This window comes from Pinus tabuliformis, chromosome X (genome assembly GCF_031772625.1).
Source record: "Pinus tabuliformis cultivar Carrire ecotype Pingquan chromosome X, CPIR1, whole genome shotgun sequence".
In the NCBI taxonomy this organism is placed as follows: domain Eukaryota; kingdom Viridiplantae; phylum Streptophyta; class Pinopsida; order Pinales; family Pinaceae; genus Pinus; species Pinus tabuliformis.
Genome location: NC_142308.1, coordinates 483,973,947 through 484,118,125, shown reverse-complemented (window position 1 = coordinate 484,118,125; position 144,179 = coordinate 483,973,947).

The following is a 144,179-nucleotide window of genomic DNA, read 5'->3' as shown; positions in this document are numbered from 1 at the left end:
GTAAGGATTATTTCATAGTTTATAATGTTAAATTTTTATTATTATTATTAGTTTGTTTTTTTTTTGTTTTTTAACTTAAATAATAACTTGATTTTGCTATGTGTTATGGTGATTTTACACCACAACTTATCTAGGAAGAACTCAATTGGGTTGAGAGGAAGCTTCCACTCTTAAAATCTAAATCCTTACACACTACCACTTCCTTATTTTTGATGAATAATAATGATGAATGCATTTATATTCTCTAATAACACTACCACTTGCCTATTGTTATTGAATAATAATAATAATGATGAATGCATTTATATTCTCTAATAACACTACCACTTGCCTATTGTTATTGAATAATAATGATCCATGAAATCATATTCTATAATATAAATTAGATGTGCAATTTAATGTTTATTTCAGGATGAAATTATTTCAAGGTTCCTTCTCCTTACATTACAAAGAAGACATTCATTCATGTGGAGAAACAAAATCGAGATGTCCCTCAATGTTTAAACTTATCTTCAATTATTTTCAATTTAAAATAGTCTCATCTCAAGGGACTTCATCACTCTTCTCACATAATAGATCTTAGAGTTAAAACAAATCAGCATAATGTGCATGCTTTCCATATATAAATATGAGGCAAATTTGCAACATCCTCTACATTGAATGTGGAGTTAACTCATGTCACTAAACTTTTTATAAAATATTAGGTGAATATAAAATATAAAAGTCATGTTTAATTAATAGCTTATATATATCATTATGACACATTAATATATCTTACACTTTACTCAAAATCACCAAACAAATAGAAGGGACATAAAGAAAAATCTAATTCTAAAATTCCCCTTTGTTATGCTATTCAACACAGATAAAAAAATCCAAAAAAACAAAATCTGTCATTTGAAATTCTTAACAAATACTATAAAAAAATAAGATATTGAAACTAACAACAAAGGGTCACTACAACAAATGAAATCCCACTCCACTTAAAATTAATGGACATGGGCCATGTCCATGTTAGTATATAACCTCTTTGCTTAGAAATCACAGGTGATGTCATATCTATATATGTCTATAAGACATACTACAAGGAAATTTTGCATGTATTATCATGGAGTTATCCCACCTTAACATGGTCATAATAATAAAAACTTAAAATATTTTGCACAGCTAATGTATAGTTATTGAGATGGCATATTGTAAATGATGTATCATAATATTCTAATTTAAACTATTTTTACTATTCAAGAATTTAATTATCATCTTCATTCAAGTAACGTTGCAAAATTATTGAAAAGTTTTTTCCACTTAGGGTAATTTGTTTATAAATAGGAAGAGACATGCCTCCCTAAATTTCCTTGTTTATTAGAAATCCAAATAAATAAAACCATGGTTCAAATTAATAATATAAATATTTTACAACAAAAATAATTGAAATAATTTGTACGGAATGGAGTGGACAACTACCCATGTAACTCAATGGACATTGGTCATATTTTTGTTAATTTGTACCATGTTTACTTCTAGTTATAGATAAAAAAGTATGAAGAATACTTGAAATAATAATGAAAAGTAAGGAATGAGTGAAAGATATATTTAACAATGATGTCAATTGAAAACTTATCCAAAGATGTTAAAGAATCATCATTGTAACATTTACCTAGTATTTTTCAAAATACAAAAGATGTTAGGAAAAGCTAAATAAGTTCACATGACCATTTGAACATAATTAAGGTTACATAAACTTTTCTTAGAGAACCAACCTTCGAGATAAACAATATTGTTTTTAATGATACTAGAATTAAAATTGATTTAGAGAAATCATATTATTACAATGATTTTAAGAATAATAAACTATTGATTAATAAAATCTGTTTTATTTATCCTATACATTAAAACACATCTAGTTTTCTAATTTTAAAGCCCAATAATCAAAACAAGCTGCAGGGAACGCTAGCTACGCGGCCTTGTTATTATTAACGTAAGCTGAAATTTAATCCTAGTGTATTTATTATTATTAAAGTGCGTGGAAATTTAATCATAGCAATATGTTATTGCAGGAGAACTATGTGCATCATATAATTTTAAAATTTAAAATTTTTATATTTATTATTATTAAAGTAGGTTGAAATTTAATGATAATGAAAGTGTGTTGAAATTAAATCATATTAATATGTTTTTAATTGAAATTAGAAAAACTTAAGAATTGTAGTTGGGATACTGTAAGAGTACATTTTATTTTATTTTATTATTTTTTTGGGTTAGTAAAATATTTATTCAATCAAAAGATTCACTAGATTCAGAAGTTATAATATATTAAATAACTTAATTGTATAACTTTTGTAAATTCTTTTATAAAAAAATACCAATTTTGTGATATATTTAAAAGTTGAATAAAGGAAAAGTCATTATTGAGGGGTTTCATGTTTTGTAGAGTTTGTTGTTTGTTTATATATTAATTATGGAGGTTTCATGAATCACTTTTGTTGTTGGTGTCCTAATGGTTCATTAGTTGAACTCTCCATACGAAGAGTGGCTAAACAGATAAGAAGATTCCTTAATTTTGAGGTAGAGGAGGGTTGAGTTGAATTATGAATTGAATGATGTTGGAGTTCACCAACTTCTTTTTCCAATGTCAAGATGCTACAAGATAGATGGATGAGGGAACTCATGATAACTTCATTTGTCATTATTTTGGGCCACTAAGGGCAAAATGTGATTGGTAAAGCTTCAAATTTTGTAGAGAGGTTGTCTAGTTGGGTGCTTAGGCAATCAAGTCTTTCTTCATGGATTTGTAGAGCTTATCTCCTTCTTAGCTTAGAATAATCCTTATTGTGCAATTGATTCAATGTTCTTTGGAGTCTTGTTGTTGATCTTTTCTACTTTGTTGAATCCTTGATGTTGTTAGGAATAAAATCACATAACAATAAAATCAAAATGAATGCAAAAATAAAACATAGAATGAAACAATACAAAGTAGACACCAATATACATGGTTCACCCAATTTAGGTTACATCCATGGAGAACTATCAAATCCTTCCTTTTATTTCATCCAACAGAATGAAGGGATTACAACATGCAACACATTCACCCCAACCTCCTCTCCTCTCTCTCACAGTATTTTCCCTCTCAATTACAACACTCTCTTAATAATACATAACCACAATACAATTCCATATAAAAAGAGGGTCCCTGTTGAGAAGGTAAATCCCCTCTACGGATAGAGGCGATCCCTACTAGCCCAACAGGGGTCTAGCAACAATCACACAATGCTGCCACGCATGTTCCTAGTTACAATTAGACAAGAAGTAAAGAGCACCTACCTGGATTCCTGCGCTGTCGTTTGACGAGGGGATGTTTCCCTTGCTCCTTCGCTTCAGCTGGTCATAGTCTTCCGCGATCCCCGCGAACGGACACCTGCACACACGAAGGGAAAGCAAACGCAAGCGTGAAATCTAGTAAAAGTAACTATATGCCAGTCAGAAAAGACATAATTCACATTTATCCATTGCATAAACAAACGAGAATGGAACAATAATAGCAGTCATCTATTATTAATCAGAAATAGAGAAGAGTACAACCAAATGTTCTGACGTCGATAAACTTCTCAGGAGGGATCAGTCAGCATGTATCTCAAGCATTCACCTTTGAGGATGGTTCTCCCAAGACAAACTAGTCTCTCTCTCTCACACAAATGTCACAAACAAACTTCCCAAAGCAATCAATCACTTCCACTCCTAACACACCACACCTATAGCAGCAATCTGAGCACTACAAGCTCTTGTATAATCCAAGCTAAGTCTAGCTATTTTCTAACCATCCAAAAAACTAGCTGCTCATGGTAATGGTGGAAGTTTATATAGGAGAAGGAGTCTCCTAAAAAGGTGGAAGGGTGAGCTTATCTTCAAGGGGAGTAGTTGCAAAGGGTCGAACAGACATGCCATAGAAGGGAGTCGATATTCACAAAGCTAACAACCAAGCCTGGAGAGATCTGGAAGGCTGGTTGTTTGAACAAATTCGCCCAAACTGGATCAGCGCGGATTATATGGAGACTGCCGCGCTGTCAGCACATAACAATAACTGAACAAGTCATGTCAGCGCGGAAGAACACGGGAAAGCCGCGCTGTGCGTCATCGCGGAAAAGTGATGTTCTTCCGCGATGGCAGCGCACGAAATACACTGTGGGGCGCTGGTCATCGCGGTTATTTTAGGAACAGACGCGCTGATGCACAAAACTTTGGAAAAATGGGTTTTAAGCCAGTTCAGGGATCAAACACTTAGTGATTGTGACTTCTTGGACACAGCAGGGCGACTGACAGGAAGGCAGTGATAAATTACTGTGTAACAGATGCCCCCTAAAGCATGAAGACCGAGAGAGTGGGAGGGGTGAAATGCTTTACAACACACGCCGAACTGGAACACCACCAGGAAGTACCGAAAAATCTCTGACAATCATGTACACGCAGTCTAGGCATGGGCGCAGCCATCCAAAAGACATGCAAGACTGGTCTATGGTATGGACGCAGCCACCCAGCTAAAGAGACCATAATAATGATAAGGTATGGTCGCAGCCATCCATGAAGACTCAGGTATGGGCGCAGCCATCCATCAATGAGTCATGTAATGATCATCCACAAAATCGCAACCTGGACCACAGTGAGCAAGGATCCAGGGTCTTGCGCTCCATCTCGACCCGAACAGAGTACAAGTCCACACATGTGAATACAGGGGTTGGAGTCGAACATGTATGAACATCGCCTGATTACCGGCCAATGATGAGAACCGTTAACAGACGCGAGAGGTACCACCAATAATGACAATGGCCCTCAAGGTACTATAGGTACAATCCGTAGCGTGTGAATCAATGAGCTGGTGTCGAACACCCACGGAATCATTCGATCGTAGGTCAATGATGTAAACCTTGCGTCGAACACGAGGAACCTGCCATTGAGGCATGCAGGCTCCAAGGCACTTGGAAGGAGTCTCTAAGTCACTTTCTCGGATAATGAGTTGAAGTCGACGAGAAGTGGCCTTGATCGAAGGTGGGCCATGATGATTCCCACATCATCGACATGAGACAGAGGTATAATAATTTGTGATGAGATAGCGAACGAGGTTGCATTGTGGCAGAGGACAACTTCTCTTGAACACATAACGGCACTATAACGGATTTGGCAATACTTGACATCAAATGAGCAGCGGGTAGGATGATGATGGCAATAAACAGATGAGAGGTCAAATAGGATGTCCCAAACCCATGGAGGTTAGTGAAAACGAGATGAGATGACCCCACCCAGACACGAAACAGCGGAGTGCCGTGTTCAAGAGCGACGTACTGCCGAGACGACTGTAATCAAAGTTCCATTTTCCCCACCTTTGCAGGCAGGTACCCCGATTATTTTTGGACGACAAGCTTGACGGGGGTAACATATGCTTGATGTGTGTCATGTTGACAATATCCGATGTCATTGAGTGTTTAACGAGCCTGACAAAGGAAAAACTCGGCTTCTTTTCTTGTTTCGAGAGTCTGAAAAGAATGCGGAAAAGGAGGCTCCAGGGGGGTCCTTTTTCGTACAGTTGTGTCTCTCGAGCCCGAAAAAGTATAAAACTGTGCTCGAAAGAACCGCCCGGTCATTACAACCGAGGAGTACTTTTCATAAATAGTAACTTCGACCCGAAAAAGTAAAAAAGCAGTCGGAAGTACGTCGTTTTGGAGCCAATAACGAGTGCGAAACGACAAACACCCGGCAATCTTTTTAGTTTAAACGGTCGAAAAAAGAGCTTTAAAAGTGACCGCCTCTCGTTCCGTTAACGAGTCGAGAGGGGGACTCGGCAATCTTTTCATCTTTAAACGGTCAGAAAAGAGCTGAAAGCAGACCTCCATTTTTATTCTCTTTAACGAGTCAAAAAGGGAAAAATACTCGGCAATCTTTTCACATTTTACGAGTCAGAAAAGAGCTTAAAGGTGACTCGTCCTAGAGGAACGAGTGGTATAAAGGATAGCAACTGGTTCCGGCAATGGTGGAACTGCTCGAAACATGTAATGGTCAAGAGGCTGGCTAATAAAACCACTCATCGCTGCGGTTCCTCAGGAAAGGATAAACAACCAAGTGAAAGCATATGATCGGCCAAAGAGATGGTGGTGATGGAATGAAACAACCAAGGTTCATCCAGCAAAATCCAATGGATAAAAATGGCAATCACGAGATGTAAATCGGGTATGGGTTCATTTTTACACAAGCTTGAACCATGGAGAACTCTGCTTGGATTATGTTTCATGTTTACACAAGCTTGAAACGAAAAACTATGCTTGTTATAAGTTTGCATGCCCCCAGCATAATAATGAAAATCGAGATACATGCCCCCCAAGCTTCATTGCATTCAACAAAGTGGATGGAATGAAGGTTTACTCTTGAGATCTATGAAAGACTCGACTTGTATTTTACGAGATCTTAATCAAAAGACTCGATCTGGAAAGGGAGGTGTTTCATTTTTTAATGAGGTTGACACAGTAAAAGAACTATCCGCATAACCCGTGTTTCATTTTTTAACGAGCTTGACACAAGATCAGGAACTATGCTCCGACATCTAGTTTCATTTTTTTAAGGAGCTTGACACAGGAAAGCGAACTATGCTCCGACCAGACCCAGTTTCATTTTTTAAGGAGCTTGACACCGGAAAGGAACTATGCTCCGACCAGACCTAGTTTCATTTTTTAAGGAGCTTGACACCGGAAAAGAACTATGCTCCATCCAGACCTCATCATAATGAACGGAAAGTGGAGGCCCCCAAGAAAGTGGCTCCGGAGGGAAGGCCGACATCTTGGAAATCAGGACCTAATGCCCCCAGGACACTATGCACGATGGTGTCATCACTGGGTACGGGCACGGGGTAGGTGGCCACGTAGTTGATTTGCGGCGAGGCAGATGCAACTTGTGGATGAAAGCCAGGAGGGAAGGACGAGTGCGCCGGAGGGGCTTGTGGACGAACGAACGATAAGTGATCGAATGTCACGATTCTTCCATCGTGTGGAAAACAAACCACACGGAAAAGTGAAGAAACAAGGGCTCCCATGGCATACACATAATCACGACCAAGGAGAAGACTGAAGTCTAAAGAACCTTGGGTAACTGAGACGTCTATATAGACGGTCTTGCCTCCCAAAGTAATAGGAAACTTCGGGAGGATCCCTAATGGCTGACTCGTTCCTCCATCAAACTCGGTGAGATGCGGCGCGACAGGTACGAGCGATGGGGAACCCAAAGCTCGCCAAGTAGTAACGGGCATGAGACTAACCGATGCTCCTTCGTCTAACACAGTGCCGGGCAGCGCCTTATTGCAAGCATAGGCGGTGACCCAGAAAGGCACATGGGATGGAAGGGGAGGGGTAGTCAAACGACTCCAATCAAAGGAGATGACCGAACCACTTGGTGGGGGAACCATATGGTTGCCCCCCTGCTCGGAAAGAACCGAATCTAAATTCTCCGGAGAGGTTTCAGGAGAACCTTTATCAAGCGCAGGAGAATCTGAGGAGACGAGAAGAACATGAGAATTTTCCTCTTCCGAAACAGAGTGCTTGAGAGGAGGTGAACTCGAATCAACACCCTTTCCGACCAACGACGGGTCTGGAACAGACTGGGAACAGCCAGGTTCGGGAAGAGGGGCCTGGACAAAAGGGGAATCTGAAGCGATCTCTTTGTCAACAGGGGCGCGATCTACAGCTGTAGAAAGACGTTGATAACCGGCGGGAAATGGATTCGGAGGAGCAGCAAGACTTTCCAACACAGCAGAGGCTTTATCCATGAGTGGACAAAGGTGAAGGGGATGTTTGCCTTCACAAAGTCGACAGGGGATTCGAAACTTCCTTTTCTCCTTACCATTCCCAACTGATGAGGTAGCATCGCCATGATCATCAGTGGACGATGAAGGGTGGGCCAGATCGCGAGACCATACTTCTAGTACCCTGGGAATGCCAGGACAATCACGAAGCAGATGGTCCTCCTTGCATAATCGACAAGGAAACTTAACCTTCCGCGGAGGAGCAGAAGGTGACCCGACTTCAGGTGCACTGGAGTGGATAGCTGGACTTGAGAGGGGGACTGTGTGTGTAGGCTCTCCCTTAGGGGACTTCTTCTTCTTGGTCTTCCTCTTCTTCTTCTTAGCCACCTGGTTACTCCCATCGAGAATTTCACCAGGCGAAGTACAAGAGGATGACGTAGAAGTAGGCGTCGAAGGGGAGAGATCCACCTTAGGATCAACATGATGTTGTTCAGGTGGAGGGACTGATGGACTAACAGCCGATACGGTAGGGACCAAAGAGGTTGAAAACAACCACACAGGCAACCCGACAGTTAACCCTGGTAGGGACAACGTCGCCATATACGGAGCACCAACATTCCCAAGAGGAGGGAATTGTCCTGGATTCCCATCAGAGGGGGAACCTGGGTTAGTGAATCCCGGAAAAGTTGCCATAGCAAACGAAAACGAAACCTACTCAAGCTAACGCTTACAAGACCTAACCAGGTAATGTTATCGTGGCCAAATTAATTTTAAGACGCAAGGACCAAACTTGACCTTTTCATATTTCAGGAGTCGAGAAAAGGACAAAGATGACTCCAGTCTCCTTCGAATGTTTAATGAGCACGAAGTGACAAGACGCTCACAGGCACCTTTTCGTTTATGGAGTCCGAAAAGGATCAAAAGCGACTGCTCTGGAACTCTAGGTAAAGGGTGTGCCAAACTTTTCGCAAAACCACAGAATACTTTTTAGGGTACGGGTGGTCAATCTTCGTGAATGCTGTGTTCACTGCATTGCGAATCGTAGGGCGGCCGACTCGGCTTCCTATGGATAAAGGATAAAAGCCTAGTGGGGTCTCCCTATATACGCGACGGTACGTGGGAGCGCAGTCCGTGTTAGACCACTATCGAGTCACAGAAGGAGGAATCACCCAACCTAATGTGAAACAACAGTGACTATGTTTAAAGACGCCGGAACACGTCTCTAACCTAGACCTCTAGATATTTGCGTTTAGTTCCAATGCGTTTTTAGATTCATTCGGTTCATTTTATAGTTGATCTTGAGATTAAGTTTCGATTTCAGGTCCTATCGTATGTTCTCTCACAATTACCTAGATGCAAACTACATGTCAACGAGAATCATTTTGTTCGATGAATTCTAGCTATGGAAAGGTAAAGAGATTTCAATCAAACAAAACGAACACAATCAATCAAACAGCCTAATGCAACTAAAAGCGAGGAAAGGAAACTTTTTCTTTTGAAAATGCAAATCAATGAAACATTCTTTTCCTTTTCGATTTTTTAAAAGCAAAGCCACTAGTTTGATTTTCTTTCAGTGACACAAAGCATCTAAAATAATTTGGAGGAACCGAAACACCAAGTAAACTACTTAATGAAAGCACACAAAGTTCCCTAAACATTCAACCAAAGCTTCCAAATCAAAGGAAAACAAAGGTCTGCACGAGCTATGTAATCTAAGCTCGTCAAGACAAGCAAGGATTGTAACAAGGAGGAAGCGAATGTGAACTGATCGATCCAAACAATCGTAATCTATGCTTGGTAGTGAAGAAATCGAATCAACATAAAAAGGTGGTTCAATAATCGACACTAAAAATCAACCAGCAATAAGCAGTGGAAAAGCCTCAAGCAAATCAATAAGAGGGTTGTGGATGAACCTTGAATAGACAAGTAACCCAAGCAAATGGTTTCTCGATGAAACTTCTAAAGGGCTAGGTCACATGGTCACAAGACTCACTCGAATGAAATCAAAGAGAGAGCGTCCCTTAACCAAAAGCAATCAAAACAAGCTAATGAGGGACAAGAAACAACAGGGGATAAGAAAGATTGATGAATTCAGGAGATAAAGTTATAAAAACAACTTTTAGGAATCAGCGCAAGTTTTACACTGAGCACCCGAGATGATCAAGGGTCAGCGCAACTTTTACACAGACCACCCGAGCTGTCAGCGCGACTTTTGCCCCAAAAACCGAGATGATCTCAGAAAAACAGAGTCAGCGCGGAATTAAGCTAGAAAAACACAGTCAGCGCGGAATTAAGCTAGAAAGTCGCGCTGACATCGCGGATATACACGTCTTTTCCGCGATGATCCGATTTTCAGCGCGACTGTTAAAATTAAATCCGCGATGGAGCTCAAAAATAGTGACAGGCAAATCAAAACTCCCAAATCAAAACAGCCAATCTTCCAATCAAACAGGGGCACTTCCAGATCAACCCAGAAAACGCAAAAGATTGATAATTAATCCCCAATTTCAAAAAGAGAGCAATCAAATTCAAACACAAAGATGGACTCAAGAGACAAAAAAGGCTGATCCCCAGCGGAGTCGCCAAATTGTTGAGAAGGTAAATCCCCTCTACGGATAGAGGCGATCCCTACTAGCCCAACAGGGGTCTAGCAACAATCACACAATGCTGCCACGCATGTTCCTAGTTACAATTAGACAAGAAGTAAAGAGCACCTACCTGGATTCCTGCGCTGTCGTTTGACGAGGGGATGTTTCCCTTGCTCCTTCGCTTCAGCTGGTCATAGTCTTCCGCGATCCCCGCGAACGGACACCTGCACACACGAAGGAAAAGCAAACGCAAGCGTGAAATCTAGTAAAAGTAACTATATGCCAGTCAGAAAAGACATAATTCACATTTATCCATTGCATAAACAAACGAGAATGGAACAATAATAGCAGTCATCTATTATTAATCAGAAATAGAGAAGAGTACAACCAAATGTTCTGACGTCGATAAACTTCTCAGGAGGGATCAGTCAGCATGCATCTCAAGCATTCACCTTTGAGGATGGTTCTCCCAAGACAAACTAGTCTCTCTCTCTCACACAAATGTCACAAACAAACTTCCCAAAGCAATCAATCACTTCCACTCCTAACACACCACACCTATAGCAGCAATCTGAGCACTACAAGCTCTTGTATAATCCAAGCTAAGTCTAGCTATTTTCTAACCATCCAAAAAACTAGCTGCTCATGGTAATGGTGGAAGTTTATATAGGAGAAGGAGTCTCCTAAAAAGGTGGAAGGGTGAGCTTATCTTCAAGGGGAGTAGTTGCAAAGGGTCGAACAGACATGCCATAGAAGGGAGTCGATATTCACAAAGCTAACAACCAAGCCTGGAGAGATCTGGAAGGCTGGTTGTTTGAACAAATTCGCCCAAACTGGATCAGCGCGGATTATATGGAGACTGCCGCGCTGTCAGCACATAACAATAACTGAACAAGTCATGTCAGCGCGGAAGAACACGGGAAAGCCGCGCTGTGCGTCATCGCGGAAAAGTGATGTTCTTCCGCGATGGCAGCGCACGAAATACACTGTGGGGCGCTGGTCATCGCGGTTATTTTAGGAACAGACGCGCTGATGCACAAAACTTTGGAAAAATGGGTTTTAAGCCAGTTCAGGGATCAAACACTTAGTGATTGTGACTTCTTGGACACAGCAGGGCGACTGACAGGAAGGCAGTGATAAATACATGGTTCACCCAATTTAGGTTACATCCATGGAGAACTATCAAATCCTTCCTTTTATTTCATCCAACAGAATGAAGGGATTACAACATGCAACACATTCACCCCAACCTCCTCTCCTCTCTCTCACAGTATTTTCCCTCTCAATTACAACACTCTCTTAATAATACATAACCACAATACAATTCCATATAAAAAGAGGGTCCCCCTTTAGGTAAAAAACCCTAACATAACATCTACCATCATATCTATGACCTAATGATGAATGGTCTCAATTGACTATGAAATTACAATATTTTACAAGGCAAGTTTTCCAAATAAATCTCTTCAAGGGCGCTACCTTGAGTCCCCACCAAGGGGGGATTCAAAGAGTTGTTTCCACCATCCCTGGTACCCCTAGTGACAATAGTGTGGGGGGGAGGAGCCCCCTTACACCCCTTGGGGCGGGGGGGGGGGGGGGACAAGCCCCCTTACACCCCTTTTTAGGAACTAGGGTCAAAATGCAACTAAAAACAAGACCTCTAAATCAGGAAGATAATCAGGTTCCACCACCAGTAGATGTAAGTGAGGAAAGAAATGCTTGAGAGGAGAAAATAAGTGAACTAGTCAAAAGTCCCCATATTAATTAGATTTTAGAGGAGAGTGTGCTTGAGCACTCCACCCCAAAAATTGAAGCAGAGGATACTCATTTTCTAGGAGGAGTATCCCATAGAGAATTGCGACAAACAAAAATCTTGAAGTGGAGCTAAGAAAGAATGATGCACAATTCACTCTTAGGGTCCAAAATACTTATGTGGTAGTGGCATGCAACAATTCAAAGACATTAAAGAGACTAGAGAATGTCTATGGTGAAGGGGAGATAAGGAACATCTAAGGAGGGGCTAGTAACCCCCACACTAAATAAAGCAACCACACTAGATTGTGAGAGACTGAAAACTACAGAATGAGAGAGGAGGATGGAAAGAAGGCAATACAATTCAAACTGAGGATCAAGGCGGCGAGCGACCCAATGAGGGGAGAGTGGAGGACTCATGATGCCATCATCTACGGAAAATATCCCATATGTGTCCTAGCGATTATAAATGGGTGAATCATTAATGGTAACGGTGAGGGTTGAGAGCATATGAAAATGCAGTAAAGGTCTTATCAACCCTCTCTCATTGTGGGTGAAATTATTGTCCAATTGATATGCTATATGTAATATTAAATTCACGCAATGGGTGATACCCTTAGGGAATGAGCTACTTATACACCTTGTGGTTGATTATTAGAACCCTTATTTTATTGGTTGTTGCAAGGTTTCCCATCTTGTCCACCTCCTTATTTTGATGCCTTAATACATGATAGAATGATGCCAATTGATTTGGATTTATTAAGGAATGAAATGAAATACATATTTAAACCAAAAACAAAGAGATACAACGAAACTGAACTTCAATATATAAATAGCAAACGCTGAAAATTGTTTACATACAGAATGAAAGTAAACTAGCTCGGGTGATAGTAGCTTATCTAAGAAGAGATCTCATGGCTACATGCCTTTTGAACTGTGTTACAATGAGGCTTTGAGGCCTTTTTATCATGAAGAAATAATGAGAAGCCCTAAACATCCAAAAACCTAACGCTAGGAGATGAAGTGCGATTTGTGGGCCCCGATGTGGTTAGTTGGAATGTCAACTTCCTAGGGGTCTTAACATTAGCATTGTAGAAATTCTGCAAATTCTCTACAAATCTCGCCCTGAGACCATATAGAAAATCTGACTGTAGATTAACTCGATAATGTAATATACCAAAGCAAAATACTATAACCTACTTCTACTATCAATTTGCGGAAGCTTAAAGATTGAGCAAGATCGAGCTGAACACATATAACCAGAAGAAGAATCAATGCACAACACACATGAAAATACTTTGGGGAAAGCCTCAGCTAAATGCCCCACTATCTATATTATCATATAAGGTGGAAATACATCAAGAATTATACAAAGCCTTAGCTCTCACAGCAAGCCAGCTCTCAGTACAATCCTCACAGATGCTCACAGGCAATCCTGGCTTCTCACAAGCCTTCTCCTTTGCCCTCCAAGCTCCTATTTCCTTGCACAGTTCCTAGTGGATGATTCTCACCTCACCAAGTGGAACACTACTCTTACACACTGTAAAACTGCGTAATCCTCAAGGAACCTTTTCTTGACTGCATGCATGAGTTTCCTTTATAGGAAAACACATGCAACTGATAGTACACTATTCTTGAAATTTAGCTCAACTGGGTCTTTCTCAGAATAGACATGCATGAGTTTCTGACGAGGGAATCTTTAGTTATATGGAGTACACTGGTTGGGTGCATGCATGCATCAACTGACTGATAACTCACAATTAGTTCCTCAAACAGTTTGGAACTAATTTAACTGGACTTAACTCAATAAACTGAGCTAACTAATTACAACTCAAATATAACTCGATCTTATCTCCTTAATTAAGGGATAATCTTCTTAATTTAAGGGATAACTGTGGCATGACTGCAGAAATACTTCTAACTTGAATTTCTCCAACTAATTAATCCATAATGAATTAATTAATTATTTCCAAGCAGCTGGTGAGACTAAATTCAATTTTAATTCAGGGACAAATTAAAATTGGAATATTATGGATTCTATTTTTATCATTTTTTGTTGCTATTTTCAACACTCCCTCTCAACAAGAAAGGAATTCAACTCGATCCCAATCGTGAACCTTTGGAATGTTATGCATGAAACACTTCTCTCTAGTGTTGTTGCTCCAACAACTCCAGAAACAAAAACAAAAAATCCAACCTGAATTAGTATGATGCATCTGTCATCAAAGTCTCTGACTGCTATTGCCTCTGTCAACTGAAAACTTTGTGCTTCTGCTGACTTTGTCTTTCTGCACTGTTCTCAATCCTTCTCTGTGCTCTTCAGTATCTGACTACTCTAGCCTCTGTCACTTTGATCTTTGACTGCATTAATCCCATTGATTCCTCCCGCTACTATGTACTTTGGGCTCTCGTAGCAAGCTACGATCCATGAGATAAAACCTCTCAATGGACCTTGCCCAATTTCAGCCTTCTTGGGACTATCACTTCACATCATCCCACCTCACACTTGGAGGTATAACTGCATGTGATCCCTCTGCCTTCTCCAATTGTGGCTCCTCCACAATTGTCTGAGACTTCTTCGGGACTGCATGTTGAGAGGTAATTTACTCTTCCTCTCAACCACAAAGTCTCTAACATTTGCCTTGCTCCTCAAGGCTTTGCATGCATCTTGAAACTCAAGAGCATATAGGTTCTTAACTCGTGAACTGATATGTTTCACCTGTCTCGTGGTGATGTGTCTAAGGAACACCTTTCCTTTACTAAAGACAACATCGTAGCCTTTGTCCTCCAACATCGCGACCGATACCAAGTTCTTCTTTAGTCCAGGCACATACTTCACATCTGTCAAGGTGATAGGAGCTCCATGCTCCCTCTAAAAAGAAACCGTGCCCACTCTTGAAACATTATACCTTTCATTGTCACCCACCTTGATGCGCATCTTGAGGTCTTTCTCCTCCAAGGCACTAAATAAACTTTTATCACCGGTCATGTGGAATGAGGCTCCACTGTCAAGATACCAAACACAACCCATCATCGATGACACCATGCATGCAATGAGGGTAAAGTCAATTTTGAACTAAGAGGTTAATGCCTCACCTTATGATCCTTCCGAGGATCCCTTATTGGACTTCTTCAATGGGAAATTAGTCACATAATGTCCCATCTCATGAAAATTAAAGCATATCACTTTAGACTTGTCACCCTTCTTCCCTCCATGAGAAGAATTCGATTTGGAATGGGAAGCCTTCCCCTTTCCTTTCCTTGCCTTACTTTCTAAGGCCATATTTTCTTCATCATCATTCTTGGATGAAGAACCATCTCGTGTGCTCCCCCTGATCTCCTCTTGCATCAGATCCGACCACTGTCGTTCCCAATCCAACCGTTTCTCCCTTCCATTCACAGAGTCCTGGTAGCTATTCCAGCTCTTTGGAAGGATAAGGAGAGCGAGGCTCACCATATCATCATCGGTAGTAGTTATTCCCACACTTCTAAGCTCATCTCTACAGGTGGTGAGCTTGTTCAGATATGTGGAAATAGTATCACCATTCTCCATCTTGATTCTTCGAAGCTTATCCTTGAGTGCCAATTTCCTCTGGTTGCTACTATTCTGGTAGAGGTCCTTCAATGTCTTCCACATTGAATATGGAGTATCCTTCCTATGGAGACTCGAGACAATATGGTCTTGAACTCCCTCAAGGATGATCCGTCTCGCCTTCATCACACACTTCTTCCACTCAGCCAACTCTTGTGCATTAGTTGAAGCTGGATTTTGGATTTCTTGATCAATGAATTCCTTCAAGACGTTGTCTTCTAATACAACCTCCATGTGATCTTTCCATGCTATGTAATTCAAGCTACCTTCCAAGGAAAACTTGAGTCTCAAGCCATATAACGCCACTGGCCAAACTTGAAGTATGATATGAATTCGATTTGCACCTGCAACCCCGAACTTCAAACTTCGAATTCTCTTCTCGTATACTGTTCACAGCTTCGATAAACTTACCTTTGATAAACTTGGTTCTGATACCATGTAGAAATTCTGCAAATTCTCTACAAATCTTTCTATGAGATCATATAGAAAATATGACTATAGATTAACCCGATAATGCAATATACCAAAGCAAAATACTATAACCTACTTCTACTATCAATTTGCGGAAGCTTAAATATTGTGACAGATCAAGTTGAACACATATAACAAAAGAAGAAGAATCAATGCACAATACACATGAAAATACTTTGGGGAAGCCTCAGCTAAAAACCCCACTATTTGTATTATCATGCAAGGTGGAAATACGTCAAGAATTATACAAAGCCTTAGCTCTCATAGCTAGCCAGCTCTCAGTACAATCGTCATAGATGCTCACAGGCAATCCTGGCTTCTCACAAGCCTTCTCCTCTGCCCTCTAAGCTCGTATTTCCTTGCGCTGTTCCTAGTGGATGATTCTCACCTCACCAAGTGGAACACTACTCTTACACATTGTAAAACTACGCAATCCTCAAGGAATCTTTTCTTGACTGCATGCATGAGTTTCCTTTATAGGAAAACACATGCAACTGATAGTACACTGTCCTTGAAATTTATCTCAACTAGGTCTTTCTCAGAATAGACATGCATGAGTTTCTGATGAGGGAATCTTCAGTTATCTGGAGTACACTGGTTGAGTGCATGCATGCATCAACTGACTGATAACTCACAATTAGTTCTTCAAATAGTTTGGAACTAATTTAACTGGACTTAACTCAGTAAACTGAGCTAACTAATTACAGCTAAATCTTATCTCCTTAATTAAGGGATAATCTCCTTAATTTAAGGGATAACTGTTGCATGACTACAGAAAGACTTCTAACTTGAATTTCTCCAACTAACTAATCCATAATGAATTAATTAATTATTTCCAAGCAGCTGGTGAGACTAAATTCGATTTTAATTCACAATTTTAATTCAAGGACAAATTAAAATTGGAATATTCTGGATTCTATTTTTATCATTTCTTGTTGCTATTTTCAACAAGCATATGATCTTTGTCTGGTGCGCACGATAGTCAGTTAGAAATTTCTATACAAGGAAAACAATTTTTTACTAAAAATGTAGACTTTCACTTTTGTTTTCTTGTTTCCCCAAAAAACATCATTTAGGGCCTCATAACAGCTCTGGAAGTTGAGGACCAGAAAATATGCCAAAAATAGAAAACTGTCGAAATTTGAAACTATGTCGAAAAATAGGAAACTAATAGGAAACAATGTTTGGGGTCCAAGTGGAATAGGCGGGTGGCCACCAATATACACCTGGATCATTACTCCCCCATTAGGAAGAAATGGTCCCCATTGCGTTGAGTGTTTCCATGAGATGGGGAAACTTATGCTGAACTTGGTCCCTGGTGAGGCACTTGCCTTCATGTAGGAGCTGGTCGGATTTGACAACCTAATACAACTAGATCCTTTGTTAGCGAGTGTTATTAATCTATGTGTCCACGATCCGATCAGTTGTGGCATGTTCAATGCAATCTAGGTTGAGCTTTGTTGGTGTCAACTACTCGACAATGTTTGATGTGTCGAACAATGGAGGAAAGTATGGACGAAGGCAGTCCACATTGAATACTAGCTACAGGCCAAGGAATGGGGGGATACTTAGCTCGAAATAGTTGTCACCCATAGCCTTGGTGATGGTGTAAATCTTGTATTAGAGTGTTGAAGCTCCCAATGGGATCTTGCAAGGCATTCGTTCTATAGATGCAACCAAACCTTGTCGCCTACTTGAAACTAATGTGGCACCTGATGTTGTTTATACTTAGCATTTGATAATTATCCAATATACCATGAACTTACTTACGAATGTGCAAAATGTGTTCAATAAACTTGAGCTTCATCAACTTCAGATTGCACATGTGTATATTTTGCCTATGTAGTTACAAGAGGCATTGCAACATCAATGGGACACAATGGTTGAAATCCCAGCCCACCAGAAAGGGGTCGTGACTAGTTGAGTTATGGAGAGCTATGTTGTAGTTGTGTTGAACATAGGGAAGGCTCTCATCCCATGTTCATGGGTTCTTATAGTTGCACATGCATAAGATGTGCACTATCATCATGTTGGCGACCTTTTTATGGCCATCAGTTTAGGGGTGGAAGGCACTCGGCTTGGTGAGCTTGGTATCCAACAATGACTAGAGGCTTGACTAGAATTGACTCAAGAACCTGTAATCCCAATCTAATATGAGTGTCTGCGGGATCCAAAATGGTACCCACAATCGTTCGAATAAGAGCTTGGCAATGGCTTCTATTGTGATACTCTTCTTGCAGGTAACCAATATGGCCATATTAGAAAATCTATTAATGACCACAAACACACAATCATTACCATGATTTGTAGAAGGAAGGCCAAGCATATAGTCCATGGATATGGATTCTTAAGGTCCGCTAGGAGTAAACAGAGGGGCGTACAAACCTTGCTTCTTAATAGTTGGCTTGGTGATGGCACAAGAAGTGCATGATCTAATATATTTGCAAACATCCTGGCAAAGTTTCAGCCAACAAAAATAGAGTTTGTAGTACCACTATTGTCTTTTCCATTCCAAAGTGCCTTGCTACCCAACTGTAATGCACCTCTCAAATTAAAATGGTAGGCTTGCTTGAAGGAACAAAAAGGTTTCCTAGCTAGCACAATAGTGCATCCTGGAGGTGGAAGTTTGGAACTTTCTTTCCTTTCATCAACATCTGGTATGTGGTGGAAAATTCTAGATCATTTTTGTATAGTTGAGGCCATATAGAAGTCTCGTGCCCACAAGAGTTGAGAATAGTAGCCAATGCCTCAATTGGGGACTGAATAAGGCAATCTGCAATGTGATTGGTGATACCCTTCTTATATTTAATGTTCAAATGGAATTGCTGCAGATATCTGGACCATTTCTGATGGCGATTATTTTGTAACTTTCCTTATGTCTGAATAAATTGAATAGGTCATTAATCTATGTGGATGATCGTCTTTGTCCCCAAAATGTAATTATTCCAATTTCGGAAGGTCTGCACGATGGAATACATCTCCTTATCATAGGTGCAGTATCTTCGAATAGTATTAGAGAGTGTCTCACTGTGATAGGCCACCAGATTCCCTTTCCGAGTGAGGACTGCACTAATAGCATAGTCAAAGGCATCTATCTCAATCTCAAATGGATGTTACAGGTTTGGAAATGTGAGGAATGATGCAAAGAAATGATAGTGTTTTAGATCAACAAATTCCTTCTGTTGTGACTCGAACCAATTTTTTTTTTCTTTCACTCCACCCTTAGTAACTTGACTTAAGGGACAAGTGATATGACAGAATCCAACATGAATCTGAGGTATAAATTAGCAAGGCCTAAGAAGCTGCGAAGCTTTGTGAGATTCATCGGGGACATCCAATCCTGAATGACTTGGAACTTATATAGATCCACATGTACACCTTTCTCATCAATAATGTAACCATTATATTAGACCTTGTCCATGCCAAAGGATATTTTTTCCAAATTCACACATAGCTTGTGCTACGACAGAGTATCCAGGACTTGTTGAATATGTTGCAAGTATTCTTCCCAAATCTTTTTGAAAATGAGGATATCATCGAGATATACAACCATGAATGAGTTGATGAGAGGCAAAAAAATGTCATCCATTAGCCTCATAAAAGTTGGGGGGGCATTCACCAAACTGAAGGGCATGACCAACCACTCGAAAAGACCCTTCTTGGACTTAAAATAAGTGTTCCGCACATCCATGGGTTCTATTGCAACTTGGTGATAACCAGACTTCAAATCAATCTTTTTGAAGTATTTGGCTCCTTGAGTTGATCAAGAAGTTTTCCAATATGTGTAATTGAGTATTTGTTCCTAACTATGATTTTTTTGAGTGCTCGATATCAATACAGATCATATAGGTCTCGTCCTTCTTTTCACAAGTACAATTGGGTTCCCACAGGGTGAGCAACTTGGTCAAATGTGCCCTTTTTGTAGCAGTTCCTAGATTTGCTGCTTGATTTCCACATTTTCTGGAAGAGAGTGACGGTAGATTGTTCCATTGGTTAAAAGTGGGATGGAAGTCATATTGATGGAATGGTTGACCTGATAGTGCAAAGGTACCCTTGTGGGTGAGGAGAAGATGTCTCCATACTCTTCCATGACCTTATCCACTTGATTTTTCGGCATAAAGGAGCCCTGTTTGGGGGCCATGGATGTGACTAGTTTTTAACTTGGATATCAAGTTATTTATGTAGTTTGAATGTATATTATGAATATAAAAATACTAGATTTTTATGAAATTGTTTTGAATCCTATTGAGAGTGTCTATTATACCAAAGTTATATATGTCTTATATACTATTTTTGCACACACCTATACATATAGGCACAAACACAAAAATAAATATATCACTTAAAGACTTAAACCTCAGAAGGAATAATAACACCACTTTTCTTTCATTAACTCAATTAAACATCCAATAACTCCAAACTTACTTAAAATTTTAAATCCAATTTAATATTATTCAAACTTAAAAACTCCTATACATGATTATTAATCTCGCAGAGGCACACAAATGGAGGCAACATATAATACGAGAGATTGGACGGAAGGTCATGGAGATTCAGAACCCAGACCTCAGCGAACACTGGCTCCCAGACCTCAATGAGGAGATCAATAAGCTGATTAGGGAAAAGGAGCACTGGAAAGCTTAGATCGTACAACTTGGAAGCCCTGATTATTCTAAAGTAGGGGCCAAGATGACAGACTTGGAAGGAAACTAGGTGGATGTGCACAGTGCTATCGGTGCTACCATTTTATACTAGCCGTAAGACAGGTTTAACTCAGGCTTCACTATATCCCTGTGAATCCTGTTTTGTCCACTATTTGCTATCGCTTTCTCTATATTTTATGGACAAAAGAGCCAAGGCAATATACAACATATTAAATGTGCATTCAATAGTACGATCAAAGCTTGTGACCCACCGTAAGACCGAAAGTTAAAACTGAATCTATGGTGGGCACTGGGTACTGCTACTATCTAGGCCAAACGATACCTCTCCTCTATGTAATTTCCGGTCATCACTATTTATTTCTGCCATCTGAGGGACAAGAATGTGAGGGATCTCTTGTTGTGTACTTAGATACGAATTAGGGGATCCCTTGTTGTGTAGTTGAATGTGAATTAGGATAGCCTAGGTTAGAGATACTTTGGGGCTGCGAAATTCCTAGCCGTCCTCAAAGAGCTATTCGATAAAACCCCCGAGGCAAAGAAGAGGATGTCTATGGATGAGATTTACAAGTGAAACAACACAAGTTATTATGGCTACAAGGATGACGAGGACAAGATCTTGGAGAAAGTCGAGCAACTCATAGAGGAGGAGATGCAGGCCAGGGCGCTGAGAGAGTGGCAAAGGGTTGAGTCCATTGAGAGGGAGGTGAGGTTAACGATGAAGAGTGGGGAGGTCACTGTCGTTAAGCTAGTTCTGTTCAAGGAAGAGGAGGATGTGGCGAAATAAATCGGAGAGCAGGAGAAGGGAAACCAACAACAGAGAGAGCGAGAGTTTGTTGCCCATGTGCCCCTACCGGATGAGGAAGAGATTGAGCGCATGGTTATGGAGAAGAAGAAACAGGATATTCTTAGTAAATAAATGAGTGAGGATCTTCTAGAGGAGCAGTTCCAGGCCAAGGCAATGCTTGATATTCAATAATAAGGTATTCTGTTGAAGCTTATGGATCTTCAGTTTTTTTTTCTAAATGAGCTTCTCCTTTTCCATGAGGGTGGGGTTGTCAATGCTCCCATGAGGGTGGTGAAGAATTTGTGCATTTCATGTTTTAAAAAAAAATGATGATGTTGAGTGTATATCCTTGGTGACTTTGGCAGAATAGTTTTCCTCAGACCTAACACCTAAGTGAAAAGAATCTATTTTATACCCTAAAGCATGTTTTGAACAATTTTCACCATTCATCTCATCTTTGAGAACAATCAACACACAATTTACATAATAATTATTTGATAACCTATTCAAAATTTGAACAATTCCATCCCAAGTGCATTGGTTTAAACTTAGTGTTAGATTAGTTGTGATCATCAGGCATATATCAATATAGTGTTTTAGTAGTTTTGTACTCTTAGTTGCCTTTAGTATAGCCTATCTGCTAATGAATTGTGTCTCTTACTTGAAAGGATAAAGTTCACATGTGATGTTTATTTCTGTATTTAGACATTGTCACTCATGTATTATTATGATCTGAAACAAAAGTTTTCACACTACACAATTTTCATCTTTTGTGAACTTGGTGGTTTTGTGTCATTCTCGAATGGTAAATATGAGGATGAAAGCTAAACAATTGACATGCTTTAATTCAGATTTGAATTTATTTTTTTACAATATAAGAATCAAGTTATAATTTATAAATATATATTTATGAAAAACTAGGATTTCACACCCTGTATGTCTCTTTGGACATTAATATAATAATTGTATCTTATCTTTGCTCAGGTTGTGTTGCATGCATTTGTCCAAAGAAATATCGGCAAGTCTTTTTCATGTGTCATGGCCTTAGTAGCCCCTATGATGGACTTTTGCTCGACCGCCCTATTTTTCCCTGGGTTGTACAGAGCTGCAACTCTCTCTTGATTCCTTCCTTCTTGCAAAAACCCTTGAACTCCTTGGAGGTATACTCTCTCACATTGTCCAATCTCAAGACTTTGATATTCATACTTGTGTGGTTTTCAATCAGAGCTCTCAACTCCTGAAACATGTTAAACACCTCATGCTTGAGCTTTAATAAGTAGACCCAAGTCTCACGAGAAGAATATTCAATAAAGGAAAGACAATACATGCTTCCTGTTGTTGGGTTGTGTTATATTCTTTCCACGTAGTTAACAGGGGGTTTGAAGGGCACCCGTAACCCCACTTTATGGGGTTCGGGGCAGCGCCCCGAATTTTTTTGGTTTTGGACCCTATGTTAGGTTGGGCGGACCCACCTATGGTTTTTTGCATGATTTTCACACATGTTTTTTGGACGCGATGGTTTTTCGGTCCATGGTATTGGACACGATGGTTTTCGGTCCATGGTATTGGATGCTTCGGCATGTATAAATATGTATTGTAACATTGAAAGGAACATAATGAAAAATCAAGCTAGTAGTCCCGGTTTTGGGATCCAGTGGGAAAATCTCTGTGTATATGTGTTTTATGTGTTATGCTCTCGCATTGTTTATTTTTATGTGTTTTAGAATTCGTATGCAGGTAATTTTTGTATGGGGTTAAAACCTACACCTGTTATTATCACTAGTAACTACTGACTTCAGTCCAAAAAAATTATACACTAGAGCTCAAGTTTTGACGGTAACTATCCAAGGGCGGGGTAAAGATGTGTAGTCAAAATATATATCTCTATGTTTCACAACAGCCTGTAGATTACTTTTCCTCTCTTATCATGATGGTTCAACTTTGATTGGAAAATTTTTTGATCAGTGGTTGTCATTGATGTCAACCCAAGCAAAACCAAGGGCTACCCCGATCTTGCAAGGGAATTTTTACTTGACAACACATATTATTTTGCGTCAAATATCTTCTCGATTTATTCTACTCTTCAATATGTTTCCGTTGATATTTGGTACGCCTCCCAGTTCTTCATTGTTTGAGAGCTATTTGCATTTGAAGTTAGTAACCCCACTTAGTGGGCTAAAACCCTACGGGGTTGTGGAATGGCACTCATAATTGGTTGTGGTCATTGAATAGTCAATAATTAATAATATTTTTTTCTCCTAAAGTCCCTCCAACGTTCACTTTTTGAGGACCCTCTCAACTAAAGACATTCATATAAATAATGGCCCTCATATCCTCCTCTTGTAGGGATTTTGTGGCTTCAAACAGTTCATCATGCAATTTTCGCTATAATGTTTTTTTCTGCAAAGCTTCAGAAGCTGAAATTAAAACCCGTTTGAGTCAAAATCTTTATGAACCTCGTGACCAAATTTTAGATCTTGATTCACTATAGTTTCAGAGATATGATCTACGGAAGTTAGGGTTTTTGTAGGATCCCGAATTCCATGTCAAACAGGTGACGTTGGGAGAATTGTCATAACTTTCTCTTGGAGAATTAGATTCAAATTTCGTAAATATTCATAGAAAGAGGGCGAATGGTAGTTTGTTGAGTAGATTTTTCAGGGCCGAAGGTCACAACAGTGACATGTGGCACTTCATACAATTTCGCTCTACTGAACTAGGCTATAATCAGGTCATCGTGGGAGATCGGGCATAAATCTTTCTTGAAGAACCCAATCTTGATCAGACTTATAAGGTTGCAAAGAGGACTTAGAGGGATACCACAAGACAAAATTTCAAACCTTGGAGTTAGGTAATTACACAGATACAACAGATTCAATATCAAGCTCTTAGAAGGAAAGAAAAAGCATGCATTCAATGATCACTGCAGTAAGGACCACACATCAACAGTCAAGGGTAAGTCTCCTACAACAAGGTATGTATGATTAATTGTTTACATTTGAATTTTGAGTATCATCTCTGACATATGTTTTTTCAAGACAATGCAAGAATAGACAGGGTCTTGGTTATATCTCTATGTCTCTATATGTCATAGTTAGTTTTGATAACACATTTCGGATGTCCTATTCTTGATACTACACATTTGATGCTACACCAAGTCTGCTAAATCTATATGATGTTGTAAGTTCATTTACTTGTCTTGTCATAGTTGATAGAATTGTCTCTGCTGTTGTATTTAGAACTTGGTTCATCACAAGTTTAGGGTTTGCCATCAGTTTCTATTGTATATATCTTTAGGTCAATTTTGGATATAGTCTTGCATAGAGTCTAGGTCTATATCAAGAGTGGGAGTCTTTGTCTACTGTTGCAACAAGTCAACAACAAAAGTGATAAGAACATTTCAGGTACGCATTGTAATTTTAATTTGTATTTATTCATTATTATGCACTTACATGTGTTTTGCAGGCAAAGGTAAGTTGAAGGGTATTTTTTTTCCTTTTGAGATTGGGTTTCGCTGGGAAAATTTGCATCCAGGTAGAAGAAGATTCAAGGATAGCATCACGCAAGAATTCAAGAGCTGAAGTATCAAATCAAAGGAAACATTGTAGCGAGACATCCTTTAAAGACATGACATCCATCCGTATATTGTGAAGAAGTATCAAGGCCAAGAGTCATCATTGTAAAGTTGTAAAAGAGTCATTTGTAAAAGTGTCATCATTGGAAGAGTCATTATTGTAAAAGAATCAATCTGCCTAGAGTTGAAAAGGCATTGTTGGGAGCTATAGGAATCTCTATTGGGATGATGCCATGGTTTGGTTGCAGGTCCTAATGTGATTGGGTGTTTAGTCAAAATCATTGTAAATCATATTGTATCATGGATCATTGTCCCTAGTATAGGAATCCACATTCTTGTCTCATTTCAGTCATTATTGGGTGGCAGGGAGGTGATAGGCTAGTGCATGAAGTCGCCTACAGGTTGGATTTTGTGAAAACTTCAGGGTGGTAGGTTGGTCTAGGGTGTTGGGGCATCCATCCAGTTGATTACTGAAGAAACTAGGGCATTGGGGCATCCTTCCAGTGGGAGCTAGAGAAGAATGCTTTTCTAGCATTCTAGGAAGTTGTTGTTTTCATTTTAGTTGGGGCTGAAGATTAAATAATTTATTAGAAAAGCGTTTGGTGGTTTTCCTCCTAAAATTTTTGAGCCTACTGTGTTCTTTTGTTTACAATTATTATTGCATATTAATAATAATTGAAGATTAACTAATGCTCTGAAAAGATTTAAAAGTGCTAATTGCTAAGAAATACTGATTCACCCCCCCCTCAGTATTTTCCAACAAAATTGAATCCAGAAGGCACATCTATTAGTGAAGTATCAAGTGTTCTTGAGGGTGATCAAGATTTCTGTTAAGGTCTGTTGGGCTACATCATTAGAAGGAGTTGCTTGATGGCAATGATTTTTTTTGTCTTCCTATTTATTTTAAAGTCAAACTCTCCACTTACTGTGTCTCTTGGTCCTACGGATCTATTTGCACAACTTATGTGATTGTCTAGAAATTCATCTTCTCCATGGATTGGGCATTGCAAATTACAGGTCTCTCTCTAAGGACAACAATATTTCTATTCTTTTACATGATGATGGTAGTTTAAAGATATTCTCATTTAGAATGGGACAGTGTAACTTGAGGAGGATTGGATTTACTAATACATGATTTCAGTATTAATTCAAAGCAGGTGAAAAAGCTAGGTCTTGGTATTCTCAACAATACATCAAATGTTGGGATCAACCCAAAATTTACACTGGATTTCTTTGAAAAGACAACCTGCATTACTACAAATATTAAGCTTGTAGGTGATGTTATTCGAGACAATGGTTTACATGTTAAGATGAATTTAGCGTAAGAAGAAGGATTCTTAGAGAGCCCCAACCCTACTTGATTTAAGGTTTATGCACTTTTTCTTCAATATATATATATATATATATATATATATATCTATATTTTAATAATTACATCATAGTTTTCCTTCTTCTAGTGTAGCTCATGCTTTTCCATTGAAGAGCAAGTTCTTTAATATTATTGTGGGATGAATGAAAGTAGTTGTGAAATTAAACACATGAGCAGATATTGATAAAGAGTTATGGATACTTGTGTTGATATATCTATGATTGCATATTTTTAATAACTGTGTTTAATTCCAATCCAGACATTGTAATGGTAGGTTTCCATGTTAATGTGGGAAATACATCACGAAGTCAAAACCAAATGGATGCTTTACGGTTTGTCTTTGCATTTGGACTTGTAGAAAAATTTCCACTTATGCCTTTGTTGAAGGCATATCTCGAGCATCAAAGGAAAGCATCAGAAGAAATAGCAAAAAAAGGAAGAGATCATGTTGGGTCACTGGTATGTTTATTCTTATTGGTGTGGTTCATGCTCCCTTGTTAGTATAAACTATCAAAATATTAACTTGTCATTAGACATATTCTCTGAACACTTCCATGTCTTATTACAGAATTCAACATCCTCAAAAGAAATTCATTCATTGAACAATGTAATAAAGTGCATTGAAGTGCACAAACTTGAATCATGGATGCCTACCAAAGATCTTGAAAAACGTGTGGTTCAATTATAGAAAGACATGGAAGAGAGGAAAAGATCTGCAAAAGCCATTAGGACTAAGACTAAATGGGCTCGTCTTAATAGTGATAATGGTGGTGGTTGTGCTGGTGGTGGTTTTGTTGTTGTTGGTTCACTATTCTTTAAACCTTCTCCTCCCAATGCCTTTTCCCTTCCCAATTCTTCTTCGCTTCTCCCTAAAACTACCCCTCCTAGTACCTTTGCCCTTTCCAATTCTTCTTTGTTGCTCCCTACTAAACCTACCCATCCCAGTGCTTTTTCCCCTTCAAATTTTTCTGACTTACAACGTCTTGTATAAAATTGAGTGGATTTGGTAAATGAACGAGGCATATGCAGTGTTTTTAAAAATATTGTTTTATTTTACTGCATGGCATCTCGTATAATCCTCCTGTGATGTTTTGAAGTGTATTTTAGTACCCCTTCTCTCTTGTTTGTGCATATGCTCGTGTCTATCTTGTGTTACTTTGTGCATGTAAGAGACATGAAAATAAATTGGTATTACAAGTTGAAGTGCCATGTTTTCTAAGCACTTGATTCTTTACAACAATGACTGTAATGTAACAGGTTAATTGGAGTACAAATCACCACAAAAATTATTATGAGAGGGATATACCAGACATGCCTAGAGTTCAGGGTAAGAAGGAAACAAGGAAGTTAAGAAAACAAGGAATTGACTTGAATTCAAAATATGCACTTTACGAGTGAGGGTCATGCATCATGGTGGTCTCCTATGGTTGTTTGATGGAGGAATTCTTACTCTAATGTTTTGCCAAGTTTCCAGGACATGGGGATATAGGAATGCAGGGATCCATCATAGGGATGTGTAGAGAAACCCCAAAATTTTTAGGGAACATCACAGAGGACTTCAGGGTTCTCAGCATAGGGGAGTACTTGAAATACTAAAAATAGCATGCAACCTTAGGATGGGTTTGTTGGAGGTTCTAGAAGCCAAGTTGTTGTGACTTCTGGAAATTCCTAATATCCTAAGGCTGAAAACCCAACCTTGCATATCAACACCACCTTGATCATGAGACTTAGCACCACATACATCAAAGTTCCAAGGCACTTCTACTCAAGTTGTGACCTATGGCAGAATTTTTGAGTCTTTCTTCTAGTTGGAGGTCAGTTGGACCCTGTACATTCAGTTGAATGAAATAGAATTAAGGCACACTGTGTAGTATTTTTTTCCCATCTCTTGGACTAACGTGTGATCTATCTAAATCATCTAGTGAAATTCAACCTCCAGAAGTTATGAAATCGAGCCTGCCACATCTTCTTTTGCCGAATTTGTGAAATCGAGCTGAATCCTTTTTGTTGAAGCTCAAACCTTTTTACATATATATATTTTTATGCCACAACATCCCTAGTAGTCTTTCCTTTTAGGGATAGTTGTAAAGCTTATTTGATGTAATGCTTACTATGTACTTTTGCAGAGACGGAAACTGGATCACATCCACCTTAGTTGCACTGAGAAAGAGCTGAGGTCCATGCTAATATCCTGGACATGGGTGGGAATTGTAGTGTTTGTATGTCCAGGTGATGGATTGTTAAATATAGAAAATGCATTGACTGCATGAATATGGCATTCGCACACACCTATCTAGATTCAAGTGTGATATTTACCTAAGGGTTCCTAAGGTTGAGGATCTGTCAAATGCACACAATTGTCTGAGTTCTGAAATATAGAAATAGGAGATATCCAACTTCTAGATTCACAAATTGGGAAGTGCATCTCAGGCACAAGTCTATATATATTTGTGCTCGATGCAGGGGTAGTAGAGCATGGCACACCTCTAACTTATTGACCCATTTATGGGTGTTGTTGGGTATGTTAATCATGAGGAGCTAGGGATGGATTTATGAGCCAAATTGCAAGAAGAGAAGCAAGATACCTATGCACTGTGTAGTGGGTATCTAACAGCAGCATTGGTATTTGGGGGTTTAGATGTATTTATTTCAAGAAATTTAGGATATAATGATTGTAATCTCTATGTATAAGGGGACAAGCCTGCCTCTATGTAACAAAGATAGAGAGATAATGTGCTCAGAGGAGCCTTAGTATGCATGTGGCATTAATCATTGGTTGGAAACCATGGTTTGGACTTGTGTGCTGCATTAAAGATTAGAGGAGGAGATAATAAATAAAGAGATTGTTTTTATGATGCCACAGGTTGTGTATTCATGTTCATTTATCTGCTAGAATTAGGTGTTAAATGTCTCTTGATTCCTCCAATTATAATGTTGTGTGGTAGAATGTATCTATTAGTTGTATTGATACATAGGGTGCAAATTAACATGGTCCTAGCTCAAACATTTCTTCAAGAAATTGGTTGGTCTCTATATCTCCTAGGAAGATACACAACATGCAGATCCATAATTATATTCAATTTGCAAGGAAATATTGGAAATGGATTCAAATATTCTAGACTCGGATCTACTAGGACTCATGTTTGTGACAGAAGTTGAAGAATTGTGTTCCCAAAAGGTTATGGAACTTTATCAAGCAGACAAAGACTAACTAAATATCAAAATTTGATCCACATTGTAAACAAGATTCCTTTCTTTCATGCATAGACATTGGGAAAATGAAAATATCAATTAGCTTAAAACCCTAAAATAATAAATATTTTACTTAAAAGCCTTAAAAATAGCATCATTCAGAAAAAAAATCTCATGATTATCACTTACCTCACTTAATTTTTTTTGAAAAAACATAATATCATAATTATCCTTATGACTAGCTAGAAAATTTTCAAATAATCAAACCAAAACATTAGTGTGCCTGGCTACCCAATAAAAACTCCCACCCTTGTCTGCACCAACATTATCATTTAGATTTATTTATTTTGTATTTTTTCTTTCCTGTTTCCGTGGTTCAATATATATTAAAAGTTATAGAGATCTAGTCATTTTTATAGACCATTGAGTTGGGATGAATAAAATTAGTAGATACCACCCTCAAAACATTCAAAAGCCTCAACAGGTCGACAATGGTTCCACTAAAACTGCCATAAATTTAGTATGATATAATCCTTAGGTAACCAACCTTAAGCATATCATTGGTTAATTTATGTTGTTTGAAGTTTATTGAGTTTGAGTTTTATCATGAAACTACTAGAAGCGTACTAGCATGGGTGAGTTGATTATCTTGATAACAATGTTATGGTTTGATCTAGTCCTTGAAAGGAACTTATAGTTGATGGTTAAGATTTCACATTCCTTTCATTTTTTTATCTTCACATATAACAAATATCTTTATGCTATAGCCTCTAGCTAGATATATACAGTAACTTCCACTCAGAAGTTGGATGCCATCATTTTGGAGCTTGAGCTTACTCAACTTACATTTGTTTGAGTTGAAAATGTCATTAGATCTCATTATATCATATATTGCAGAGCATGAATCCAATTTACCTTTGTTTCATTTAAAAATGTGATTAGATCTTGCTATATCATCTTTTGTAGAGAATGAATCTAATTTCTCAGAGTCCATTTGCTTGAAGTATAACAAAGCTACTTTAATTCATTAAACTTACTTTTCATATTATGTTTGTTAATTGTGCTTCTGCAGGTCACATCCGCATTGGAAAAGGGGCATATTTAATGAAGCGTGGAAGGAGAGGGAAGCTTCAGTTCTGTCCTTTCAAACTTTCTAATGTATGTAATAAAAGTAAAAAAAAATCTCCATAGAATGTTGTGCTTTAACTTTTTCTTTTGATAATGGATTATTTATGTGATCTCCCCTCACACACAACCAGAGTCCAGACATACATGGTTTTTTTGGATATGTGGACAATGGATAGATTTAGGCTAGCCATTTATCTAGAAATTTTCACTGTAGGAGATCAAGCATTTACAGTTGAATATTTCCTTGCCACTAAATTAGAGTTGCAGAGTTGGACTCCTATTTTTCAGGCATATACCTCACCTTTAAATCAATTTATTGTTGACTCTGTATAAACCTTCCATGGGAGGGAAAAGAGTGATCACTACCATTGCTTAATCTTTCTGCAGACCAAGTAAATATTCCAAATGTGTATAAATTAGTGGCTCCTTGGAGAATCCCAAGAGTGGCGCTATTGTAGAAACAAGAAATTCGTTTATTTTGAGTTCTTCATTAGTGCATTGATAGTATATTGTTTATTCCATACAATACCTCAACAGTGTATGATCAAATTATAGTTAAGCCAGTCATAATATTTTGACTTACCCTCTTTTAGAGGGAAACTAGAGTGTGTGTCAAGCTTGCACGCCACAATTGTATCATGCAGAGTTTACCCGGGACAAGCTTTGTGGATCTAAGCAACAAGATACCTGTTGGAATTCAAGAGGCAACAATACTACAAAGTGGGAAAGAGGTTTCACAGTTAACCTGGCTTACACATTATGGTTGGAGTCGGTTTGTTGACAAGATGTTGGATACCCCAACTTCCTCTTTATGAATGAGTGCAAAATTGAATCCTTTGACATATTCCTCACTCAATTGTCATTAAGTGATGGGTTTTATTAGAAGTGCTTCACACATATAAACTTTACCACAGTTGTTCTTGAGTCTTTGGAGGTGGTTAGCTTTTCAGAGCACACATGTACAAGAAGACGAGAAATAATATGCCCAACTAATTTGAAGTTATCTCCCTGTGAATAGGGTGTTCCCATTCATAAACCTGACGACTCACTCTACTTATTTCTAGCAAACAACATTGGGACTCACCACGAATCGTTAGACAATTCCAACCCCATAACTATAAATTTCTTATTTAAATCTATACCCACTAGATTATAATCTGCACAAGGAGAACTCCATTCTTGTTTCGAAAGAACCTGCAATCGACTTGTACCATGCTATTTAATATTTTCTGTATTTATTCGCATCCTTGGTCTGTGACATAAAGATGCAACAAGATACCTTGCATTTTCTATACTAACACTCCTAAAAAATAATAAAGTATGCCCAAATATATTATTTCAAATGATCTATGTAGCTCACCTTTTGGTTTTTCAATTATCGAAGTTGTTACCTATATTGATGAGATCTTCTACAACCGATACCACAGTGACAATATATGTTAGAGTTTTATATGTTTTTCTCTAAAGGTGTTTCTCCTTCAGTAGAGAAACAATACACTCCAGTTTCCATTTAGGGGAGAAGTGTACTGAGTAGCAACCTTGGCCTATGTGTAGATGGGTTGAATGCACATTAGACTCTATTTGTTGTTTTGAAGGTGTTTCTCCTTCAACGATACTTAATCTCAGTAGATCCTTTCGGTCTGCACCTTTAGTAGATGCATGCAACCTTGGGATACATGTTGTAGATTATAGTTTTCCTATGAGGTTGTAGTAGTGATGAAAGAAGTGCATCGATTTTAGGCATCTTGTGGTTGTTGTACGCAAGCATGCTTATTTAGTGTTTCACAAACTTAGATATAGCCATATTTCGTATGCTTTTATAGTTTGACTTAGATGCTCACTTTTCTTAATTTAGGTGTTTTTCTTAATTCTGTTTTATGCACAGATTTATCTTTAAGAAAAGTGCACAGTAGAGAAGGGTTCTATATTTTGTGCAGGGAACACACTTATAGGTAGGAGGTACTCTATTCTAGGAAGCTTTTCCCATGCAGGTTAGGTGTTTTATCTGAGAATACCAAGAGTGGCACTATTGTAGCAATAAGAAATTCATTTATTTTGAGTTCTTCATTAGTGCATTGATAATATATTGTTTATTCCATGCAATACCTCAATAGTGTATGATCAAATTACAGTTAAGATTGTCATAATATTTTGACTTACCCTCTTTTAGAGGGAAACTAGAGCGTGTGTCAAGCTTGCACGTCACAATCGTATCATGCAGATTTTACCTCACACGAGTTCTGTGGATCTAAGCAACCAAATACCTGTTGGAATTCAAGAGGCAACAATACTACAAAGTGGGAAAGAGGTTTCGCAATTAGCCTGCCTTTCACATTATGATTGGAGTCGGTTTGTTGGCAAGATGCTGGATACCCCAACTTCCTTTTTATGACTGAGTGGATTGGATCCTTTGACATATTCCTCACTCAATTGTCATTAAATGATGGGTTTTCTCAGATGTGCTTCACATCTATAAACTTTACCAGAGCTGTTATTGAGTCTTTGGATGTGGTTATATTTTCAAAGCACACACGTACAAGAAGACGAGAAATAATATGCCCAACTAATTTCAAGTTATCTTCCTACGAATAGGGTGTTCCCTTCCATAAACATGATGACTCGCTCTGCTTCTTTCTAGTGAACAAATTTGGGACTTTTCATGAATTCTAAGACAATTCCAACCCCATAACTATCAGTTTCTTATTTAAAGTTATACCCACTAGATTAGAACCCGCACAAGGAGAATTCCATTCTCATTTCAAAAGAACCTGCAATCGACTTATACCATGTTATTTAATGTTTTATGTATTTCTTCGCATCCTTGGCCTGTGACATAAAGACGCAAAAGGCTACCTTGCATTTTCTATACTAACACTCCTAAACTATAATAAAGTATGCACAAATCTTTCATTTCAAATGATCTATGCAGCTCACCTTTTGGTTTTTCAATTATTGACGTTATTACCTATATTGATGAGATCATGCACAACCGAGGCCACAGGGAAAATATTGTTGGCATTATGGCGCAGGTTTGGAGCTATGGCATAGGTGTTGTCCTTGATGGCAACTCTCTTTGGTAACAGATCTCAGTGCAGGCTTTCAGAATGAAGGAAAAGACATATACGCAGGTTCATCTAGACGAAGACGTGTATACACGCAGGTTAGACGTTTCAAAGGCGCGTATGCGTATACACGCACTTTCATGCAAGGAAAAGCGCGTATATGTTGGAGAACTTACTTTTGGTCCGTGGTAGTTAGCCCTTGGTATTTGAACCTATGGTTTTGGACCATGGTACCTCGTTAGAAGTGTTGATCCCAAGTATTGGGTCCATGGTATTGGTTTATTATGGTTTTGGACCATGGTATTGTGGAAGGCCTAAACCTATAAAAGAGGAAGGAGATCATGTAGCAAAAGAACTTTTGAATTATTATTGAATATCAGATAAAGTGCTAGATCTGGAATACTGGTAATTGGGTTATGATGCAGATCTGGATCTGAATGAAGGAGGAACCTGAGCGCAAAAGAGAAGGATAAGTTCTATTGATGGATCATAATCTTTAAGCTTGAATGATAGTATCTTTGTATAATTTTGATCTGTTATATGTGGCGCTTACTTGATCTATAGATCTGATAATCTGGGTTAATTAGTGTTTGAATATCTGAAAGAGTGAATTATCCTTTATAGATCTGTACACGGGTTCAGTAAAGCGAAGGCGCGTATACACGCCGGTTCAGTGAATGAAAACAGCGTATACGTAGGTTGTTCCATACGCAGAAGCGTATGCACGCAGGTTTCAGGTTATTGAAGTAGCGTATATATTTTGAGTTGTGATCTAGCTGCTACTGTTTATTGCTGCAGTGTTCTGGGTTCAGATTTGGTGTATGGTTACTGTCACTATGATCTGGGTACAGTTGTCAGAGAAGTGTTTATTTTGATTCAGTTTTGATTGGTGAAAAGGTGATTGGTTGATGCAGAAATTCTTGATGTTTGATTAAGGTTATTTGTGGATCCAGTCTGAAAATTTATGAAACGTGGTCCCTGAAAGAAAGAGAAGGTTGTAGCCTTCTGTAGGCTAGCACCTACGTACTAGTATCTTGGCTAGTGCAAGAGCTAAGGGGGTTGTAGCTCCCTTCCAGGAGAAGCTGGAGAATGAGAGAGGGTTGTAGCTCTCTGCAGGTTGCAGCCTGCGTACTGGTAAAGGACTGCACCAGTACATTGTAAATGAAGTTTCCAATTTAAAGGAAGATAGAAACGAATTGCAGCAGGTGGTTTTCACCCACATTGGATTTCCACCTTATATCTTGTGTTCTTGTGTGCGATTGTCTTTCTGCTTTGTTTTACTATTTCTGGTTATTGGTTAATTGATTATGAAAGCATAGAGTAACAATCAACATTAGAAAGATAAAGTAAATTAAAAGTTTGCCTTGTACGCCAGTTTCCTTCTGCAAAGTTGCGTATATACGCAGGTTTAATTAACTGAAGTAGCGTACCCCCCCTCTCAGTATTATTTCCAACAAATATATGTTAGATTTTTATCCCTGTTGCACTTAAGGTGTTTTTTCTTTAGCATCACTACAATAAATTGCAGTTTTCATTCAGTAGACAAGTGTACCCAGTAGCAGCCTTGGCCAGTGTGAAAATGGGTTGAATTCACAGTAGACTTTATCTGTTGTTTTGAAGGTGTTTCTCCTTCAATAGTACTTCATCTCAGCAGATCCTTTCAATCTACATCTTCAGCAGATGCATACAGCCTTGGGGTACATGCTACAGATTCCAGTTTTGTTGTGAGGGTATAGAAATGATGAAAGAAGCACATCGATTTTAGGCATCTTATGGTTGTTGTATGAAAGCATGCTTGTCTAGTGTTTCCCAAACTTATATAGAGCCATATTTAGTATACTTTTATAGTTTGACTTAGATGCTCACTTTTCTTAATTTAGGTGTTTTTCTTAGTACTATTTTATGCATAGATTTATCTTTAAGAAAAGTGCACAGTAGAGAAGGGTTCTATATTTTGAGCAGGGGACACTCTTCTAGGTAGGAGGTACTCTATTCTAGGGAGCTTCTCTCATGCATGTTAGGTTATTTATCCTAGATAGAGTTCCATGTCCCTGTATCCTTGACAAAGTCCCTACCAGACAAGACACTAGTGGACAGAGTTCCAAGTCCATAAATGTTCCAAAAACCCACCTGAGCCTAGCTATCTAGCCTAAAATCATTTACGTTCCAGTCATCTCTTGGCTATGATTTCATAGAGAGAGCCCTCTCTGGTTTGGTAGTTTGGTAGGGCTATCTACCAAATTAAAAGCTTGGTATGTGATTACCTCCATTGATCTCCTCATCAGCCTGGGACATTGTGGAGGATAACAGAGGGCATGACAACTAGAGAGTGCCAGGGTGTTCTAGTGAATGTAAGGTTCCCACATCATCGAAAAATGTAATGCTAGTTGTGACGTCATCACTGCCAAGGTGTGTTAGGGAATGCTAGGGCATGCTAACATGTTCCAGATAGTATGAAGACATGTCAAACAAGCTAAGATGTGCCAAGTGCTAAGGCATGCCAAGATGTATAAGGGTTCCAAGTCCCTGCCTCCTCTTCTTCCATATGCTATCCACTTATGACATTTCCTTTGCAATATTTGTTGCATTTGCTAGTTATAGGTCATTTATAGGTTATAAATGTCTTCATATTTTCACTTCTAATTGAGTATTCAACTGAACATATTGATTCTCTTATACATAACTATTTTTCCCTCCACCCACTTTTCATAACTTCAATAACCATTAGGTAGGGACTTGCCACTTCATTGTTGCTTTGCTTGTTTAGTAAAATATTGCTAAGACTTTAATTTATTAAAAGTTGTAGAATTTACAAATTATGAAGTTTCAAGGTCTAATTTTAAAAAGTATAATTCTTTAAAGGGTGCTAGCTCAATGGAAAAGCATCTTATTTACAAGCAGGAGGTTGGTAGTTCGATTCCATCGTGCCCTGACATCCATATGGAATGGTGACAATCAATTTTTGGTGACAGAGGCTCTTTTGACCATCACCAATGAGCTTTGGTGACATTTTTTGACCCTCACCAAAAATATGAAATGGTGATGGTCAACGAATGCCGCCATATATACGCATCAATAGTGATGACCCTCAAAGGTATGTAACCATAAATTGTTGTTGATATGAAATGGTGACGGTCATTGTATGTCATTATAGTCATTAATCGTGACGGACCTTGAATGTCACCACAACACCTATACTTCTAGCGATGCACTTTTTGGTGACGGTCAACGAATGTCACCATATACATGCACCAATAGTGACGATCATTAAAGATCCATCACAATAAATCATTGTTGTTCATATGAAATGGCGACGACCACTATCTGTCATTATAATCAATATTCCCGACAGACCTTGAATTTCACCATAGCACCTATACTTTTGGCGACGCCACCTTTGGTGACATTCAGTGTTTGATGACCGAGGCTATGGTTCGTCACCATTGCTCATATGTAATGGTGATGGTCACTATCCATCATTATAAATCATTATTGGTGAAGAACTTTGAATGTCACTACAACACCTATACTTTTGGCGACGCCACCTTTGGTGATGTTTAGTTTTTGGTGACGGAGGCTATGGTCCGTCACCATTGCTCATATGAAATGATGATGGTCACTATCCGTCATTATAATCATTGTTGGTGACGGAATTTGTATGTAACTACAACACCTATACTTTTGGCGACACCACCTTTGGTGATGAATGCTCTTTTGACCGTCACCAATTAGCTTATGGTGACATTTTTCGCCCCTCGCCAATGTCATTTTTCTTGTAGTGTCTTCTTATAATGGTTTGCTTGGTGAAACATGCAAAAGTTGTCCATTCCAAGTTATTCAACATTAAGATTGGCATTTTAACTTTGAGAAGACTTGGCTGGTTGGTTATTGTTTCTATTAAATAATGAATTGAAGGATTAATGCTCCTTTTTAGATCAGATACTTCATTTATCAATTTCTTAAGTGATTTAACTACACTCTCTAAGTGAATATCCTCCTTATCAATGAAATTACTTGTATATGTCTGAGGCTTCTTACCACTAACCTTAGAATCATCTTGAGTTTTATGTACTCTAATAGATTTAACATATTTTTCAACTATTAAGGCTTTAGCAAAATTATTGACCAATGTAGTTTTCTGAGCCCTTTTAATAAACATGGAAATATTATAAGTTAGGGTAGTAGTATAAAAATATGTTTTTATTGAATCATGAGGTGGTACATCAACAAGAAAATTATTCAAAATAGTAGTAAAACATTGGTTGAGATATTTACCTTTTCTTTGTTACCCACTTCAAAGTGCTTAACTCTTTTAACAACATCGCTGACATTTTGTCTTCAACCAATTTCTCTAAGAAAACCTTTTTAAAATCTTCCCAATTCGTAATAGATCTTGCTGGAAGACTATGGTACCAGGTTATAACTTTATTCTCAACCATATAAGGAAATAATCTACAAGCCACATCCTTGTATCTAACATCCATCAATCCCAATGATAAACAAAAGTTGTTAATATGGTCTTCCACAGTAGTGGAGTTATTCAGATCAAACTTTTTAGGAAACTTCTTTGGATGGCAAGGCAAGGGATATAGACCACTCAAGAGATTTAGTGTCCCTTAGGCCATCAACGCCATTTGCTGATTTCCAGCCATATCATTATTCATTTTTTATTCGTCAATTTCAGAGTTGGTATCTTCGTTCTTAACTTCAGGTTTTTCACCAGTTACCGTTCCTTCCAAGTTTTCACCAGTTACTAGGCTTTCTAAATTTTCATGATTTGATGGCCCTTCATCTTCTTCTTCATCAAATTGTATTTCTATTGATTATGCTAAATCAACATAAGAAGCGTTAACCATATCTTCAATAGAAGCAACTAACACTCCTTAGCAATGAGTTGTTTGTTCTCTACTAGTACGCTTATGAGGCAATAGGGGTGAATAGGAGAATTCCAAGATTCCTAGTGTATTTCGAGGTAAAAGGATTGAGATATCTCAAATCTTCTTGAGTTACCTCAAACACGTGCTCGTGACTATTGGGAGGGGGTTTCTCTTCAAACTTAGGATTTTCAAACATTGTAGGGTTAGGTGGAGGGGAACACAGTTGATTGCTATCTTGCTTGGATACTTTAGGGTGAGAGTGAAGGAATATACAAGCCATACAATGGAGGCCGTCCTTCTAGAACCAAAATTGTTGATGGAAAAAATGTACCGCCAATGTAAAAGGAATCTAACAAGTGTAAAATCCCAATTAGACCTTGTACCCTTTAAGACAGGAGTCCCATCTGGTATGTGGGTCCAAATACTTGTTTGGGATAGGAGCTCCATATTGTATGTGGGCCAAAATACCACCATGGTTATTCAATTTGTTTTTGGTTGAGATGAGAAAAAGTAAAGAAACTTGATAAAACTTCCGATAGAGAACAAGTTAGATTTGTTTATCCAATACTTTAAGAAGAAAATGTAAATAATATATCAACGACTAAAGTAAAAGGGCATGAATCTAAAAAAATATTGTAAGAAAAATTCAATTAATATGCATGAATAGAAAGGAAATATATGTTATCAGTCGTAATTAGTTCTCAACTAAGAACGATCATGAAAACATAAATCAACAAACAATCTCAATAAGATGTGAGTCTCAAATCAATGAAATAGTTCATTAATCATCAACACATGAATAAAAATCGCATACCATCCAATCACCATAAGATAATTCATGCAATGATAAATAATACATGAGTAAAATTGCTTGTTGTGGCTCAAAGAGCTTCTCAAAACTAGCTGAACTATTTAATACTCCATTGCACTAAGCATGCATGAGATCCAATTGTGGAAATTCAAGTTGTCACTTGATCTCTCAAAAGAATGTACTAACTTTCCTCTACAAAGTGTTGAAGGAGTCCAAAAACAAAAAGTATCTTATAAATAGCCATGAGGGTATATTTATACAAAAATGGGGTGACTCTTCACCTTCCATGACCTTTCAACTTCCCTCATGAATCTTCAAATCCTACATGAATTTTCATTTCTAACTATTATAATTTTAATTTCAGAATAACTTTATTTGCAAACTTCATGGAATTCAAAGAGACAAAGTCCTTTCATGGAACTAGGCCCGTGATGTCCAAGTATGGAACCTCAATATGAAGCTCTTGTGTCAATTATGTATAATATAATTTGTAGTTGAAGGTGATAGATATGAATTTTTTTTATAGTTCTCCCTTGAACCTCATTTCACATTCAAGAGCATCTAGAATATTTGTGTTTGTCTATAGCCACCCTAAAATCATTGACAACTTTGTATGCAACTTTCTGGGGTCCACAATATGTTGTAAAATTTCCTCTTTTGTCAGTTCTATGTCATCTTGGGTAACAAATTTCTTCATTGCATCTAAAATCTCACATATTTCCTACCAAATTTCTTCTTTTGGCCTTATAACTCCTATTGCACCAATGGAAGGTATTTTTTGTACCTTAAAAAGCGACTTGAATATGTTGTGAAACTTCTAATATGCATCCATCGTTCTATTCATATCTCTAGTCAGCTTTTCATGCAATTGCACTAAAATTATAATTCTTACTTTGTCCCTCTATGTGATCATTTTATCTTTTCTTGGTAGTCCTATTGGTGCATTTGGATATTCGATGCTCCATCCATATATGTAATATATTGCTATGAATAATTGCTTTATCAATTCTCCCCTTCCCTTTAGCTCTTCTTACATTTCTGGTAGTGGGGACATTTCCTTATGAAGGGAAATTATTTCATCATATACCCACTTCATGACATCTTCCACCACCTTTATCCCATCTAAGGTTGTTGCTTGAAAATATTCCTTATGGATACTTTCTTCTGACAAGTCTAGTTTTCTACACAGGTTGTTATTTTCTTGTTGTGCAGTGGCCAAGTTCTCTTTTAACTATTTTATTTCATTTACCAAACATTCTATTTTATTCTCAGAGGCAACAAAGAATGAATATCCCATAGATTAAATTTCTATAGAATTGGCAGTGGTATCCATCACTATGTGGTTCTTTGTAGTAACTGATATGGGCTTGCCTATTTTCTTTGGCAATTACTTTCACCTTTCCTAAGAAATCCTATTCTTAAGTTGATAAAATATGAAACTCGAAAGATCCAATACTCGATCCTCCTCCTCAATGGTAACACCCATTTCTATAAGTGGGAAATTTCCACTAGTGATAAGTGTGGTAGGTTTAACATCTAGATTAGGTATCAAGATTTCTTCCTCCTGTTACATTAGCTTGTTCATCCTGGCTTCCTCTGCTTAGTTTTCTAATAGTTCTCTAGAAATTATTTTCTATTCAATTTTCCTAGACATCTCCTCTTCTACTTTCTTCTTTGCTTCTTCTTCTCACTTTTTCTTCATTTCTTCCATTCTTTTCCTTTTTGCTTCCTCTTTATTTTTCTACTCCTCTTCCCTTTTCTTCTTTGCTTCTTCTTATCACCTTTGTTTATCTTATTCTTCTTTCTTCTTTTCCTCTTCCTCTACCTTCTTCTTTTCCTCTTCTTCTACCTTCTTCTTTGCCTCTTCTTCCACTTTATTTTTGGCTTCCTCCTTTTCTTGCCTTTTGGATGCCTTTTCAACTCATTGCTTCTTTACTCTCTCCCTCCTTGCTTCCAACCACTGTTTCCTCTTTAATGCAACTTTCTTTTATTTTGAGCCCATACTTTCCCGTGACTCTTATTCTAAGGATTCAAAGTTATCTGTATGCTGGGAGGTGCCTATTACTTTAGCTTCTTCCAATACTTTGGTTGCATTAAATAATTTTTTTACCTTTTCTTCATATTCATCAATTACTGGTGTGTATGGCCATCCAAATTTGATTTCTTTGCAGTTTTGAGTGGAAATACCTCTTGAATCACATGTATTGAACGCGAGTTTGACAAGTTTTAGGAATTCAAGTTCTTTATCTTTAACCTCTGCTTCCTTAAAGGTTTTCATACCATAAGCTCCTATATATAATGGGAAAGTAGGCCATGGGGCTTTTTAATTTTAGCAATGTGAGATATAACCCCTTTGTGAGCTGGTATGCTAGCACTTTAACACTAATTTGTCTATGACAAATGAGGGAGACTGATGGAGACCTTTATATGCTCCAAATACCTTGATATACATTGAACCACCAGGAGTAAACCACTTAGCTACATCTAGCAGTGAAACTCTTCCCCTATTTGACGTACACGATGGTTCTGTATTGAAGAGAATCTTATAGAATTATGAAATGAAGTACCTTGCAATTCCTGTGTACATGCCTCTATATCCTATATCCCTCAATGATTTTCAATAGATGTGCATAAGTGAGATATCATGATCAAAATCTCATCTCCATCCATACCCCTGAAATTCACATCTTGGGAAAATGACATCTATCAATTACGATGCCATATAGAACTCTGGGTGTTCTCCTCCTATTATGTGCTTTACTCTACTGATATCTTATTTAATAGATGAGGCTAGAATGCCTCCCCAATTGAAAGTTGTATGTCTAGTTGCACATGTATGTGTCATGGGTACCTAGTGTTCCTAAAAAAACTCTACATTCTCCCTACCATATAATCAACAACATATAGCTACTAACATCTGGTATGCCTTCCTTAGAATTTTAGTTTTGTATATCCCATATGACTAATGTCTAAACTTGCCAAGTTTTTGCCACCAGTTTTTTAGGATTTCCTTAGTTGATACAAAAAAATCACAATATTATTTTGGAGTAAGATCCACATGTATTCATGGCATCTTGTAATAATTAGCCAAATAATTTTCACTATAATCGTCTATGGGTACACCATGCACATTATTAACTTCCATGTTTTCATCAATACATTGGATAACCTATTTGCTGGGCATGGAATCCCCCCACAACAGGTTTTGGAGCTCAAATCCCAAGTTTTGGTCAAAGGTTTTGTAAGACTCCGCGAATTGCGGGCGTGAGCACGAAGTAGAGGTTAAGTCATAGGGTTGTCTGCCCTAAAGCAATGTAATGTAATGTAAAGTCATGTCGGCCTACCCATGGTTTGCAGACCATGGGATTGTATAAATATTGCGAGGCTCTAAGTTGTAAAGATAGTATTTGATGATAGAGGGTAGCGAAGGAATGGTTTGAGCTTAGAGTAATATTCTAAGTGTATTGGGTTGTAGGAGTAGGAAAAGGCTCTGCAGCTGAGTGCATGGACCCCTATAGCTGAGTGCGCAGGGCGGTGTCAAGTTTGTAAGAAATATTGAAGATTAAATAAAGAGATGTTGATTGCTATTTTTTTGTGTAATTGCTGTGCATTATCTTCTTTATGTTTGTATTCGTTTAAGTATCTCGAGCACTGATATGATTTCTGAATATGCTGTAATAACCATAAATCTTACACACACAAGTTAAGTAATTGGTTAATTAGCAAGGAAATTGGGTATTACACGGGTCACACCCCGAGCAAGGCTGTGCGGAAGCCGCACCGCAGGTTGCGAAGGGATCGCAAGTGTGCGTAGCGACAGGTCAGACCGCGGACCTCTAGAAGCCCATCAGACATCCCAAGGGTGCGGAAACTTGGTTCTAGCACCCTCCGATACTACTTCAGGTGAGACCTCGGTCTGCGCTCTGCGGACTATTTCTGAAAGGGCCAGTAGTACCGGGATTTGCTTGGCTAAATCAACTCTGAACCTGGGTTAGGCCCATATAAGCCAACAAATGGTTCTATTGCCAGGACGGGATCTGCATAAAGGATGTTTGATGTCATGCCATTGGAATCCTACAACGAAAGAAATTGAAGAGTGGTTGGACAAGAAGATCCACGAGTTCGCGGTGTAGGAAAATAGAAATACATGAGTATCTAAGGAACAGTGGTTGGATCGCTACTTGTATACTGAAATCCATGAAATTTTCTTTGCATCTTTTCTGTCTGAGCTGTATGAGAGGATCGAAAAGTTAGCAGAAATTCAGGGGAGGTGTAGGCTCAACAAACCAATAGTGTGGACTCCGGAACTAGTGCGCAGACTAGAAGCCTTAGAAGATAAGATAGCGTGAGCTGTGGACCACTGGCTTGACCGAATAATAGGAGGATTTATCACTGAGTTCATGGTAGACACGACCATCAGCTACAGTGAGGCAGAGCAATGTTTTCTCAAGGGACCACGAGGTAAGTATATTAAATACTTGAACACTTGGATTAAGATGCTATTGTGTGAAAATCAAGTTATGCGAATAAATTAATGTTTGGGACTATGCAAAGCAAAAAGATCTACAGAAGCGGAAGTAGTGAGGAGTTGGAAAACAGTCCCTTAATTTCACCCTTGTGGGAAAGCAAGGAGGAGCTCAAGAAAGTTTCTCTGAGTAGCGCGGTAAGTTTTATATGACAGAGAATTTTGCATTTACCACCTCCACCCACACCGCCACCCATTTCACCCCCCTCACCTCAATCTCCACCCACTCCACCTCTGCCACCACTGCAGTTCAGTATGGTGAGTGCGATCAAACTGCCGATGTTCAGAGGAGTAGGAAATGAAGATCCAAACCAGTTCTGGTTCGCGGTAAGAGTAGTATGGGAAGCACAGGGCATCGTGGATGATAATATTAAAAAGGCTATGTTAGTGAGCGTGCTGCAGGATCATGCATTAATGTGGTATATCAAGCATTCTAATGACCACCCGAATGCAGGAATTGCAGAGTTCCAGACCACGCTGAACAAGGAATTTAGTAGGCCAAAATCAGAGACAATCAATCATTGGGTTTAAGGAGATCGCGATGCTCCTAGGCGAGACCCCATGGGATCTAGACCAAAGGCTGAAGAGTATGATCCGTGAAGTCAATATGACGTTAACAGATGCACATCATCGTGCATGGTTTGTGGCCTCACTTATGCCACACTTAGGGACGGTGCTGTCATAGCAAAAGCTTTCCACCCAGGCCGAAGCGTTCGAGATTGCAATGAGGTTGCATGAGACCCCTATACAAGACCCTGGATTGGGAGTCCAACAAATCCACACGCAACTGCAGAATCTGTGTCTAGAGATGCAAAGTTTGAAACAAGACAGGACAACTCGGTCGGAGGTGCGTGAGGAAGTATGGTGCATAAAATGCAAAGGCCAAGGGCATGACAAGGACCACTGTCTAGTGTTTGCGAACTACTTGGTAGGGGGAGGGCCAACGCCATTAAGACCGAATTTACAAGTGGGGCCAAGTGCGGCGTCTGCATTATGGTGCACAATCTGCCAGATAGGAGGAAAACATACCATGGATAATTGTCATCTGTTGCAAAAGTATACGCAGATGTCCCAACAATTGTTTTGTAATTTCTGCAGGTCAGTAGGCCATGACGAATGCACCTGCCAAAGCTATGAACTAATGATGGATCAGACTCCTGCCTATAGGGTGTAGACCGAAACGCAAGCCCTCGACCCAAATGCAGGGATGGTGAGTGCTGGGTTTCAGGGGCGTAGTCAGGGTCGAGGTGGAATGGGACCAGGAAGGGGTTGCAGACAGATAATTTGTTACAATTGCGGAGGGCCAGGGCATTATGCCTGCGATTGTATGAACTTGACCAGGATATCATGTTGGTACTGTAATCAGTGTAATCATGAGGCAGAATATTTCCCTTCGCTAATAGCAAAGATGCGCAAAAAGGGGGTACTCCAGCCCCCTCTGACCCAAAATTTACAAATGATGAGGTCTGAACCGGGCGAAGAAGGCCCAAACATAAACATGATGGTCAGGAGTGGTATGGCCATGGGAGATGATAAAGGGAAGAGCCAGAAGATAGCGCGTGGGTTCATAAGGCTCCTACAAAGGAACCCGAGTTTGACTTAGAACGCGCGAAGGAGACATTCATAGAAGCTAAGAAGAGATTCACAGAGGCCTCCACTTCAGGTAGTAAGGATCAACTAGAAGCAGGGATCCTTCAGTGCTCACTACCTTTCTGGAGACATGCATAAAACTGCTACGCAACAATAAGGCAGTCAAAGGGCTACAGGAACTTATCACTAGGTGTGCGGAGTCAAGAGAACTATGCATGGTCTGAAAACTTGGAAAGCATGCATTGCGAACAGGAAGGGAGATGAGGTTGACTGCGCAAATAGGCGAGTACGAAATGGATCAGGTAATCCTGGATCTGGGGTCAGACGCGAATGTACTACCAAAGCAAACATGGGAACACATGGGTAGACCTGCGTTACAATGGTTCCCTATTCAGTTACGAATGGCAAACCAACAGAAAATTTTTCCCATGGGAAGATTGCAAGGGGTAACAGTTGATATTGAAGGTGCGAGTGCGTAGGCAGATTTTGAAGTGATAGAGATTTTCGATGACAACAATCCCTATCCCGTGCTACTAGGAATAGACTGGGCTACCGATATGAATGGGGTCATAAATCTGAAGAAGCACAAAATGATCTTTGAGAAAACATCACTACGCATAGTAGTACTGCTAGATCTAGCCGAAGGAACGTGATACACTGAGCCAGTGCGCGACGACGATAGTGATAACGATCTCGACCGTATCTACAAGATAACTGCACAAGGAGAGGATTGGGTGAATCTAACTGCAGATGGAAGTATTTCGTGGGAGTGCAAAAGCTCTTTCACTTCGGATTTAGACGAAGAGATAGAGAAATGGCAGAATCGGCTGCACGAAGTAACAACGCTTAATTGCAACATGATGATTAGATCATTGCATTGCATGACAACGGAGGCAAGGGAGCTGCTGACATATGATGGATTAATAGTGGTGGATGAATTTCTAAGCAAATTTGAAAGCGCAGTACCAGAACAGCAACGGTTCGATGCGTTGAAATAGGCACTGCATGCAACACATGCACGATGGTGGGGTACGAATCAAGGAACTTTTGAAGACTGGCACGGATGCAGAAGGATGATGCGCCTACATTTTGGAAAACCCCAGCTTCGAATGAAAGCCAATCAGCTGAGGTGGAACAAATTGTGTGCCCACCTTTCCTGACGGGTATAGACATATGCTGTACAGTTTGCACAAGTTCACACCACCCTGAGCCTAGAGATTCGGAACAAACCAAAGCAGCAGGAAAGGTGATGCGCGCTACCAATTCTCCACGACAAGGCATTCCATAGGGTGTGCGGAGTATTGAACAAGGTTCACCAGGTGAGATGAACTGATTGGGACCTGCACGTGCCAGCGGTTCGATGGCCCTATAGGACCATGTGCAAAAACCTAAGCGCGGAGATGATTCCAAAGGTGCGAAACAGAGTAGAAATCGAAATTTCTGAAGGGAATACCAAAAGGAATCCACACGTAATAGCTCCTGTAGTTATGACAACGCGTGAAGACCAAGATGAAGGAATCACACAGCTACGCGAGGACGACCATATAAGGATTCGGGAAGCCATTCAACGAGGGAACCTTAGACTTCGCGAACTCGAAGAAGATTGGGTACAATTGAGGAAGAAAAGCATGTTGATGGACGCTGAGATCAAAAGACTGGAAAACGAGGTCACGCAAGCATGTCTCATCGATAAACCAAGGATGACAAGGCAAGATATGGATGGTCATACCACTACATTAGAAGATTGTCGCCGAGAATTTATGACTCTGCTACCATGGCTGAGACCGCACCTTACCAAATGCAGTAACAAGGGGAGTGCACCACATAAGGTAGAACACGCAGCGCTAGTTGTCACGAGGGCAAGTGAGGAGTGTCCACGGGCTATTCTAAAAGGCGAGTTGAAGTCTCTCATAGGTGGTGCGACCACTTGACTAGCTGTAGGAAGCACAGTCTTAGTGCTCCAGACAGTTGAAAGAGAGCACGAGACTCTAAAAGATTCTTTTTGGGAACTGCGTGATGAGGGAGGTGCACATAGAATTAGCATGGCACAATGTTCACGCCCGTGCATGGGGGGCTGCACTACCACGTGGGTAAATTGGGAAGTAACCATTGGTGCCACTGTTCATGACGAGATGTCTAATTTAAGGCAAAAGGGAGTGGGCGACGGGCAATTAAGACACGAATTAAGAGCTAGATTTGGGACAATTTGCTGCCAAGAATGCATTAATGACTCAGAAGTAGGGGGAATGGTCAAATTCAAATTCAAAAGATGCTATAAAACTCCCAAGGCTAGCCATGAGACAACACTTGTTTGTTTGAGATTTGAGCTATTATGAAGAGCACAAAGTGTTGAGCGCTAAGCAATATTTGAGCCCCCAAGTTTGCGAACAACCAAAAACAGTTTGAACAAGATGACAACTACTAGGAGAGGTGTCGGTTTTGTAGAGAGTACTGCCGAGGAAGCCGTGCAGAGCCCTACAGTGCAGGTGGGGGATGGGCTGAAAATTCTGAAATCACCTCAGACGCCAAGGCCCAAGAAGGATAAATAGGTAGTGGGACCAGTCTGCATGTCCTTGTGAAATCCATGGTTTGGTAAACTTTCCATGGAAGAAAAGGGCCAGGCTGTCAACCTTGAGACAGATGATGAAGAGGAGGATCTCTAGTCTCTCGTAGATGAGATAGAGGCAGATGAAGAAATGGAAGAAGACATCCAGCTAGTGTGCGCTGCAGCAAAACTTCCCGAGTACGTTCCTCCACATAAAGGGAAAGCTAAAGTACCTAAGGATTTGGATGTCGCTAAGAGCACGCTCCAAACCCCGCTCCTCCCAGATGGAATTCTGTTTGAGGGCTTGACGCTGGGCCACATGCCCACAATGAAATTTGAAGACTGGGACCTCGCAGACAGTGAAAAGTTCCCAAATTTAGAGACTGATAACCTCATGAAACAGAGCAAGGAGGGGTCAGTTACAGTGCTAGAGCCACAAAAATGGTTGCGCGGTGTGGAGAAGTCCAGGCTACTCCACCTACTATGTATTCTGCACTTTCACCGCGCACCTATCACGATCTTTGTCATCAAGAAGCTACTTTGCTTGGTGCACGATGGGTACTTATGGTTGGAGGAGCCTACTCCCATCATGATGGAGCTTATCCACAGGATTTCTCGGCTTCCCTGTAAGGGAAAGGACACTGCAGAGATAGCTGGCAAAAGCAGAAATTTGGTGCTCACAAAGGCCATGAAGAAGAAGTATAAATTGGAAAAGAAGAAGAGAGGCTACACAATCAGTAGCATTAAAGACAAAGGGGTGCGCGTCGCCACCCAACTGCTGGCTAGGAAGGTGATGAGAAAATTCCGCGAAGACGAGGTACCAGCGTCGGTCGTTACGTTGGCAGAACAATGCGCAGAGGGGGTCCAATTCAACTGGGCCAAGTTCCTCTACGAAGAATTCCTAACCAACTGCAAGGAAGCTCAAGAGCAGGGCAAGACCTTCCACTACGCATGGTTGCTCTTGTCTATTTTATTAGTAACAGGGGAATTGCTTGAGGACAGTTAGTTCCCTCATATTGAACAGGACTTGCTAGAGGCTGAAAAATATGCTTCGCTCTGGGCTATGAAGCACACCACGCTGATCCACAAGACTAAAATCTTCTGGTGCTCATGGAGGTGATCGTCCGGATGTGTATTAATAGGAGGTCACACCTATCCCCCACAGTGTACAACAGCCTGCGGAGCTTTGCAGACTTTCAGGGGGATACGCACAATGTGTATATCAAGGTGCGTAAGGATTTGGCGCAGACCTAGACCAAGATTCCTTTCTTTGCAATTGACAACGCCATCTTCTTCGTGCTCGAATCATGGCCTCCCGAGTGGCGCATCCCGGATCTGGAAAAAAGGGATAGAAAAATAGCACATAAGTATAAGGATTCAACCAAGTCATGTGTCACGAAGTTAGCCCAGCAAAGGTGCAATGAACAAGTGGCCACAGAGGTAAGGGTCGCCTGTGAAGCAGCAAAGGTAGCCGCAGAATAGGCAAAGGCTGCCAAAAGAATAGCAGCAACACAAGCAACAGGGGCCACCGCGACGCAGGAGGAAGGGGGCCAGAACGTGTCTACAGGACATGGACTAGATACAGCAGAAGGCGCAGACCCGAGCACAACGTCCACCCAACTTAAATTGCCACACGTCATGGAGTGGTCAGGTCCATGAACGAAGGCCAAGGCTTCCAAACTAGATATCAAGCCAATTACATTGACAGAGGGTGACCTCTATGACATCAGTGACACAATTCGCGAGGTCACCTGGGAAGTGCTACAGGAAGCTATGATAGAGAAACATAATGTGTTAGGGGCCCTAAGGGCACAACTGTAGGAACTTTAGGTGCGAGCCCCACAAGAAGGAACAGTAGTCGCCTACGGTGCCGCAGGTACATAAACAATGGAGAAGCTGCTGCGCGCAAAAATGGCCAACACCATAGTGCTTCCAGAAGGAGTGCTAACAACGGAAAGTGAGGAGGACAGATCCATGGTGGGCAGGATCAAGGGACTTGGCCTAAACTTGGCTGCCCTTCCGTGGGATGCATTATATCAGCTGTAGGATTGAGCGACAATAGAAATTTGTGCTAGGGAAGGACGCATAGTACATATGCTCAGCAAACAGAGAATCGACATTGAGTATCTTAGTCTACAACGCGATGAAGTGCTTATGCAGAATCAACAGCTGGAGTAAATGGTAGAGGAAGCATGTCACTGCGTTCCAAAGCTAGAAATCGCGACATACCTACCAGTTGGAGTGCGAATCCACAAATTAGCCAGTGGATTCCACAAGGCAAAGGAGGAAGCAATGAGTGTACAGCTGGATCTCAACCTTCAGATTCCCGAGCTGCGATTAAAGGCACAGTATTCTATGCCCTTGGAAGTTAGGGAACAACGCGCTGGTGCTATTGAAAAAGGTCTGGAGGAAATAAGACAGGCAGTACAGAACTGCACCGCTATGTTGGAAGAATCCTTCGCAGTCCTCACTTCATTACAGGAGGACCCCAACATATAGCACCTGTAAATGGAGGTGTGAGAGCTTCAAGTGCAGTATGATAGTGTGCATAGAATGACGTGGACAGTTGTCCTGAACCAACGGCTTGTGAAGCTACAACAGGTAAAGGTGTTGAAGGAACAGGTGGATGCCGCGCGGCAGAAAGAGGCAGTCCTTAAAGCGCACATCCAGCCTTGGATTGATGCGGCCTTTCTCATCACTGTAGACATCGAAGGAAAGCTCACATAGATGAAGGTGATGCATGCATTAAGACAGGGAGTTGCCCCTGACAACAAGACTTCGGTCGAAAGAGTGGAGCAGATCCGATAGACTGCAGAACAGTGCGCTGATGACCTCCGCAAAACATAGGATCGGTTGGAAGGGCTCCGTTCCAAGATCACACACCAGCAAAGTGACTCAGGATGAGTCACGATGATTGTGTTGGGGGATTGTTGGGCATGGAATCCCCCCACAACAGGTTTTGGGTCTCAAAGCCCAAGTTTTGGTCAAAGGTTTTATAAGACTCCATGAATTGCGGGCGCATAGAGCGTGAAGTAGAGGTTGAGTCATAGGGTTGTCCACCCTAAAGTAATTTAATGTAATGTAAAGTCATGTCAGCCTACCCATGGTCTACGAACCATGGGACTGTATAAGTAGAGCGAGGCTCTAAGTTGTAAAGATAGTAGTTGATGATAGAGGGTAGCGAAGGAATGGTTTGAGCTTAGAGTAGGATTCTAAGTGTATTGGGTCATAGGAGTATGAAGAGGCTCTGCAGCTAAGTGCGCAGAGGCCTAGTAGATTCCGCAGCTTAGTACACGGACCCCTGTAGCCGAGTGCGCAGGGCGGTGTCGAGTATGTAAGCAAGATTGAAGATTAAATAAAGAGATGTTGATTCCTATTTTTTGTGTAATTGCTATGCATTATCTTCTTTATGTTTGTATTCATTTATGTATTGCATGAATTGATATGATTGTTGAATATGCTGTAATAACCATAATTTTACACACACAAGTTAAGTAATCAGTTAATTAGCAAGGAACTTGGGTATTACACGGGTCACGCACCAAGCAGGGTTTCATGGAAGCTGCATCATAGGTTGTGAAGGGATCACAAGTGCGCGTAGAGACAGGTCAGACCGCAGACCTCCAGAAGCCCATCAGACATCCCAAGGGTGCGGAAACCTAGTTCTAGCACCCTCCCATACTACTTCGGGTGAGACCTCAATTTGCACTCTGTGGACTGTTTCCAAAAGGGCCAGTAGTACTGGGATTTGCTTGGCTAAATCACCTCTGAACCTGTGTCAGGCCCATACAAGCCAACACTATTTAATGGTTTCAACACGTGACATGATGGGTGGATGTCTTGCCAGCTTATAGAACTATGGTTTATTGACATTAATGTAAACTTATCGTTATTTCTCATCTGTTGCTATTTCTGGGAGAATGCTTGATATATGTTAAGGCAAGACATTGACATTGTTTTTTCTACGTAACAATAAATGTTAGCATAAGTAGGTACTTTGATAACTGGGCTTTCAACAACCCCTTCACTACTTCTTTCAGCTAACTCCTTTCTATGTCTTCTTGTAGTAGGTGGAGACATATCTCCTACAAATGAAGAAACACTGAAGCACTTGAGGTCAATAGTGCCTAACATTTCAAATATGTTAATGGTAACACAAAATGATAGGAAAAATAGCTAAATAATTCACTATTTTAACATGTGTCGCAAATTGTAAAATTACAGTGTGATAGGATTAATCGCAAACTACAAAGACAAAGTGTGATCATCTATGTTGTGAATTGTAGGGGTAGTTTGCAATTGGGAAGGTGTAAATATGGGTTATGAACTCACAGTGTTAGGACATAATAATGGGGAATCGATGGTGAGGATTTGCTACAATTGAAACTTTTTCAGTGGTAGATCATGATAAGATTGAACAATAGTCATAGCCATAGTATGTGGATGAAACTTGTGATAAGGCCAAAAGGGAAACTATTAGCACCAACAGGATGCTAAGTCACAATTTAAAGTGGATTTTTTACATCATTGTTGCAGGATGAGGAAACAAGGTTTCTATCAACATTTCTGTTGATGCTATAGGACGAAAGAGTTGCATTGAGTATGGACACTTAGAATAATAGGAAAAATTGGCTAAGTATTGGGTAAGCAATAATTTTGCTATAGGAGAGGAGAATGTAAAAAAAGGTTCTGAGAGTATAAATAAATTTCAAACTGGGTGGATGATGAAACATTGGGGAGGTGAAATGACTAGGGTAACTAGATTGACATAATAAAAAATTCCAAAATCACAAATAGGGGGAGAAAGAGTCGATAACTTACTTAGATCCCAACACTCTTGTCATGATTGTACTCTAAAGAGGAAAATTGCAATTATCATGGGCTTCTTATGCTTTGTATTCACAAGCTCAAAGCAAATAACAATGTGAAAATGAATTGGGGGATGATCCATTTATTTACTTTCTCCCACGCGTGCGAGGGTAGAAGGGTAATAAATCTACTCTCAGAGGAAAAATCATGAAGTTTAGTAAGTCAGTGCGATGGGTGCACATATTTGTAGTCTCAGAAGATAGGGTGTAATGAATCATTCATAGTCACAATATCACAAGGTAGAATGCGGGAGGTTGCCAATAGTTGCAATATAGGGAGGCTAAAATGTGATAGAGGGATTCAACTTTGCAATAAAACACTCTTATCACATATCTATGATGAAAATATGTGATGTGACTAATTCAAATAATTTGTGATGAGGTTTGTTGATAATGTTTGGTAAGTCGAAAATGACTTAGAGGAATCATGAGGATATGTGGGTTTAGAAGAACCATTGCAACTTATTCTTTGAGAATTTAAAGAAAGGGGAACTGCAAATTTTGAGAATGTAAAAAATTTAGGGTTTTTGTAATGACTACAATAGGTCCCTCATCACCATCCATGTTGGTAATGTTTTTTTGTTTTTTGTTTTTTGTTTTTTGTTTTTGTTTTTGTTTTGTTTTGTTTTTGTTTTTGTTTTTGTATTTGTTTTTTTTGTTTTTGTTTTTTGTTTTTTTTGTTTTTGTATTTGTTTTTTTTGTTTTGTTTTTTTGTTTTGTTTTGTTTTTTTGTTTTGTTTTGTTTTTTGTTTTTTTTTGTTTTTTGTTTTGTTTTGTTTTTGTTGTTTTTTTTTGTTTTTTTGTTTTTGTTTTTGTTTTTGTTTTTGTTTTTGTTTTTTTTTGTTTTTGTTTTTTTTTGTTTTGTTTTTTTTGTTTTTTTAACTTTACCACCAATTAGTGAAGGCCCACTTCTTCGACACTAACAACAACTTTTTCCTTTATTTTCGGCATTCCACTATTTGCTTCAATGATCCCTACAAGTTTTCCAAGTTCATATGCTGATGAGCCCCAAATTTGGTAACATTTTGGGCTCATTTGGCCTACTTACCCTTGCTCAACCCTTCATTTTTCATCACTTATGCATCATTTTTTAGTATATTCATGTTATTTGTATGAAGGAGGGCAGTCACTATTCCTAGGTGGCTAACACATGTTTATTTCAGGTTTTTTGACATTTAATGGAGCAAAACCACGCAGATGAAGGCTAGGAGACACCCAAGATGGGATTGCGGTTTTGTAGGAAGGCTGTCCACAGCATTGAATGGCCTTCCTCGTGATCTCCACCCCAACTTCGAGCTCCAACCACCACCGAGCTAGAAGGCAGCCAAACGGATTGAAGGGAAACAGCAGATTACTCTTAGTTTGGGCAGCCAAACCCCACTAATCTAGGAGGCCAGCTTGGCCCTTGTAATGTATAAATGATGAGGCTGTAGCCTTCGATGGGGACTTCTGGAACTTTGTTGTATATGCTAGACTACGAGCTGGTGGCTCTGTTTTGCTTTTTGTAAGCCATTTTTGGCATGTTGTTAGACTTATGACTATTATCTTTTAATAAAAGGCAGGCATATTTGAGTTCAGTTCTGAGTTCTTAGAGGAGCTATAGCTCTCGGGATTGGGCCCAACCTGAGAGCAATAGACCTCCTTTCCTTGTATTGATACTTTTCTTTCAGCATTGTATTTCTTTCCCTTTACATGCATTTGGAAACACAGTTTGCTGAGTTGAATTTCTTGATTGATTGAGTAGGTTAGTTTTATGAACAAAGTTGCTTTTAGTAGTTTAGATTAGAGTAAGGAGATTAGAGTTAATCAGAGCTCTAAAAAAAGGGTTGATCGCACACTCACTCCCACCTCTGTTTAGAGATTGGGATTGCAGCCCGTGCCACCCACCAAAAACACAGTTTTACATGTTCATACAAGCTTTAATGCAATGTTCTCGGTTGTAGCAGCAATAATGCATCCAGATCTTGTGGAATGAATCTTTGTTTCAGTACCATGCAAGAGTTTCCTTACAAAATCACATTGCTGTTCTATGGTTTTATGAAAACAGTCAGAATAGGTTGATGAAATCTCGGTTTTGTGCAAGACACAGATGATTTGTTTCATTTACACTGTGCAGTATTACTCTCTCATGCCCTTACCCTCCTAAGCCGTGCCTCGGCCATCCACTCTTCCCTCAGTTATACCACTTACCTCCAAAACTCTTCTATCACCCACGTGATTCTACCTTTTCAGCCTTCCATCTCCTCTAACCTCCTCTAGACCAACCAGCTTTGCACACCCCCTCTCCATCTCATCTCTCTATCCACAAGCCATCACAAGCTCCCCTCCTACCTCCCTGTCCATCCACATAGCCTCTTCCACTCATCCATCACCCAAAAATCCTATTGCAGAACATCCTGTAGAAATTAACAGACTTCCTGTAGAAATTCTGAACATCCTGTAGAACCCCTGCAGACTTCCTGTAGAAGCTTGTAAACACGGTTGCCAAGCATCTGAACTTTATGAACTTCTCTGAAAGGATGCTAGGGATCCCTTAGACCCTCTCTGAGCCTTCCTGACCTTTTCCAAGCATTTCCCTCCTTAATCTACCCCTACACAGTTAAGACCCAGTTAGAAGCACACACATAATAATTCCAACAACTTGAACAAAAATACAAAAATATGCTTTCTTTAGATCAAAGTAGTCTAGACACATGCACCTCACCTTCCTAGAAGTAATGGCACCTCTTTCAGTAGTTTGCATTCCCACCTTTGCATCAGTAGGACTAGCTGGTAGAATTAGGGTTTGCTAGGGTTTTCATTCCTTGTTGGCTTTCAGTTTCTTCCTACAGTAGGTTAATCTCCTTTGAAATAGCTTTCATTCCTTGGTTAAAAAGCTTCTTCTGAGAACTCATAGAAGTTGGCTTGAGCCCTAGCGGACTTGTGCCAGCTGACCAAGTGACAGCTGCGACAAAAGCTAGTACTTGTGCATACAGCACCGTCGCTTCCAAGTTTGTTACGAACTACCGGGTTGATAAAATTAGAGAAGGAAGCTCCAGGAGTTGTAGCATTATTGCTACAATACTGGAGCCCACCATCTTTTTGGCACTGTTGCCGGGGAAGCGTCAGAGTATTAGTAATTGTTGCTTTTCTTCTATTTTCCTACTCTCGCCTTCTGCTAAGTAGTTTATTTCATTTCCATTATGCAATTTCATTTATGCAAAAGTAGATTAGCCTTTCCTGCTTTCATAGATTAACATTTCAATTTCGCAATTTCATTTTTGCAAGCATAGATTAGCATTTCAATTCTGCAAGCGTAGATTAGCCTTTCCATTCCTGCAATCTCATTTGAGCAAAGTAGATTAGTTCTTTCCTGCTTTCATTTCAATTCTGCATTTTTCATTCCAGCAAGATAGTTAGTTGTAGATCAATCTGTTTCAGTTTTTGCAGGTACCAGAAAAAAAAAAAAAACAAAAGCAATCAAAAGTCTTTCCATTTCATGCCTCGTAGGAATCGAGATAAAACAGGCAAATTCTTACCCAACACCCCCACTACATCACTGAGTCACCCTTCTCTCTTCTTCGGTGACAGTGATCCAGAAGAACCTATAGGTGAACCTCCTGAGATATACGAAGATCCTATAGCAGAAGAAGAATTAGAGACCATTCCATCTGAAGCCATGGCTGAAAATAGAGGAGAAGATGAGAGAATAGAAGGTGCCTTCCCCATCCGAGAGACCAATGGAGACATGAAAATGAAGAACATTAGCCCCTCCGCTTTACCTCACTTCCATGGACTGAATACTGAAGATCCTGATACCTTCCTGTTTGAGTTTGCTGTCCTTTGTCGAACCTACGACTATACTGAAGATGAACAGAAGCTGAAACTCTTCCCCTCAACCCTTAAGAATGCAGCATTACGCTGGTTCATGGGCTTACCTGGGAACAGTATCACCACTTGGGCTCAGATGTAGCAAGCTTTCAATACCAAGTACCGGGACTACTGTAGGTCCAAGGAAACCAAGGGAGAAATCTTTCAGATGACCATGGGAAATGATGAGTCCTTAGAGGATTACGAGGAAAGGTTCCAACTTAGCTATAAATGGGCCAGGTGCACACTTGACCCTGGATCCCTCAAGTTGGTCCTGCTCCGAGGAGTCCTTGAAGACCTCTTAGATACCCTTCACATGTTAGCTGGAGGAGATATTTACCAACTGCCTTATGAGGACATAAAAACTGTGTTTAGAAACCACTCTAGGGCAGCCCGGAAGTGAGGTAGAGGAAACCTCCTCTCAGCTGGTATTCCTTTCTCCAAACATGAGTTTGCAAATCAATTAGAGGATCTCAAAAGTGAGGTGAGACAGACCATTGCCATGCAACTTGATACATTCAGGATCCAGCAGAAGAAGGAAGAAGCTGAGAGGGCCTTGGCTATCTTCTGCCCTAGGTGTACAAGGAGGCACCCTAAGAACGAATGCCCATTACATTCGGTTGAGGTATGTTTCGTTTGTGAGGAGGACCATCCCACAAATCAATGTCCAACCTTACTTGGGCTTAAAGCCATGTATCAAGGGACAGAAGCCCCCACTGAACCTCTCTATTTCCTCAACCAAAGGAGGCCACAAGGACCTAGACCTTACCAGCAGGAGATGCAAGGGGCACCCCAAGCTTATTACAGCCCCAACCAATCTACTCCTATGCCTTCCTGGGGTCCCCCTGCTCATCCTTCCTGGTCTGTGCCTCCTCCATGGTGATATCCACCTCAGTACCATACTCAACCCACTACTCATTTGTATCAATCACATGCCCAACCACAGCCTCAGTGGAATGCACCTCAGTCGGGGTGGAGGCCCCAGTACAACACTCCTCCCGCCATTTTGCCTCCACCACCAGTTCAACCTCAACCATTACCTCCTGCTCCTCCAAGGCAACCTCAAATGCCTGCTCAACCGAACCCGAACCCCAACAACAGACAGGCCCAGCAGGTATACACTGGGGAAACATCATGCCCTACCTATGCTGTGGAGATCCAGGAGATCAATCTGCGATCTGGAAAGACTCTTCCGGATCGCCAACCTCCTCCCCCAGAGGACGAGGAAGACAAACAGGAAAGTGAACCAAAGGCTATTCCACCCTTTCCTGAGAGACTAATAGCCACCACACAACCCAACCCAGAGGAGGATGAGCTTCTGGGAGAGCTCAAGCAGTTGTGTGTGAAAATACCACTTCTCCAAGCCATCAAGGATGTGCCAATATACAACAAACTGGTTAAGGAAAAGTGTTTCAGACACCCAGGCAGGCGAAAGAGGGATGCTTCAACCATCAATGTCATAGGACAACTGTCTGACCTCATGTTGGGACAAGTCATCTGCCCAAAGTATCTAGATCCTGGGAGTCCTATAGTAGATGTCCACATCAATGGCACCATCATACCTCACACCTTGATTGATCTGGGGGCTGCCATTAATGTGATGACTAGGGATACCATGCTTAAACTCAACCTTCAGGGTTCCTTGAGGAAGACCTCGACAGTCCTACAACTAGCAGATCGCTCCACCGTGACTCCCGAAGGGATTGTGGAGGATGTCTTGGTCTCTGTTGACTCTTGGGAATACCCTGCAGATTTCTTGGTGCTGCAACCAAAGGCAAAGCTCACTGGATATCCTCTTATTTTGGGAAGGCCTTGGTTAGCCACTGCAGATGCTTACATAAGTTGCCGTGCAGGAAACATGACCATCAAAATGGTCCTATGTCCAAGCAACTAGTCCTATACCCTCCTGCCCAACCCTCATTAGAGCATGACTTACCACTTTGGTTGGAGGAAGGAGAAGAAGATGAGGTGTACTCAACACCTTTGTGCACCCTAGACACCACTAGGGGAGACCCCCCAACCGAGGATGATTTGATTGAGACCTTGATCTAGAATCCACCTCCCAGTGCACTGTCCTTAGAAAAGTTGGTGGAGGATGCCCAAGCCAGCACCTTAGTGGACCTTTGTGTGACCAACCCTGTCACTCCCAGAGTCAAGAATGTGGAGTTCGGCCCTGAGAGAACGTTAAAGATCAGCTCCTCCCTATCTCCTTCTCAGGAAAAGGAGCTGTGTAGTCTGTTGGCCAGTCATCTAGATGCCTTTGCTTGGAGCTATAAGGAGATGAAAGGAGTCCATCCTTCGGTCTGTACCCATCACATCTACATCAAAGAGGATTGTAAACCGGTTAGGCAACCCCAGAGGAGGATGAATCCACCCCTTAAGGACATTGTCAAGGAAGAATTGCAAAAACTATTGGATGCTAGATTCATTTACCCATCTCAGATAGCGAATGGGTGTCCCCTCTAGTGTTGGTTCCCAAGAAAAATGGGAAGTGGAGAATATGTGTGGACTACCGAGAACTGAACAAAGCTACCAAGAAAGACCATTTCCCTCTACCTTTCATAGACCAAGTGTTGGATGGATTGGCAGGAAAGAAGTTTTTCTCTTTCCTAGATGGGTTTAGCGGGTGCAACCAAATCCAAATCAGCTCAGAAGACCAAGATAAGACCACCTTCACTTGTCCTTGGGGTACCTTTGCCTACCGAGTTCTTCCCTTTGGGCTATGCAATGCTTCTGCTACCTTCCAGAGAGCCGTATTGAGCATCTTTTCTGAACTGGTCCATGATGCGGTGGAAATCTATATGGATGACTTCACTCCTTATGGGTCCAACTTCCAGGAAGCATTGTCCAATCTCGGAAAAGTCCTAACCAAATGCATTGAGGTGAACCTGTCCCTTAGTCCTGAAAAATGTGAATTCTTGATGACTGAAGGGACCGTGCTAGGCCATACCATTTCTTGCCAGGGGTTACAGGTGGATCCTAACAAAATTGCTCTTATCAAGAGGGTTCCACCTCCCCAAAAGGTAAGGGATGTTCGAAGTTTCTTAGGATTAGCAGGGTATTACAGGAGATTCATTAAAGACTTCAGCAAGCTAGCCTCACCATTGTTTGGCTTGTTGGCAAAAGATGTGGAGTTTAAATGGACTAACGATTGTCAGAGGGCTTTGAATGAATTAAAGGACAAGTTGGTGTCTGCCCCAATCTTGAGAGGTCCAAACTGGGCCCTACCTTTCCACATCCACACTGATGCCTCGAACAAAGCCATAGGGGCAGCCTTAGGACAAGTTGAACAAAAACTTCCGTATGCCATTTACTTTGTTAGCAAAAACTTATCCAAAGCAGAACTGAATTACACTGTAACCGAGAAAGAATTCTTGGCTGTAGTCCATGCACTGAACAAGTTCCGACATTATATCACTGGCTATCAAACATTTGTACATACTGATCATGCTGCAATTAGATATTTAATGAATAAACTAGATGTGAATGCTCGTATTATTAGATGGTTACTTTTGTTGCAGCAATTTGATTTGACTATCGTTGACAAACCAGGTAAAGAAAATGTTGTTGCTGACTTTTTATCTAGATTGGATTTATCTGCAGATGAGGATGGAACAGTGGATGACCAGATGCCCGATGAACATCTGTTTGCTATTTCAGTACTCTCTCCATGGTTTGCTGATATAGCAAACTACCTTGTTTCAACATAGTTCCCTCCGCACCTATCCTCAAGAGAGAAGAGCAGAATCATCAGAAAAAGCGCCTTATTTACTTGGATCGGGGGCAACATGTTCAAGCTTGGCCCTGATAAGATCTTAAGGTGTTGTGTAAGGGAGGAGGAAGTCTTTGATATCCTCCTCACCTGTCATGATGGGCCTTGTGGAGGACATTTTGCAGCAAAGAGGACTGCCTTCAAAATCCTGCAGGCAGGCTACTATTGGCCCACACTTCATCAAGATGTCAGAAGGTATATCAGCCAATGTGACCGATGCCAAAGAATGGGGAAACTGACTCAAAGGGATGAGATGCCTCTCCAACCTCAAGTGACTCTTGAGCCATTTGAGAAGTGGGGTATGGACTTTGTGGGTCCAATCAACCCTCCTTCGAGGTAAAGGTCTTACATCATTGTGTGCACTGACTACCTGACAAAGTGGGCAGAAACTAAGGCAATCAAAGCGGCAACAGAAGAAAAGGTGGCTGAGTTCTTAAGAGAAAACATCTTTTACAAATTTGGCTACCCAAGAGAGCTAGTCACCGATCAAGGAAGCCAGTTCACATCCAACCTAATTGAAGACCTGCTAGCTCATCACAAAATCAAGCATAGGACTTCCACCCCCTATCATCCTTAGGCAAATGGGCAAGTGGAAGTCACCAATAGAGCATTGGAAGGGATTCTGACCAAGGTAGTGAGCAGCAGTAGGAAAGATTGGGCAGATCGCCTGGTTGAGGCCACATGGGCTTACAACACCACTTGGAAGACCACAACCGGCTTCACACCTTATGAGCTGGTCTATGGGAAGAGAGCTTTGCTGTCAATTGAATTTGAATACAACACTTTGAAGTTGGCAGCTCAGCTGGACCTAGATCTCAGCCACGCCCAACAAGAAAGGTTATTGCAGCTGAATGGACTGGATGAGCACCGAATGCAAGCCCTACTTCACTCAAAAGTGGTTCAACTTCAGAGAAAGGTGTGGCATGACCAAAACCTCAATGACAAGCAATTCCAGCCAGGAGATTGGGTGCTGTTGTATGACTCCAGGCACAAATATTTCAAGGGGAAGCTGAGAACCAGATGGTTGGGACCATATGCAGTGGAAAAATGTCATGACAATGGATCTGTTCTTATTCAGACCATTGATGAGGAATCCATCCCCATGCTTGTCAATGGGCATCGATTGAAGATCTACAGGAAACCTCTCTCAAGACAAGAGTTCATCAAAACTATGGAGAAATCAGTGTTGGTCATAGAGAAGGGTTCTGCCTCTGCTTTGGGCATACCCTGAAAGATCTAAAAAAAAATAAAAAAATAAAAAAATAAAAAAAGAAAAAAAATAATAAAGATCCTTGGGTGAAAACCTTTCTGAGGCTCCCAAGGCAGGTGGTAGGGGTGAAAACCTCATTGAGGTGCCCCTATTGTCTTTCAAAAAAAAAAAAAGATTTGAAAAAGATCCTTGAGTAAAAACCTCTCTGAGGCACTTAAGGTAGATGGCAAGGGTGAAAACCTCATTGAGGCGCCCCTGCTATCTTTCAAAAAAAAAAAGAAAAAGAAGAAGAGAAAAAAAAACAATAAGCAAAAAAGACAGGGACAACAAGTTTATAATGTGGCAATGCATGCAGGTTGCAGGTATTCTATGAAGGAGAGGAGGTCTCTCAACTCAAAGCCAAGGATCTTTATCATGCTGCCAGGAGACCTCACCAGCACCTCCTCCAAAAACACTCATCTTCTCCAAGGTATGGGCACGATTTCATCACTGCTTAGTCTTCTACAGGAAGGTGCAGACTTTCTACAGGAAGTTCTGTATTTCTACAGGAAACTTCCTGTAGAAGTTCGGGACGGCCCAGAATTCATTATGTGGGGAGATCTAATGACCAAGGTTCGACACGGAGGCATGCAAGCTACTATTTCCTCCATCACACACTGCTGTCACCTTCTGCTACCACCCCAGTTGACATGCAATAAAAGTACCTGCACAATCAAAACAAATCATTGAGTTATCAAGAGGAAGCGATGTTTAAATGAAAAAAGATGCTGAGGTGCCATGAAATACCCATCAAAGCTATCCAAGGGCCCTATGAGCGTGATCGTGATGCCACTGTCTTCATCGTTCAGCATGCACCCGAGGAGGAAAAACTGCTACAGGACATCCTGCAGGAGTCCCGTAACAGTTAAGCCAACTAGAGTGTACACCATTCCATCGCCTGCAACATGCAAGGATAACGCAGGCACATGCAGCCGAATCATAAGCTTCATCGTCAGCAGCCTGTGAAGAGGAACCTCCGGGCCTGTGCAATTAAGCAGCAACAAACAAATCTAGTCATCGTCGTCCAAAAGCCTGAAGAATCATGTCGCGGCCGCACAGGTAAGTGCCTCGCCCTTTCTTCCGTCGAATTACATGAGTTTTACTTTGAAATGTTTGCAAGTGTGAAGTGAATGGGTTGAGCGGTCGTATGGCCATTCGACTGGCCACGTCGACCAGTCAGATGGTCTAGTCGGATGTGTAAACGGTGGTCGTGGCAAAAGGAACGGGTAGTGCACACGTGAGAGCCATCCAGTCGGGGAGAAGCGCGTTTTAACAGAAATGGCGGCGGCGGATCTGCGGGGAATGATGCGGCAGTCAGGAAACTTGCAGTAGAATGATTAAGTGATGTCACCCAACGGTCCGGCAGGGACAGCTCACCCCCGCGCCACGGATTCTGCCGAATTCAAATCTATCGACTAGATTGCCACCCCACGCATTTATCATCAGCCGTTTGAAAATCGAGTGAGCATTCGGATTCCTCTGAAGCTCGACACTCCAAGTCTTCGGCCGTTCGAACATCTGTTAAGCAGCACAGAGAGCGCAGAACCACTGCAGTGTTCTCCAGAACCCGTGCGCTGTTTCTACAGGAAAGCTTCTTCTACAGGAAGCTCGCTGCCACGGGAAAATTGGGCTCTTCACGTCAAAGGTGGCGAATTAAAAAGGTAAGCTTGAACCTTGCCTCCCATGCAATTGGTTTCGAGGGTGGCAGAGTCGACGTTCTACAGTCTACTCGTAAAGGAATGCAAGTATTGTATGCCGTTTGCATGAATTGTCGTCGGGGTGTATGTAAAGTCTCCTACAGGATATAATTTGTAATTAAAGCTCTGTTGAAACTCATCTAGAGATAGTTTTCGTGAATTGTATGCGTGGCTCTGTCCCAAAAGGCTAGTTTGTTGCATTCGCCACCTCCAGCCAATGTAGCAGTTTTTCACCATGCCGGGTGGGTTCATCAGAAAGGAACCAACTGACTCTAAGAAACTAAGAGAGAACCCTGAGGTGGTGGAGCTGTTCACCCGCGCTCAATGGATGTCGTTCTGCGACAAATTGCAGGGGTATGATGATGAGGTGGCAGAGGAGTTCTTGCGGGCTCTGAAGCCGAAATCAAAGACATTAGCCACCATCAATTTCAGGGGTTTGAGTCTTAGACTCACCCCACAGTTCATCAGCCAAGTTACCGAGCTCCCAATGGGAGTACCATGGGACAAAGAAGAGAGGAAATTAGGCCAACAGGCTAAGAAAGAATTCTTTCCACCAGAGGAGCAGTTCTCAGAAGATAAGAACGGGGTTCGCAGGACTAGCCTACTGTCACTGTGGAGCGATGTCAGCCTCCAAATCATGAAATACATCACCTGCGAAGGTCGGTTTAGCATTGTGTATGGGTACCATTTTCGGTTACTCACAGAATTGAGGCATCAGATGGACCTACCTGCAGAGAACAAATTAAGCATTCCCTACTTTCTATTGCAGTCTATGACTGAATGTGCCACCAAGTTGAGGGACGACACACCAGACCAGGTAGCTCATCACGGGCTCATTAAGCTCCTTGTGGAGGATTCACTCCACACATACAAAGTCCCTCTCTCATGGGAAGCCTTCCGAAAATTAACCAAGGATGGCAATATAAAAATGTTGACTGAAGAGCTTGGTTCCTCCAGCAGCGAGGAGAAGGAGTCAGTACCCGCAGGAAAGAAAGAAAAAGGCCAGAGACTCACGGCCAAAGCACCAAAGACAGAGCAAAAGGAGAAACAAGAGAAAAAGGGTGCCAAGGAGAAAAAGGAAGCACCCATATTAACACCCCGAGAGAAGAGATTACAAAGCAGGGTGGACAAGACTGAGCAGGTCCACATCAGCAAAGGCACCTCGACAGCAGCCTCGACCAAGTCAAAAGGTAAAACACCCTCAGCAAAGCAAACTAAAGTGGTGCCACCTGCTCCTACAGGAAAACCGAAACCGGCTTCTACAGGAAGCCCGAAATCAGCTGAAAAAGGGCTTTCTACAGGAAGCCCTGAGAAAAGAAAACCAAGGGAAAAGAAAGCCGATGTTCTTGCAAGGGAGGCAACAGCTGTGCTGGCCGCCCTCAGTACACCTCCTAAGCCCAAGGAAAAGAGAAAGAGGGAGGCCCCTCTGTATTTTAAAGCTAGGAGAAGTGTGAGAATAAAGACGGGCAAGCCACAGCCTCCGTCCAACAGCCTAATCACTATCGAGGATGCCCCTACTTCGCCCAAGGAGAGGTCCCCCTCGAAGATATCAGTCAACTATGAGAGGGGGAGCCCAAAAACAACCACTTGGAAAGAGAGGTTAGACCAATTGGCTTCAAAAGCCCGGCTACAGGATGCTGAAGCTGCTCTACAGGAAACCTTAGCCCGGCTTAAGGAAACAGAGAGAATGGAAGGGGAAGCACCCTCATCACCACCAAGGGAGGGCGAGGTAGAGCCACCAAGAGAAGAAGAAAAAGAGCATATCCCGGAGCCTAGCCCTCAGCCAAGTCTGAGCTCATATTATAACTTCTTGGAAGCTGGCAAAATTATACCACAGAAATTCACTGTGCCACTGTTCTTTGCATTGGAGGAAGAGAGAGTATGTACACACACGTGGATGAAAATAGGCAAATCAAAAGGTGTGGCGGACATAGGTCCCTTGGAGGAGCAACTCAAGGAGGCCAGAAGGGAATTAGCCATGGCTAAACACATGGCAAATTGCCAACGAGTGTTCCTACAGGAAGAAAATGAAAAGCTTAGATTGCAGCTACAGGAGCTGAGGACAGGAACAGGTACATCCTCCGGGGACACCATAGTAGAACAGCAAGGCAAAAAGGAACTGCACATCGGTCTTGGGGAGCCAACCATGCATCTACAGGAAACAGAGATGCAAGCACAAATTGAGGTGCAAGCTCTCAAACAACAGCTGCAACAGAAAGAGGCACAATTGGCCTGCATGGCCAGTTGGGCCATGGATGCTATAAAATGCAGACAGCCGGCCAAATCCTATGGCCTGTACCTGAGAGACCAATGGCTACAATTTCAAATCAACACCCTGGCGCAAAGGGGTATCTCTCAGCTCCAAGACCCGCAGCAGTTCACTGAATTATGCATATCGGCGGTTTGAGGAATTTTAGCTTAAGTGATTTTTGAGGCATGCAATGCGATGAGGGTCTTTTGATGCGTGATTTCGCATCGTAGTTTCACAATATTAGGATTCCGCTTGTAGGAAGGCATCCATTACCTTTTTGTGATGTGACGCTTATCATAAAACTTAAGTCTTTTTAAGATTTTCAGGTATTCTCCTAGGTTTTATGATAGTAAGATTTATTCAAAAAAGGAAATACAAGTCCCAATTTTTTTTTTTAAGTTTATGGATAAGTGTCCCCACTTATTTAGGATTAGAAATAAAACTAAATAAGAAGGGGGGGTTGTTTTTTTTTTTTCTGAATAAAGACTAATTCTATTAGGAAGGAAAATATAGTACAAGCAGGCTTGCGAACAAGCAAAGCAAAAAGCGAGGGAGCCAATGGGGAAGGCTCTCCACCTCGCTCCTTAGCAAACAAACAAGAGAACACTGAGAAGCAGAAGAAAGAAATGAGCAGAGAAAACTACCCAGAGGGGTCAGCTCCTACCACCCGGCATTTTTTTCCTTTTTTCTTGCTTACTTTGACCCACCCCGAGGAATTTGGCTGAGCCATTACAAGTTGCAGACTATTCTGCACTGGCTGCGGAATATCCTTGTCAGAGTCTGAGGAGGAAGAATGAGTCCGTTTCTGAGAAATCTGAGGGTCAGATGGGGCTGCCGGGACGACCGAGGGAGCGTCCATCGGAGTCTCATCATCTTGCCCGTCTGCTTTGGTTTCCTCCTCATCCGAGCTGGAGAATTCTAAATCGTTCATACGACATGGTGGCTCACAAGGATTCCAGCGCTTGGATTTGGGCTTGCGATTCAGTTTCTTCTTTTTGTCGAGGAACTGGGAGCAAGTACTTTGGAGGTGTCCGGCTTGATTACAATGTCGGCAACGGAAGGCTGTATTCTCGTAATCCAATGATTGAGTCCAGTGGAAATCTCCCATCTTGAGATTGATCTGATCCGGCAGTCCTTTGCTGATATCTATTTCAGCACACAGTCTGCCATAAGTGTAGAGACCATTATCCTTTCTGGAAATATCTGTAGCTAGGTAACGTCCCAAAGTGTCTCCAATGGCTAGGAAGACAGAGTAATGCCATAGATGTGCCGGAAGATTCGGAAGCCTGACCCAAATGGGAATCTTGGAGATAATTGCTGTAGAAGGGTCAAATTCTGGAAACCAAGGGGTGAGAAAAAGCCCAGCTGAGCCCCAGAACCAAGGGCCTCCTGTTAAGACCTTTTGGTAGTCTTCATCTGAGTAAAAAACCACAATGAAGAATCCTTTTGAGCATAGGTAGATCTTGCTTTTTTTGGTCCAAGAGTCATGGATCCATTGATATAGCTCTGCTGTGCGAGGCCAAAGCCCATTAAATCTGCATATTAGTGCAGATTCAGCAAATGTTTGGAAGCGATTTTCAAGCTCTGGATGAGAGCAGTTGATACAAGGAATTTCCTCTGATTTGTCTACCAGAAACTGTTTTGGAGCCCCATTTGGATGGGCAGATTTCGAAGAGGTTTGAGGTTGGCCATCATTTTTGCAAGCTGCATCTTTATAAGAAAAAGAGGGGGCAGAGGAGGTTTGCCCAAAGGACCCTCCTCTTAACCGAAAGGAAATCCCAATAGAAGCGTCCTTGTGAATGCTGTAGAAGGAAAGAGGAAGAGTATTCATGAGTTGCTTACCCTGATATAGCAGCCTGAGATAAGATGAGGGGATCTTTAGCCGACGTTCGAGTTCTTGCAGGAGATCTTGCACCAGATCGGTTGCGTGAACCCATTGCATCATCGTCTTGCTCATAAGTTTGATTTGGATCTGAAATGCCTGTGTCTCTTCAGATCGGTTTGGCTGGTTCAATGGATGGATCTGCTTCCAGCAAATCAGATTTACCGGTCTTGGAGCGATGGCTGTAGCAGGACTCGGCGTGCAGAGGATGTGTGCTGCTTGCCTTGAAACTTCTGCGCGCATGCCCATCAAAAACAAGAAGCAAAAGCGTTGCTTGCTTACATCAGATCTGAGATCTGGAGCATGCCTTCCGCAAAAAAGGAATGAGGTGAATATAGATGTCCGAGTTTGAATCTTTGGCTCTTTGCTTCGGAGAGTGAGATCGATTCTGGTTATTGCAAGAGAAAAGGGGCGGAGCGGTATAAGGGCCTCGCACTCTGTTCCTTTATCTGCCCTGTTCTTCCATTGACTATCGCTCAGTGGAACCGGCGGCGGCAGTCCTTGGCTTGATCTGCAATGAGCGGTCCCTGCCTTTTCACGCATTCCTGGAGGCGGCAGTCCCTGCGGCAGTTCCTGCCTTTCCGCGCATTTCTGGAGGCGGCAGTCCTTGGCTTGATATACAGTGAGCAGGAGCGCTTCAATATCCTTGAATAATCCAAGGTTAAAAGACTCCCGACCTCCAAAATCGAGGTGCTTTGCAGGTGTGGTCGCGAGAAGGGGCCAAGAGCAGGCCAGAGCCCCATGCGGCGCATCCTCCCGGCTTGGACTGCCCTTCCTGTCGACAGGAAGAAAGAAACTTAGGGTTGCAGAGGCGGTCGGGGGCGCGGCGTCCATTACAGCTATCGGTTCCAATCCGACTAAGTAATTATGATAGAAACTTAACTAGAGGTTCTTTTCACTTTATTCAAATCTCAAGAAGGGGGGGGTTGTTCCTGGCCACAACAATTGGTGATTCACTTGGAAGAACCAGTTATCTCTGCTTTTCTTTTTAATTTTCTAAACTTCCAAAACAGAAATTTCCAGAAAATCAAACTTTATTATAGAAAGATAAATTACACCATGCTCTCAGCTGTCAATGATAGTTTGTTTCTTCTATGTTAACTTTAGTTTTTTACTTCCTATAGCTAGTCATTGTATCTACATCAGTCATTACTTAGTTTATAAAGATAAAAACAAAGGCTTCTTTGTAAATTAGTTTTAAATATACTCATTTGTCGTAGGTAGAGCCTCTACTGCCTGCAGGCGTTTATAGCCTCGACAGGGTTACCTGTTACCCAGCAATGATCCTATATCCTACTTGGGGAAATGTACGATTTTCTAAGGGAAATCCATATCCACACTTATTTCTTTTATTTTCTTTTAATCCTTAAAGAACAATGCCTTGGTTTTGTAGCCAAATTATGACAGTGCCACTCACTTGATTTATAACTTTGCTGAACAAGCTTGCTTGTGATGAGACCCCTTGTCTTTTGATTGCAACAATCTCGAGTCATTGCCCTGTTGTGGTATGCAGTTTTGGCAAAGTCAGCAAGTTATAATATCTATGATTGTGATAAGTCAGCTCGTGATGAGACCTCTTATTCTTTAAGTTAAAGTGTATTGCTGGATTATTCCTTGAAGCTTGTAATTCCCTAGGTGGGGAGGAAGTCATTGTTTCCTTAAGAATAGCTCTGGACGACAATTGTAGAGTTTTTGGAAAGAACCTTTCTACAAAGAATCTTCGTTTTGTTATTGATACTTTTCATTTGATTGATATAAAACAAATTCCAACTAAAGGTCGTTTTTTATCAAAATTTACAAGGTTGAAACTAGTATCATTTTCAAGCTTATAGCCCTTTGATTGTATCTTTCAATAATAATGTTCAATTTTCTAAATCAGTCCTATTTATACAAGTGAAAAAACAAAATTTAAAAGAAATTCTAGTCTTTTCGTGAATTCCAAATGTAACCATTTACAACTGGTTTTATTATCAAAATAAAGGAAAAGCTAATTTACAAAAATAGAAGAATGATCTCCTATGGAAAGTATTTTTTGAGGATTTGTCCGTTAACAGGTAAAGATTCTCTCCTTCTTGTTAAATCCTGTAACATAAAGGTAGATGGACCTACGATTTCTGTGATTTGGAAAGGGCCAAGCCACATTCGTTGAAACTTCGTATGTTTGCCCTTCTCCTCATGAGCCTTATCCCATTTTAAAACTAGATCCCCTATCTGAAAGTATTTTCTAGATATCATGTTTGAGTCAAAAGAAGCTTTTACTAATGCTTGGTGATGAGCATGAGTTATTTTAGCCTGTTCTCTTTGCTCTTCTAGCTTCAGGATTTGCAGCTGCCTTAGTTGTAAGGAAGAAGTTGGTGTTTCATCAATATATTGAACTAAGGCCAAAGAAGGTATCGCTAGATGAGTTGGAAGGACCACTTCTTTCCCATAAACCAAATTAAAGGGAGAAGTGCCAATGGAGGCTTTCTGCGTTATTTGGTCTGCCCATAGGGTGTATGTTAAAGATTTGTGCCAATGGAGGCTTTCTGCATTATTTGGTCTGTCCATAGGGCGTATGTTAAAGATTTGTGCCAATTCTTATGAGTTTGATCAATGGTTCGCTTAATGATTCTAATTAAGCTTTTATTTGTTGATTCAGCTAATCCATTCCCTTGTGGGTAATGATTGGCAGAGTATTTAAGCTTAAAACCTCTTTTGAGAGCAAATTCAGTCATAGCATTGCCAAAAAAATACGATGCATTTTCAAACATTAATGCAGAGGGTAAACCAAACCTGGTGATTATGAACTGATCTATGAAATCAATGATGTGTTTGGCATTAGTTGTCTTGAGAGGAACTACTTCTACCCATTTAGTAAAATAATCTGTAGCTGTAAGGATATATCTATGTTGTTTAGAAGAGTGAGGAACGATCTCACCTATTATATCCAATCCCCATTGATCAAAAAGTTGATGAATATTGACTTGTTGCAAAGGCAATGATGGTTTCTTTTTGTCTTCCAGTAGTAGTTTGACAAACTTGACATTTCCTTACGTAGCTATGCGCATCTTTAAATAGTGTAGGCCAATAGTATCCTGTGCGCAAGATTTTATGTGTTGTAGTATCTCTAGCATAATGTCCACCTGCCAGTCCATCATGGAGTTCCTGCAACACTTTTTCAGCTTCAACTTTCTCAAGACATCGAAGGAGAACAAAATCATAACTCATCCTAAAAAGTACATCGTTTACGAGCTGATATTGCTTAGCCTTCAACCTTAGGGCTCTTTTATTTGTTTAATCTAAGTTTGAAGGAGCATATCTATTCTTTAGATAAAACATGATATCAGCGTACAATGATTCAATATCGTTTAGACTTACGTCATACATTTGTACTTTTGAAGACGATATTTCGGAAATAAGCAATGCTCCAGCCATCATTTTACAAAAGCCTTGACCTTTTATAATATTTTCTGGTTTAATTATGACGTCGCATTCTTGTAAAGCAGTAACCCAATTTGCTCTCTTTTCACCCACATCTTTCTGTACTAAAAGATTTCTTACCACTGAAAATGGCACAATGATTTTTGTATGGGTTTTAAGTAAGAAGGGTATGAAATGTTTGATCGCTTTGAAAACAGCGTAAGCTTGCTTCTTGACATCAGAATAATTTAATTCGACCCCTTGTATATTTGAACTGAAAAAGGCAATTGGGGCTTTCGTCTTATCTTGATTTTCTTGAGTGAGTATTGCAGCATATGATCTATTAGAGGCAAATGTATATAAAATGAAAGGATCGAAGAAATTTGGAGTGGCTAAAGATGGGGTGTTTACAATTGCTTGTTTAATCAGATTGAATGCTTCATATTCTTCTTGGCCCCATTTAAATATTGGATTCTTTTTAAACATTGCTTGTAAGGGAGATACGATCCTTGAAAATTCGGGAACAAATCTCTTTACAAAATTAATTTGGCCAAGGAAGGATTGCATAGCTTTCTTATTGTGAGGCAAGGGTATTTCAGAAATATCCTTGATTCTGTCGGGATCAATATGGATTCCAGATTTTGACACTATAAATCCAAGAAGTTTTCCTTCACTTAATGCGAAAAAGGAATTTTTTGGATTAAGTGAAATTCCGTACCTTTGGCAACGTTGGAAGATTTTTTTCAAATCTCTAAGATGATTACCTCATTTATTGGAATATACAGTTATATCATCTAGGTAGATTACTACTGATTTTTTTACTAATCCCTTAAATGCAATGTCCATGGCCCTTTGAAATGTGGTGCCAGCATTAATCAGACCAAAAGGCATCTTTTGATATGCATAAGTGCCCCATTTGGTTCTGAATGTAGTCTTTAATTGATCATCAGGGTGGACCAAAACTTGGTTGTAGCCAGAGAAACCATCCAAAAAGGACATTAATTCTGATCCTACAACTGCTTGTAATATTTGCTCCATGGGAGGCAAAGGAAAATTATCCTTTTGGTAGGCTTTGTTAAGATTTCGAAAGTCAATGCAAATTCTAATATCTCCGTTTTTCTTTCTAACGGGAACCATATTGGAAACCCATTTAGAATGTCGAACGGGAAAAATGATTTTGGCTTTCAATAACTTATTGAGCTCAGATTTAATCTGGTTTTCTAGGTTAGGATGGATCTTTCTCAGCTTTTGTTGGACAGGTTTTTCATCGTCTATCATTGGGATCGTATGCTGAATGATAGAAGTGTCGTAAGTATTAAGTTCATCATAGTTCCAGGCAAAGACACTTTTGTATTGTTTCAAGAGACGAACGTATGCTAATCTTTCTTCAGGGGCTAGGCCAAGACCTAGATTGATATTTTGTGGCTTGGTATCAGTTCCTAGATTTACTAATTCATAGTTTAAAGTTGAACTTCGAAGTTTTGAATTGGTAGATCTTTTGAATCGGTCTTTCAAATCATATAAGTCTTCCAATTTGACTACTGATTTTGGCATAGCATTATTAGTGCTATCTTATTGCAATTGTTTTTCATGTTGGTCTTCATCTATAATCTGATTATTGTAAGATCCCTCCGATGTGAGGAAGCTTACAATATCAGGATCATCATTAAAAATTCTCCAATTGGTAATGTTATAAGGAATCGAGGGTCTAAAAATTAATTCAATTGAGAATCTATCTAGGCTAAAGTCTTCTGAGGGAATGAGCTTGGAAGCTACGTTTGCCAAGAGATCAACACTAGCATTTTGGAGTCCGGGAATTGATGAAATATTGAATGCTATAAAATGTCCAGTCAGATCTTGTACTAAATATTGATAATGCTTTAAATGACCTGATAGACAATGTATAGTATTTCGTACTTGTCTAATTACAATCTCAGAATCTCCAAAAACTTGTAGATACTTGATATCTAGTCCGATTGCTTTGTATAATATTTGGATTAAAGCCTCATATTCTGCAGTATTATTGGTACAATTGAACTCGAGTTTGCAAGTTAACATAATTTTGTTTCCCTCTAGACTAACTAATATGCATCCTGCTCCTGCTCCATCGTTAGACTTAGAACCGTCAAAAAATAACTTCCAAAATAAAGATTTATTTACAGGATTATCTATGAAATCAGCACATTTAGAACTATCTGTTTGAGAAAAGTTTTATACTTGAGATAAAATAGAATGTTCTAAATAAGGCGAGGTATGAGCATTGAAATTTCCTAAGAAAGAATCAACATAATAGTTGCCAATTATATTGTTGTTGTATGCTACAAGTTCATTTTCTCCTTCCAATTCTGTTACTATGTATTTTTTATGCCTTTCTCGCTCAACCTTTATTTGATTTGGTTTTCCATTGTAAGGCAGCCACATATGCAACCAATCAGTTGCAAAATATCCATGAAGCTTTTCAGACCAATCCCTGCTAAGAATTAAGCCATAGAATTATGGAATGTCTGCAACTAAAATATCGATAACTTGACATACCTTTGGATTAGATGACAGCCTTATGGTAACCTGATTTAGTTCTCCGATTACTTCAACCTGGGACCGATCTAGTTGAACTATGCACACTGCAGATTTTTGAGGTTGAAGTTCAACTTTGCACATATTGATTTAGGTAAGATATTGGCTGAAGCTCTTGAATCAACTAAACAATTATGCAAATTTTTATTGAAAACTTCATAAGTAAGACGAAATGGCGGAGTATCAGATCTTGACCTTCCTCCAATTAGAGCGACGTCATTAGGATCAACTTTACTAGTCACAGTATTTGGAGGTCTTCCCATCTCATGGGAAGCTTGCAAGATTACAGTAGCGGGCAGAGGTGCAACTGGTATTGCGTGCAATTCTTTCAAAATGAGCTTTTGTTGATGTTTTAACTTGCTCAATTCATAAAAAGTAATGTTAGCCCTAGTCTTCTTCATGTCTTCTATGATATTATACTCCATCTCATCAGAAATAATTAGTGTTTTAGATGGAGTTGGTGAATTTGTTTGGACTGGGCTTATTTGAGTCACTTTGGGTGACGTTTTCTTAGCTACGAATTTATCCTTAGTCATTGAGCTTGCGCTCTTCGGCTTAGGAGTAGGTTGAGGAGGATCAAGCTGATTTCTACTTTTAGTACTGACTGGTGATGCCTCTTGATCCTCTTCGTTTGGGAGGATAAAATCCCACATTCCCTGTACTTCTACAATTTCTTCTTCATTAGTAGGCTCTTCGTTGGAAATTTCCTCTTCTTCTTCTTCTGATTCAACATTAGTAATAGCATTAGGAGGCTTTGAATTAGTTGAAGGATTTATTCTATAAGGCTTATAAGGCTTTTTAGAAGAAGTCTCTGCTACTTGTTTCTTTATGTCAACCATTTCGTTAGACATGGTTTTCAAAACTTTTTGCAATCCCTCTAAATCAAATGGGTCTTTGGTCAACGACGTTTTTCTTTTCTGAGGCTATGATACGTTTCTCTACCACTATTGCTTCCTTCATATTGTCAGCTAAAGTTGTTTTGTTAGCTCTATCAACGAAGATTGTTATGTTTGATGGTAGAGCAGATATGCACCATTCACTTTGAACTTCTTCGCTAGGCTTGGAGGCGGTAGGAATTTTGTTCAAAATTTTATTAATATGCGAGTTAAAATATTTGACAGGTTCCCTTGATTCAACCCTAAGGTTAGACAGGTCATTGATCAGTGTCGCAGTGGACCTGTCATCGCCGAACTTAGTCAAGAATTGTTCTTGGAAAATATCCCAACTAGTGATAGATCCAGATGGTAATGAGAAATATCATGATCCGGCTGCTACTTGCAAAGTGTAAGGAAAGAGCTGAATGACAACGTCTTCATTAGTAACCCCATTGAGATTTATGGATAACATAAAGTTGTTTATGTGTTCTTTGCTAGCATGCCTGCTTCAAGATTAAACTTAGGCAGCCATTTTTTTGGATGGGCCGGTAATTGACTCAAGGGCGCAAGCATTAAGATTGCCCCTGGATTATTCCATAGAGTTTGGGCCATCGTTGAACTACTAATAGAGAAAAGCATAGAAGATGATCCCCGCACTTGGGAAGATGAAGATATTACAATTCCAGATGATTGAGAAGGAGATATCGAAGTTCCAGTGGTCTGGTGGACGATAATTTGAAGTGGAGGAGTGGATGGTTGACTTCGCGGTGGAGAGGTTGAAATGGATGATCATGACGAAAGAGTCTCACTATCAGACCCTTTACGTGATTTCCTTGCTCTCTTCCTCGTAGGTAGAGGTAATTGAGTTGGTTCGATACCAAATTTTTCACTCTGCAATCTGGTAAAGGGATGAGAAGGATTATATTGCGAAGTCACACTACCTTAAGATTTTTTAGATTTTAAATGAGGAGATATTGAAAATCGCTGAAGTTTATGGATCAAAGATTCAACTTCAGGAGGTTGAATAGTAGATTTCTCTGAAATATTCGGGTTTGTGGCAGTGGTTGTTGTTCTATTGACTTCTCGCTCAATATTTAAAGATTCTAAATGCGATGGAGAAGTCGAGGGAGATGGTGAGGGTGATTTACTCTCAGAATGGTATTTAGATTTAGATTTACTTGCCATTCATAGTTCAGAGGCCCTCCTTCTAGCGCCAAATATGTTGAAGCCCTGAAAATAGGGTCTACAACAAGGGGGATACCCACCCGGTCTGGACCTTGTTTAGCAGCTCCTTTTCCATTTGGTGTAGTGGGTTTGACTGGGGATATGGGACCAGTTTCCCAATTTATGTGTGTGTGTGTTGAGAATTGATATTTCCTTTCTAATAACTTCTAAGTAAAATGCTTTTATCCTAAGTCTAACTTAACGACATGAAATTGTATTCTAATAAACAGAAATATCTAATTCTAAAATTACCTTAGGATTTGATCTTTCAATTATGCGATCTAAAATAGTTTCTACAGCAATTGGTAATAAAGATCATTCAATCACTATAAGAAAAGAATTCAATAAAGATGAACTGTTTCGTATAAAAAGTTAGCTGAACAGTTGTGAAAAACATATCGCATAATTTGTCACTCATATATTAAGCATAAATAAATAGCTATCACCGTACAGAAGTGCCAAATGATAGCTCAAGAATTCAGGCATTCATACATAAATAACTGAACATGAAAATCACCATAACATATAAGCAGAATTTGTTAAGAGATAAAAGTACCATTTATAACAAGTTCTACTCATGAGCTCCAACAATAATTATCTATCTCTTCTTAATTCAACATCTACTAAGAGTACAAAAGTGCAACATCAGTAGTAGATATTAAATGCAGATATCAATAAATCCTGTTCCATTCATTCATCAAAACCTCCTCGGAGGGTGCAAAAGTGCATGTTCTGAGGACAAGTTTTTGATAAATTTCAGGACCCTTCTCTAAATGCATGAAAAGGGTTTAAATACTACTTACTAAATCTAAAAATAATTTATTACAAAAATGTAGGATACGGTTTAAATGACTGTCCTCATTTTAGGCAAAAATAAAGCAAAACTAAAACTAAAACTAAATCTAAAACTAAAACTGACAACTAACTATCTATGTATATGTTCCTTGTAGTCGCAAGCATTCAGCATTTGCTTGAGGAGAGTTGGCTAGCCGACTTCCGACTTTAGTTGTCTTGCGAAAACATAATCGGTAAGAGCTGGCGCCATCTTCTTAGCAGAATTAATGATACATTTGAGAGTCATGCACTAGCTGTGTGGTTTTACCAAGTATGTCTAGTAAGAATCCCAATTCAACTTGGTTAACCTTTTGATGGACTCTTCTTTTTCTTGAGCCTTCTGTCTCCAGCTTGTCTGTAGATGTTGTACATTTGGTAGATATTTACATACTACTTGAAGATATTCCTGATAAATACCACTGGTTTTTGAGTCCAAGTTTTGCCTTTTGCCTTTAGCATTTTTTCCTACAAATTTCTGGGCTTAGAGGCGACTGAGCGGTTAGAGGCTTTCCTTCTCGAGGGGTTTTGCCTGGCGATGGCGCTAATCGCGCATCAGAAACTGCCTCCATTCCTTGATCCAGGCTTCCCTGGTGCTATTTTTCGCCTCTTGCGCGTCTTTTTGTGAGAGGATATAAACCTTAAATTTTGTGGAAAGAACAACTTCGTAAGTTCTTGGCTCTGAGTCCTAAATTGTTTATTCGTGATATCAACACTATCCAGTACCCACTTGACCATGTCCGTGTATGAGAGAATTTGGGCCTCGTCGCTATCCGGTGCAAGAACGAACATGCTAGTTCTGTAATAGACGCCTCAGATGACCCGTGTGAACCAACAGTAGCTGTAATCTCCATTACCTTGGGATTTTCTTCCTCGAGTAGACTGTACATGCCTTCCCAAGTAGTAATACTAACATCTTTGTTACAGGTGGTGTCTGTGTATAAGGGCGTAATCTCTTTATCTTCAAAACTCGGAGCTTTACCCTTCTTTCCCATAATATTCTAAACACTGCTATGTACACCTCCCTGCTCTTTGCTCCTGTAGTTTACAAATGAGGCAAGAATAATGATAAGAAAAAGGTGACGGGAAAGGTTTAAATGCTGAAAACATATAGAATATATCACCCTACGTGAAATGGATCCTCGATCATATCAAAGCCATATTTCAATAATGATTTCCAACTAACTCATTAATTAACATTAACGCACATGACTGGGCATCAGTTTATGGAAAAAGATTTTTTGAATAACGAGCCCTGTAGATTTGTGATAAGGTGATTTTGTGATTTGCTTCGCAATATCGCAGATCGCAATATCGCAAATCACAATATCACAAATCTATTGCGTGTGGCAATCATTTGTTACAATGTGTTTTTTGTAAAGTGCGATTTGCGAGATGCGCAATCGCATATCAGCGGTTTGATGCATTTCAGCTTAAATGATGTTTGAGGCACACGATGCGATGAGTGTCTTTTGATGCATGATTTCGCATCACGGTTTCAAAATCTTTGGATCCGCTTGTAGGAAGGCATCCATTACCTTTTTGCGATGCGACGCTTATCATAAAACTTAAGTCTTTTTAAGATTTTCGGGTATTCTCCTAGGTTTTATGATAGTAGGATTTATTTAAAAAATGAAATACAAGTCCTAATTTATTTTTTTGAATTTTATGGATAAGGGTCCCCACTTATTTAGTATTAGAAATAAAACTAAATAAGAAGGGGGGTTGTTGCTGGCCACAACAGGGTCGTTGATCGCCGATCACCGATATCGGTGATCGCGATGTCACTCGGCCAGGGTTCTGTGCATTGCCAATGTCGATTTGCCGATCTGATCATCGGTGATCAGCGATCACATGATCGGTGATCAGTGGATACAAGTCTCGATATCACATATCTGTTTGCCTATGATCCGATTGATCAGATCGGCGGATCGGAGTTTCCTTCACCTTCGCGTAAATCTAGCCTTTGCCTTTTTCCGATGCAATTTCCCTTTTTAAGGGTTTTTGCCTCTTTTTTCAAAGAACTGGGCATCTTCTGCATGCAATAACATCTACATCCTAAGTCCATTTTAGCCCATTCAATTTGCAGTAGATTCAGAAGGAAAAGATCTCTCCAATGGGGCTGTTTCCAAGAACTTCCTTGGACTTTTGTTTTTACTCTATGATGACCACTTAGACTTAGGAGTCTATCCAAAATCCATTTTGGATCACTAGCATTGTAACAGACCCCTCCTTGTTCTACTTCATGAGTTTGCTAGTCCCAAAATGTGGGAACTTTTCGCTGTCTGCGAGGTCCCAATCTTCAAATTTCATCGTGGGCATGTGGCCTAGAACCGAACCTTCAAACATAATTCCATCTGGGAGGAGTGGTGTTTGGAGTGTGCTCTTAGCGGCATCCAAATCCTTGGATACTTTTTCTTTCCCTTTCCACAAAGGGACATACAAGGGCAGTTTTGCTGCAATGCACACCGGTTGGATGTCTTCTTCCATTTCTTCATCCGCCTCTATCTCCTCTACGAAATCTTGGAGGTCCTCCTCCTCATCGTTTGTCTCGAGATTAACAGTCTTGCCCTTTTCTTCCATAGAAAGTTTACCAAACCACGGGTTTTGCGGGGACATGCGGACTGGTCCCGCTGCCTATGCATCCATCTTGGGCCTCGACATCCGAGGCAATTTTGGAATTTCCACTGCATCCTCCACCTGCAGCGTAGGGCTCTGCGTGGTTTCCTCGGTGGTACTTTTGAAAAAACCCACACCTCTCCTGGTAGTTGTCATCTCGCTCGAGCTGTCTGTAGCTATTCGCGACTTTGGGGGTTCAAACACCGCTTGGCGCTCAAAACTGTGGGTTCTCTGTAACAGCTCAGCTCTCAAACAAACAAGTGTTGTCTCGTGGCTAGCCTTGGTAGTTTTGTAGCGTCTTTCAAATTTGAATTTGACTATTCCCCCCATTTCTGAGTCATTAATGCATTCTTGGTGGTAGATCGTCCCAAATATAGTTCTGACTTCGTGTCTTAATTTCCCACCGCCCGCTCCTCTTTTTCTTAAATTGGACATCTTGTCATGAACAGTGACACCAACGGTCACTTCACAGCTTACCCGCGTGACAGCGTAGTCCCCTCTGCGCGGGTGCGACCCTTGTGACATGCCGATCCTGCGCGTAACCTCCTTATTGCGTAGCTTCCTCACAGACTCTTTTATAGTCCCGCACTCTCTTTCAACTACTTGGAGCGCTAAGACTGTGCTCCCTATAGATAGTCAGGTGGTCGCACCACCTATGCGAGGCTTCAATTCACCTTCTAGCCTAGTTCGCAAGCACTCCTCAATTATCCTCGCGATAGTCAGCACTACACATTCTTCCTTATGCGGTGCGCTCCCCTAGTTACTTTGTTCAGTAAGGTGCAGTTACAACCATGGTAGCAGAGGCACAAATTCTTGGCGACAATCTTCTAATGCAGTAGTATGCTATCCGTATCTTGTCCTGTCCTTCTTAGTTTACCGACGAGACATGCTTGCGTGATTTCATTTTCCAGTTTTTCGATATCTGCACCATTAACATGCTTTTCTCCTCAGGTGTACCTAATCTTCTTCAAGTTCACGAAGCTTAAGGTTCCCTCGCCGAATGGCTTCCTGAATCTGCACCTGTTTGCCCTTGCATAGTTGCATAATCGCTTCATCCTGGGCCTCGTGTGCTGTCCCAATTGTCAGAGTTATTGCGTGAGGATTCCTTTCCTCCAAAATTATGGTCTCGACTCTATTCCTCAACTTCGGAGTCATCTCCGCACTCAGGTTTTTGCACATGGTCCTATAAGCCCATCGAATCGTTGGCACGTGCAGGTCCCAATCTGTTTGTGTCGTCTAGTGAACCCTGTTCAAGACTCCGCATACCTTATTGAATGCTTCCACATGGAATTTTTGTGGTGTGCATCGCCTTTCCTGCTGCTGTGTCTTGTTCAAATTTTTGATCCTTAGTTTGGGGTGTGCTTGAGTGGGCTGCACATCACACATCTGTACCCATCAACATAGGTGGGCGCGCAAGTTGCTCCGTCCTTGCTGCCCAACTCTCGTTCGAAGCTGGGGGCATCCAAACTGTAGGCGCATCATCCTTCTACATCCACGCAAGTCCTCAAAATTTTCTTGATGTGTACCCCACCATCATGTGGGTGTTGCTCGCAGTGCCCATTTCAACACACCGAACCACTGCTGTTCCAGTACTGTGCTTTCAAATTTGCTTAGGAATTCATCCACCTCTATCAATCCATCATATGTCGGTAGCTCTCTTGCCTTCGTTGTCATGCAATGTAGTGATTTAACAATCATGTTGCAATTCAGCGTCGTCACTTCATGCAACCGATTCTGCCATGGCTTTACTTCTTCATCTGAATCCGAAGTGTAGGAGATTTCGCGCTCCTACAAGATCCTCTCATCTACAGTCAGATTCACCCAATATTGGTCTCGCGCAGTTATCTTGTAAATAGAATCAAGGTCATTGTCGCTTTCATCGTCACACACTGGTTCAGTGTAGCGTGCTCCTTCGGCTGGGTCCAATGGGACTACTACGCGTAATGACTTTTTCTTGAAGATCATTTTGCGCTTCTTCAGATTGATGACTCCGTTCATGTCGGTGGCCCAGTCTATTCCTAACAGTGCAGGATAGGTGTAGATTTTAACCATGTACAGAAATTACCTGCATACGAATTCTAAAACACAGAAAATAAACAATGTGAGATCATAACACATAAAACACGTATACACAAAAATTTTCCCCTCGATCCGAAAACTGAGACTACCAGCTTGATTTTTCATTATGTTCCTTTCAATGTTATAATACATAATTATACACGCCGAAGCATCCAATACCATGGACCGAAAACCATTGCGTCCAAAAAAAACATGTGCGAAAATCATGCACAAAACCATAGGTAGGTCCGCCCAACCTAACATAGGGTCCAAAACTAGAATTTTTCGGAGCCCCCGGACCCCATAAAGTGGGGTTACGGGTGCCCCTCAAACCCCCTGTTAACTACGTGGAAAGAATATAACACAACCCAACATTCTCCCACTTGTTATTTTCTTTCCACAGGGGGCCACAAGAGAGCTTAGTCATTTTTCCAGCCCTGAAATGCCCATTTTCTCTCTACACCAAGAGAACTTCTCAAAGCTCACAGATTTTTTCAATGCATCTGCAATATTCTTCAAAGTGTCCACCTTTACCAGCAACACCTTTTTGTCTTCTATCATATCCCTCACAAAGTGATACTGAACATCAATGTGCTTTGTCTTTGAATGATATGTAGGGTTCTTTGCCAAGAAAATTGCACTTTGGTTGTCACAGTCTATCCTTATAGCTTCTTGTACTAACCCCATACTTGAACACAATCTCTACAACCAAACTGCTTCCTTGCTTGCATGAGTGGCTGCCATGTATTCTGCCTCTGTAGTTGATAGTGCCACTATAGATTGTTTCTTACTCATCCAACTAACTTCACCTCCAAATAGGTTAAACACATACCCTGTATAACTTCTCTGATCTAGATCTCCAACACAGTTTGCATCAACAAAGCCATGAATATCCAACAATCTGTCTAATCCTGGTCTTCCTTGGTAGCACAAATCATAATCACTAGTGCCACGCAAATACCTGAAAACTCGCTTCACTGCTGTCTAGTGCTCCTTCCCTGATTTTGACATAAACCTGCTCAATACTCCCACTGCATGTGCAATGTCTGGTCTAGTACAGACCATTGCATACATCAAGCTACCGACTGCACTTACATATGGAACACGGGATATTTCCTCTTCCTCTTCTTGTGTCTTGGGACACTGTTCAACAGATAACCTCACATCTACAGGAATAGGAACCTTCACTGGTTTACTATCCTGCATATTAAACCTTTGTAGTATTGTCTCGACATACTTCCTCTAGTTTAACCAGAGCTTCCTCTTTGCCTGATCTCTTTTAATTTCCATGCCCAAAAAATAGTTTGTAGCACCAAGATCTTTCATGTCGAATTTGGAGGACAATTGGGTCTTTAAATCCTGGATAATTTCTTTGTCATTTCCAACCAGCAACATATCATCCACATACAGGACCAGATAAATAACACGGTCACCAATTAATTTAAAATACACACAGTGATCTGCTTTGCTTCTGGTGAAGCCAAGTCCCCGTATAAATGTATCAAATTTCTGATACCACATACTTGGTGACTATTTTAACCCATACAAAGACTTCTTTAACTTGCATACTAGTTCTTTCTTACCCTTCACTACAAAGCCTTCAAGTTGCTTCATGTAGATTTCCTCTTCCAGATCCTTGTGAAGAAATGCTATCTTCACATCCATCTGTTCTACCTCAAAATCAAAAGCAGTAGAAACAGATAAAAGTAATCTAATAGAAGTTACTTTGGCAACAGTAGAAAAAATATCACCAAAATCAATTCCCGGCACTTGGGAATAACCTTTTGCTACCAACTGAGCTATATATTTCTCCACTTTTCCTTCTGCATTTGTCTTGTTTTTGAACACCCATTTGCTGCCAAGGGTTTCCTTCTAGCTGGCAACTCCACCAGATCCCAAGCCTCATTTTTGTGCAAAGATGCCATTTCATCAACCATGGCCTCTTTCCAGAGTTTTCCATCCTCTGAATCTACTGCTTCCTTCACAGTTCTAGGATCATCGTCAGTAATAGATAAAGAAAAATTTGAATAGAAATCAGATGGACTATACCTTTTAGGCTGCCTTCTTTCTTGAATTGATCTTCTCATAGCTGGAGTTTGTGGTTCTTCATCTTCTGATTCCTCCTCTGCTGTAGAGTCTGATTCTTCCTCCTTTAGCTCAAACTCTATCTTCTCAGGTTCTTTTCACTGGACTTCATGTTTAATAACATCTTTCACCTCTCTGAACACCACATCTCGGCTGTATACAACCTTCCGTGTGACTGGGTTCCAAAGCTTATAACCCTTTAAACCATCCTTATACCCAATAAAGATGCACTTTTCAGATTTACTATCCAACTTGGTTCGTTTCTCCTTTGGAACAAGTACATATGCATCACATCCAAATACCCTCATATGTGAAAGAGAGGGCTTATTACCAGTCCATACCTCTTGTGGAGTCTTATGCTGATGAAGGTGACCTGTTGACCAGGTAACATGAAATATCCATCGCCTCTGCCCAGAATTCCTGTCCTAACCCGGCACCACTAAGCATGCTTCTTGCCCTTTCCATCAATGTCTTGTTCATTCTTTCTGCAACTCCATTTTTATGAGGTGTGTATGGAGTAGTCTTCTGTTGTGCTATACCACACTTCTTGCAGAATTCTTCAAATTCCTTACTGCAAAACTCTCCACCATTATCTGTCCTAAACACCTTTATCTTCTTCTCTGTCTGGTTTTCCACTAGAGCCTTAAATTCTTTAAACCTATCAAAGACTTTAGATTTCTTCTTAAGGAAATATATCCATGTATTCCTTGAGAAGTCATCTATAAATGATACATAGTACACAGACTTACCCAGTGATGGAACCTTCACAGGTCCAAACACATCACTGTGCACAAGATCTAATATATGTTTCACCCTCTTACCGCCAGAGGGGAAACTCACTCGATTCTGCTTCCCGTATACACAAGTTTCATAGAAATCAAAATCCAGAGAGCTATTACTCATACCTTCTACCATACCTTTACCATGAAGTATTCGAAGGCCCTTCTCTCCAATATGTCCAAGCCTTTGATGCCACAACATGGTCTTTTCTCCAGAAACCACTAGGTTTTCGGCTCCACTTTTAGGAACCACGGAATTGTTGCACCCATCAATAACAGTGCTACCTTGCAGCTTGTACAGAGTTCCAATCCAAACTCCCCGCATCAATACCAGTGCTCCCCGAACCATCTTGCAGGTATCCTTCTCGAACACTGTTTTTACACCTGCATCATCCATCTTGCTTACAGAAATCAGATTTCTGGCCAATGCAGGAATATGCAGAACACTCGGAAGTGTTCTAACCCTTCCACCTTGCAACTTCAACTTTACTTTTCCGCGACCAATGATTCTATCCTTCCTATCATCCCCTAAGAAGACATCACCACCATCGTATTTCTCATACTCGCAGAACCACTCTCTATGGGGAATGAAGTGAAAGGATGCACCTGAGTCAATCAACCATGCCTCATGATCTACATGTGTACTTGAAGAAGCCAAGTACACATCCCACCTTCATCTGAGGTGGTTTTCACCTCTGCAAAAGGAGCCTCATCATATCCCTTTCCTTTGTCAGGAGCTTTAGATTTACAGTCCCTTTTGAAGTGGCCTTCCTTTCCACATTTCTAGCACACCACCTTTACAAGTTTTCCTGGAGATTTAGATCTCACTCTAGATTTAGATCTCCCATTCGATGACTTATTTTTCTCTCTATTCTGGGACCGTCCTCGTACAGACAAGGCATCACCATTTTGGCTCTCCATATTTTTCCATCTCATCTCCTCCGTTAGCAAGGCTGAGACTATTTCATCAAACTGCAAGGCCGTTGCATTGCTACATATTGCAATAACCAGACTATCCCACGAATCTGGTAGAGAACATAACAAACTGATGCACTTATCTTCATCTGAAATTTTAATATCAACATATGCTAACTAACTTACCACAGTATTAAATTCGTTCAGATGCTCTGTCACCAAGTCTCCATCTTTCATCCTCAGGTTATACAGCTTTTTCCGTAAGAATAGTTTATTCATTAGAGACTTAGAATGGTACAAAGCCCCTAACTTGTACCATAAAGCCTTCGCTGTAGCTTCCCTTGATACATTCAGCAAACTGAATTTGAGACACATAATCGTATTGTGCTCTTTACCTTCAGATCCAACTTCTTCCATTCTTCATCGGACACTCCCGTTGGTTTAGTACCTGGATCTACCGCGATCCACTGATCTTTATCTACCAACAGATCCTCCATCTTGAGTTTCCACAACTCAAAACTTTGACCATTAAATTTCTCGATCTCTATCTTTCCATTGCTTGCCATCTTCTTTCACCACTAGAATCGATCTCGAAGATCTCCCATTGAACACGGTCTACCACAGGCCCGAGCGAAACCCCTCAGCAACAAAGGCGTCCCCTTGAAGCCAAAACTGTTTTGATACCAAATGTAGGTTTTAACCATGTACAGAAATTACTTGCATATGAATTCTAAAACACAGAAAATAAACAATGCGAGATCATAACACATAAAACACATATAAATAGAGATTTTCCCCTGGATCCAAAAACCGGGACTACCAGCTTGATTTTTCATTATGTTCCTTTCAATGTTATAATACATATTTATACATGCCGAAGCATCCAATACCATGGATCGAAAACCATCACGTCTAATACCATGGACCGATAACCATCGCGTCCAAAAAAAACATGTGCGAAAATCATGCACAAAACCATAGGTGGGTCTGCCCAACCTAACATAGGGTCCAAAACCAAAATTTTTCGCGGTGCTGCCCCGGGCCCCATAAAGTGGGGTTACGGGTGCCCCTCAAACCCCCTATTAACTATGTGGAAAGAATATAACACAACCCAACAATAGGGATTGTTGTCATTGACAATCTCTATTACTTCAAAATCCACTTGCGCACTCGTGCCTTCAATATCAACTGTTACCCCTTGCAACCTCCCCATGGGCAAAATCTTCTGTTGGTTCGCCATTCGTAATTGAATAGGGGACCATTGTAACGTGGGCTTGCCCATGCGTTCCCATGTTTTCTTCGGTAATACATTCATGTCCTAACCCAGATCTACGATTACCTGATCCATTTCATATTCCCCAATCTATGCAGTCAACCTCTTTTCCCTTCCAATGCGCAATGCATGCTTCCCCAATTTCTGGACGATGCGCAGTTCCCCTGACCCCGAGCACCTAGTGATCAGTTTCTATAGTCCTTTAACTACCTTGTTGTCGCACAGCAATTTCATGCATGTCTCCAGAAAGGTAGTGAGCTTTGAAGGATCCATTCCTAGCTCTGGTTGATCCTTACTGCCTGAAGGGGAGGCCTCTGCGAAGCTCTTCTTAGCTTCCATGAATGTCTCCTTTGCGCGTTCTAAGTCAAACTCGGGTTCCTTTGCAGGAGCCTTGTGAACCCATGTACTTTCCTCTGGTTGCTTCCCCGTATCTTCTCCCATGGCCATACCGCTTCTGAGCATCATGTTTACATTCGGGTCCTCTTCGCGTGGCTCAGACCTCATCATTTGTATATTCTGAGTCGGGGGAGGTTGGAATACCCCTTTTTCACGCATCTTTGTGATCAATGTAGGACAATCTATTGTTTCATGATCAAACTGAGCATAATACGAACAAGATATCCTCATTGGATTGGTACAATCGTGGGCATAATGCCCTGGTCCCCTACAATTGTAAAAAATTAATCGTCCGCGACCCCTTCCTGGTTCCATTCCACCTCGTCCTTGACCTCATCCCCTGAAATCTAGCGCGCTCCATCCTCGCGTATGGGTTGAGGGCTTGCGTTTCAGTCTGCATCCTATAGGCTGGGGTTCGATCCATCATTAGCTCGTAACTGCAACAAGTGCCCTCATCGTGGCCTACCGACCTGCTGAAATTACAAAACAATTGCTTGGGTGTCTGTGTATATTTCTACAGCAAATGACAATTGTCCATCATGTGTTTCCCTCCTATTTAATAGATCACGCACCATAAAGTGGGTGTTGCGCTTGACCCTACCTATGCCTCCGGTCTCAGCGGCATTGGCCCTCCTCCTGCTAAGTAGTTCACGAACACTGGACAATGATCCTTGTCATGGCCTTGGCCTTTGCATTTTATGCACCATACTTCCTTACACGCCTCTGGCCACTATGCCCTATGCTGCTTCACGCTTTGCATTTCCAAACACAGATTCTGTAGTTGCGCGTGGATTTGCTGAACTCCCAACCCAGGGTCTTGTATCGGGGTTTCATGTAATCTCATCGCCATTTCCAATGCTTCGGCCTGAGTGGAAAGTTTCTGTTGTGATAGCGCCATCCTCAAGTGTTGTTCCAGAGATGCTACAAACCATACGCGATGTTGTCCATCTGTCAATGTCATATTGGCTTCGCGGATTGTACTCTTCAGCCATTGATCAAGATCCCAGGGAGTCTTGCTCGGGAGCATTGTGATCTCTTTAAACCCGATGATTTATTTTGTTTTTGAATTTGGCTTGCTAAATTCCCTGTTTAGCACGTTTTGGATCTCTGCTATCCCTGCGTTTTGGTGGTCGTTAGAGTGACTGATATACCATGTCAATGCGTGATCCTGCAACGCTCTCACCAATGTAGCCTTCTTAATATTGTCGTCGTTGATGCCCTGTGCTTCCCATACTACCCTTACCACAAACCAGAATTGGTTCAGATCCTCATTCCCTACTCCTTTGAATACTGGTAGTTTGATCGCGCTCGCCATACTGAACTATGGAGGTGGTGGAGGTGGAGTGGGTGGAGATGGAGGTGAGGCAGGTGAAGCGGTGGTGGTGTGAGTGGAGGTGGTAACCGCGGAATCCGCTGCCTTATCAAACTAACCACGGTTCTCGAAGAAACCTTCGCGAGCTCGTCCTCGCTCTCCTATGAGGGTGAAATTAAGGGACTATTTTATAATTCTTCGCTACTTCTGCTTCTGTAGATCTTTCCGCTCCGCATAGTCCCAAACATTAATTTATTCGCATAACCCGCTTTTCACATAACAACATCTTAATCTAGGTGTTCAAAGATTTAATATACTTACATCACGGTCCCTTGAGAAAACATCGCTCTGCCTCGCTGTAACTGACGGTTTTTTCCACTGCGAACTCAGTGATAAATCCTACTTATTCGGTCGAGCCAGAGGTCCATAGCATGTGCTATCTTATCATCTGAGGCTTCTAGTCTGCGCACTAATTCCGGAGTCCACATTATTGGTTGGTCAAGCATACAACTTCCCTAGCTGTCGGCTAACCTCGTGATCCACTCATACAGCTCAGACAGAAAGGATGCAAAGAAAATCTCGTGGATTTTCGTATACACGTAGCGATCCAGCCACTTTTCCTTAGATACTTGTATGAAATCATGATTAACATTTCTTTTGTTCTCATCATGAGTTTTCTCTACTACCTTTTCACCATTAGGAAGCCTTTCTTGCAGCAAATTTGTCAAACCTTCCTTCAAACCTTCCACATATTTCTTCAAATCTTCAATGTTGTCATTCTTTGAATCATGATTAACATTTATTTTGTTCTCATTCTGGGTTTTCTCTACTACCTTTTCGCCATTAAGAAACCTTTCTTGTAGAAACTTTGTCAAACCTTCCTTCCAACTTTCCATGTCCTTCTTCCAATATTCAATGTTTTCTTTCATACCATCCATATTAGCTTCCACTCCTTTCTTTAAACCATCCATCTTATCTTCCACACCTTTCTTTAAACCATCCATATTCTCTTCTGTTACTTTTTGTGAGAGTGAAATTGTTTGCACTTGGTCTTATAATTTTGATATATCATGTTGCATCTCTTCCTCTTCTTCATGAGTCATGTTAGAGCTTTCAGGTTGCTTACTAGCTGTTTCCATTTTACTTCTTTGGGGCATCAATTAATGATAATTATGCTTCATTATGCCCTTTGAATTCCTTCAAACTATTTTTTCAAACCAGACTTATGCAAAATTTAAAAAAACTACACACCTTTTTTCACTTTGTAGGAGCTTGATATTGAATCTGATGTATCTCTGAAATTTCAGATCTCTAAGGTATGAAATTATGAACTATGGCATCCCTCTGAGTCCTATTTCTAACGCCACCAGTCTGATCGAAATTGAATTCTCCAAGGAAGTGTTATGCCCAATCTCCCAAGATGACCTGATTATACACTTTTTTAGTAGAGTGAACTTCTACAAAGTGCCACGTGTCGCTGTTTCAACCTTCGGACCTAAAGAAATGATCAGAAAACTACAGTCCGTCCTCTTTCTATAAATTCTTATGAAATTTTAATATGATACTCAGAGATAAAGTTACGATGATTTTCCCAAGATCACCTGTTTGGGATGTAATTCGGGAGCTTGCGAAAACCCTAAATGCCTTGAACCATATCTCCGAGAATATAGAGAAATAAGATCTGAAATTTGGACCCGAGGATCATCGAGACATTGACTCAAATGATTTTTTTTTAGCTTGTGAAACGTCGCAGAATTTTTTTTTATAGTGAAAATTCCACGACGACCTGTTTTAGAGCAACGAAACCTTAGAATCCAAAACTCTGATACCAAATTTTATGAAACCACACACAAAAGATAGAAAATATAGATCAACGACTTATAAATCATCCTCTTCGAGGGGGAACCTCCTTTACATTACACAAATGAAAAATTCTTGGATGATACAAATGACAATACCTCCTTTATATATATAGGAGTCTAAGCAGTCCCAATAAAATAAGAGCCTACATAACAATAATATTGTAGGGGCACAACAATAACAATAGTGGGCTTCTATGGGGTACAATAATAACAAAATGGGGACTATATGGGCACAATAATAAAATAAGGGGGTTGCACTAATAACAATAAGGGTTTACACTAGTAGTATAGGGACCTAATAGGGAATGTGCAGAATACCTTAGGAAAGGTACATTTCACTCTTATATGGCACCCTTCCCAAGATGTATTGGAGTTATGTATCATTTTATATACTTGGAGAGATACTCTAGGGAACTTCTCATATATGTTCCCATAGTCCTACTGATGTATACTATGTCACAGATCCACACTATATTTGTTGGTGGCTATGATCTCTTGGTTTACTGCATAGATCCACTATGTATGTCTTGTGGACATATACTAGCATTTAATATAATGGATCCATAGTGTATGGTTGACAACCATGTTCAATTTCTATTCATGCCAAGAATGGGTATGCTTGCTTTGGGGATGATCATATTATAATTGACATTTGGGAATAAGCATGACTCTGATAACATCCTTTGGCATGGAATCCTTTCTTGCATTTTCATACATGTTTTTGTAATGCAATTTAGCTATCATTTATCTTTTGATCTCATGCATTAGTGGGAATTGATTATAACCCTATTTTCCACTCCACTATAGTGAAAGAGACCCTAGTTGAACATACCTTAGTTGTTGGATATAATGCATCCCCATTCACACTTGTTTTACTTATATGGGTATTACAAGGAAGTTATTGGATGTTATAGGGATAAAATTACATAATTGGGTAATTCCTCATAATTATTTTGTCACAATTTCATAATAATGAAATAATAATTATTTCATAATTGAGGAAAAACTCATAATTGAGAAGAAGGTTCTTGGTGAGTTTGGAAAAGATCATAATTGAGCATGAAACATGTATATGACTTGTAATTTCTTGGCTCACATGCCATCAAGTCTATCCATGACTTATATCCACACAATTCAAATTCCATCAAGCCTAAATTCTCATGCCCCAGGTGTCTAGATACATCCTCTTGAATCCAGGAAAAACGTATATAATGAGACCCTCTCAAGGGAGAGAGGGAATGAGAGAAATAAATTTTTAGTTATGATAGTGGATTTCTACTAGAAGTTCCTATGCATGTGAGGTGAGCCAAGTCTTGCAGTGAATCAAGGGAGGAATCATAGCAAGGATTGAGGAGGGAGAAACTATACGCCAAGGTAATTGTGTATCTTTCAATGATTAAGAAAAGAATTTATGAGTTCTCCTGCATATATTTTATGTCTTTTCATATATATGTGGATGTGATTATGGTTTGTACATGATGATATACACTATACAAAGGCAATAACATTGTTTTTTTGTCAGTGCTTGTGTATAGGGGATTTTATTGAAGAGCTAGGAGCATGATATTTGAGTGGAAGTAGGATCTCCAGGGTTGTCATCAGGATCCACAATCTTCACCAAACTATTAGGGATCAGGTATGCATCCTCTATCTCATTAGATAATATGTTTTGTATGTATTTTCTTTGACTTTTGAGATTTTATATGCACTATCTCACACATCGTTTGAAAGATCTAAGGGCAGGATATGTGGAGCAATAAATCCTTACCTTCTGAGAATTTCTTGAGGTACCATGGAGAATGTGAGAAATAATTATCATAGGCACAACATTCCACCTTATATGCATATTCTCTTTGTATTAAATCTTTAGAGATGGGATTTATTTGAGCCATCTGTTGGGGTTGTGTTATATTCTTTCCACGACTAGCCTACGTAGTTTACGGGGTGCAGAGCGCCCCCTTCATTGCGCTGACTGTGCAACGGGGGGTTTGAGGGGGGCGGTTAGCCCCCCTCTATGGGGTTTGGGGAATTTTTTTTTGGACCCTATATTAGATTGGGCGGACCTTTTCGCACATGGTTTTGGATGCGATGGTTTTTGGTCCATGATATTGGATGCTTGGGCATGTATAAATATTTATTGTAACATTGAAAGGAAAATGATGAAAAATAAAGTTGGTAGTCCTAGTTTTGGGATCTAGGGGAAAATATTTGTGTATATGTGTTTTATGTATATACTATCACATTGTTTATTTTCCGTTCTTAGAATTTGTATGCAGGTAATTTCTATACGGGGTTAAAACCTACATTTAGTATCAGAGTTGTTTTGGCTTCAAGGGGATGCCTTTGTTGTTGAGGGGTTTCGCTCGGGCCTGTGGTAGACCCTGTTTAGTGGGAGATTTGCGGGATCGATTATGGTGGTGAAAGAAGATGGTGAGCAGTGGAAAAATAGAGATCGAGAAATTTAATGGTCAGAGTTTTTAGTTATGGAAGCTCAAGATGGATGGTCTGTTGGTGGATAAAGATCAGTGGATCGCGGTAGATCCGTGTACTAAACCAATGGGCATGTCCGACAAAGAATGGAATAAGTTGGATCAGAAGGCTAAGAGCACAATACGATTGTGTGTCTCAGATTTAGTATTGTTGAATGTACCAGGGGAAGCTACAGCGAAGGCTTTGTGGGACAAGTTAGGGACTTTGTACCAATCTAAGTCTCTAGTGAGTAAACTGTTCCTATGGAAAAAGTTGTATAACCTGAGGATAAAAGATGGAGACTCGGCGAAAGAACATTTGAACGCATTTAATACTGTGATAAGTCAGTTATTATCTTTTAATATTAAAATTTCAGATGAAGATAAGTGCATTAGTTTGTTGTGTTCTCTACCAGATTCGTGGGATAGTCTGGTTATTGTAACAGGTAGTAATGCAACTGCCTTGCAGTTTGATGAAATAGTCTCATCCTGGCTGACAGAGGAGATGAGACGGAAAAATATGGAGAGCCAGAATGGTGATGCCTTGTCTGTACAAGGACGGTCCTAGAACAGAAACAAAGATAAGTCATCGAGTGGGAGATCTAAATCTAGAGGGAGATCTAAATCTCCAGGAAAATTTGTAAAGGTGGTGTGTTGCAAATGTGGAAAGGAAGGGAACTACAAAAGGGACTGTAAATCTAAAGCTCCTGACAAAGGAAAGGGATCTGATGATGCTCCTTTTGCAGAGGTGAAAACCATCTTAGATGAAGGTGGGGATGTGTACTTGGCTTATTCAAGTACACATGTAGATCATGAGGCATGGTTGATTGACTCAGGTGCATCCTTTCACTTCACTCCCCATAGAGAGTGCTTCTGCGAGTATGAGAAATATGATGGTGGTGATGTCTTCTTGGGGGATGATAGGAAGGCTAGAATTGTTGGTTGCGGAAAAGTAAAGTTGAAGTTGCAAGGTGGAAGGGTTAGAACATTTCCGGGTGCTCTACATATTCCTGCATTGGCCAGAAATCTGATTTCCGTAAGCAAGCTGGATGATGTAGGTGTAAAAACAATGTTCGAGAAGGATACATGCGAGATGGTTCGGGGAGCACTAGTATTGATGCGGGGAGATTGGATTGTAACTTTGTACAAGCTACAAGGTAAAACAATTTTTGATGGGTGCAACAGTTATGTGGTTCCTGAAAGTGGGGCAGAAAATCTAGTGGTCTCTGGAGAGAAGACCATGTTGTGGCATCAAAGGTTTGGATATATTGGAGAGAAGGGCCTTTGAATACTTCATGGTAAAGGTATGGTAGAAGGTATGAGTAATAGCTCTCTGGATTTTGATTTCTGTGAAAATTGTGTATATGGGAAGAAGAATCGGGTGAGTTTCCCCTCTAGTAGTAAGAGGGCAAAACATATATTAGAGCTTGTGCACAGTGATGTGTTTGGACCTGTGAAGGTTCCATCACTGGGTAAGTCTGTGTACTATGTATCATTTATAGATGACTTCTCATGGAATACATGGATATCTTTCCTTAAGAAGAAATTTGAAGTCTTTGACAGGTTTAAAGATTTTAAGGCTCTGGTGGAAAACCAGACAAAGAAGAAGATAAAGGTGCTAAGGAAATATAACGATGGAGAGTTTTGCAGTAAGGAATTTGAATAATTCTGTAAGAAGTGTGGTATAACATGACAGAAGACTACTCCATATACACCTGAGCAAAATGGAGTTGCAGAAAGAATGAACAAGACGTTGATGGAAAGGGCAAGAAGCATGCTCAGTAGTATTGGGTTAGGACGGGAATTCTGGGTAGAGGCAGTGGAGGCAGCATGTTACCTGGTCTACAGATCACCTTCATCAACGTTGGAGGATAAGACTCCACAAGAGGTATGGAATGGTAAGAAACCCTCTCTTTCACATCTGAGGGTATTTGGATGTGATGCATATGTACATGTTCCAAAGGAGAAAAGAACCAAGTTGGATAGTAAATCTGAAAAGTGCATCTTTATTGGGTATAAGGATGGTTTAAAGGGTTATAAGCTTTGGAACCCAGTAACAAGGAAGGTTGTGTATAGTCGAGATGTGGTGTTTAGAGAGGTAAAAGATGTTATTAAACATGAAGTCCCATCAAAGGAACCTGAGAAGATAGAGTTTGAGCTTAAGGAGGGAGAATCAAACTCTACAGTAGAAGAGGAATTAGAAGATGAAGAGCCACAAACTCCGGGTGTGAGAAGATCAGTTCGAGAAAGAAGGCAGTGAGAAAGGTATAGACCATCTGCTTTTTGTTCAAATTTTTCTTTATCTATTACTGATGATGATCCCAGAACTGTGAAGGAAGCAGTAGATTCAGAGGATGGAAAACTCTGGAAAGAGGCCATGCTTGATAAAATGGCATCTTTGCTAAAAAATGAGGCTTGGGATCTGGTGGAGTTGCCAGCTGGAAGGAAACCCATTGGCAGCAAATGGGTGTTCAAGAAGAAGACAAATGCAGAAGGAAAGGTGGAGAAATAGAAAGCTCGGTTGGTAGCAAAAGGTTATTCCTAGGTGTCGGGAATTGATTTTGGTGATATTTTTTCTCCTATTGCCAAGGTAGCTTCTATTAGATTACTTTTACTTGTTGCTGCTGCTTTTGATTTTGAGGTAGAAAAAATGGATGTGAAGACATCATTTCTTCACGGGGATCTGGAAGAGGAGATCTACATGAAGCAACTTGAAGGCTTTGCGGTGAAGGGTAAGAAAGAACTGGTATGCAAGTTAAATAAGTGACTCTCTGTATGGGTTAAAATAGTCACGAAGGATGTGGTATCAGAAATTTTATACATTTATACAGGGACTTGGCTTCACCAGAAGCAAAGCAGATCACTGTGTGTATTTTAATTTAATTGGTGACTGTGTTGTTTATTTGGTCTTGTATGTGGATGATATGTTGCTAGTTGGAAATGACAAAGAAATTATCCAGGATTTGAAGACCCAATTGTCCTCCAAATTCGACATGAAAGATCTTGGTGCTGCAAACTATATTTTGGGCATGGAAATTAAAAGAAATCAGGCAAAGCGGAATCTCTGGTTAAACCAGAGGAAGTATGTCGAGACAATACTACAGAGCTTTAATATGCAGGATAGTAAACCGGTGAAGGTTCTTATTCCTGTTGGTGTAAAGTTATCTTCTGAACAATGTCCCAAGACACAAGAAGAGGAAGAGGACATGTCTCGTGTTCCATATGCAAGTGCAGTCGGTAGCCTGATGTATGTGATGGTATGTACTAGACCAGACATTGCACATGTAGTGGGAGTACTGAGTAGGTTTATGTCAAAACCAGGAAAGGAGCATTGGATAACGGTGAAGCGGGTTTTCAGGTATTTGTGTGGCACTAGTGATTATGGTTTTTGCTACCAAGGAAGACCAAGATTGGACAGAGTTTTGGATATCCGTGGCTTTGTTGATGCAGACTGGGCTGGAGATCTAGATTAGAGAAGATCTACAAGTGGGTATGTGTTTAACCTATTTGGAGGTGCAGTCAGCTGGATGAGTAAGAAACAATTTGTAGTGGCATTATAACCTACAGAGGCAGAATACATGGTAGCCACTCATGCAAGCAAGGAAGTAGTTTGGTTGCAGAGATTGTGTTCAAGTATGGGGTTAGTACAGGGAGCTATAAGGATAGACTGTGACAACCAAAGTGCAATTTTCTTGGCAAAGAACCTTGCTTATCGTTCAAAGACAAAGCACATTGATGTTCAGTATCACTTTATGAGGGATACGATAGAAGACAAAAAGGTGTTGCTTGTAAAGGTGGACACTTTGAAGAATAATGCAGATGCATTGAAAAAATTAGTGAGCTCTGAAAAGTTCTCTTGGTTTAGAGAAACAATGGGCATTTCAGGGCTAGATAAATGACTAAGCTCCCTTGTGGCCCCCTGTGGAAAGAGAACAACAAGTGGGAGAATGTTGGGTTGTGTTATATTCTTTCCACGACTAGCCTACGTAGTTTATGGGGGGTTAGAGGGGGGGCAGAGCCCCCCCTTCGTTGCGTCGACTATGCAGCGGAGGGGTCACGGGGGTTTGAGGGGGGTGGTTAGCCCCCATCTACGGGGTCCATGGTAGCGCCTCAACGAAATTTTTTTTGGACCCTATATTAGGTTGGACAGATGTACCTATGGTTTTGTACATAGTTTTCGCACATGGTTTTGGACACGATGGTTTTCGATCCACGGTATTGGATGCTTCGGCATGTATAGATATGTATTGTAACATTGAAAGGAAAATGATGAAAAAACAAACTGGTAGTCCCGGTTTTGGGATCCAGGGGAAAATCTCTATGTATATGTGTTATGCTCTTGCATTGTTTATTTTCTGTTCATAGAATTCGTATGCAGGTAATTTATGTACGGGGTTAAAACCTACACCATCCATGTTTAATGATGATGAAGAGGATGAAACATTACATTCTATCAAATATTTGACATCACATGAACATGCAAAATTACCAAGTTCTACAAAAAAAAGATTAGAATGGCCAAAAGGGTCAATATGAAATTTAGCAAGTGGGATTCAATAGAAACTACCATGGTACTCCAAGGAAAATGTTGGGGAATTATTTCATTATCTCCTTCAAAAGGTAAAGCTTTTGGAGACTAAAAGCCTCCAAAAAATGGAGAGGTATGATCCCAAAAGGATATACATAGTTGCCATATGACGCTATTTATGCTATATAATTTATGTTATTTGGAAATATAAAGTTTGGTTTGTGTTAGATCCTAAAAACCATAATGATAGAATATAACTAGAAATATTCTAGTCTGAGGTTAAAAAAAGTGTAATTTTTAGGACTTATACCTTAAATACATGCATCGTATACGCCCTCATTTATTTATATGCATCAATATATTCCCAATGATGATTTAATTTATTCAAACTAAGTCTATAAGTGAGATTCATGCCCTCTATAAAGTAATGCTTATTCCCCATATGTCCAACTAATAACCATGTTATCTCACAAAATTCACACATGTACTAGAGCTAGTAATGAACATGAATCCACTAGAGGATTCTAGAAGCATCATAGAGATTCCAAGAGGTTTGTGAAAACATAAGTTAATTAAAATACATATATTTAAACACCAACTAAAGGAGGGAAACATGTTCACTTTCATTATCCACCATTGTTATTCTAGGGTATGAGAAATGAGTGTGGAGACAATAACAAAGAATATAGAGAGAAGCATATTGTAAAAAACTACAAAATATTGTAGTCTCGTAGCTTCACAACAACTTGGACCACTTTGAAATCTATATTATAATATTCATAATATAAAATATGGAATGCATGATCCTTCCTTTTCTACTAGTTTCCCCACATCAAGTTTGTAGGTTCAAATTTGTGTTCTAATGTGTTTCTTTTCTATTGTAAGTTTTTTCCATGTCATAGTTGTTAAATAATATAGGTGGTCTAATTTATTTCATGTTAAATCACTAAAAATACAAAATAATAGTTGTGAATTCAAGCATAGTCTCATTATAGTAATTGTTATAGTTGAGTTCAACAAAGAAGATTGACTTAGGAAGATGCAAGATCCAAAGAAGGAAACAATGACTCAAATAGAGGAAATAAGACCAAGGATTTTAAGAGAATAAAATATTTACATGAATTGAAAGTTACAAAAAAATGAGATTGAAAGAAGGTGTAACGTCTCCATCCAAATTTACCCACTTTTATAAGCTCTCCAGGATAAACACGGGTTGAGTGTCACTATGATATGACCCAACCTCCAAGTTCCAGTTTTGGAAGTGGGGCCAACTAACTGACAACTTACAACCATCCCTCAGGGACTACAAACCACTCAGGAGCATGCAAACCACCCCAAGTGATAAATCCCAGAGCTAGAACTCTTTTTCATAAGAGAAACTACCGCACCCATAACACTGCATGCATATGATTGGGAGGCTATAACTGCATGCATATGCTTGTTTTCCAATGGTTATGACCCAAAATCCTTTGTTCAGTGCATGCGATTGTGAGATCTATGCAAATTTTTTCAGTTTGGCCTCTAGATGACTGCCCAAAACTGCTTGTAACTTTCTAGAATCATGTCAATAAGGATAAAAGTTCTAAACAAATAGAAATTGACTAGAGCTTGACCAATACATGCCTAATGCAAGATAGAAATTTCATCAAACACATGACAAACATACAAGCTACAAGTCATGAATATGTATATGATCATAAACTTCCGAACTTCATCTGAGAATCACCAAGAAGGATCAATGCCCCCACCAGATAGCTACAATAACACTTGTTAGCCCATGCATTCATCAACCATTCAATAACTTATCAAATCATGAACAAGAGCCATAACTACATCACATCATAAACCCATGCATATAACCAACATATAACTAGAATAGAAACTATGAAAAATCAACCATAATATAAACATAATAACCAATATAAGTGCTCATAGATCACAATAGGAAATAACTCATATTAACATATGAAAATGCCAACCAAGTCAGGGAATTCCACATACTACCCAAACATAGATTAGATTGAACCAAATATCTCTTTTAGCCAATAAGCCATGTGTCATATTCCAAGCATGAATGTGGAATCATAAGGGTTAAACCAACATATAACCAACTATAGATTCCAGATGCCAAACCACCTCAACCCTCAAGCACAATGATCTCGCCTATATGGTCCAACAATCACTAACATCAATCAGATTGGTCTCTACCCAAGCTGTCCAGGGCTCCAGGAACTAGTAACTCAACCCAAAAACTCCAGGTTACCCAAGCTATTTTAGGGCTCCAAAGCGTTTGTCCTAACCTGCAGGCTCCAGGGACTATTAACTCAACCCACAACCTCCAAGGAACCCAAGTTGTTTCAGGGCTCTAGAGAAATTGTTCCAACCCACAACGATAAGAAACTAGAGAACCAATCAAAAAACCAAAAAAATGGGGAACCCACTACACCATGGCTATCTAATAAATGGCAAGTCAAGGCTAAAGCTGCTGCCTATCCAGGAAAATATCCATGCCAATGAAAACACACAACCAAGGAACCACATGCATATACCATGCATCCAAAAATCAACAAGGAGATCACACTTGCAACCTATTACCTGCAAAATAATATCGTTGTAGCTATTGATCCAACTATCGCCTTGCACTTCCTTGCTTTCCTTTGTTTTAATTCTCCAATCAAAGTGAATGTTATAATTCTCCAAGAATGCTTCAATAATTCTCTAAGTGTACAAGAATGTATGAGAGAGAGAATGAAAGGAGAGAGCTAAAACTGAACTGACAAAAACTATCATGACCAAAAGCTGTGAAATGTTTCTCTGATGCCTTTGTATCATTGATGTCTCCTTTTTCTTCATTTTTCCTCTATTTTTTGTCGCATGAAAATTTGTGTCTCTTCACCTTCCTTTTATCTCATTTTCCTTTATTTTCATAATTAAATTCCATTTATTGCCTCTTTGCATTTGAAAATTTCCATAGCCATAAATAATCCGTAAGTGATGCCCACTATAATGTTTTTCCCACCATTTAACTTGGAATACGTGTCCCATGACCTTAGTCTTATTTTATTTACATGCAAAATCAACTAGGGGTTGCTACAAACACCTCCCTTTAGGGGAACACCATCCTCGGTGTTCAATGACACTTATAACCAACAAAACATGATGCCCAAGGAGCTTTATAACATAACTTGCTGCAACATTTACATCGTACCAAACTGTTGAAACCGTGAACACCATACAAATTATTAGAGCTTTATAAACAAAACTTGATGCAATATTTACAACATGTTTCTTATTGGAGATTCATAACACAACTCATTACAATATTTATAGTACACATATGCATATATAAATATATAGAAAAACACATCAACCAAATGCATTTTCTCATCTAGCAAATAAAGAAGGATACAAACCCTCAGCTGATCAACTATCTCCCATGTAGCTTCATTAGGCCCAACGTGCTTCCACTACACTTTAACTTGCTCTATTGCTTGGTTCATGAGCATGAGTTTTTTCCGCTACAAAATGCACTGAGGCTCTGTTTGGAATTATCCCACTTGTTCCACTTGCAATACAGACCAATCGAGCACATGATCAAAATCTTGCACATATCTCTTAAGAAATGAAACATGGAAAACATCATGGACTCTCACTATTGGCAACAGTGCAAGTTGGTAGGCCATTGGTATAATCCTCTCAAGGATCTCAAAAGGCCCACAATACTAAGGTGCCAACTTAGCACATGACCCAATCCTCAAGGATCTCCTCTTGGGTTTGATGTGCAAGTACACATGCTCCCCAATCTGAAACTCCTTGAATTCTCTATGATGGTTTGCATAACTCTTCTTCTAGTCTTATGCTACCTTCAAATTGCCTCTAACAACTTGCATCTCCTACTCCATCTCATCCAACATATTTGGTCCAATCAGTGCCCTGTTCACTAAATCACTCCAGCCGATAAGAGTATTAAAACTCTGCCCATAAAGAGCATCAAATTGACTCATCCTCAAGGATTCATGATACCCATTATTATAAGAAAACTCCACCAATGGAAGATACTCCTCCCACTTCCTTTGTTGATGCATGAAATACATCCTCAACATATCCTCAAGAGTCCTATTAAATCTCTCTGTCTGTCCATCTGTCTGCGGATGATAAGCTGTACTGAAAGCTAACTTTATCCCCAAGTTTGCAAACAACTCCTTCCAAAATGTAGAAGTGAACTTGGCATCTCTATCTGATATAATATTCTTGGGAATGCCATGCAATATCATTATCTCTGCGATGAAGATCTGAATTATCTCACTAGTTGAATTAGTGGAATTCACTACAATGAAGTGAGGTAATTTACTCAACCTTTCAACCAAAACCATGATGGAATCATGTTGTATGGATGTACCTGACAAATCTATAATGAAGTCTATGGAAATGACCTACGATTTCCATTATGGAATCATAATAGGATGCAACAAACCAACTGGATGCTTACACTCTGCTTTCATCTGCTAACAGTCCAAACACTTTGCAACAAACTTAGACATCTTTTTCCTCAAGTTCGACCAATGATAGAACTTCTTAACATCTATAAAAGTCTTTTGGTATCTTGGGTGGCCTAAATATGGCTTGACATGAAACTCCCTTAATATAAGCTTCTTGAGCTCACTGATATTTTGCACACAAATCTTGTTCTTGAATCTCACCAAGCCATCTATCGTGAGGTGATATTCCTCATAAATATCACCTTCTTCCTATTATTGTAATCTTCAACTATTGGTAACTCTCATCATGCTTCCCTACCTTTAAGATTTGGTCTTGTAAATCTATACCATAAGAACTCACAACTAAAATATGATTCACCCACACTCTCCTACTAAGAGCATCTGCAACCCTGTTATCCTTTCCTTTAATGTATCAAATATCACAGTTAATCTCACTGAGAGTACCCTGCAACCATCTAGCTTCCTTAACATTTAGATTGGGTTGGTCAAATAAGTACCTCAGCCCACTATGATCACTCATCAGAATAAACCTCCTACCAAGGAGATAATTTCTCCACATTTTCAATGCATGAATAATAACTTCCAAATCAAGATCATGAGTCACATAGTTCCGCTCGTGCTCATTCATCTTCCTTGACTCATAGCAGACCACCTTCCCTTCTTGCATCAAGACTCCACTAAGTCCTTCCTTGCAAGCATTTGTACAAACCACAAACACCTTATCAAGATCTATAATCTTCAAAACCAAAGTATTTGTAAGCAAATACTTCAACTGCTCAAAACTAATTGCACATTTCTCAGTCCATTCAAAATTATCCCCTTTCCTTTTCAAATATGTAATATGATATCCAATCCATGAGAAGTTCCTAATGAACCTCCGGTAATAACCTGCTAATCCCATGAATGATATGACCTCATCCACATTCCTAGGATTTGGCCACCCCATGATAGCTTTAATCTTTTCCGAGTCCACTGATATCCCCTCCTTGGAAATAACGTGTCCCATGTAGTGAATCTGAGACTAAAAGAATATGCACTTGTTGATCTTGGCATACAACTAATGCTCTCTCAACAATCAGAACACTGTTGTCAAGTGCTCTGCATTCTCTTCCTCGTTCTTGGAGTATATCAATATATCATCAATAACACTATCAAAAAATTGTCCAATAGAGGATGCAACACACTATTGATCAAACACATGAAAGTGGCTAGAGCATTAGTAAGACCAAAAGGAACCACTACAAACTCATATGTCCATACCTTGTAAGAAATGTATTTTTGTAAATGACTTATTCTTTGATGCGCACCTGAAGATATCCTGATCTCTGATCAATATTTTAGAATATTGTTGCTCCCTTCAATCGATCAAAAAAATCATAAATCCGTGGGAATGGATTCCTGTTCTTGACAGTCACCTTATTCAACTACCTGTAATCAATGCATAATATGAGAGTACCATCCTCGTATTTATAAACAATATTGGTGCACCCCAAGCTGATACACTTGGCCTTATGTATCCCTTATCAATCATTTCCTTAAGCTACAACTTCAATTCCACCAACTATGTAGTGCTCATCCTATAAGGTGCCTAAGATGCAGGTGTTGCGCCCCACATCAACTTAATAGAAAATTCCACTTCCATGTGAGGAGGAAACTCTAGAATATCTATAGGAAACACATCCTTGAACTGTTGCAAGATAGGATATCTCTTCAATACTTCATCATCCTCAACATCCTTCCCTTTGTCACTAGAAATATGAACTGCAAACAATGCACATACATTCCTACAACTGCACTTGTCCTACATAGCTATAACGATTCTCACTGATGTAGGATTCTTCTTTCCCTGCAAAATTCTCCTTTCCCCATCATCATCTAGGCACTCAATAGCCTTTTAATAAAAGTCCACTTTAGTCCTGTGAATGAACAACCAATCCATGCCCAAAAGAATACTATATGATCCCAAAGGAAGAAAATTTAGATGTGCTAATGTAGGCATACCATTCAACTCAAATGCACAAGATCTCACCTAATGATGAACTCTTCTCTTGGTTCCTATAGCCAACTGCACCAACCAAGATTCTGCATGCACTTATTTATTCAAATAACACTTATCCACTAGGTCAAGACTAATATAACTATAATTATATCCATGATCAATCAAAATGGAAACAAATAAATCACAAAGCGTACCTTCCATCTTGATAATTGATGTCTGATGATCAACCTTCCTACTATCCACTGCTACATAAATCCAAGGAATACTCTACCCATCATCTCCAATTATCTGTGCCTCCTAAGAAATGTAAATATGAGGCCTGCCACCCTAGTGCAATGGGAACTCACCCTTGTGATGTTGTGCACCACAAGTCCAACATCTTAAAGGCTTCCTGCCATTATCCTTATTCTGCTCCTCAGGCTAAAATCCATGTCCTCTGTCAACTGCATTGAAATTCTTGTACGACATTACATTCTCCTTGTCACCTACATCCTGAGATATTCCTCGCTTCCTAGCCCACTTTTCTTTAGTCTTCTCATTACCTTTCCAATCCTGCTTAGGATTAGACTTTCACTTTGATTGCTAATAACAATGCTTCATCTTCGCAATGATTGAGGTTCATAATACTCAATCCAATATTTAAATGCTAAAGGAAATCATTGATGAACCTTTGGACCTTTGTCTTCTCATCCTTGAGGTAGGTCACATACCTCAACAACTCCAGAAACTTGGTTCTATACTCTTCATCTTTCATGGAATCAATCTTAAGCTCATACAATTCCTTGGCGTTTCCATCATAATATCTCTTAGACAAGTACTTCTTCCTTAAGAGTTTTTAAACTCATGCCAACTCAACTCCTTTATCCTAATGCCTCCAACACGATTCACATCTTCCCACTAGATATTTTCTTTTCCCTTGAGACTAAATATAATGATCGTGAATGTCACATTCTATGAATAATCATACAATCCAAAGAACTTGTTCATCCCAAGTAGACATGCTTCTACATCTTTTGGTTTCTTCACATCCCCATCAAAATTAGGAGGCTTGGATTTCTCAATTCCTTCTGGAAAATACTGCTTCTCACTTCTCTTATAAGGATGTTGGCAATAATGATGATGATGTCTCTTAGAACTAGAGCTAGAATAGAAACCATGAGTGCCAGCTCGCCTACCAGGTGTATCCAAATATCTTCCACCTATGACTGTATCATCTTTGTCCAACTTATATCATGATCGAGACCTGCTACATATTTTCCTCTTGTCCATGATTGACCCTCAGGTGTCCCTACTTATGCAAATTTGTAAGGCTTTGAAGGATCACTGCATTAACCTCTACTTGTTTCTCTTGAGATTTGGAAAGTATTTCATGTTCCTCAATCAACCTGCTATTATCTTCCTTACAACTTGTTTTTTCTACCTTCAAACTTCTCAGTGTATCTGCTATATCAGAAGAGTACTCTTCTCCTTGCTGCTCAACTGACCTGTTCCATTCCATTGAATTCAAATCAGGCCTATAAGGGAATTCATGTGAACTGTAGTCCACCATTTTTTCTTCATATTTGATATTATATCTCCTACAAACATGTCATGTTAGATAAACCAAATAGAGACATAATCAAAATCATACCTTAGTGAAGTTCAGGGGAGGCTATCACATCTGCACAAATCAGTCTAGATTAGCACGATATAATATTCACAAGCATATCAACTCATACATAAATATCATGATCATAATAAGAAGTAACCTACATGAATGCATGATGAACACATAAAAAACTAACATGCATGCATAACCATATGCATTTATCCCATCCAGTCCAAGCATTTGAACCTGGAAGCTATGATACCACCTCGTGGTATTAGATATCACCCAAAGAGAACATAACCCATTCTGATACAACCCTGTAATGCCTCTTCCCACATTTAACCACTTTTACAATCTCTCTAGGGTAAAAATATGCTAAGTGTCACTATGATATGACATAACCTCCAAGTTCTAGTTATGGAAGTGGGGTCGACTAACTGACAACTTACAACCATCCCTTAGGGACTATAGACCATTCACGAGCATACAAATCGCCCCAGGTGATCAATACCTGAGCTAGAACTCTTTTTCACAAGAGAAATACCCCAACACCCATAACATTACATGCATGTAGTTGGGATGCTATAACCGCATGCATAGGCCTGGCTTCCAACAATTATGATCCAAATTCCTCAGTTCAGTGCATGCGGTGTCAAGATCTATGCCAATTTTTCATTCTAGCCTCCATACCACTACCTAGAATTGCATGTAACTTTCCAGAATCACGTCAATAAGGATAAAAATGCGAAACAAACATAACTTGAGCCAGATCTTGACCAATACATGCCTAATGCAAGACAAACATTTTGTCAAACACATGATAAACATATAAACTATAGTTCATGAATGCATACCTGATCATAAACTTCAAAACTTCATTTGAGAATCACCGCGAAAGATCAATTCCCTCTCAAAATAGTTAAAAAAACATTTGTTAGCCCATGCATTCATCAACCATTCAATAACTTATCAAATCATGAACAAGAGCTATAACTAGAGCACACCATAAAACCATGCATATAACCAGAACAAAAACTATGACAAATCAACCATAAGATTGCCATAATAACCAGTACAAATCCTCATATATCACAAAAGGAAATAGTTCATATTAACATATGAAAATTCCAACCAAGTCAGGGACTTCCATGTACCACCTGACCATAGATTGGGCTGACCCAAATCTCTCTTTCATCCAATCAGCCCCACGTCATATTCCAAGCATGAATGTGGGATCATAAGGGTTAAACCAACACAGAACCAACTAGGGCTTCCAAAGGCTAAACCACCTCAAGCCTCAAGCACAATGATCTCACTTACACGGTCCACAAATCACTAACATCAATCAGATTGGTCTCTACCCAAGTTGTCCAAGGCTCTAGGAACTAGTAACTCAACTCATAACCTCCACGAAACCCAAGCTATTTCAGGGCTCTAGAGCATTTTCCCCAAGCTGTAGGCTCTAGGGACTAGTAGCTCAACCCACAACCTCCAGGGAACCCAATATGTTTTGGGACTCCAGAGAAATTGTTCCAACCCACAACTGTAGGAAACCGAATAACCAATCAAAAAACAAAAAAAATGGGGAACCCACTACATCATGGCTATCCAAGAAATATCAAAGCAAGGCTGAAACCATTGTCAATCTAAGAAAATCTCCATGCCAATGATGACACATAACCAAGGAACGACGTGTATATACCATACATCCATAAATCAACAAGGAGATCACACATGTGACCTGCTACCTGCAAAATAATCTCGATGTCGTTGTTGGTCCAATTGTCTCCTTGCACTTCCTTGCTTTCCTTTGCTTTCTTTCTACAATCGAAGTGAATGCTAGAATGCTCCAAGAATGCTCTAAGTGTGCAAGAGTGTATGAGAGAAGAGATGAAAGGAGAGAGCCAAAACTGAACTAACAAAAGTTGTAATGACCAAAAGTTGTGAACTGTTTCTCTGATGCCTTTTTATTATTGATGTTTCCTTTTTCTTCATTTCCCTTGATTTTTCCTCTAATTTCCATTGCATACAAATTTTTGTCTCTTCACCTTCCTTTTCTCCTCTTTTCCTTTATTTTCATAATTAAATATCATTTATTATCTCTTTGCCCTTTCCAATTTCCATAGCCATAAATAAATCGTAAGTGATGCCCACTATAATGTTTTTACCACCATTCAACTTGGAATATGTGTCCCATGACCTTGGTCTTATTTTATTTACATGGAAAATGGGGCTGTTACAAAAGGAAAGGGATTTTGAGAAGAAAATAACCAAGAAAGAAAATGTAGAGGATAAAACATAAGAGAAAGGAGCACAAAAATAAAGAAGTTCAGAGGGAAGAAAAGAAAAACAAAAAAAAATGAACAAGAAGAAGAAGAAGAAAGTAATGATTAAAATGAAAGAAAAAAAGATGATAAATTTATAAATTTGGATATAAAAGATGAACTATGTAACACAAGACATGAAGATTGAGATAAGACACACTAATGTAGGAATTTTGTGGAAATATTTTTATGGAAACCTAAATAATTAAGAAAAATAAAATAAAATAGCTTTATTGATGAGACATAACGACATAACTAAGCGGTTACTAGATATTTAATCATTGAATAGATGTTATATGGACTTTATTTTGGTATTAAAATTTGTAACTAAATATTTATTTTAGAAAATATATTAGAAATTATAAATATTTATAAACTTTATTCATGATTATATGTACATATTTTATAAAGGATTTTTAGTTAAATTATGTGGTTGGTTGTGATATCCCTTGAATTAGTTTTTATTAGTGAATATTGTACATGAAAAGTGTGTTGATGTTTTGACGTTAAGACATGAATGGAATTGGCTATCAATATTTTGTTACTGATAAGTTATTATGTGTAAATATGTTTTATTAAGTTTTTAATAAAAAATATGGAAAATATTTATGAGGTTGTAAATGGTTAAAGAGAAACTATGGACTACAAGCTAGTGGTTGCATTTAATTACCCTTGATGTTGTAAGACCTAGGGCATATAATCTGAGGATTATACTACTTAATTATGGAAAATTTATTGATCAATAACCCTTCCAAGAGGACATGTCATTGTCTTAGGAAACTGAGGAGAGTGGAGTTCATCAATGAGCAAGTAACTACCTATCACCCAATGGATAAGGAGGAGGTAGTTACTAACTACCAACAAAACCTTGGAAAAATGGAATTGTCTTGTCTTATAATACGTTAGATTCACGTTGTGTTGTGATGAGGTGAGGAGGTATAGTGGACAAAAAATAGATATAAGGCTTTGATTAGCTAGTAGTCCATTGAGCTTGGGGGGACTGATCTAGTAGGAAGAGCCAAGGTTGAGAGGAGCACTACAACTCCAGGTGTATTTTTCAAGAAAAACATTTATTAGGTCGGTACCTTTAATAACTTGGTTCTTGTTTTATGCTAAGTATTTTAATTATTGAGTATAAGTGAAGTAGTAGTGAAATTATAGTGAGTGAGATTTTTTGGAAGTTTATTCATATAAATTAAAAATAAGACATAAATATTTTTCTCAATTAATTTCCATATATAGTGTATTATAAAACATGTTGTAAACAACTGAATGTAATGCATTTTCTTATTCACTGTAAAGATTTAATTGTACAGTTCCTAGAAAAACACTTATTGTCTAAATGCATTGACAAAATTTTTAATTTATAGTTTTCAGATACACTCAAATAGGAAAGATTAAAACATAAAATTATTCATGGAAATAAAGTTTAATATAGTTTCTTAGGGCACATTGTAGTGTCCCTTTTGTGTATGATATTCTAGTGAAAACAAGATTGTAAGTATCTATAGGGTTAAAACAAATACACTGATAAAGCCATTCTGACTTAGTATTTAAAAAATATAGAATGGATTTTAGAGCCATCCTTTTGAGGCAAACAATCTAATAATGAAAATATAAAACATACACAGAGAAAACTTTATGAATAGTAGAGAATAAAAAGAGTTATAGTTTATATAAACTAAGGAACCAAACCCTTTTAGTAGTCAAAACAAAGCTACAACGTCATATTATTTATAAAGTCAATAATTGTTAACTCGAATGGTCGAGAGAGCAATGTTACAAATTGAGTAGTATAGTCAATGGAATAAAGGCATTCCAGCCTTAGCCAATTCCAAAGAAGTTACAAACAAGGCATATTGCTTAAAATGGTAAAATTTCCCTCAGGATGAAAGCTCCAAACAACTTTCGAGATAAACAACTTCAAAATTCTGGTGACTTGATCTTTGAGAAATATAAGAGCAAAGGAGAAGAAATTCATAAAAAAATATAACTAAAATCTCCTCAGAGGGCTTGGTCACTCACGAGTTCAAATAAACGAAGTTGCACATAATATTTTCCATAGAGAAACATATAGAGACTGGTAAGAGAAAATAATATTAATTGTCTGTAAACATTAATGGTGAAAGAATGAGGTCTGGTCATAGAGTGGAGTGGGCTCTATCCGAAAGCCCAACAAAAACAAATGACCAATCAATCTGGCAGATGGGAAGGTCATTATGACCAAAACATAACCCTAAAGATTGAACATTGTCGAATAAACAAAAAATGATCTTGTCTGTTGATTAAAGTTTCACATATTTCAATGTTGGGCCATATGAACGCAGGTGGAGCCATCCTCGTGGCCGTAAAAAATCATTCTACGTTTATAAGGAAAATTGTTTTCCATCTCTAACACAGTGTAAGGCTAATTATATAGATAGCCTTAAAACACAAACTGATAATGTGAATGTGTTTGTGTGTGTGTGTGTGTGTGTGTGTGTGTGTGTAACATGTAAAAATTAAACACAGAGGGTGATATACATGTTCCATATGCTGGAAATATGGTGTTTATTAGCGTTAACAAAGTCCCTTATATGGTTATCGGTCTTGATTTAAGTGTTGAAAGTGTAAAATCTCGTGGTTATCGGTATTTTTATATGCAAGGCCCACTAGTCTAGTAAGTTAAGGGTTGTACATTTTAAAATTGGGCCTTAATATAAATATTAAAGGAGAAGGGGTAAAAACCCCATAAAGTTTCATTATGTAAGGCTCTGAAGGATTACTACATTAACCTCTGCTTGCTTCTCCTGAGCTTTGGCAAGTATTTCATGTGCCTTAATCAACCTTCTATTATCTTACAACTTATGTTTTCTTCCTTCAAACTTCTCATTGCATCTGCTATATTCGAAGAGTACTCTTCTCCTTGTTGCTCAACTAACCTGTCCCATTACATTGAATTTGCATCAAGCCTATGAGGGGAGTCATGTAAACTGTAGTCCACCATTTTTCTCTTCATCTCTGATATTCTATCTCCTGTAAACATGTCATGTTATATAAACCAAATAGAGACATAATCAAAATCATACCTTAGTTAAGTTCAGGGGAGGCTATCAAATCTGCACAAATCAATCTAGATTAGTATGATATAATCTTCACAAGCATATCAACTAATACATAAATATTATGATCACAATAAGAAGTAACCTACATGCATGCATAACCATATGCATTTACCCCAGCCAGTCTAAACGTTTGAACCTGGAAGCTATGATACCACCCTATGGTATCAGATATCACCCAAAGAGAACAAAACCCATTCTAATACCACCCTATAATGCCTCCTCCCACATTTACCCACTTTTACAATCTCTCTAGGGTAAACATGAGTTGAGTGTCACTGTTATATGAAATAACCTCCAAGTTCTAGTTATGGAAGTGGGTCCGACTAACTGACAACTTACAACCATCCCTAGGGTACTATAGACCATGCACGAGCCTACAAGCCACCCTAGGTGATCAATACCTAAGCTAAAACTATTTTTCACAAGAGAAACTCCCCAACGACACCCATAACATTGCATGCATGCAGTTGGGATGCTATAATCACATCCATAGACGTGGCTTCCAACACTCATGACCCAAATTCCTCAATTCAGTGCATGCGGTCGTGAGATCTATACCAATTTTTTAGGCTAGCCTCCAGACCACTACCTAGAATTTCCTGTAACTTTCCAGAATCATGTCAATAAGGATAAAAATTCTAAAAAACAAAAATTGAGCCATATCTTGACCAATACATGCCTAATGCAAGATAAAAAGTTTGTTAAACACATGACAAACATATAAGCTACAATTCATGAATGCATATATGATCATAAACTTCTGAACTTTATTTGGGAATCACCAAGAAAGATCAATGCCCTCTCAAGCTAGTTGTAATAACACTTGTTAGTCCATGCATTCATCAACCATTCAATAACTTATCAAATCATGAACAAGAGCCATAACTAGATAACATCATAAAACCATGGATATAACCAGAACCAAAAACTATGACAAACCAACCATAATATTACCGTAATAACCAGTACAAGTGCTCATATATCACAATAGGAAATAACTCATATTAACATATGAAAATTCCAACCAATTCAGGGACTTCCATGTACCACCCGACCATAGATGGGGCTGAACCAAATCTCTCTTTCATCCAATCAGCTTCGTGCCATATTCCAAGGGTTAAAACAACATAGAACCAACCAGGGCTTCCAGAGGCTAAACCACCTCAACCCTCAACCATAGTGATCTCACCTATACAATCTAGAAATCAATAACATCAACCAGATTGGTCTCCACCCAAGTTGTTTAGGGCTTTAGGGACTAGTAACTAAACCCACAACCTCTAGGGAACCCAAGATGTTACATGGCTCCAGAGCATTTGTCACAACCCACAGGCTTTGGGGATTAGTAACTCAACCCACAACCTCTAGGGAACCCAAGTTGTTTCAGGGCTTCAGATAATTTTTTCCAACCCAAAACCATAGGAAACCGAAGAACCAATCAAAAAACCAAAAATTTGGGTAAACCACTACACCATGGCTATCCAATAAATGGAAAGGCAAGGCTGAAATCATTGTCAATCTAGAAAAATCTCAATGCTGATGATGACACACAACCAAGGAACCACGTGCATATATTATGAATCCAAAAATAAAAAAGGAGATCACACATGCAACCTGCTACCTGCAAAATAATCCCGTTGTCATTGTTGATCCAACTATTTTCTTGCACGTCCTTGCTTTCCTTTGCTTTCTTTCTCCAATCCAAGTGAATGCTATAATGCTCCAAGAATGCTCTAAGTGTGCAAGAGTGTATGAGAGAAAGAATTAAAGGAGAGAGCCAAAACGGATCTGACAAACGATGTAATGACCAAAAGTTGTGAATTGTTTCTCTAATGACTTTTTATTATTGATGTTTCCTTTTTCTTCATTTCCCTTCATTTTCCTTCTAATTTCCCTTGCACACAAATTTGTGTCTCTTCACCTTCTTTTTCTTCTCTTTTCCTTTATTTTCATAATTAAATGCCATTTATTATCTCTTTGTCTTTGCCAATTTCCATAGACATAAATAAACTGTAAGTGATGACCACTATAATGTTTTTACCACTATTCAACTTGGAATATGTATCCTATGCCCTTGGTCTTATTTTATTTACATGGAAAATGGGGTTGTTATAGAAGGAAAGGGATTTTGAGAAGAAAATAATCAAGAAAGAAAATGTAGAGGACAAAGCATAAGATAAAGGAGCACAAAAATAAAGAAGTTGAGAAGGAATAAAAGAAAAACAAAAAATAATGAACTAGGGGAAGAACAAGAAGACGAAGAAGAAGAAAGTAGTGATTAAAAATGAAAGAAAAAAAGATGACAAATAAAAAATTGGATATAAAAGATGAACGATGTAACACAAGACATGAAGATTGAGATAAGACACACACAAGACATGAAGATTGAGATAAGACACACTAATGTAGGAATTGTGTGGAATGATTTTTATGGAAACATAAATAATTAAGGAAAAGCTAATAAAATAACTTTATTGATGAGACATAACAACATAGCTAAGTGGTTACCAGACATTAATCATTGAATAGATGTTATATGGACTTTATTTTGGCGATTAAAATTTGCAACTAAATATTTATTTTAGAAAATATATTAGAAATTATAAATATTTATAAACTGTATTCATGATTATATGTACATATTTTATAAAGGGTTTTTAGTTAAATTATGTGGTGGGTTGTGATATCCCCTAAATTGGTTTTTATTAGGAAATATTGTACATGTAAAGTTTGTTGATGTTGTGACTTTAAGACATGAATGGAATTGGATATCAATATTTTGTTATTGTTGTTATTATATGTAGATATGTTTTATTAAGTTTTTAATAAAAAAATCTAGAAAATATTTATGAGGTTACAAATGGTTAAAACTAAACTATGGACTACAAGCTAGTGGTTGGATTTAATTACCCTTGATGATGTAAGACCTAGGCATCTAATTTGAGGATTATATTAGTTAATTATGGAAAATCTATTGATCAATAACCCTACCAAGAGGATATGACATTGTCTTAGGAAAATGGGAAGAGTGGAGTTCATCAATGAGCAAGTAACTACCTATCACCCAATGGATAAGGAAGAGGTAGTTACTAACTACCTACAAAATCTTGGAAAGAGGGGATTTTCTTGTCCTATAATATAGTTAGATTCATGTTGTGCTGTGATGAGGTGAGGAGGTATAGTGGACAAAAAAGAGAATAGAAGGTTTTTATTAGCTAGTAGTCCCTTGAGCTTGGGGGGACTGATCTAGTAGGAAGAGTCAAGGTTGGGAGGAGTGTTACAACTCTGGGCTTATTTTTCAAGAAAATCATTTAATAGGTCAGTACCTTTAGTAAATTGGTTCTTTTTTATGTTAAGTATTTTAATGATTGAATATATGTGAAATAGTAGTGATACTATAGTGAGAAGTTTATTCATATAAATGAGAAAGAAGACAAAAGTATTTTTCTCAAGTAATTTACATATACATAATGTACTATAAAACATGTTGTAAACAATTGAATGGAATGTATTTTCTTATTCATTGTAAATATTTAATTGTACAATTCCTAGAAAAACGCTTATTGTTTGGATGCATTGACAAACTTTTTAATTTAAAGTTTTCAGATACATTCAAATAGGAAAAATTAAAACAGAAAAGTATTCATCGAAATAAAGTTTAATATAGTTTCTCAGGGCACACTATTAGTGTCCCTTTTGTGTATGATATTCTAGTGAAAACAAGACTGTAATTATAGGGTTAAAACAAATACAATGATAAATCCATATTCGCTTAGTATTTAGAAAAATATCGAATGGAATTTAGAGCCATGCTTCTATGGAAAACAATTTAGCAATGAAAATATAGAACACACACAAGGAAAACTTTTTGAATAGTAAAGAAGAAAAAGAATTATAGTTTATACAAACTAAGGGACCAAACCTTTTTAGTAATCAAAGCAAAGCTACAACAATGTCATATTATTTATAAAGTCAATAATTATTAACTCGAATGGTCGAGAGACCAACGTTACAAATTGAATAGTATAATTGATGGACTAAAGGCATTCCAGCCTAAGTCAATTTCAAAGAAGTTACAAACAAGGCATATTTCCTAAAATGGTAAAATTTCCCTCAAGATAAAAGCTCCAAACAACTTTCGAGATAAACAACTTCAAATTAACTCGAATGGTCAAGAGACCAATGTTACAAATTGAGTAGTATAATTGATGGACTAAAGGCATTCCAGCCTAAGTCAATTTCAAAGAAGTTACAAACAAGGCATATTTCCTAAAATGGTAAAATTTCACTCGGGATAAAAGCTCCAAACAACTTTCAAGATAAACAACTTCAAATTAGCTCGAATGGTCGAGAGACCAATGTTACAAATTGAGTAGTATAATTGATGGACTAAAGGCATTCCAACCTAAGTCAATTTCAAAGAAGTTACAAACAAGGCATATTTCCTAAAATGGTAAAATTTCCCTCGGGATAAAAGCTCCAAACAACTTTCAAGATAAACAACTTCAAATTAGCTCGAATGGTCGAGATACCAATGTTACAAATTGAGTAGTATAATTGATGGACTAAAAGCATTCTAGCCTAAGTCATATTTCAAAGAAGTTACAAACAAGGCATATTTCCTAAAATGGTAAAATTTCCCTCGATATAAAAGCTCCAAACAACTTTCGAGATAAACAACTTCAAATTCTGGTGACTTCGTCTTTGACAAAAAAAAAAGAGAAGAAATGCATAAAAAATATAACTAAAATCTCCTCAAAAGGTTCGGTCACTCACCAACTAGAATAAAAAAAGTTGCACATAATTTTTTCCACAATTGAAGATAGGTAAGAGAAAATAATCTTAATTGTCTGTAAACATTAATGGTGAAAGAATGAGATTTGGTCGCAGAGTGGAGTGGGCTCTATCCGAAAGCCCAACAAAAACAAATGACCAATGCATTTGGTGGATGGGAAGGTCATTATGACCAAAACATAACCCTAAGTATCAAACATCGTCTATTAAACAAAAAAATGATCTTGTATGTTGATTAAAGTTTCACATATTTCAATGTTTGTGCCCTATGAAGGAAAGTGGAGCCATTCTCGTTTATAATGAAAATTATATAAATAACCTTAAAACACAAAACTTAAACACAAAGTGCGATATACATGTTCCATATGCTGATAATACGATGTTTATCAAGTGTTAACAAAGTCCCTTGTATGGTTATGGGTTTTGATTTAAGTATTGAAAGTGTAAAAGCCCGTGCTTATAGGTATTTTGATATGCAAGACTCACTAGTCTAGTAAGTTAAGGGTTGTAACTTTTAAAATTGAAGCTTAAGGAGAAGCGGTGAAAACCTCATAAAGTTTTATTATAACCCTTTCGCACACACCCACACTCACACATATATAATTTTTTCGTACACACCTACACTCACACATATATAGTGTAACATATTATTATTAGTGGAACAATCTTGAAAATGTATGTGTTAGAGTAGTCTTTATATTAATTTTAATAAGGAATATAAGGACTATCTAAGTCTAATTAGTTAGACTTATAGTTATAATAAAGGTATGAATTATGGTGGAATAAAAAAAATTATTGTAATTTTGAGAGCAATATTAATTTAGCATATCTCCAGTACAATCATTGATTGAAAAAAATAATAAAAATCATATGGGCAAATATAAATGTAAGTAAAATAGAGTAAAAAAAATCTTATGTTAAAGCTTAATATTTTAACTTATATAAATTAAGGTGTTTTTAGATAGGTATGTTACATGGGTTCTAAGCAAGTTGATAGATAAATAAAAATGGTGATAAGACTTTAATGTAATTTTTGAGATTTGGAATAAAAATTTGATTTACTTATATATATATATATATATATATATATATATATATATATATATATATTCTTTTCAGGACAGAAAAAACATAATTGTATTTATATAAGAAATATAAAAGGGTCAAAATGTACATTCATCCAAAACATAGAAATATGTCTCATAGATCTGAAATGCAAGATCTGAAATTGCACATAAGCAGAGCCATATTTTGAAAAGAAACATGATCAGGCCTTTATAAACCGCTGAGATAGAACATAAAAGAAAAACGTTTGCGTCGTGATGAGACCAAGTCCATAGAAAACCATATACAAAAACAAGATCTTATCAAAAATAGCTCGCAGCCAGCAGGCGATGGGAACACATATGCCACCCAGGTATGCCAAGAGATCAGAAGAAGCCTGCTCAACCGACACATATGCAAAAAACTAGCTCTCAAACAAAAATAGACCGCAACCTGCTTTCGAATGAGAACACATATACAATCCTGTTGCGCCGAGAGCTTGAGATGATGCCTGCTCAACCGAAACATAGAAAACAACCTGATATATTGCATAAGTAGAAAGGATAAAGAGAGCTATGAAACAGAAAATAAGATCCAAGATAAACCAACTATACTGCCATAGAGAAAACTATAAGTCAGGGGGGAAGAATTCCTGTATGGGAAAGGATTTTCCCCCTGAGGAAACCTGTAGATGCCAGAAGCCCAGAGCTGCATGGAGACCCTTTTTTGATAAGGAATCTGCCTTTTGATTTTGGTCCCTACATATGTAATTGACTGAGCCACCTTTTAAAGAGTTCCAAAAGAAACTAATCCGATCAAGCCACCCCATGAGATGAGGCCTGGAGATGGAGTTTTTCCCAAAGACATAATGCACCAGAACTTTTGAGTCTCCAAAAATAAAAACATCTACATTTTTATCAATAAATCTTATTTCAAAATTTGTTTTGAATATTTACCAACAACATTAAAGTACTATACATGAACAACTTAAAACATAAGATTAATTATTTAATTTTGGAAAAAGTTAAAATGGTTAACTATTAAATATAGAAAAGTTAAGATATAAGATCAAGAAAATACACCATTAACTTTTAAAAATAACTTACGACTTGAGTGCACCCTCCCACTTTTTAGTAATAATTACATTGATGATATAATCATTAATGTAAAAATAGGATTGGGCAATGTGAAAGATACCGTACAAAACATTGTATGTACCACTAGTACCTTCTTTGTAAAGATAGAAATTCCAATGTAATGGGTGTTCAAGGATTCAATTTTATGTAAAGATGAAATTCACGTGGTAGTGCAAATCTGTTATGTATCAAGGTCTCTCATGTTTTTTCGGGGGTGGGGCTCCATTTTTTGGGATCATAAGTCAAAGGTTTTTGGGTCTTGTCCATGTGTCCATAATTTCAACGCTCACATGTTACAAGTTACTTTCTAGTCACTTTAAGATTAAGTGAAATTTGTTTCCATTGAAAAGGTCAAGATAAGAGGACTTTGGAGGCCTGAAAGATGTGATTAATATTATTCGTTGAATTTCAAACAAAGAATAAAATGAGTATTGCGTGACCTTCCTTATCTAATTGGCTTAAGGGAGGATGTCTTAGTTGGTTTCTAGTATCATAAATGTGTAAAATATTATTATTTTTTATATATGGAGGGCATAATTTAATTATTAAATAGTCGATTTTTTTTGGAATTTAGTGATATAATTTTTGGTAATATTATGAATCTTAATTATTTATAATTTTTTTGAATGTATAAATAGATTTAAGGAATGTCATGACGGAAGGATGCAGCGGGGAAGGAACTCGATCCCTGGTCAAATCCTTGAACCTCGAACAGGGCTTGGGTAAGCAGTAGAGGCCAGATCTACGCACAGCTGCCATCACGAAAGCTTCCCATCAGCTCCTTGCAACTGGCAGTTGGAGGTTATATCGTGTTTTGGTCTTTCCTAGGGTCGATAAAGAAAATTTTTTTATTACTGTCAACTGTCAGCTGTTAGCAGTCTCCGTTTCTTTCGGTCTGTCGGTGGTCTCTCTCCTTCGTAAATAACAACCATGGTTAAGCCCTCCGAGTTTCTTGCACTGGACCCAGACGTCGAGGACATTCTTTCCATGTGGGGCAAAGAAATCAACTCACAGAATGTGGACTATTATTTTGGATCTGTAGATACCCCCAGCCTGGCGTCTGCTACTCAGCCGGAGATCCTTCAGGTTTTTTCCCAAGTTCAGGTGCCGGACAGAGAGCTCCAGCTAGAAGGTTTTTCGACCGGCCCTTCTCATCAAGCGATAGAGACAGATCTGAGAAGGGCGTTTGCGGCATCAAAGCCCTCGGAGCCAAAGGGTCTTTCTCTGAAACCACGGTCTCCAAACCCTAAAGGGCTCGAAGAAATCTCCCAGCTAGGGTTTCCTGCGGACGACGAGCATTCTAGACTCCCAGGCGCTCCAGGTTCGCTTACGAGGGTTTCCCTCTCCCGAGATTCACAAGGCCTCCCCGAGGTTCAGCCAAGCGACCAAGGCACCTCCTTAGCTGACGGGCCGGCAGGAAATGATGGTCAAGGGGCAGATACTTTGTCCGCCGGGAATGTCAACTTGGTTCTTTCAGGACAGATCCCGCCCCTGTGGGAACCAGATACCCTCTTGGGTTCAGCTCAAATAACATCCGATAATACCGAGGACTGTGAAGGAAGAAGACCGGGGGGGGAATGCTCAAGGCCAAGAGGCGCGACAAGGAAGCAGAAAAGACCCATTGGTTCTCAGGTAATAGCGGAGAATCTGGTTCTAGGGATGGAGGTATCGATGAGAGAAGCTATTGCGGTGGCTGACTGCACTTTGGTAGGAAGAGTTAGAGGCAAGCCATATTCTTCAGTTTTTCTTCAAGAATGGGGGGAAAAAAGCTTCACTCCAGAAAGACCCGTAAATTTCGAAGCACAAGTACTAGCAAAAGGATGGTTTAAGTTCAAATTTGAAGACAAAGAAACGGCGGATTGGGTTCTGCAGCGTTTATGGCATATTGATAACATCCCCGTTCTATTCAAAAAATGGTCTCCATTATTTGATGCTATCAAGGAACGCACTGACTCTTTTCCTGTCTGGGTGCGCGCTCCGGGTCTACCCTCCCTTCTATGGACTGAGGAAGTTTTCAGAACAATCGGCAACCGGCTGGGGGAATACATGACTGCAGACATGTCCTTCTTAACAACAAACAATTTGGCAACCGCGCGTTTTCTTGTAATGCTCAAACCAAGTGGGGGTTTGGCACAAAAGGTAAACCTTCAATTTGACGAATATGTCCATGAGCAGCTTTTAGACTATGAATACCTTCCTTTTAGATGCCATTGGTGCCACGAGCACGGCCATTTAGCAAAAGATTGCCCCCATAAGAGAAGAAGGCGACATTTTCGTAGGACTCCTGCTCACAGAGAAAATGCACAATCCGATGCTCAGACAAGGATGGAGTAGGACTTGCCGGAGCCACATGAACAAATGAATATGGAGGCAGAGGAGACCGAGAAAGAACCATCGAATGCAAGCGCAAAGCCTACAAATTTGGAAGCAGAAATTGGTACAGACCAGGCCGTTGTGGAAGGGGCCGTCGAGGTAACAGCCAAAGTCCTGGAAGCAGAGAAAAGCTCGGCCGAAGGAACACTTCCAAACCAATCCGACGATCCTGAGAAGGGTAAGTGCTCGGGGACTCCCTCCTCTTTTATTTCTCCTGAGCCTTCAAATGAAAACTGTAATATTGCCTCTTTGTCTTATCTTGAAAAAAAATTAAAAATTGTTGAAAATTTGGGCGACCATTTTTCTGAGCCAAACGTGGAAACCCTAACTGAATCACTGCCCCTCCTGGATATAAACTGTGAAGAAAATTGGCCCCCTCTCCCTCTTCCTGTGACTCGGACCCCTTGTCCTTACAATCTGAGATCCCAGGGTGGGATCCAAGTGATTCAGGAGTCTTTAGGTGGGCTGGGCTTGATTCCTTCACAGACAAAATCCAAGAACAAACGAGGTCGGAAATCTGATCTATTCAAGGCAAAACTCAAAGCAAAGATGGATATTGCAGATGGCAAACAATTCTCCATCCAGGGGGTTCTTAGAGCAGCCCATCCCCCCGAAGGAGTTATCAAATGATCTTAACATCCTGGAACTGCAGAGGTTTGGCCAGCAAACCCAAAAAACTGGCCCTGAAAGATTGGATTCTCAACTCTAAAGCAGATGTTATCCTTCTGCAAGAAACCCTTGGGAAGGCCACTGAGATCGAACCTATGCTTATGGCTCTTCTTCCAGGGTGGTCCTTCTGTGCTATGGATGCCTTTGGTCATTCGGGGGGATTAGCAATTGGGTACAAAGATGGGAGAGTTAAAGTTCTCAATACTTGGGGGATGAAGAACGTAATGGGAATGGAGATAGTATCCCCTGACTTCCAGTTCCCAATCTCCATAATAAATATCTATGGGCCTTGTCAAGGCAGGGAATTTTTTTGGGATTCCTTGATGACTACATCTGTTATGAAAGCTCCAGTGATGATTCTGGGTGGTGACCTAAATTTCTCTCTAGGTCGTGCCGAAGCCTGGGGACCCATGGCGAGAGAAGATCCTCTAACAGAATTTTTCCATAATCTCATCTCAGCGAATAACTTAGTTGATCCTCTCCCGATCAAGCTAAAGCCAACTTGGCGGAATCGAAGAGTTGGTGCTGACAGGATAGCTAAGAGGCTTGATCGCTTCCTACTTTCAGATCCACTTTCTGCTAAAGTTCCCCTAATCAGACAGTGGGTTGATGAAATTGGGAATTCCGACCACTTCCCAATCTTTCTAGATCTTTCTTCTCCTCCTCACAAGCCCCCCGCCCCTTTCAAATTTAATCCAGCTTGGCTACAAGATCCCTCTTTCAGTGATTTGTTTAAAAAAACTTGGATCCACCCAGATCTCAATGCAGGAGAGGGGCAAAGCTATTTGTTCATGGAAAATTTAAAAAGAATGAAATCTGCAACAATCTCTTGGGCAAGGGATAGGAAATTGAATCAAAATGAGGAGCTAAACAGTATTAGGGAAGATCTGAAGAAACTGGAGAGTTTGGATTCTGATGGATATTCAACTCAAGAATCCAAAGAAAGAATTCTTCTTTTGGAGAAGCAGCAAACCAAAATTCTCCTGGAAAGGGAAGAAGAATGGAGAATCAAGAGCAGGGCAATCTGGCTTAAGTCTGGGGATGAAAACACAAAATTCTTTCATAATTTTGCAAAAGGAAGAAAATCAATAAATACAATTTGGAGCCTTAAAAATGAAGAAGGAAGAGATGTCAAGTCCTTTTCTGATCTCTCTGGACTAGGGAAACGACATTTTCATAATTTATACTCTGATCAGAGAGAAGCAACTATAGCAGAAGTCTTCAAAACGGTGCAATGTTTCCCCAGATTCATTGAGGAAGAAGAATCTGAAGATCTTTCAATTCCGGTCACTAAGGCGGAGACTGAAGCAGCCATGAAGCTTTTAGGCAAAGACAAAAGTCCAGGTCCTGATGGCTGGACTATTGAATTGTTTCTTCATTTCTTTGACTTAATTGGAGTTGAGATATCCGAAGTTGTAGAGGAGTCCAGATTGAAAGGAGATATTTATAGACCATTTAATTCAACATTTATTGCTCTCATTCCTAAGAAGAACGAGCCAGAAAGCTTCGATGGTTTTAGACCAATTTCTTTGTGCAATTGTATTTATAAGATTATTTCAAAGGTCATTGCCCTCAGATTAGCTCCAATTCTGTCAAGGAACATATCTATGGAACAATTTGGGTTCCTAGATGGCAGACAAATTCATGAAGCTATCGGGGTTGCTCAGGAGACAATCCATAGTATCAAATTAAAGAAAAAGAAAGGAGTTGTTCTAAAAATTGACCTTTCCAAAGCATTTGATAGGATTAACTGGCTCTACCTTCGAATGCTTCTTACTCATGTGGGATTCAACTACCAATTTGTTAGTTGGATCATGGGTTGCATAATTAATGTCAGCTTTGCAGTTCTGGTCAATGGAGCTGCTTCATCATTCTTCTCTAGCCAAAGGGGCCTCAGACAAGGGTGTCCATTATCACCACTTCTGTTTCTCCTTGTGGCCGAAGGTCTTAGCAGGCTGATCCATAAAGCCAGAAGTGCGGACAAGGTAAAAGGTATAGAGGTAGCCATAAATCTCTTTATCACCCATCTTCTTTTCGTCGATGACATATTGATCTTTACAAATGGAAATTCCAGCGAATTAAAGGAGATAAAATCTATCTTTGATCTTTTTCTTAAAGCTACAGGAATGCAGATAAATTCTATGAAATCACAAGTTTGTTTAGCAGATGTGGACAGAAGGGAAAGGAGTCTTATAGCTGATCTTTTCCCGTTTCCTAGCCAATCCTTGGATGCTCCTTTCAAATATTTGGGGTTTTGGCTAAAACCTGTCGCCTACAGAAAAGCAGATTGGAACTGGATCATAGCAAAAATTGAAGCTAGAATATCACACTGGAGCTTTAGATGGCTCTCCAGAGCTGGTAGGCTAACTCTCATCAAGTCGGTCTTGCTAGCCATTCCGGTTTACTGGGCCGCTCTAACTTGGATTCCTAAAGGAGTAATGGAGAAAATCAGGAGAATTTGTTGCAGATTTCTTTGGGCTGGTTCTATGGAATTCTCTGGTTTACCGTGGGTGGCTTGGGACAAAGTGGCCAGATCAAAAGAATGGGGAGGTTGGGGGATCAAAAGACTTCCCGAGTTCAGCACTTCTTTAGCAGCAAAGTCTGGCTGGAGGCTTATATCCACAGAAAATCTATGGACAAGGGTGATCAAAAGGAAGTATATCGATCCAACGCCCTTGGAAGATTGGATCCGGAGTCAAAACAAGAAGGCAAAAAACTCTTCTGTAATTTGGAAGGCCACAGTGGATGCTTTCTCAGTGATTGAGCAAGGTTTAGCTTGGAAAGTGGGAGATGGTAGACATATCAGGATCGGTAGAGACCCTTGGATCGGGTGCAACGAAGCATTCGCCTTATCGCCTGGGCTTCTTCTACATCTTGAATCCAAAGATATCACCTCATTAAATCAGGTGGCAAGAGTTGGGCAGTTCTCCATTTGGGGCCAGGCCTGGAAGGATGATGAAGAATTAGGGCTAAATATCAGATGGAAGAATGAATGGACAGGTTTTATAAAAGAATTAAAACGATCCAATGTTAGGATCAAGGAGGAACCTGATAGGTTAATGTGGGCTCACAGCAAATCGGGGGGATATTCACCAAAGGAGGGCTACTCTTATCTTCTGGGAAAGAAAGGATGGGATGCTCCGGAATGGTGGTCCAAAGCATTATGGAAACTTAAAAGCCCAGCAAAATCAAAGCTCTTCCTATGGTGTATTCTAAAAAAGAAGGCTCCGACATGGGAAATCCTCCAATCCAGGTTTCTAGTTGGCCCAGGGCGTTGCCCCCTGTGTAAGGATAATGAGGAAACTTTAAATCATCTTTTCATCTCCTGTCCCTTCTCACGGAAGATCTGGGCGGAGGTCACTGGGCTTCTCAAGGTCATTGCACATTGGGGAAATGAGCCTCTAGACGAATCCTGGAGGAAGTGGTGGTATACATACTCAGAGGGGAATATGCGGAACCTTCCGATTATCTTCTGCTGGGGTGTGTGGCTCGTGAGAAATAAGAGCCTGTTCCATGACCAAATTACTCCGCCTTCCGCTATCGCCTCTAATATCGCAGCCATCTATCATACTCTGCCTCCCCCTGAAGCAAAGAAACCCAGAACAAATCAAAACAATCTCATATTTCAGGAGGACATCCCTTGTGGCTTCTTTGACGGAGCCTCTCAAAATAATAGGGCTGGCGCAGGCATGAGTTTGCACATCAATTCAGAACACATCCTAAAAGCCTCAGTTGGGCTGGGCCCAGGAACAAACAATTTTGCAGAACTCTCCTCTTTGCGCCTTCTTCTTTGCTGGCTTCAACACAGACACATCAACTCAATTCAGTTATTTGGGGACTCTCTAAACGTTATAAATTGGGTCAATGGATCTGCTGCTTGTCAAAATCAAATTCTAATGACAATTGTTGAAGAGATTTTATTCCTAAAGACTCTCTTTAACAGGTTTTCATTATGTCATATCTACAGGGAAAGGAACGAAGAAGCCGATCAGTTATCTAAGGCAGGTATACTACAGGATCCGGACAGCTGGGCGATAGAAGAAATTTTCCAGGGGCAATCAGTCAGATCAGACTTGCCTCCTTATGATCAGTAGTACATTCTCAGTTTTTGCTCCGCCCCGTTTTTGTAGGCTCATTATCAGTTTTCATATCTTTCTCTGTTTGTACTTTCTGTATATATTCCTCCATAGCACATCTCGTTTTTTTCCGGATGTTTAATTCTCGGCTTTCAGTACACCAATTTTTGTAAATTTTTGCTCTTACACAGTGCTGATGGACACTTTTTTCTGACTGTAATGGAGTTGTTTTCCAATATGGAGACTCCAGATATTTTTGAACTATTGTAACAAATGGTTTCACATCCTCCTCTCGGGAGGAAGACTCTCTCAGTTTTCATACAGTAAAAAAGCTCCCCGCGGGTCGAGCTGTGACTGCTTCATTAAGCCCTGCGCGGCTTAAGAACTACTGGATCAAAACTTTTATTATTATAATAAAATACTGCTTTTTTCCCTGGAAAAAAAATAAATAGATTTAACATTTTAAAAAACTTTTGAAGCATTTAAATTTTACAGATTTTATAACTAAATTTACAATTCTATTTTTTTTAATAAATTTGGGAAAATTGACCCAAAAAAAACCAGAAAAGAACCAAAACATTTAATAGTTATACTACCCCTATTATTTGTGATTATTTTTGACATGGTTTAAATTAGAAACTTTGGAAGACTATAATGTTGAAAATATCTAAAAACTAGGAGATTGTTGGCGCTTGAGGGGGGGCTGACCTAGGTTTCAGGATTTTGCCAACAAAACCCCCATCGATACCAACATTGCCAATGTCTACAAGAAGACAAGGCATCTCCCGAGGTATGCAATGGGATTGCACTAGTTGTCTAGGTTGCTCAACGAGACAAGGGCACAGGAGGCGATTCTGGTTCACCATGACCCAACCTAGGCTATAATAGTTCATTCTATGTTAGAGATAATCCCAGGGCCTAAATACACACATTCCCAATTTTTATCACACACATTTCAATGTTCATAGACTATAGTTATAATATTGGTTGCACATATCACACAGTTTATATGAGAAAATCATTCTCTGACATCCCTTTAGAATATATGCACAACATAACTTTGACAAGAAACAACGAAAATTGGGTTCATTCTTTATATGCCAGCATATTTATATACAACAAATAAAGTAGCTACAACATTAGAAAATTCACACAGACATGAATTTCATCCACGACATTTACCATCAAACCATAACATTACACACCAAAACATATAGCTGAGGCCAAAAATATTGATGAACTCATATATTCATATTAACTAGAAACAAAAATTTATACATATGTTCATGAGTACTTAGAAGTAGATATTCATAATAGAAACTTACCACTGGCATAAGGTACAAATGAGTACAATATCTACAAAAATACACACTACCAGAACCCCATTACGTTCATCTCCATGGTATTCATTGATAGAGCATTAACAAAAATATCAGATATCATTGATTATACAAAACAGAGGATAACAAGACTTCTCCATAAATGAATAGAACATAGAACAAAATCATAACAGAATAGGGAACCCTTGATCAAATTTTTTTTTTCCTTTTAATAGTAGAGGTCATCCAGATCCATCTCTATGATTCTTCTTCCAACTAAGATAGTTGAGTTTTCCTTGCTCGTCCCAACCTCAACTGTTTGCCACTCAATTTCTTTATGAATCTGCCACCTTTGTCTATGTCTAACTACCTTGTATTGTTGATAGATACTCTATTGGTGAAAGAATAAAACAGTTGCTGAAAAATCTTTGTCACACACTTTTGTTGAGCATCCATTTGTCGAACCTCCACATGGTTTGTCAAGCCTCTACATGGTATGTCGATCTTCTGCATGGTTTTTCAAGCCTCTACGTATTTTTCTACTCGCAATATCCATCCCTTCCTACATAGTACTCCCATACTTAGTAAAAAATTTAAATTTTTTTTCCCTTTTCCCTTCTTTTCCCCAACAGTAACATTATTTGTGGCTCGACCCTATGCCACTATGTGGCTATTATGTTTTAAGGTAACGGAGAACTTCCATATCCTTGGACACAAGCTTTTCGAATGTCCCCTTGGCTTGATGTGCAATGGTCTCAGCCCTGGTCACATTCGTGAGAAAACTTGTGGTAATTTCTATTTACAATGGGGGATCTTGGAAGAAGGGTTTGCTTTTTACTACATTGTTATGCGCTAAGCTCTATGCAACACCAATATCATCAATAATCTACGTGGTCTCATCCTATAATTGCCCAACCTTCTACATAATTTGTTGATGCTCTACCCTCCAATGATCAATTTGTTGGCCTAGTTTTGTACTCTCAAGCATGGTGGTATGGCACTATGATGCAGCCAAGGATAATAGATTATTATGAATGGTTTTATATTGTTGTTCAACAACCTGAATCTGAGCACCAAGATATTTTAAGTTCGACAATGTCCTATAATTTTTGTCATATCCTAATGTCAGCCTCACAGAGTTGGGTACATTCTTTATCAAGCTCTCAAGCATGTTCAAGAGACTTTCTCCTCTTCTCTTCTTTCAATCTCCTTGGGCAAGGTGGTTGGCTTGATTTGTAGCTGAATCTCTTCCACCTTTGCCTCCACGCCATGAACAACCTGCTCTATCTTGAATACTTTTTCTTCTGATGGAACATCTACCTCCATTGGTACATTGGGATTTTTTTTGTATACAAATTCAACACCTCATTGAAGCGTCTCTTCTCTTGCTTTTTCTTGTTGTCTTGCTTCCTCTATCTAGCTCTGTGCCTTCTGTAATGCTCAGTGTTCCATAATCAATTGGAATAGATCAAATTGGATTGCAACCAATAACAAGGCTAGTGTGTGAGGCTTCGAGGATCTCACAAAGGGTTGTGACAACTTTGACATAGTTTCTAGTGTAGGGTACATATTGGTTGCCTCTATGGATGTCATTGGATTTTGCATGTTAGGCACAATATTTTTTACCCTTTAGGCCTCTATAATCAATCACAGTTTCTCTAACTACTGTTGCATGTTTTCTTGTAGTTCCCTCTACTATGCATTTTCAATAGCGGTGACAAGAGGCACAATCCCCTGTTCAGTCATCTCCTTTAATTGAGTGGCCAACCTCTCTAAATCATCCTCTAATAGACTGGGGTTAGTCAGCTTGGTGGCTTTCATATGTTTCCATGCGCTTGTTTGTTGGCCTAGCATGGGCCTCTTCTCCTCCAATAATATATATTCTTGCTTTGGATCCTAGAGTGGCATGATAAGCTACTCCTACTATGGTTCTTTTGGCAAGGGATTCAACTAAGTTTTTGTTTGGCACATAGTCTTCCTTCTTGGTTGGCCATTAGTCTGCACAACCTTCGGATTCATCCCCGTCTTGAAATCAACATCCTCGAAATTTACTTGTGTGTTCGACACAGATACATCTGACACTAATACCTCTAGAACCAGAACTATCAACTGTTCCAGCCATTCATTGACAAGTCATGACATAGTCTCCTTCTCAAATTTGTATCTGCATTGTAGCCACGTCCCATTAGAATCTACCTTTTCCTGGAATACATAGTGTGGATTGGCATGGAAGCATGCCACTGGGATATAAGCTATGATTGTTTGGATTGAAATCCATGGTACTTTCATAATAACAGAGTAATAACTTCTTTCCATGTATAAAAAATTTCATTATTATCTTGTTGTTTCCTTTTGTCAGTTATAAAACATAAACTACCAAACCTGGGTGCGATGAAGTCAGGGTTGTCTACGTTGGAGAAGGTGATACGTTTTAGGAGCTACCACACAGTGAATGCAAAGAAAATAAATAGCTAGTGTAGTGGAAGTACATGCTATTCTCTTGAAAAATGAGGAAATCCTATGTGAACTGGTTCAACAAGAAGGTTTCCCATTTCATCTAAATTCCCCCCACACACTTTGCAACATCAACAACCACCCCTGCTAGAAACTCGTCTTTTTGGCGTTTCTGCAACAACTTGTAGGCCATCATTTTTGTGGTGACCACACACCATCTTTCTCAACGTTAGTAATCTCAACCCTACACTTCCTGCGCCCCACCTTGAATTTCTCCTCAATTTCTTTGGCCACGATTTTCTCTTTCTTCTTGTCAAAAAGTGGCTCTGGGTCCTCATCATCGGGAGCCTTGTAATCCTAGAAATAAAATTTGCATTGATTTCTATGGGCTCATCAGGCCACAAAAATCATCCATGCACATAGCTTAATAATAACTGATGAGGCTCATCAATGGGTACATTATATGGACCTTAATGCCACTCTCCAACCTAGTAAAATAAACTTTTCTCAAATTTCTTTACATGTTTTGTTATATTTTTCTTAGTGAGAAGGGTAAATATGAGATGTTATGTCTTGTGGCGTAATGGGCATTAATTGCAGGATTTGGAGCAATTTTGGATAATTAAAGTGCATGAACTTGAAGTAGACAAGCAAGAGGTATTTTAGGAGATTGGATCTCACTCCGTAACTCCTCACTCACTCAAATATTCCTCCACCATATCTCATCAACTCGGAGTTACAAGCAGCCAAGCCATTGAGGTCATTGACAGGCAAGTCAGTGATAGTTGAAGACAAGTTGATCTCGAGTTTGGAGCCAAGCCTCCATAAATTAAAGGAAGTTGTTGATATCTTCTATTGTATAAATAAGAAGGCTTAGAGCCTCATTAGGATTCGACTTTTTTGTTTTAGCCAAGAGACATTTTCGAGCTAAGACATTGTGATTGATAACTCTTATGTATTTTTGATATTTTAATGAAGATGAGAAGCATTCCCTTGATCCAGCACTGAGTTGACTAAGAGGACTGAATCTCTTGGGTTAGGGTCCAACCCTAGCAGCATAGGTTCCTGTTTCTATACATGTATGGTTAGATTACATTCATAGTTAGCTGCTAAAATGATTTTGGTTTTGTTAATTTGTAAGGATTTGGATGATTAATTAGTTTGATTCCATTTGTGGATAGATAGATTAGTGGTATCATAGTGACAGTAAATACTCCAAAAAATCTTGTGATAGTGGCCTTTACCTCATCTCCCTTATGGGATCATGATTTGAGGGTTACATTCACACAACCCAAAAAAATTGATTTATTGTTTGATTACTGCATAACCTAGGGTTTTCTTGTTGAATAGATCATTGTCTCGAAAATTCTTAGAAGTTTATGCTACTGTCATTTTGATCTCTTGAGTTTTCTATGGTCTAGAAGATAAACTTAGCCATTAGATATTAATAAATCTGTTTTTCCTCCATTCAACTCATATTTTCCATGTATAAATGAAATTGTGCATAAATGAAGAAAAGAGTGTATGTTGTCGGAGGAGCTTCTGATCTGTAGGGGGGCTTCATCTCATTCACCTCATCCAAGTCTTCTCCACCTACATTGCCAAAGTCCACCAAACCCTAATCTGAATCGTTGTTTTGTAAACAAAGTGGGAATTTTCCTTGAGCAAAACCAAGCATCTTAAAGCATTTGACTGAACCTTGGATAGTGTGCACTTCATGCCTTTTTCCCCATTAGACACCCTTCCCACACTTCATTCTACCTTTCTTACCTCCTTATAAGCTTTCGGTATGTTTTCTGTAGTAAAACAAGGCATCTTGTAGTAGATTAGGACATCTTGTAGTACTACAGGAAACCCTCTAGAAACCTATTTTTTAAGCTTGAATTGAGCATAAATGGTCATATGAGCTTAGGTTAGGCCTCCACTTGGATTCCATACCCTTGAAACTAGTCCAGAACTTTTCCTCCATACTTATCTCCCCTTCCAAAGAACAAGTTGGAAATTAGCATTTGCATTCATAAAACTAAACATAAAAAGGCTTTTTCTACAATTTCTAACTTAGCATATGCATGCAACAATCATAATAGCTCTTAGATAAAATTCCATGATCAGTTAGACCAAGTCACTAAATGTTATAAACAAGGTTAAATCAGGTCTTTTTTGCAAGAAAAAATGTGTAGATTCTTAGCTAGATGATTTCATGTTACTTTATAGCACCTTCCAATTCAGCACTTTCATTTCCTAGAGTATGCAACATTCCCTTTTTGCATTAAGAATAATTTTCCCTTTTCCATATGGTAGTCAGACTCCTTCTAGTCAATAGAAGACTAGTTTGAAAAACCCTAGTGATCTATCACCTTAGTTGAAAAGTGACAAGAGTAGACCATTACATCTACTGTGTATATAACACTATCACCTCCAAGTTTTTATGAACCCCGGGTTGATGAAGTAAAGTTGGTAGCTCCAGGAGTTGCAACATTCTTGCTGCAATACATGTGCTCATCACATTTTGGTGTTGTTGTCGGGGAGGTGTCTAAGTAGATGTGAATTTTTCTTTCTTTCTTTCTTTCTTTCTAATTATGTAAGTAGTTCCATTCAGAAAATAGTTGCAATCTTTGTTTTCTTTCCAATTCTGAAAGTAGTTCAATACATAAAATAGTTGCAATCTTTGCTTTATTTCCAATTCTGCAAATAGTTCCTTTCAACAAATAGTTGCAAATATTTTCTTTCTTTCCATTATGCAAGTAATTCTGGGCAAAAAAAAAAAAAAAAAAAAAAAAAAAAAAAAAACCCTAAAAGGAAAACAACATACTCCTTTCATGCCTCGTAGGAGTAGAGACAACATAGGAAAAAAACTAACTCCTTTCATGAGCTAGAGGACCCATTAGGTGAACAAGAAGAGATCTTTGCAGAGCCTATTGGGGAAGAAGAAGAGACCATTCCACCGACCTACACCATGGCTAAAAATAGAAATGGGATTGGAGAGAGAGAAGGAGCTGAGAATCGAGCTGAGGGTGTTTTTCCCATTAGAGAAACTAATGGAGATGCTAGGATGAAAAACACAACCCCCTATTCCCTTCCTCACTTCCATGGCCTGACCTCAGAAGACCTGCATACCTTTTTGTTCGATTTTGTTGTCATATGTATAACTTATGATGACAGCTCTGATGACCAGAAGTTGAAATTATTCCCATCTACCCTCAAAGATGCAGCCTTGCACTGGTTCATGGGTTTACTTGGGGACAACATCACCACCTAGGCTCAGATGCAACAACCCTTCAACAATAACTATAGGGACTATTGTAGGTCCAAAGATACCAAAGAGGAAGTTTTTAAAATGACCTTGGAACATGATGAATCTTTGGAAGATTATGAGGAAAGGTTCCAATTCAGCTACAAAAGGGCCAGGTGCACCCTCGATCCTAAATCACTTAAGCTAGTCACTCTTAGAGGGATCAGGGAAGATCTCCTATAAACCCTAAACCTGTTGTCAAGAGGAGACATCTATCAGTTACCCTATGATGATATCAAGACAATTTTCAAAAATCATTCTAGGGTAGCCAGAAAGAAGGGTAGGGCTAGTTAAGCTTTGGCCAGTTCATCCTCCTCCAACACATCCATAAAAGGGAAATTTGGAACATGTTAGAATACTTCAAGAGTGAAATGTTGCATACCCTTGCTTTGCAAATGGACACCATGTAGATCAAGAGGGAGTAGGAGGAAGTACAAAGAGCCTTAGTTGTCTTATTCCCTGAGGGAGTTGTCGAGGATGTGATGGTCTCCATTGATTCCTGGGAATACCCTGCTGACTTCTTAGTTCTCCAACCTAAGACCAAGTTCAATGGTTATCCTCTCATCCTTGGAAAGCCATGGTTAGCCATTGCTGATGCTTACATAAGTTGCAGGGTTGGGAATATGACCATTAAAAATGGGCATTTGTCCAAACAATTGGTCTAGTACCCTCCTACTCAACCATCTATAGAGCATGACTTACCTTTATGGTCAGAAGAGGAGGAAAGATATGAAGTCTACTCTTCCCCAATTTGTACCCTAGATTCTACTATAGGAGGGGGAAACCTAATGAAGATGACCTGATTGAACAAATCCTCTACAATCAGCCCCCCAACACCATGTCTCTTGAGGAGTTAGTGAAGAAAGTTGATGATAACCCTTGGAATGATTTGTGCCTAGCTGACTCAAGTCCTACTCATACCAAGATGATAGAATTTTGTCCAAAAAGAACATTTAAAATCAACCCCTCTCTCTATGCACATCAGGAAGAGGAGTTATGTGACATGCTAAGAAGGCATCTAGATGCCTTTTCCTGGAGTTATAACGAAATGAAGGGAGTGCACCCTTTGGTGTGTACTCACCACATTTGCATCAAGGGAGGCTGCAAGCCAGTTCACAAACCTCAGAGGAGAATGAACCCAACCCTCAAGGATATTGTCAAAGAATAAATTCATAAGTTGTTGGATGCAGGATTCATTTACCCCATCTCAGATAGTGAGTGGGTGTCTCCTTTAGTTTTGGTTCCAAAGAAAAAAGGGAAATGGAGGATCTATGTGGACTACAGAGAGCTAAACAAAGCCACAAAAAAGGACCATTTCCATCTACCTTTCTGTTACAGGGAAAAGTGTCTACACAGAACTGCTTATCCCACTAAGGTGTGATAGCTACCTTAGAAACAAACAAAGTAAAGCTACTTTCGTTTTTCCTTTATGAAGTATAGATGAGAGAAGAACAAAGAAGACCAACCTCTGTCTTGCGCTAATCTCCTAGTTCGATTCCTCTCTCTCTTGATAGTATTTCGCTACTTGTTCCCTTGCACACCCAGCTTCACAGAGTGCCTGTAAGATCACAGTAGCATAGCACTATACAAGAACATGGATCTATAATCATAAACAATCTAGGATCAGATGTAAATTGACCATACAAATGCAGAAAACATAAATGACACAAGAGTATGGAGGAAAAATTGAATAGCTTTTATTGATAAACAAGAAAAAGCCAAGGGATTTACAACCAGTTGTCCTGACCCAACATCATCCTCTCAGCAAGGAAGCCCCTCTTCACCTCATACAAAGCTTAGATCACCCAACAATCTGATGTTGTCTCAAGAAACCAACAACAATTGCTTACAACATGAAAAATTCCAGCCTCTGGATCTCTGGGATGAGGGATCCATATATAGATATCTGTAAGGGAGATGAGTCAGCTTGTGATTTGATTAGTGTCTTCCCTCTGATAGTTCTTTCTTCCACTTGGAGATTGATGATCTCTTACTCATCCTTGGTCGAATTCAGAGAGGCAAGTGTCACAGGAGAAGTTTCTGGAAGTTTCCATGCCTCTCCACCTCGCGGAATGACACTGCCATTTGTCACTTCTCGCCCATCGCACCCCATAGAAGGGCTTTTTGAAATGCAACGCACCCACACAGTGTATTTAGGTGAGATGCAACACATTTTGCCTATGGAGCAGCTGAAATGATCTTGTTTTGACCAGTTCTGAGCAGTTTTTCATGGAGAACTTCTGGGAGAAGCTGTAATCAGTTGACCTTGTTCCTTTAGGGGTTAGAACAACACTTTTAGGGACTTAGGAGCCCTTGGTTTATGGACATTTCATTCTTGGGTTTGTAGTGCCCACAAATGTCTATAACAGTTGCCCCTAAAGCATGAGGTCGTTAATCTTTTGATGTCGGGTGAAATGCTTTATTATGAGGATCCGAAGTTCTTTCAAGCTGGGAGGAGACCTGTAATAAGATACAATACAATACATTATCTTCATAATATTTTCATGATCTAGCTGAGGCGGGCATTCCCATGCTCAACTTTATAAATTCATTTTCATGTACATAAGACAAACAATCGTCTGAGTGTTGACTGATGATTCTGGTAGAGTCATCATCCCTTTGATTGGATGATTATCTGTGCAAAAATGATGTACATTTGATGTCTTTATTTTCCTGAATATATATCGCAGCCCGGATGGATGAAACTAGATCCAGGGTCTTCAATCTCGTTCGATCTTCACTAGAAGTACAAGTCTATCCATGTGAGATGTTCTGGAGTCGAACATGGAAAGACATCGCCTGATTACCAGCCAATGATGTAAGCTGTTAACAGGCGCGAGAGGAATCACCGATAATGATAATGACCCTCAAGGTACTGCAGTACAATCCACGTGGTGTGAATAAAGGACTTGGCGTCAAACACCACGCGAAATCTTTCGGTCGAAGGCCATTGATGTAAACCTGTCGTCGGAAGTGAGAAACTTGCCATTGAGGTATGCAAGCTTCAAAGTACTGAACGGGGTGTTCCTAGATCGACTTCTTGGATAATGAGCTGATGTCGACAAGAATCGATCCATCACAGGAGGGTCTTAATGAATCCCACATCAATGACACGGAATGGAGCAAATGATTTTAATGGAGTTGAAAACAATCTGATGACATAGAGTTTAGGGTGGCGGTCATGAAAGAATGGAGTGTAAATGTATTGTAGCGGGTGAGACACAGGTGAATTCTCTGAATGACTTCTCTTGAACATATCGGCAACACTGACGTGATGGACTGGTAGCATTAACCCCAAATGTGGATGGTGTGATGGGACCATGGTGATGTGGATGTGGAGTGAAAGTGTCATGTTCAAGAGCGACTTGCTACCAACAAAGTTTCTTCAAGTTTTCTTCCCAATTTTTCCCCAGTCATTGCTGACCAATACCTCTTTATTTTTGTCAAGCTTGAGGAGGATAACATATGCTTTTTCTATAATTTGCCCTTCGGGCAAACCCATCGCTATGTTTTAACGAGCCTAGCGATAGTGAAACTCGTTCTTGTCTGCTATGGACAAGTTTGTCGCTATTAAGTTTTAATGAGTTTAACGACAAAGATAACTCGGTCCTTTTCAATATTAGAGAGTCTGAAAGGAACGTAAAGGTAACTCCAAAATTTCTTTTTCGTCATCTAATCCCTTAAGTCTGAAAAAGTATAAAACAATACAGAAGGGATGAATTTTCGATACTTTTAACGAGCCGAACAAAACAAGCGCTCGATCTTTTTGTGTAATAATCCCTTAGGTCCAAAAAGATTAAAATTTAGAGGAGGGATAGCACTTCCGGTCCCTTTAACGAGCTGGAGAGGCCAATGGCTTGGCAATCTTTTCATATTTTATGAGTCAGTTGAAAAGAGCTTAAAGGAGACTCGTCTTTTGAGGAACGAGTGATAAAATTGGGTAGCAGCTGATTCCAGGTAAGGTTTGGAATTTTCCAATCACGACAGTGTTATAAGGATGGCTAGTGAGATCACTCTTCGCAGCTGTTCCTCAAAAGGGGTAAACAATCAAATGGAGGTGAATGATCGGCCAATATAGAGTGGAGGTGATGATGAGAACACGACCAAGGCTTTTAAAGGCTGAAGTACTACATTCACGATGGTTATTTACCGGGAAATAGTTCATTTTTTAATGAGCTTAAACGCGGGGGGAAACATTTGCTCGTGGCTTATGTTTGTTTTTTAACGAGCTTGAACTATGCACTAAAACTGCTCGATGCGGGTTTATTTTTTAACGAGCTTGAACCTTGCGGTAACACTGCTCGATTAATCCAGTCTTATAATAAGAATGTCCCATTTAAAAACGGAAATTTTTAGAGTTTTACCCCACATCCTTTCTTTATGCAAGTTAGGAAACGACCAATCCAAAAAAAAGATAAATGATTGCTCTTTGCTTGCACACCAAAAGGTTTGCATGCCCCCAGGTATAAAACAGAGTTTCAAGGTCACCTTTCAAATCACCAACAAAACATTTGTTTTATCAGGAAAGGTATACCTCTTTCAGGTTACCAAAGATTTTTTCTATTCACAGCGCAAACAAAACACTTCTTCGGTGATGTCTACCGAAATAGACAAAGGCGAGTGGAGGAGGCTACTCCACTCACATAACTTTGACGAGAGAATCTTGTTCCAGAATAACTCCCTCTTCCAATCATGGATGGGAGTACAGAACAGTCATATATCTCTCGCGGAAACCTACCCTATACCCGAATTTTTCCTGCCGAAGCAGACCAAGGTGCATGCCCCCTGGGTTTCAGTCATGTCTCCCGAATCACTCGCGCTCATTAGGTGGACGGACTGAAGATTGATGAGACATTCCTTGTGTGAAAAGACCATTCAGGGATGGCATATGACTATTTGCTATGCGTGATCCGGGGAATGAAAGCTGGTCTACGAGCTTGACCACTCTTCCTTCGTGCAGAAAACACATTACTCTAAAGAGTGAGGAGACAATCACTCCCATGCAATAAATATAGTCTCGTCCAAGGAGTAGATTATAATCCAGGGGTCCTTGAACTACCATTACGTTCATGTAAATGGTTTTCCTTCTCAATGTTATGGGCACATTGGGAAGGATCCCTAACGGTCGACTGGTTCCTTTGTCAAAGCCTGTTAGATTTTTTATCTCAGGCAAAAGCGATGGCGAACCAAGCACTTTCCAAGTAGTTGAGGAAAGGATACTCACAGAAGCCCCTTCATCTATGATGGTACCAGCCATAACCATTCTATATATTTGAGCAATAATTCGGAATGGTACACTAGCTAGTAAACGAGGTCTGCCTAGTTGATTCCAGTCGAAGGAGACAACTAGGTTTCTTGGAGGTGGGGCCGAATAGACGGCCGGGTACGACTTTGACGAACTTCCTTCCTACGGTAAAGGAATGGGTAAATTGCCCCCTTGTTCATCGGAGTCTGTGCTTACAAAAATAATTTGGACGGTGTCATCCTTATTCTCTTCTGTGATTGTATCATCTGAAGATGGAACCTCTGAAGGCAAGACCGGGTCAACTGCCAGCTCGACCTTTTGAATTTCGTCTGGTATGGGTCCAGATGGTTTTTCTTCAATGGTAGATGCTTCGGCCGACCACCTGGGCGGGTCAGCTAGCTTTTCAACTAGTGACGGACTTGGCAAGAGTTTTTTATATCCAGGAGGAAGTCGTAACGGTGAAACCGGACAATCGTCCAAAACTCTTTTAGCCTCGTCTAAGAAGGGACAACGGTGGACGGCATGGTCACCTTCGCACAGTTTACAAGGAAATCTATATTTTCCTTTTCGTCCCGGGGCTTCACTTTCACTAGTCGACAATGTGTTTTCAACATGATCATCAGAGGTTGACGACACCGAGTTGTGCAAACGAGGAGACCAGTCCCTTAAGATCCAAGGAATGCAAGGACAATCTCTATGATAGTGGTTTCCTCTGCAAATGACACATGGCGATTTAGGCCTGGTCAAAGCAGTGTGTGGATTTTCGCTAGACGAAATTTGGTTGCCCCCTTTCACTTTTGGCTCCTTCTTCTTCTTCTCTTTCTTCTTCTTTTCCTTCTTCTTCTCAGGTACTTGATTTTTGGTTTTACCAACCCCATCAAGAGAAGAAGAAGGAGGAGAGGAAGAATTGGAGGAAGTAGAAGGTTGGTGGGTAACTCTGGATTCGTCTAGTTGCTGACTCGATTGTTCAGGAATTGCGATGTTCTGAATGACAGAGGTTGAGAAGAGCCATACGGGCAAGCCGATTGTCAATCCTGGAAGCAACAATGTGGCCATATGGGGTGCACCAACATCTCCCCAAGAGGAGAAGGGACTAGGATTTCCTCCAAGGGGAATTCCTTGGTTGGTGGGTTCCATTCTCTCAACCTAAGATCAACATAGGAAAGGGTGATGATTATTCCGTTTAAAATAAATTTTAGACGCTTTGACACAACTTGTTTTTTCAATTTTTAAGAGTCGAGAAAAAACAAAAGATGACTCTAGTCGCCTTCGATTTTTAATGAGCCTGAAGTGACAAGTGCTTAGATGGACCTTTTCCGTTAAGGAGTCTGAAAAAGAACGAAAGGGACTGCTCTGGAAATCTAGGTAGAGGGATTACCAAACCAATCGCAAAACTGCAAAATAATTTTTACGGTACGGCAGTCAATCTTCCCGAATCCTGTGTTCAGTGCATTGCGACTGATAGGGCGGCAGACACGGCTTCCTATGGATAAAGGATTAAGCCTATTGTGGTCTCCCAAAATATACTCGATGGTACGTGGGAGCACAAATCTGTACTGGCACTTATCGTCTCAAAGTGGAGGAATCACCCAACCATCAGTGAGAACAACAGTTAGCAGGCTTTACGACGCTGGAATACGTCTCTAGCCTAGACTTCTAAATGTTGTGCGTTAGGTTCCAAAGCATTGTTAGATTCATTGAATTTATTTTATAGTTGATCTTGTTTATGAAGTTTTCCTTTCATGTTCACCACGAGATGTAGATGTATAATTCCTAAAATGCAATCTAAGATGATAAACAGTCTTTTATCTTCTTTGTGCAATGAAAATCCTAGCTACTAAGGAAAGAGAGACAGTATCCTTTCACAAAGGGAAAAGAGCACACTCTAAATGCACTGTCCTAAATCAAACCAATCAAACAGTCTAAATGCGAATGCACATGCATGTATTTGTTTTCGGCTTTCTTAGTATGTGAATGGAAAAAGAAAGCTAATGCACAAATCTGAATTACTTTTCAAGTGACAATTACCAACAAGTTTCTTTTCGAAATCAAAAATGGAGACAATCACAACACTTTACGATTTGGAAATGAATACTTGCTTTCGACACTAGAAAAATTACAAATTCAGACCAAATACAATAGTAACAGGATAATCGACTATCTACAGCAACCAAACTCTTTCCTATGACTGAAAACGACACTTGCAACACTTTCAAATCCAAGGACGACAGTACGATTACATTACTTTTTGCAAAGGAGAACTGAAAATGACTCAACAAATACACAAAAACATTTACAGTTCTTTTGTACAAAGGAGGCAGAATAACAACAAGGGAAAGGGATTTCAAACAGAGATATACTGATCACAGGCAGCAAAATTCATGAATAGAACTGGAAAGAATGAATCACATAAACCAAAATTGAACAATGCCTAGTCTGATCAGCGCACCTGTAACACAGGGAATTTGAAATGCAGTGCACCTACTACACTCGGGAAGTGCGCTGAATTTCATATTCACAGAACAGTACCTGCGCTGGGCCAGAGACGAGACTTTGCTTGGGTTCCAGGTCACAGTTTGCAGTTCAGTTCATGGGTTTTGGCCGAGCAAATTGTAATCAGTAATGCAACAATCAGGGGTAGATCTAAGGAGGATCTAAGAGCTACCAAAAGGGGCAATAAGAGAGTTTGTAAATCAATTGTTTAATTTATAAACAAATCCCGGAGATTGACTGAAGCGCATTTATCTACTTTGCATTTGCATAGCAAATGCAGTTTGAAAGCTACCTGGCTCGACTTCAGGTTTCGTCTGTAAGTTTATAAAATAGACAACAAGGAAGATAAACAAACAAACTAATTCGTCCCCAGCGGAGTCGCCATTTTGTTATAGGGAAAAGTGTCTACACAAAACTGCTTATCCCACTAAGGTGTGATAGCTACCTTAGAAACAAACAAAGTAAAGCTACTTTCGTTTTTCCTTTATGAAGTATAGATGAGAGAAGAACAAAGAAGACCAACCTCTGTCTTGTGCTAATCTCCTAGTTTGATTCCTCTCTCTCTTGATACTCTTTCGCTACTTGTTCCCTTGCACGCCCAGCTTCACAAAGTACCTGTAAGATCACAGTAGCATAGCACTATACAAGAACATGGATCTATAATCATAAACAATCTAGGATCAGATGTAAATTGACCATACAAATGCAGAAAACATAAATGACACAAGAGTATGGGGGAAAACTTGAATAGCTTTTATTGATAAACAAGAAAAATCCAAGGGATTTACAACCAGTTGTTCTGACCCAACATCATCCTCTCAGCAAGGAAGCCCCTCTTCACCTCATACAAAGCTTAGATCACCCAACAATCTGATGTTGTCTCAAGAAACCAACAACAATTCCTTACAACATGCAAAATTCCAGCCTTTAGATCTCTGGGATGAGGGATCCATATATAGATATCTGTAAGGGAGATGAGTTAGCTTGTGATTTGATTAGTGTCTTCCCTCTGATAGTTCTTGCTTCCACTTGGAGATTGATGATATCTTACTCATCCTTGGTCGAATTCAGAGAGGCAAGTGTCACAGGAGAAGTTTCTGGAAGTTTCCATGCCTCTCCACCTCGCGGAATGACACTGCCATTTGTCACTTCTCGCCCATCGCACCCCATAGAAGGGATTTTTGAAATGAAACGCACCCACACAGTGTATTTAGGTGAGATGCAACGCACTTTGCCTATGGAGCAGCTGAAATGATCTTGTTTTGACCAGTTCTGAGCAGTTTTTCATGGAGAACTTCTAGGAGAAGCTGTAATCAGTTGACCTTGTTCCTTTAGGGGTTAGAAAAACACTTTTAGGGACTTAGGAGCCCTTGGTTTATGGACATTTCATGCTTGGGGTTGTAGTGCCCAAAAATGTCTATAACACTTTCATTAACCAAGTATTAGATGGTCTGGCAAGAAATAAATTCTTCTCTTTCCTGCATGGATTTAGTGGTTACAATCAGATCCAGATTAGCCCAGAGGACCAAGATAAAACCACCTTCACCTGTCCTTGGGGTACCTTTTCTTATAGGGTCCTTCCTTTTGGATTATGCAATGCCCCTTCCACTTTTTAGAGGGAAGTCATGAGCATCTTTATAGAGCTAGTCCATGACTCTGTGGAAATTTATATGGATGATTTCACCCCCTATGGGTGTGATTTCCTAGAGGCTCTCTCTAACCTAGGAAAAGTATCAAAAAAATGCATTGAAATGAACTTATCCCTTAGTCTTGAGAAGTGTGAGTTCTTGATGACTTCAAGGACTATTCTAGGTCACTCAATATCCGAGGACGGATTGCAATTGGACCCAAATAAGAATGTTATCGTAAAGAGGGTCCCTACTCCTCAGAAGAAAAGTGATGTTAGAAGTTTCTTAGGTTTAGCTGGATACTATAGGAGATTCATAAAAGACTTCAGCAAGGTAGCCTCACCTTTTTTTTTACTATTGGCCAAGGACTCCGAACTTTTATGGTTAGAAAGCTGCCAAGAGGCCATAGAAAACCTAAAGGAGAAGTTGACTACTGCACCTATACTCTAAGGCCCAAATTGGGCTCTTCCTTTCCACATCCATCCTAATGCCTCTGACAAATATATAGGAGCAACTCTGGGCCAAATAGATGACAAGCTACCCTATGCCATTTACTTCATCAACAAAAATTTGTCTAAGGCTGAATTGAGCTATACTATGACTAAAAAAGAGCTCCTAGTTGTGTTCCATTCCTTGAATAAATTTAGACATTACATCATTGGTACCAGACCTTTGTACGTACTAACCATGTTGCTATTAAATATTTTATGAACAAGCTTGATGTGAATGCTCAAATTATTAGGTGGTTTCTTTTGTTACAACAGTTTGATCTAACTATCATTGATAAGCCTGGTAGGGGAAATGTAGTTGCAGAGTTTTTGTCTAGATTGGCTTTCCTTGTAGGTGAGGAAGGAATGGTTGATAACCAACTGCTAGATGAACATTTATTCACTATTTCAGTTCCCTCTCCATGGTTTTCTGACATAGCCAGCTACTTAGTAGCTACATAGTTCCCTCCAAATCTGTACTCCAAGGAAAAGAACGAGTTTATAAGGAAAAGCGCCCCATTCACTTGGATTGGGGGCAATCTCTTCAAGCTAGGCCCAGATAAAATTTTGAGAAGATGTGTCAGGGATGAGGAAGTTTTTTACATCCTTCTAGCTTGTCATGATGGGCCTTGTGGAGGCTACTTTGCAGCCAAAAGGACAACCTTGAAGATACTACAAGCTAGCTACTATTGGCCCTCTCCACCGAGATGGAAGAAGATATACCATCCAATGTGACTGGTGCCAAAGAATTGGGAAACCTACTCCTAGGGATGAAATGAATTTGCAACCTAAAGTGAATTTTAAGCCATTTGACAAGTGGGACATGGATTTAATTGGGCCCATTGATCCACCATCGAGATAGAAAAAGTACATCATTGTTTGCATTGACTGCTTGACAAAGTGGGCTGAAACCAAGGCTGTCAAGGTAGCCGCATAAGGGAAAGTGGCTGAGTTCTTAAGGGAAAATGTGTTTTACAAGTTTAGATACCCTAGAGAGCTATTCACTTATAAAGGCCCTCAATTCACCTCACACATGATTGAGAATATGTTAAGTAAGCATAGGATTAAGCAAAAGAAATCAACTCCTTACCACCCTCAGGCCAATGGATAAGTAGAAGTTACTAACAGAGCATTGGAAAGAATTCTCATAAAGGTGCTGAGAAGAAACATGAAGGATTGAGCTGACAGACTAGTGGATGCCACTTGGGCCTACAATACAACTTGTAAGACAACCACTGGCTTCGCCCCTTATGATTTGGTCTATGGGAATAAGGCTCTGCTCTCCATTGAGTTTGAGTACAACACTTTAAGAATGGCAGTACAGTTGGATTTGGATGTTACAAGGGCACAACAAGAGAGGCTACTCTAGCTCAATGGGTTAGGTGAATTCAGGATGTAGGCCCTCTTGCACATAGAGGTGACTCAAGTACAAAGAAAGGTTTATCATGACAAAAACATCAAAGACAAATTGTTTCAAGAAGGTGATTGGGCTCTGCTGTATGAGTCCAGGTTCAAGGATTTCAAAGGAAAATTGATGACTAGATGGTTGGGCCCATATGTGATAGAAAAGTGCCATGAAAATGGGGCTTTTCAGATAAGAACCATTGATGAAGAAGGTATCCCCTTACTTGTCAATGGATATAGATTGAAAGCCCACACAAATCCTCTGTCAAAGGAAGAGTTCGTTAGTAGTATCAGTAAGGCAGTGATGGTGATTGAAGAAGTCTCGACTTCCACCTCAGCAAATTTTTGAAGACTATTGAATTTTTGAAAAAAAGAAGAAGGAAAACTGTTGGGTAAACTTGACTCAAGATAGAGTCAAAGTTGACCAGGTTAAACAATGATGGTTTTGGGGCACATGGTATTGTGCACCCATAGTAAATTTCCCATGGTATTATATGTAATGGAGCTTATAAAAGGCTGGAAGGACTTCATTGTAATGTAAGACTTGGAGGTGAGTGGTGAAGGCTCACTTAGTCAGATTGGCCAGGGTTTTTGCGAATGCTAATGAGATCTTATTAGGTTGGGTTTTTCCCCGGATTTGGGGTTTTCCCGGATAAATTTTTTTGTTTATGTGTTTATGGTTGTTGCTGGTTATTTTTATATTTATTCCTCTCAGTAATTATTTTTGTTATGCAGTAAATTTCTTAACAACTGGTATCAGAGCCGAATATTGGCTTCAAAGGGATTCTTTGATGCCAGGGGTTTATAGTGCCTAATGAGATCAATGTAGCCTTTTTACATATCTGAGTCTGAAAATAATGGTGGAACAATCGTATGTGGAAGAACCTCGAGGAGAATGTGCGGAAGATAGTGCCGTAACTGCCAGGGATCGTAGTGCATTTGCGATATTTACCGGGTTGTAACATGCTAACGAATTGTTCGGGATTCATGCGGCTATTTAAAGAAGGTCAGCAGAAGAAAATTGTTCATGCGGCTTCGAAAATTGTTCATTTTCTGCTACGTGAGGCCATCGATGCTAGAATCTATGAGATTCTCGTTGGGCTCACAGCTGGAGCGGTTTGATAGAAGTTTTTGAGCAAATCAAATTGAGAGAGGATGGATTAGAATCACAGCAACAATAAAC